Source organism: Entelurus aequoreus, linkage group LG05, assembly GCF_033978785.1.
Source record: "Entelurus aequoreus isolate RoL-2023_Sb linkage group LG05, RoL_Eaeq_v1.1, whole genome shotgun sequence".
Classification (NCBI taxonomy): domain Eukaryota; kingdom Metazoa; phylum Chordata; class Actinopteri; order Syngnathiformes; family Syngnathidae; genus Entelurus; species Entelurus aequoreus.
The window spans coordinates 25,122,987-25,267,165 of NC_084735.1; positions in this window are offsets into that span (position 1 = coordinate 25,122,987).

Here is a 144,179-nt window from a genome sequence, read left to right on the forward strand (position 1 = left end):
GCTTGGCACTCAGCATCAAGGGTTGGAATTGGGGGTTAAATCACCAAAAATGATTCCCGGGCGCGGCCACCGCTGCTGCTCACTGCTCCCCTCACCTCCCAGGGGGTGATTAAGGGGGATGGGTCAAATGCAGAGAATAATTTCGCCTCACCTAGTGTGTGTGTGACAATCATTGGTACTTTTTTAATTATATCAATATTCAATGATTAAATACGTAATTAAATATGGAAATAACAAAACAAATGCTTGAATAGTGAAATGTACTTTAACATTAAATACAATAATGATTGATTTAATAACACATTTATATATTCATTATATTTAATGACACATTTAAGAAATAAAAAAAATATGAAATTAAACCTCCACAGATGTTTAGTATACAAATTTTGTTATTTTGTGTTTGGTTTTTTAGCACTTTTTGTCAATTACAAAAGTTTTAGTTCCCAACTTGTAAAGTAAAACTTGTTACCCCAAAAGAGGTATAGACAACATTAGTTTAGCATGCATACTTTAATAGACATCGACTCAGCTCCATGCTAGCGTTTGTGTATTTAAATATTCATATGTAATCCACCACCTCCAAAGACTCTTTTCTGGTTATTGATAGGACTGATTTGTCTTCCGACCGTCTTTAACCGCCTCGTGAGACGGCGGCTAATGAAATATTTAAATATTAATGCCTTCCGTCTCGTTTACCTGCTGTATATTGAGGTGAGGTGCCAGGCTTTCCCTTCCTTTGCTTCACTGCGACGCTCACTTATCACGTTCTGTGAATTAATGAGGGTGGAAAGCGTCGATTTTTAAAGACAAGCAAATGGAGGCACACATTTTGTTTATTCGGGCCTCTTCTTTTTCCGCCTTCCGTGCGTAGTGTTGACAAACTACTTCTCATTAAAAATATATGAAGAATGTATGAATAAATGGACAAAAATACTTCATCATTTTATGTACATACAGTCGTGTTCAAAAGTTGACATACACTTGTAAAGAACATAATGTCATGGCTTTTAGCACAGCTTTTATCTAATTCAGGGGTGTCCAAAGTGCGGCCCGGGAGCCATTTGTGGCCCGCAGCTAATTGTTTACCGGCCCGCCACACATTCTGGAAATACTATTGTAAAAATAAAAAAGAACATTAAAAAAAGAATGAGGTGAAATCTAACGAGAAAAAGTTGCAATGTTGACACAAAAGCTGCCATGCAGGCTGTTTTTTTTTCTTTTGTCTTTCTTCATTTTTCTTTTTTTTGCCATTGCTCAAAAAATAAAGATAATGACAAAAAATCCATGTTATAATGAATTATTTTCTGGGCTCCAATTACTTCAAATATTTCACTTTAAAATGTTTTATGGGGTAAATATTGCATATATTATTGTGTAGTAGCCATATAAAAACATCAAAGTTTTCTTTGACAAAAGCGCATAAAACAAACAAAATGATAGTTCCAGCATAAAATCGACAGATATATCTGAAGTTGATCTCGTAACTTAAGTGTTGAAAGTAAAAGAAAAACCTAATAAAAATGTATTACTTTACGAGTGGGGCACCTTTTGGATCCCAAATATATTTAGTGATTTTTTATTTATCTTTTTACTGTGATTACTCAAAAATATGAAAGAATTTAAATCAATGGTGTCCTGCATTATTGATCTTTTAGGGCTCTAATTACTAAATACTGCATATTTCAGTTTTACTATAAAAAAAACTAAGTTCTTTTTGACAGAAAAGCCATAACACATTTGTTTTAATTTGTATTACTTTGTATCAACTTGAAGTTGATATAGAGATTTACTGTAAGCGTTAAATAATTTAAAGGAAAGTTCATGTTTTTATTTCTATTTTATCTATGTTTCTATGTTTTATCTAGTGTTTTTCATGTTTGTATTTCTATTTACATTTTCTATTATATATTCTAACTTTCTATTTTTATTTTTTACCCTTTTTATACTTTGTAGCACTATGAGATTGTAACAAATGTAACATGCGTTACAAATGTAATTCATTATTATTATTATTATTATTATTATTATTATTATTATTATTATTATTATTATTATGGCTGTCTTGAGTTTCCAATAATTTCTACAACTCTTATTTTTTTGTGATAGTGATTGGAGCACATACTTGTTGGTCACAAAAAACATTCATGAAGTTTAGTTCTTTTATGAATTTATTATGGGTCTACTGAAAATGTGACCAAATGTGCTGGGTCAAAAGTATACATACAGCAATGTCAATATTTGGTTACATGTCCCTTGGCAAGTTTCACTGCAATAAGGCACTTTTGGTAGCCATCCACAAGCTTCTGGTTGAATTTTTGACCACTCCTCTTGACAAAATTGGTGCAGTTCAGCTAAATGTGTTGGTTTTCTGACATGAACTTGTTTCTTCAGCATTGTCCACACCTTTAAATCAGGACTTTTGGGAAGGCCATTCTAAAACCTTAATTCTAGCCGGATTTGGCCATTCCTTTACCACTTTTGACGTCTGTTTGGGGTCATTGTCCTGTTGGAACACCCAACTGCGCCCAAGACCCAACCTCCGGGCTGATGATTTTAGGTTGTCCTGAAGAATTTGGACATTGTCCCATTTACTCTCTGTAAAGCACCAGTTCCATTGGCAGCAAAACAGGCCCAGAGCATAATACTACCACCACCATGCTTGGTATTATCTTTAAAAATGACAAGCAAATTGTTGTCTATTTCAACTGTGTGTTTTATCCGATTACTCGATTAATCCAACAAACTATAGATAACTCGGTTACTAAAACAGCTGCTGCCCTCGAGAGAAACGTGGACATTTGTCATGGGATGTGCTGGAAGGGTCACTGTCACGCCAGGACTAGAGACATCGCTTGAATTATGCTCGAAACTAGGGATCTAGATATCTGATCAGGACACTCCTCATTATTTTGCCTTCACCTTCATTGTCCATTCATTTTTGGTGACTTTATATACTCTGGACCTAGACGTCGAGTCCGCGACATACATGGCGGACAATAACTGATACAGTCTGCTTTGCCACTCCAAAAGCATTCGCCGTTTTCCACAGTCTTCACTCGACGGCCAGGTAATACAAAGCACACGCTACCTTTTTTATCACATCCACGGGAGCCCGCATTCTCGTTGTCTGTCCTTCGACAAATGGACAACGTTTTTCGGTAAGTAGAATCACAGCTGACCTGGACATTGGAAAGTTCTCTTGCCGTCTGAGAAGTGTTGTATCCTAAATAGCTGCAATCGCTTTCTCTTAAGGTATTCATGTGTGATTTCCACAAGCGTCTGTACATGTAGAAGAAGGAGAAACACGGGCATGTCTGGATGACTCGCCTTCATATTTCCAGTGGTTAGCTCCGAGTTACGAAACCGCTTTATTATGAAGCTGGCTGTGGTGCGTTCTTTCTGACGTCATTTCTTGTGTGGGGCGCGGTCTTTCTGGCGTCACTTCTTGTGTGGGGCGCGGTCTTTCTGGCGTCACTTCCTCTTCGAACTCAGTTTGTAAACAATCAATGAGTCCATACAAAGCTAAGAGCCGGAGATTGAAGAAATACACGGCGCACTTACCCGTGTAGAAAATTGTCCGAGGAGGGAGACCTTAAATGATAGTTTAGAGTGGCTGAAACGGGGCTTAGGCTAAACAATTATTCGTTTAAGGGGTTAGACGACTTAGTGTAGACGTGGCCTAAAGCAGAATCAGAATAGTTATTGCCATTGTTTGAGAACGGGTTCACAAACTAGGATTTTTTTTTAGTGCAATCGTGCAACATAAAACACATAACACAGAATATGAATAAAAATGAGCAGTAACTGAGCTATCAGATCTTGTTATTGTTCATGAGTCTGATGGCCGAGGGGAAAAAGCTGTTCAAAATAATAATAATGTGTAACGCACTTTACATTTTGTTAAAATCTCAAAGTGCTACAAAGTATGAAAAAAATAGAAAGAATATAAATAAATTTTTTTAAATCAAAATAAAAACATGAAAAACACTAGATAGACACTAGATAAAACAGAATCATAGATAAAAAAATAGAAATGAAAGCACTGGATAAAACAGATAGGCAAGCAGTGTATCTAAAAACAAGAAGGCAGAGAAATTAGATAAAAGCTGTGCTAAAAAGGTGGATTTTTAGTCCCTTCTTAAAACGGTCGACCGACTGTGGTGCTCTAAGATGGTCGTGGAGAGCGTTCCAGAGTTCGGGTGCGGTCGAGCAGAAAGCCCGGCGGCCCATTGATTGTAAGTTTGTCCTGAATGGTTTGAGGAGGTTAGTGTTTGAGGAGCGGAGGTTGCGGGTAGGAGGTTGAGGGGAAACTAGTTTCTTGAGGTAGGAGGGGGTGTTGCCGTAGATGCATTGGTGTGTTAGCAGGTTAATCTTGAATTGGGTCCGGGCTGCAATAGGGAGCCATTGGAGTGATTTGAGGATGGGTGTGATATGATCACGCTTGCGCACTCTCATCAGGATCCTCGCTGCGCTGTTTTGGATGTACTGGAGCTTTTTGATGCTCTTTTTGGGGACCCTGACGAGAAGTGCGTTGCGGTAATCAAGCCTGGAGGAGATGAAGGCGTGGACGAGTCTTTCAGTTCAGGTGGCGGGAGGTGTGGGTCTGGATGGACCGTAGTCTCCTGCCTGAGGGGAAAAGGGAGAATAGTTTGTGTCCAGGGTGAGAAGAGACCTCCTGGTCCTGGAGGAGAACAGGTCCTGGAGGGATGGGAGCCTGCAGCCAATGACCTTCTCAGCAGTACGTACGATGCGCTGCAGTCGATGCTTGTCCCGGTCTGTGGCGATGGGGAACCACGCGGTGATGGCTGAGTAGAACTGCACCAGCATCTCGGTCGGCACCTTAAGTTTCCTCAGCTGCCGCAGGAAGTACATCCTCTGCTGGGCCTTCTTGAGGTCCTGGGTGATGGTGGTGCCCAGGAAACGGAAGGAGTCCACGATGGAGAATCCATCAGGGTGAGAGGGGGGGTTGGTGGGGCTGTGACTTTCCTGAAGTCCATGATCATCTCCACTGTCTTCTGGGCGTTCAGCTCCAGGTTGTTGAGGCTGCACCAGGACGCCAGCCGGTCCACCTCTCTCCCGTAGGCGGAGATGAGCCCGAGGTCGAGGTACCGCTGTAAACGACATCAAGGGGTTTTAGTCCCGCTCATGCAGTAGCAAAAGACATGTTGAAAGGGAGACACTTTATAATAAATGATTGCACATCCTAATACAAATCCTAGGATACGTGATATGGAATATGTGTTATACTTAATGATGATGTATCAGAATGGGAGATGATCTGCTGGATTTTCTTAGATTGGATACAGGAAATCCACTTTGTCTGTGTTGTGTGTGTGCGTGCGTGTGTGTGCGCGCATGTGTGTGTGTGTGTGGCTTGGCTTCACGCACAGTGAGACTAATGTGTCCAGACACTGTGCGGCTCCCAAAGTGACTCTTGCTGTAACAGATCAATCAGGCCCCGCCTGAGTAGACAAGCGCCCCACGCCTCCATTGTGTTACCATTATCTCCCATTTAGGGACGGAACAAGTCCTATTGATTGTTGCCATTGTGTCACAGGACGTTTGCGTCTCTCTGAGCTTTATTTAGCCTCGCCCATTTGACTCGAGCCTGCGTCCCATCACTTGGTGCTGGCTTATCTGCCAAAACACATTTTTCATGTTTCCTTATGGACAATCGATGGGTAGAACTTGGTTGCAACTGACTTCTGACAGCGGGAGCCTCACAGCGGTAGAAACAACCTCCTCGCTGTCTGTGAATAAGTCTGCTCTCCAGGATCCTCTCCATGCTCGTCGTCCTCCCCGATTGTGTCAAACTCAGCCAACCCCCAGTAATCATTGAATTTCTACCCATGGTGCAATGACAAAAAGACTCCTTTTGTCTTTTCGCTTCCCAGCGTCTGCCTTTGGAGTCTTTATATATGTGCAGAGAAATAAGCCAAAAGTAAAGAAACTATTCACAGTTAGAATCTTTTGTGCGAATTTTGCTATTGATAAGCTATTCAAAAGCTCCGGGGGTGCTTTTAGCGAAAGGTACAGCAACTTTTCGCGCAGTGGAGCTTGATTTATTATCATGACTTAAAAGAACGCCGTTTGGCCTTGTTGGAAATGGGCATCTTTTGTCGGTGTATGTCTACGTCTAATAGAAATGCAGCAGTTTTAGATTCAGATTTCTTTTACAGTGCAAAAATATCTAATCTTCACTCCAATAGACTTGGACAAATGTTATTGAGCCACAAGGGGATTTGTTTATATAAATGAACATAGAAATACGTCTCCTTTCCACAGAAAGTGGGGTTTCCTCTGATGTCTCCATTTGGCTCAGGTTACCATGGCAACACGGACTTGGGGTTGCCGCTCATAGATATCTCTTAAAGGGGTCATATTATTTTTTTTTTCTACATTTAAAACATTTCTTTGTGGTCTAAATCAGGGCTTCTTAACCTTCTTGACCTCAGAGCCCAAAGTTCGCACTACAGAGGGCCCTGGGGCCCACTCAAGAATGAACTTACTCCTGATTTTAATTGTATTCAATAATTTTACCGTATTTTCCGGACCATAAGGCGCACTGCCGATTAATTGTCTATTGTCGATCTTTTTTCATATATAAGGCGTACTGGATTGTAGGGCGCATTAAATGAGCCATATTATATATTTTTTTGTAAATGTAAAACACTTCCTTGTGGTCTACATCAGTGGTCCCCAACCTTTTTGTAGCTATGGACCGGTCAACGCTTGAAAATTTGTCCCACAGACCGGGTGAGGAGGGGATTATGGTATTTTTTAAATTATTTTATTTTATTTTATTTTTTTGTCGTAAAGAAATACAATCATGTGTGCTTACGGACTGTATCCCTGCAGATTGTATTGATCTATATTGATATATGATGTATATATTGTGTTTTTATGTTGATTTAATAAAAATAAAAATTACATTTATTTCTTGAGCGGCCCGGTACCAATCGGTCCGCGGACCGGTGCGGGGCTGTGGCCCTGTGGTTGGGGACCACTGGTCTACATAACATGTAATGGTGGTTCTTTGGTCAAAATGTTGCACAGATGATGTTTTACAGATCATCTTCAAGCCACTTTCTGACAGTCGCTTCAGGATGCAGCGTTTTGTGGGCGGTCTTATTTACGTGGCTCACCTTCGGCAGCGTCTTCTCCCCGTCATCTTTGTTGTAGCGTGCAAGGACGGGAGTGGAAGAAGTGTCAAAAGATGGAGCTAACTGTTTTAATGACATTCAGACTTTACTTCAATCAATAACAGAGCAGCATCTCCTCATCCGTGGCTCACTAGTGCAACAACGCCGGGCCACATTGAATGACTTGGAAGACCACACTGAATGATGTGGCGGGCCATTTTAAATGCAATGGTGGGCCACATTAAATAATGTGGAAGGCCACTTGAATGATGTGGCAGACCACATTAAATTATGTGGTGGGCCACTAAAATGACATGGCGAACCACGTTGAATGACCTGACGGGCCACACTAAATGATGTGGAAAAATCACCCCTGTTCTCACTCTAAAAACCAACCCACATTGAATGACATGGCAGACCACATTAGATAATATGGAAGACCATATTGAATGACGTGGCGTGCCACATTGAATAATGTGGCGTGCCAAATTGAATAAATAAATTAAATGACTAGGAAGACCACGTTAAATGATGTGGAAAACCACACTGAATGATGTGAAGGGCCATTTTAAATGCAATGGCGGGCCAAATTAAATGCTGTGCCACTTTAAATGCAGTAGGGGTCCACATTAAATGATGTGGAAGACCACATTAAATGATGTGGAAGACCACTTAATGTGTTTGATGTGGAAGACAACTTTAATGTGGTCTGCACATTAAATGATGTGCAGACCACATTAACTAAAGAGAAAGACCACTTATATAATTTGGCGGGCCACAATTAAAGGACGTGAAGGACCACTTAAATGGCATGGCGAACCACATTGAATGACCTGGAAGACCATGTTAAATAATATGGCAGACCACAAAAAATGGTGCACAAGACCACATTAAATAATGTGGCAGACCACATTAGATAATTTGGAAAACCATATTGAATGACATGGCGGGCCACATTAAATGACTAGGAAGACCACATTAAATGATGTGGAAAACCACACTGAATGATATGACAGGCCATTTTAAATGCAATGACAGGCCACATTAAATGTTGTGCCACATTAAATGCAGCAGCGGGCCACTTAAATGTGGAAGACCACTTAAATGATGTTGCAGACCAGATTAACTAAAGTGCAAGACCACTTAAATCATTTGGCGGTCCACATTAAATTATGTTACATTTAAAGGCCACATTAAACGACGTGGCGAGCCCGATCTGGCGCCAGGCCTGGAGTTTGCCACATGTAGCAGCACACAATTTGGACATGTTTACTGTAGGTGACTGACTTGTTGCCAACTCTTTACACCATAACGGCTGATTTACTTTCAGCTCCACACTGCAAAAAGTCAGTGTTCAAAAACAAGAAAATTAGAGGTATTTTATTTGAGCTAAGCAAAATTATCTGCCAATAGAACAAGAAAATTTGGCTTGTCAAGACTTTCCAAAACAAGTAAAATTATCTAACCTCAATGAACCCAAAAATACCTTAAAATAGGTATATTCTCACTAATATCAACTATACTACTATATGAGTACGTATTGTCTCTTGTTTCATTGAAAATAAAACAGCAAAGTCCATTTGGCTGTCATCTGTTTTAATTATGAGACACAATTGTGTCAAAGTTATGATTGTTTTTTTCATGCTTGAAATAAGAAATGATTACTTTAAAAAAGCATCAGTTGATACTCTAGTTTCAAACATGTTTTACTCAACATAGGTCATAAAATCTCAGCAACAAGCTGTAATATCTTACTGGGATCATTTAGGACCAAACCCTTAAAACAGGGGTGTCCAAACTTTTTCCACTGAGGGCAGCACACTGAAAAATCAAAGCAAGCGGGGACCATTTTGATATTTTTTTATTTTAAAAACCAATTGAATATATGTATAAAAAATATACATTAAGGCCTCCACTCAGGCTTGATCCCGGGGACCCCAAAGGGTTTTGGTCCAAAAAATATTTAAAATGTGTCATTATTCAGTATTATTATCTCTAGGTCAACATTAGGTCTATCTGTCAATATAACGTTTTTAAAGATTTAAGTCGTACACTCTTTTTGTCAAAGAAAACCCTGTTTTTTTTATGGAAAAAACACAAAATATGCAATATTTTCACCCAATAAAAATTTTAAGAGGAATATTTCAGATTATATAATAATTGGAGCCTTAAAAAGGGCAATAACTCATAACACCATTGATTTTAATTCATTATTTTTTTGAGCAATGACACTTAAAAACAAATCACACAAACATTATTGGGGAACCAAAAGGGTCCTACTCATTAAAGTGTTAAAAACATTTTTTTTTAATGTTTACTTTTAACACAATAATCTCGAGATCAACTTCAGATGTATCTGTCAATTATGAGTTGTATTGTTGTTTGTTTTTTGTTTGTTCGTTTTAGGCCCTTCTTTAAAAAAATTTTTAAAAAAAAGCTAAATTTTTTTATATGACAAACACAAAATATGCAACATTTTCCCCCAAAAAATATCTCAAAGTGCAATATTTAATGTGACGTAATTGGAGCCTTGGATAGGTCAATAATTCATAATAACATTGATTTTGATTCATTATTATTTTTTAAAGAAAACGGCATGCATGGCAGCTTTGTGTTATTAGAGTTAACATTGCAACATGTTCTTGTTACATTTCACCTGTTTGGTCTTTCATACTACTTTTTATGTTTTAAATTTTTTTTAATCGTATTTTAAAATGGGCCGTGGGGCCATTAAAAAATGACCTGCGGGCCGCAAATGGCCCCCGGGCCGCAATTTGGACATCCCTGCCTTAAAACAAGTAAAACACTCTAACATAAAATCTGCTTAGTGAGAAGAATGATCTTATCAGACAGAAAATAAGCAAATATCCCCGTTATTTGAGATATTTAATCTTACTTAGATTTGAGTTTTTGCCGTGTACAAGCTGTCCACTGACCACTCTGTGTGCCTCCTATAGTACTGTTCTCAGAGGAGGAAAGTGAGGGATGTACCGCGGAGGCGCGTTCGCTTGTGTTGATGTATGTGCGGCACGCCAGCTGAAGGAATGAATGGACATGTCAGGCCAGTGGACACAGCTGTGTACCTGAATGGAAGGTCATGTCGGCAGCACCATGAATCTCCCCAGCAGGGTTAGGATGCCGCGCATCTTCCTGATTTATCCCCAGCAGCAGTAGAGGCCAGGCATGAGTGGAGGTCACATGCATATAGGGCGCAGCTGAACACACACACACACATGCATATAGGGCGCAGCTGAACACATGCACACATGCACACATAGCCGGGGAGCCGAATGCCTGTGCAAAAACACACAAATGGCATTCCCAGCCCTCAAGGTTATTAGCGGCAGCGCGAGCCTCTTGTTTTGTTTGTAAGCAAGACAAACAGCCGACAAAAGGCTGACAAGCTCCACCATCCATCTTGGGCGGCGCTGCTGGATTGTGAATGCGTGCTAAGCCGTTACAGAGGACAAAGCCGGGGCGAGGTGACTCCCTGATGAGGATATAACTGGAATTCCTGTGCGTTTTGGGGAGCCTGATTTCAAACCCGTTGCAGCTGGGCTTCAGTTGAGACAAACGAAATGAGGCGCGCGGACACGCTAAACAAGACAGACAAACCCCCGGTGACACCGAAGGGGGGTGGGGGGGGGGGGGCGAGCGTGCGGGCAAGAATAAATCAGAGCTGCAGTCATCCTGATGAGGTGTATATCACAGCCAAGAAGTGGCCTACTCACTAGGGGTCATTCATCTCCAGGAGACAAGCTTTCTCTGCCCAGCTAGACCTGGATCGCTTCCGGTCCTGTCCAGCGGCCCACAACACTAATGGTGTCATTGTGTTGGCAGTTGTTGCTGCTGCTTGTCGACCTTAGTGGAGTTGTGTTACATATAGAAGCTGGGAGGTGAGGACGAAAATCAGGGAGGCAAAAACACTTACCCGTGGAACCTTGATTGAATTGGTTCTTGATAGAGATGTCCGATAATATCGGACTGCCGATGTTATCAGCCGATAAATGCTTTAAAAATATAATATCGGAAATGATCGGTATCGGTTTCAAAATGATCGGTATCGGTTTCTAAAAGTAAAATGTATGACTTTTTAAAACGCCGCTGTGTACACGGACGTAGGGAGAATCCTACCTTAAAGGCCTACTGAAACCCACTACTACCGACCACGCAGTCTGATAGTTTATATATCAATGATGAAATCTTAACATTGCAACACATGCCAATTCGGCCGGGTTAGATTACTAAAGTGCAATTTTAAATTTCCCGCGAAATATCCTGCTGAAAACGTCTCGGTAGGATGACGTTTGCGCGTGCAGCACGGATTGTAGCGGACATTTTGGGACAGCATTGTGGCCAGCTATTAAGTCGTCTGTTTTCATCGCAAAATTCCACAGCATTCTGGACATCTGTGTTGGTGAATCTTTTGCAATTTGTTTAATGAACAATGAAGACAGCAAAGAAGAAAGCTGTAGGTGGGAAGCGGTGTATTAGCGGCCGGCTGCAGCAACACAAACACGTAGCCGGTGTTTCATTGTTTACATTCCTGAAAGATGACAGTCAAGCTTGCATGTGTGTGTGTGTTCAGCTGCGCCCTAAATGCATGTGACCTCCACTCATGCCTGGCCTCTACTGCTGCTGGGGATAAATCAGGAAGCTTTACCATTGGCCTGTGGAGAACTGGGACAACAGAGACTCTTACCAGGAGGACTTTGAGTTGGATACGCGGACGCTGTACCGTGAGTACGCAACCAGAATGTTGCCATAAGCATTTTGTTTAATTTGTATTAATATTAAAGATTAAAGTACCAATGATTGTCACACACACACTAGATGTGGTGAAATTCCTCTGCATTTGACCCATCCCCTTGGGGAGCAGTGGGCAGCAGCGGCGTATGTGTAACGCAGTACGCAGCTGCGGCTTCCAAACATTTGATTGCTTGACCCGTGCGTGCGTGCCGCTATGTGCATGTCACGTACGTAACTTTGGGGAAATATATGTGCTGTATGAACTTTGGGGAGGTGAACGGTACTTTGGGCTGTGGGATTGAGTGTGTTGTGCGGGTGTTTGAGTTGTATTGGCGGGTTATATGGACGGGAGGGGGGAGGTGTTTGTTATGCGGTATTAATTTGTGGCATATTAAATATAAGCCTGGTTGTGTTGTGGCTAATAGAGTATATATATGTCTGGTGTTTATTTACTGTTTTAGTCATTCCCAGCTGAATATCAGGTCCCACCCGCCTCTCACAGCATCTTCCCTATCTGAATCGCTTCCACTGCCCTCTAGTCCTTCACTCTCACTTTCCTCATCCACGAATCTTTCATCCTCGCTCAAATTAATGAGGAAATCGTCGCTTTCTCGGTCCGAATCGCTCTCGCTGCTGGTGGCCATGATTGTAAACAATTTGCAGATGTGAGGAGCTCTACAACCTGTGACGTCACGCTACTAAGATGTTCTCTTCTAAATCCTTTCAGCAAAAATATGGCAATATGATCAAGTATGACACATAGAATGGACCTGCTATCCCCGTTTAAATAAGAAAATCGCATTTCAGTAGGCCTTTAAAGGCACTGCCTTTGCGTGCCGGCCCAGTCACATGACATCTACGGCTTTTCACACACACAAGTGATTGCAAGGCATACTTGGTCAACAGCCATACAGGTCGCACTGAGGGTGGCCGTATAAACAACTTTAACACTGTTACAAATATGCGCCACACTGTGAATCCACACCAAACAAGAATGACAAACACATTTCGGGAGAACATCCGCACCGTAACACAACATAAACACAACAGAACAAATACCCAGAATCCCTTGCAGCACTAACTCTTCCGGGACGCTACATTATACACCCCCGCTACCCTTTAGCCTCCCCCCCCTCCACACCTTAACCCTGCCCCCCCACCTCAACCTCCTCATGCTCTCTCAGGGAGAGCATGTCCCAAATTCTAAGCTGCTGTTTTGAGGCATGTTAAAAAAAATAATGCACTTTGTGACTTCAATAATAAATATGGCAGTGCCATGTTGGCATTTTTTTCCATAACTTGAGTTGATTTATTTTGGAAAACCTCGTTACATTGTTTAATGCATCCAGCGGGGCATCACAACAAAATTAGGCATAATAATGTGTTAATTCCACGACTGTATGTATCGGTATCGGTAATTAAGAGTTGGACAATATCGGAATATCGGCAAAAAAGCCATTATCGAACATCTCTTGTTCTTGAACATGGTCCGTAAAGTTTTGTATAGAAAAATACATTTCCCAATACGAAACGATGTAAACATGAATATTTGGTTCTGACCTCGACAAGTCCTTATTTTAGTTAAAAAAAATGCACACTTTGAAACAAACATAACAAGAAGGTAATGGATCGTCATTATCAAAACACAACAACAACGGCAAATTGAACTGTCAACGCGTGCACACACAGAAACATCAACAACCACGTTGCTACAATAATAATAAAAGTGAAAGTGAAGTCCTTTTCATCTTGCTATCGGCAAATGTTTGTGGCATACATGTTGTGTAGAGGGAGAGTAGACGGCACAGACAACAAGGGCTTAGTATAGCTCTATGTATTTATTATATATATATTACAATATATATAATAACCAAACAATAATATGATCAACTAGAGAATGGAGTGTGACTAAATCCAAAGGTGTGTATGTGTGCGACTATGTGTATGAATTAACTGCAATATATTGGGCCACCCGAAGAGGAAACATCAGGATTGGTTCGATGCTCGGGATTAACATCTGCAGGAGTTGCTGGTAACCAGGAACAAAGCTAGGCAGGAGAGGCTGCAGTGCAACACAAGATCCAAAAAGCATGCTTACAGCAGAACCCAAAGTGAGCTACAGAGATACACCAGAGAAATGAAATCTGACTGGTGGGAAAGACAGGCAGAAAAGCTGCAGTTTCCTGCCCATAGGAATGATATGAAAACCTTCTTCACGGGCCTGAGAGAAATCTATGGCCCAACATCGAGAAGGTTGTTCCAGCTGAAAGCACAAGACAGTGAGACAGTCCTGCAGGAAAAGGATAAGATCTTGGACAGATTTGCATATCATTTTGAGCAACTGCTGAACTACCCTGGAGATTTAGCAGAGGAAAGCCACGAATGCTATAGCACAGCGCCCGGTAGTAGTGAGCCTGGATGAGCCGCCTGATATCTCCGAATTAACGAGAGCTAATCAACACAATGCAGGAAGATAAAGCCTGAGGTCGTGACGGCATTCCAACTGAAGTGTGGAAGTCTGGGGTGCCCATTTGTTGGCCTGTCTGCATAAGATGATCAAAGATATTTGGGCAACTCATCAAATACCCCAGGAGTGGAAGGATGCCAGAATTGTACCACTGTTCAAGAAAGGAGACAGAAGAGAGTGTGGGAATTATCGAGGCATCTCACTCTTAGCCATTGTCAGTAACATCTTCTCAAGAATGCTTTTGAACCGGTTGAATGAACAGATCTCGCCAGAGGTACTTCCAGAAACTCAATGTGGCTTCAGAAGAGGAAGGAGCACAATGGACATGATCTTTTGTCTGAAACAAGTGCAGGAAATGTGTATTGAGCATAAGGCTGAAACGACGCGTCGACATAGTCGACGTCATCGGTTACGTAAATACGTCGACGCCTTTTTTGTGCGTCGACGCGTCGCATATTTACGTCACACTACCGTCATGGCGAAGCGCAAAGCAGACGATCAAAGCAGACGATGCGAGCGGTGCGAGCGAGGGGGGAAAAGTATGCCAAAAGTGGTCAAAAGTGTGGGAGTATTTCAATAAACGGCCTAATAATGTTGTTGTATGCACACTGTGTCGAGCGGAAATGGCCTATCATAGCAGCACAACGGCTATGAACGAACATTTGAAAAGAAAACCATCAACTAGTCAATCGTCCGCGCGAGCATACGTTGTCATCATTACACAAAAACATGAATGTGTCATTTGTATCTACTAGGGGTGTAACAGTACGTGTTTTGTATTGAACCGTTTCGGTACGGGGCTTTCGGTTCGGTACGGGGGTGTACCAAACGAGTTTCTAAGCTAAAGCTAACTTTAGCTGCTAAAGTCTTAACAAGCTGCTTCGCTCCTCTGCCTCTATCTCAGCACGCAGCATTGTCCCACCCACACAACTATCTGATTGGTACACACGCAGCATTGTCCCACCCACACAACCATCTGATTGGTACACACGAAGCATTATCAGCCAATCAGCAGTGTGTATTCAGAGCGCATGTATTCAGCTCTTCAGCGTGGAGCAGATAGGTGTTTAGCAGGTGAGCATCAGGCAGCGGACTCTCCCCAAATGATAATAAACACCTCCCAGTCAACTACTAGTAACATCACTATGAGCCCGTTGACCTTCTAGAAATATAAACTGCAGCCCAGCTCACTCGCAGTCCTGGCTTGAGGTGAAGGCTAATTACCTCTCAGTTCCAGCCACATCGACCCCTTCTGAGCGCCTATTTTCAGCTGCTGGGAATATTGTAAACAAGAAAAGAAGCAGAGCATGTACACATGCTAACCTTTCTTCATTACATCTGTTAGTCACTCACTGGAATGAGTAGAATTGGTTATTGTGTACTGTGTTGGACTGGATGTTTATTTAGCACATTTTAAAAGCAATACTTATTGTTTACAGTGCTCCAGAATATTTAGATTGGCACTTTTTTGTATTGGATGTTTATCTTTATTTTTGCACATTTTAGCAAATAAGCAATACTTTCACTTTTGTTGAAATGTTCACACTGTTGTTACAGAATATTTCGTTTTGCACTTTTTTGTATTGGATGTTTATCTTTATTTTTGCACATTTTAAAAGCAAAATAAGCAATAATTTTACTTTTGAAATGCTTATATTATTGCAGAATATTAAGATTTGCACTGGATGTTGACTTTTATATTTGCACATTAAAAAGCAAATAAGCTACTTTTAATTTTGTTAAATGTTAAAAGTTTTAAATGTTTACATTGTTACAGAATATTTAGTCATGTTGTTGTCAATGTGGACTGAGTGGCCATACTTCTTTTGTTTTGTAAATAAAAGCCATGCCTTTTGAAAAAACGGGCCTACATTCATTTTTTCATCTTCATTTTGAATAAAAAAATAATCGGTAAAAGGAAAAATAATCTATAGATTAATCGAAAAAAAAATCTATAGATTAACCGATTAATCGAAAAAATCTATAGATTAATCGATAGAAAAATAATCGTTAGCTGCAGCCTTAATTGAGCAGAACATGCTGCTCTATGTGGTCTTCATTGACTTCAGTAAAGCTTTTGACACGGTTTCAAGGCAAGGATTGTGGCAAATACGGATGTACAGACAAGTTTGTTGAGCTCATTGAGGCGCTTCATACGGACATGCAGACAAATGTGGCTCTGGGTGGATCTGTCTTGAAGGACTTCCCGGTCAGCAATGGAGTGAAGCAGGGCTGTGTTCTAGCACCAACCCTGTTCTCACTCTACTTATCAGCCATGCTCAAGGTTGCTTTCAAGGACACATCAAAGGAGATCTACATCCGGACAAGAAAAGTTGCAGATCTGTTCAAGGTGGCTCACCTTCGAGGAAAGAGCAAGACAACAGTAAAGGTTGTGAGAGAATTGCTGTTTGCGCACAACAGCTATAGTTGCGCACAATGTAGAAGACATACAAGATATTGTGAACAGGTTTGCAGCAACAGCTAGTCAGTTCAGCCTCAAAATAAACTTTAAGAAGGCGAAACAATTGTACCAGCCACCCAAGTATGAGCCCACATCATCCCTACCAGGGGAGGTCTGTGTCATGTGAGAACCACTTGTGCAATGCCGAACATTCAAGTACTTCGGAAGCACAGTGACAGAAAATGCCAAGCTTGATGATGAGATCAGACTCAGGATGGGGAAAGCGAGTGCTGTGTTTGGGGAAATTAAGGGAAAGACTCTGGAATAACAGGCATGTCTCTGATTTGCGTCAAGTGCAAGGTGTACAGAGCAACTAGCTACACTTTTGTACGGTGCTGAAGCTTGGACCCTTTACAGGTTGCAAGTCAGGAAACTTCAAGCCTACATGATGCGCCACCTTCGGGCCATCACGGGCATCTCCTGGAGAGACAAAATCCCGAACACAGAGGTCCTAAGTCGTGCTGGACTGCCATCGATGGATGACATCCTAAACCAAACGAACCTGAGATGGGTCGGGCATGTAGAGAGAATGAGTCACGAACGGCTCCCTCGGCATCTGCTCTACTCACAGCTGGAGGAAGGGAAACGAAACCGAGGTAGGCCAAGGCTATGGTACAAGGACACCGTTAAACGGAATTTGAGGGAACTGAAGATCGACACTGCAACCTGGCAGCTGAAGGCAAAAGACAGGGCTGAGTGGAGGTCTGTGATCCGACCGAAATGAAACAGTCAGTGTTCGTGCCCGACAGACTGCTATGATGATGATGCTGCAAATTGCAGCTTTCTGTGGCGATGTATATTGCAGCCTCCTGCGATAACGATGTATATCACGTATATTATTGTACTGTGTATTATTTGTCATGTAAATGGCAATAGAACGTTTAAAATGGGTTACGAAGGCTCCAAATTCAGCTGCTGATGTATCGGGTATTGTCATTTCTGATCTTGTTAATTTCTCAAAGCTATTATTAATCTGCTTGTTAATTTACTGTTAATATCTGGTCACTTTCTGTTGTAACACGGCTCTATCTACACTTCTGTAAAAATGTAATGAGCACTAATTCTTCTGTTTGGATACTGTACATTAGTTTTGGGCGATACTACAAATTTAGGTATCCAATACCAAGTATTTGCACGGGCAACATTGGTCATACCAATACTGATACAGATACTTCAATTTTTCATGATAATTTTATGATTCAACTTTTCATCACAATAATAGTCGTACAAAAATTACAGCGTAACTATTACAAACCCCGTTTCCATATGAATTGGGAAATTGTGTTAGATGTAAATATAAACGGAATACAATGATTTGCAAATCCTTTTCAACCCATATTCAATTGAATGCACTACAAAGACAAGATATTTGATGTTAAAACTCATAAAGTTTATTTATTTTTTGCAAATAATTAACTTAGAATTTCATGGCTGCAACACGTGCCAAAATAGTTGGGAAAGGGCATGTTCACCACTGTGTTACATGGCCTTTCCTTTTAACAACACTCAGTAAACGTTTGGGAACTGAGGAGACACATTTTTTAAGCTTCTCAGGTGGAATTCTTTCCCATTCTTGCTTGATGTACAGCTTAAGTTGTTCAACAGTCCGGGGGTCAGCATTGTCTTGCTGAAATAAGCAGGGGCGTCCATGGTAACGTTGCTTGGATGGCAACATATGTTGCTCCAAAACCTGTATGTACCTTTCAGGATTAATGGCACCTTCACAGATGTGTAAGTTACCCATGTCTTTGGCACCAATACACCCCATACCATCACAGATGCTGGCTTTTCAACTTTGCGCCTATAACAATACGGATGGTTCTTTTCCTCTTTGGTCCGGAGGACACGACGTCCACAGTTTCCAAAAACAATTTGAAATGTGGACTCGTCAGACCACAGAACACTTTTCCACTTTGTATCAGTCCATCTTAGATGAGCTCAGGCCCAGCGAAGCCGACGGCGTTTCTGGGTGTTGTTGATAAACGGTTTTCGCCTTGCATAGGAGAGTTTTAACTTGCACTTACAGATAGCGACCAACTGTAGTTACTGATAGTGGGTTTCTGAAGTGTTCCTGAGCCCATGTGGTGATATCCTTTACACACTGATGTCGCTTGTTGATGCAGTACAGCCTGAGGGATCGAAGGTCACGGGCTTAGCTGCTTACGTGCAGTGATTTTTCCAGATTCTCTGAACCCTTTGATGATATTACGGACCGTAGATGGTGAAATCCTTAAATTCCTTGCAATAGCTGGTTGAGAAAGGTTTTTCTTAAACTGTTCAACAATTTGCTCACGCATTTGTTGACAAAGTGGTGACCCTCGCCCCATCCTTGTTTGTGAATGACTGAGCATTTCATGGAATCTACTTTTATACCCAATCATGGCACCCACCTGTTCCCAATGTGCCTGTTCACCTGTGGGATGTACCAAATAAGTGTTTGATGAGCATTCCTCAACTTTATCAGTATTTATTGCCACCTTTCCCAACTTCTTTGTCACGTGTTGCTGGCATCAAATTCTAAAGTTAATGATTATTTGCAAAAAAAAAAATGTTTATCAGTTTGAACATCAAATATGTTGTCTATGTAGCATATTCAACTGAATATGGGTTGAAAATGATTTGCAAATCATTGTATTCCGTTTATATTTACATCTAACACAATTTCCCAACTCATATGCAAACGGGGTTTGTAAATATGTTTTAAATATTTTGTATTATTGTGTCAAGACCTGCACCACAGGTTATGCCTTGTCATGCTTTTTTGTTGAGTCTATTTTTGAGTCCAATTCTGATTCAGCGCTCTTTCCTTTTGTTGACTTTCTTGTTGCCAGGTGCGCTGGTTTGACACACAGGTTTCTGTTTATTGATTGTCTCCACCTGCTGCCACCACTAATCACTTCTCTGTATATACTTGTTTCACACTGCCAGTCCTTGCAGGATTTGTATTCGCCACAGGCTACTGTTTACATCTTGTGCCATTATAACTTCATATTTGTCATTCCGCTTTAAGCTTTGCCATGGGCCTCCTGTGCGCCTCCGAGCGTCACGCGGTTTGTTTTTGTCTTTTTGCCTTGCCTTTGGAAGTAAACGCTGCTTCTGCCGCTTGTAGCATTTTTGCTTCCTTAAAGCCCTCCTGTAACCAGGGACTTATTTCCTGAGTTTCCTGCGTAAACAATAACAAAAATGACCAAATATTTGTAGGTTGTTTAAAATGTTGGTCTATTTACTGTGGTATTGACCTGATACTAAACTATTTGGTATCATTACTGCTAATATTTGAATCGATCTGCCCACCTTTGTTTCCATTCAAGAGCTCTATCTCGTGGTTAACATATCCCAAGGTGAGTAGTGTACAAACCCCAACACCAGTGAAGTCGGCACGTAGTGTAAATGGTAAATAAAAACAAAATACGATGCTTTGCAAATCCTTTTCAATTTGATGCCTGCAACATGTTTTAAAAAAGATGGCACAAGTGGCAAAAAAGACTGAGAAAGTTGAGGAATGCTCATCAAACACTTATCTGGAACATCCCACAGGTGAACAGGCTAATTGGGAACAGGTGGGTGCCATGATTGGGTAGAAAAGCAGCTTCCATGAAATGCTCAGTCATTCACACACAAGGATGGGGCGAGGGTCACCACTTTGTGAACAAATGCGTGAGCAAATTGTCAAAACAGTTAAAGAACAACATTTCTCAACGAGCTATGGCAAGGAATTTAGGGATTTCACCATCTACGGTCCGTAATATCATCAATAGGTTCAGAAAATCTGAAGAAATCACTGCACGTAAGCGATGATATTACGGAACTTCAATCCCTCAGGCGGTACGGCATCAAAAAGCGACATCAGTGTATAAAGGATATCACCACATGGGCTCAGGAACACTTTAGAAAACCTCTGTCAGTAACTACAGTTTGTCGCTACATCTGTAAGTGCAAGTTAAAACTTTACTATACAAAGCGAAAGCCATTTATCAACAACACCCAGAAACGCTGCCGGCTTCACTGGGCCCGAGCTCCTCTAAGATGGACTGATGCAAAGTGTAAAAGTGTTCTGGGGTCTGACGAGTCCACATTTCAAATTGTTTTTGGAAACTGTGGACGTCGTGTCCTCCGGACCAAAGAGGAAAAGAACCATCCGGATTGTAATAGGCACAAAGTTCAAAAGCCCGCATCGTTGATGGTATGGGGGTGTATTAGTGCCCAAGGCATGGGTAACTTACACATCTGTGAAGGCGCCATTAATGCTGAAAGGTACATACCGGTTTTGGAGCATCATATGTTGCCATCCAAGCAACATTACCATGGACGCCCCTGCTTATTTTAGCAAGACAATGCCAAGTGTTACAACAGCGTGGCTTCATAGTAAAAGAGTGCGGGTACTAGACTGGCCTGCCTGTAGTCCAGACCTGTCTCCCATTGAAAATATGTGGCGCATTATGAAGCCTAAAATACCACAACGAAGACCTCGGACTGTTGAACAACTTAAGCTGTACATCAAGCAAGAATGGGAAAACTTCAAAAATTGGTTTCCTCAGTTCCCAAACATTTATTGAGTGTTGTTAAAAGGAAAGGCCATGTAACACAGTGGTAAAAATGCCCCTGTGCCAATGTGTTGCTGTCATTAAATTCTAAGTGAAAGATTATTTGCAAAAAAAAATGTAGTTTCTCATTTCGAACATTAAATATCTTGTCTTTGCAGTCTATTCAATTGGATATAAGTTGAAAAGGATTTGCGAATCATTGTATCCTGTTTTTATTTATGAATTACACAAGGTGCCAACTTCACTGGTTTTGGGTTCTGTAGCGTATACACCTACTCCTCATCCTCCAATGATAGTGGTACTTTAAAAGGAGTGTTGTTTATTTGCCGTCATGGAGGCAACGTTTATCTGACTTAGAAGTGGCTTTGCACTGTGGAGGACGTCTTCATTTGCTTGTCGATGTCAAATGTATCGCTGTCATCGTATACCATCTGTATCGCCTAACCCAGGGGTCGGCAACCCAAAATGTTGAAAGAGCCATATTGGACCAAAAATACAAAAACAAATCTGTCTGGAGCCGCAAAAAATTAAAAGCCATATTACATACAGATAGTGTACGTGTCATGAGATATACATTGAATTAAGAGGACTTAAAGGAAACTAAATGACCTCAAATATACCTACTAATGAGGCATAATGATGCAATATGTACATATAGCTAGCCTAAATAGCATGTTAGCATCGGTTAGCTTGCAGTCATGCAGTGACCAAATATGTCTGATTAGCACTCCACACAAGTCAATAACATCAACAAAACTCACCTTTCATGCGCAACCTTAAAAGTTTGGTGGACAAAATGAGACAGAAAAAGAAGTGGCATAAAACACGTCCTAGAAAGTCGGAGATGGTTATACATGTATACAAACTAGGGTGAGTTCAAGGACCGCCACAATTAGTAGGACAAAACGGCTCTCACCAAATACTCGAATCAGTAAAGCATGTTTAATATAAACAGTGTGATTTATAACAATTAGGGAGGTTTGTGTCATGTTTGTCCTCCTACAGAAAACCATTTTAAAACAAAAAATATATTTTTTTCCCCTCATCTTTTTCCATTTTTCATACATTTTTTAAAAAGCTCCCGAGAGCCACTAGGGCGGCGCTAAAGAGCCGCATGCGGCTCTAGAGCCGCGGGTTGCCGACCCCTGGCCTAACCCTACATCGTGGAAACTCACCCAATCGATGGAACAAAAAGTGGGGCGTACTTAAACGGAGGTATGGGCTGTTATTGCGTTTGCTTCTTGAGTTTTCCTCCGTTTAATGTTTGACTTGTGTCAAATGAAAACTAAATACGATGAAGCAAGCATCCCAAGCACATACAAGTATACCCCCCCCAGCAAACCCAGGTGGGCGTACAAAGCCAGGAAGTTCTAAAAATCGAAGCGAGCAAATGCACAGTTTGCTTTAATCAAATACGTGGGAGAGATTTGAGTCGGAATGTTCCAGGAGCCTTTTGCCAAATGGCGGTTGTGCATAAGATGAAGTGGCACGGCGGGTGACGAAGACTGGCGACTGGCGAGCGCAGAAATCACACTTGGCAGCTTGGGCTCTTCGAATATAACACGCCGCGGGACGCCAGCGCTCACACGCGGCGTCTCCAGGTGTGTTTGTTTGCCAGATGCCAGAGGAGCTTTTCCTGCCTCCGACGTAACACAACCGGCTGAAGGAGGAGATAATCTGCCTGAGCCGAGTTGTTGGCGATATTTAAGCCAGCACACACTGATGACTAGTTTTTAACTCGAGTTGCACGCCAACATTTGACAGACTCTGCCGCTTCACACGTCGGCGGTTCATTTAATTGCGGCCTCGCGAGCGGGCTAAGGAGAGGAAGCGTAATTTGCTTGGCTGCCTCTGCAGGCTACCTTAAAGGCCTACTGAAACCCACTACTACCGACCACGCAGTCTGATAGTTTATATATCAATGATGAAATCTTAACATTATAACACATGCCAATACGGCCGGGTTAACTTATAAAGTGACATTTTAAATTTGCCGCTAAACTTCCGGTTCGAAACGCCTCTGAGGATGACGTATGCGTGTGACGTAGCCCGACGAACACGGGTATGCCTTCCACATTGAAGCCGATACGAAAAAGCTCTGTTTTCATTTCATAATTCCACAGTATTCTGGACATCTGTGTTCGTGAATCTGTTTCAATCATGTTCATTGCATTATGGAGAAGGAAGCCGAGCAAGCAAAGAAGAAAGTTGTCGGTGCGAAATGGACGTATTTTTCGAACGTAGTCAGCCACAACAATACACAGTACCGGCGCTTCTTTGTTTACATTCCCGAAAGATGCAGTCAAGATGGAAGAACTCGGATAACAGAGACTCTAACCAGGAGGACTTTTGATTTGGATACACAGACGCCTGTAGAGAACTGGGACAACACAGACTCTTACCAGGATTACTTTGATTTGGATGACAAAGACGCAGACGTGCTACTGTGAGTATGCAGCTTTGGCTTTTTTTTGCGTATGTACGTAACTTTTTTTAAATATATAAGCTTTATGAACCTTGGGTTAGGTGAACGGTCTTTTGGGCTGAGTGATTGTGTGTGTTGATCATGTGTTTGAATTGTATTGGCGTGTTCTATGGAGCTAGGAGCTAGCAGAGGAGCTAGGAGCTAGCATAACACGTACCGTACCGTACGTGCGCGTCACGTACGTAACTTTTTAAAAATATATAAGCTTTATGAACCTTGGGTTAGGTGAACGGTCTTTTGGGCTGAGTGATTGTGTGTGTTGATCGGGTGTTTGAATTGTATTGGCGTGTTCTATGGAGCTAGGAGCTAGCAGAGGAGCTAGGAGCTAGCATAACAAACACGCAGGTGTTATTATGCAGGATTAATTTGTGGCATATTAAATATAAGCCTGGTTGTGTTGTGGCTAATAGAGTATATATATGTCTTGTGTTTATTTACTGTTGTAGTCATTCCCAGCTGAATATCAGGTACCGTGAGTATGCAGCCTTGGCTGCTAAACATTCGATAACTTGACCGTATGTGCGCGTCACGTACGTAACTTTTAAAAAATATATAAGCTTTATGAACCTTGGGTTAGGTAAACGGTCTTTTGGGCTGAGTGATTGTGTGTGTTGATCAGGTGTTTGAATTGTATTGGCGTGTTCTATGGAGCTAGGAGCTAGCAGAGGAGCTAGGAGCTAGCATAACAAACACGCAGGTGTTTTTATGCAGGATTAATTTGTGGCATATTAAATATAAGCCTGGTTGTGTTGTGGCTAATAGAGTATATATATGTCTTGTGTTTATTTACTGTTGTAGTCATTCCCAGCTGAATATCAGGTCACCCCCGGCTCTCACAGCATCTTCCCTATCTGAATAGCTTCAACTCCCCACTAGTCCTTCACTTGCACTTTACTCATCCACAAATCTTTCATCCTCGCTCAAATTAATGGGGAAATTGTCGCTTTCTCGGTCCGAATCTCTCTCACTTCATGCGGCCATCATTGTAAACAATAGGGAACTTTGCGTATATGTTCAACTGACTACGTCACGCTACTTCCGGTAGGTGCAAGCCTTTTTTTTATCAGATACCAAAAGTTGCAATCTTTATCGTCGTTGTTCTATACTAAATCCTTTCAGCAAAAATATGGCAATATCGCGAAATGATCAAGTATGACACATAGAATAGATCTGCTATCCCCGTTTAAATAAAAAAAATTCATTTCAGTAGGCCTTTAAAGGAAGACAATTTGGTTTCACTTCAAGACTGGAACGTGCAGTCGGCTCAAACTGGCTAATTGGTGGGAACTTCATGAGTGAATATGAGGCCTTTTAGCATGTTCCACTTCCGTGCAGCAGCCCAGAAAGGATACGCCCCTCCCCCTTCGCCTCCATCCATGTGTCTCTGCAAACAGATGGAGCTGTCAGTTGATCTCCACCTGAACACAAGCCAGGGCGGAGCCAACGGCCTCATTTGCATGTGGCGGAGTGAGGAGCTGTCGGTCTTGGGTCGCAGGGGTTCCTGTGCACTAGGCTCAGACTCCCAAAATGCAACACGGAACGACACAGGAAGTCCTTCATACCGACAGCCATCAGACTGTACAATGCATATCTTCCTTTTTGACGGTACTTAAATGTATAATGTATTATTCACATGTGAATAATGCTGTATAATAGACTATTTATGTTATTCACATGTGAATAATGCTGTATAATAGACTTTATTTGTTATTCACATGTGAATAATGCTGTATAATAGACTATTTATGTTATTCACATGTGAATAATGCTGTATAATAGACTGTACTTATGTTATTCACATGTGAATAATTCTGTATAATAGACTGTATTTATATTATTCACATGTGAATTATGCTGTATAATAGACTCTATGTATGTTATTCACATGTGAATGATGCTGTATTATCGACTGTATTTATATTATTCACATGTGAATAATGCTGTATAATAGACTGTATTTATGTTATTCACATGTGAATAATGCTGTATAATAGACTTTATTTGTTATTCACATGTGAATAATGCTGTATAATAGACTATTTATGTTATTCACATGTGAATAATGCTGTATAATAGACTGTACTTATGTTATTCACATGTGAATAATTCTGTATAATAGACTGTATTTATATTATTCACATGTGAATTATGCTGTATAATAGACTCTATGTATGTTATTCACATGTGAATGATGCTGTATTATCGACTGTATTTATATTATTCACATGTGAATAATGCTGTATAATAGACTGTATTTATGTTATTCACATGTGAATAATGCTGTATAATAGACTGTATTTATGTTATTCACATATGAATAATGCTGTATAATAGACTTTATTTGTTATTCACATGTGAATAATGCTGTATAATAGAGTATTTATATTATTCACATGTGAATAATGCTGTATAATAGACTGTATTTATGTTATTCACATGTGAATAATGCTGTATAATAGACTGTATTTATATTATTCACATGTGAATTATGCTGTATAATAGACTCTTTGTATGTTACTCACATGTGAATGATGCTGTATTATCGACTGTATTTATATTATTCACATGTGAATAATGCTGTATAATAGACTGTATTTATATTATTCACATGTGAATAATGCTGTATAACAGACTGTATTTATGTTATTCACATGTGAATAATGCTGTATAATAGACTGTATTTATATTATTCACATGTGAATAATGCTGTATAATAGACTGTATTTATGTTATTCACATGTGAATAATGCTGTATAATAGACTGTATTTATGTTATTCACATGTGAATAATGCTGTATAATAGACTGTATGTTATTCACATGTGAATAATGCTGTATAATAGACTGTATTTATGTTATTCACATGTGAATAATGCTGTATAATAGACTGTATTTGTTATTCACATGTGAATAATGCTGTATAATAGACTGTATTTATATTATTCACATGTGAATAATGCTGTAATAGATTGTATTTATTTTATTCACATGTGAATAATGCTGTATAATAGACTGTATTTATGTTATTCACATGTGAATAATGCTGTATAATAGACTGTATTTATGTTATTCACATGTGAATAATGCTGTATAATAGACTTTATTTGTTATTCACATGTGAATAATGCTGTATAATAGAGTATTTATATTATTCACATGTGAATAATGCTGTATAATAGACTGTATTTATGTTATTCACATGTGAATAATGCTGTATAATAGACTGTATTTATATTATTCACATGTGAATTATGCTGTATAATAGACTCTATGTATGTTATTCACATGTGAATGATGCTGTATTATCAACTGTATTTATATTATTCACATGTGAATAATGCTGTATAATACACTGTATTTATGTTATTCACATGTGAATAATGCTGTATAATAGACTGTATTTATGTTATTCACATGTGAATAATGCTGTATAATAGACTATATTTGTTATTCACATGTGAATAATGCTGTATAATAGACTATATTATTCACATGTGAATAATGCTGTATAATAGACTGTACTTATGTTATTCACATGTAAATAATGCTGTATAATAGACTGTATTTATATTATTCACATGTGAATTATGTTGTATAATAGACTCTATGTATGTTATTCACATGTGAATGATGCTGTATTATCGACTGTATTTATATTATTCACATGTGAATAATGCTGTATAATAGACTGTATTTATGTTATTCACATGTGAATAATGCTGTATAATAGACTTTATTTGTTATTCACATGTGAATAATGCTGTATAATAGAGTATTTATGTTATTCACATGTGAATAATGCTGTATAATAGACTGTATTTATGTTATTCACATGTGAATAATGCTGTATAATAGACTGTATTTATATTATTCACATGTGAATTATGCTGTATAATAGACTCTATGTATGTTACTCACATGTGAATGATGCTGTATTATCGACTGTATTTATATCATTCACATGTGAATAATGCTGTATAATAGACTATTTATATTATTCACATGTGAATAATGCTGTATAATAGACTGTATTTATGTTATTCACATGTGAATAATGCTGTATAATAGACTGTATTTATGTTATTCACATGTGAATAATGCCGTATAATAGACTGTATTTATGTTATTCACATGTGAATAATGCTGTATAATAGACTGTATTTGTGTTATTCACATGTGAATAATGCTGTATAATAGACTGTATTTGTTATTCACATGTGAATAATGCTGTATAATAGACTGTATTTATATTATTCACATGTGAATAATGCTGTAATAGATTGTATTTATTTTATTCACATGTGAATAATGCTGTATAATAGACTGTATTTATATTATTCACATGTAAAAAATACGTAAGTGTTTGTTGTCTATTGTGGACGAACTGTGGTGCTGAATTTCCCCCAGGGATCATTAAAGTACTTTCTGTTCTATTCTGTGCTGACGCGGCTCCGTCACCTCTTGTCTGCACACGAAGGTCAAGGGGAGCTTGGGCGTTCCTATAGGATGCAAAGGGCGGTGGTTATTTTATGTACGATTGGAATCAGATTAGTTATGATCTTTAAAAAAAAAAAAAAGATAGAATCGCTAAATCGATGTTCCCCTCTAGGGGACGGCGTGGCGCGGTTGGGAGAGTGGCCGTGCCAGCAACCTGAGGGTTCCTGGTTCCATCCCCCAGCTTCTACCAACCTAGTCACGTCCGTTGTGTCCTTGAGCAAGACACTTCACCCTTGCTCCTGATGTGTCGTGGTTAGGGCCTTGCATGGCAGCTCCCGCCATCAGTGTGTGAATGTGTGTGTGAATGGGTGAATGTGGAAATAGTGTCAAAGCGCTTTGAGTACCTTGAAGGTAGAAAAGCGCTATACAAGTATAACCCATTTACCCTCCATCATGCGTTTCACATCCAACCATAGGCGCCGACTGGGGCCCGAGCACCCACGTGGGATTGATGTCAAAATGTTTAAAATTATTTTTGAAAAATCAATCTTGTTGTGGGTTCATTTTGTGGTGAGGTTGATCCCGTTTACATAACAAAAAAAGTCACAAATCATATAGTCTATAATTAACAAACTATAACCAAGATTTTGTTGTGCCCGATAATGAACTAATGACACAATCATCTTGACTTTGAACGCACTGCAGCGAATGAAGTGCATACTTACTCAACAGCCATACATGTCACACTAAGGGGTGGCAGTACGAACAACAGCAACACTGTCATAAACATGTGCCATATAGTGAAACCACACTAAACAACGACGACAAACACATTTTGGAAGAATATTTGCACCGCAACACAACATAAACACTACAGAACAAATTCCCAGAATTCCCTGCAGCACCAACTCTTCCGGGACGCTACAATATAAACAAACAGCATTGGTGGATCTACACCTAACATCCACTGTAATGACACCACGTACAATAGCGTATCTAGTCGATACTACTGTAAGTACATCGATATTTTTTAACATCACAAAATCTTCTTTCGTTTTTAATAAATGTATATTATGTTTATAAACTCAGGAAATATGTCCCTGGACACATGAGGACTTTGAATATGACCAATGTATGTATCGGATTGATACCCAAATGTGTGGTATCATCCAAAACTAATGTAAAGTATCAAACAACAGAAGAATAAGTGATTATTACATTTTAACAGAAGTGTAGATAGAACATGTTGAAACAGGAAGTAAGCAGATATTAACAGTAAATGAACAAGTAGATTAATAATTCATTTTCTACCACTTGTCCTTAATAATGTTGACAAAATAATAGAATAATAAATGACACAATATGTTACTGCATACGTCAGCAGCTAAATTAGGAGCCTTTGTTTGTTTACTTACTACTAAAAGACAAGTTGTCTTGTATGTTCACTATTTTATTTAAGGACTTAATTGCAATAAGAAACATATGTTTAATTTACCCTAAGATTTTTTTTGTTAAAATAAAGACAGTAATGCCATTTTTTGTGGTCCCCTTTATTTTGAAAAGTACCGAAAAGTACCAAAATACTTGTATTATGGTATCGGGACAGCACTAATACATCCTATGCATCCAACCTAGGCTCTTCCTTCTTACCAGAGCACAGACATATGGTGCTACCACACACACACACACACACACACACACACACAAACACACACACACACGCCTGTGTCTACCATTTATCCATTTATTTGTGGCCACAAATAAACTTCACAAATGCGGCTTAGGCGCCTCCAGGTTCGCCCTCGCTCATAATTAAATCATAATCCAAGTGCGGAGGATGCATGGTAAACAACACACCTGCTTTGCCAGAGAGCGAGTCGCGGCAGAAGAGCTCCGTGGTGGCAACAGTGCAACTTTGACGCTATATTTAGCGGGGAAAAGTTTGCGTCTGCATTCATACGGTAATCAAACACAAACGGTCACGAAAGGCAAAGTTTTCACCACCTAAGTGGGAATCCGCCTCCACAAGCCCAGAGAGCGCGCACACAACCGATTGCAAAGTACCTTACTTTTCGGACTATAAGGCGCACTTAAAATCCTTTTATTTTTCTCAACAATCCACAGTGAGCCTTATAACCCGGTGCGCCTAATGTACGGAGTCATTCTAGTTGTGCTTACAGACCTCAAAGCTGTTTTATGTGGTACATGGTGTAATGATAAGTGTGACCAGTAGATGGCAGTCACACATAAGCGATGAGGCTAGTAAACACCAAAACTTTTTAAATGTTTTTGTAAAAGGTCTCTTTGCCGTGAGGGTTCTCCTGAATCCGAAAGATCCTCCGTGAGCCCGGTAGACAGTTTGAATACAGACTTTTTATTGAAACACAACAGTCTGGAATTGCTTTTCAGCAGTCTCTTTTAGGCGTGTCGCCCTCGCTCGCTCTTCAGCTCCCAACTCCAACAACGTGTCTCATCCCGGCTGCTGCTAATAAAAGCGACAGGTGATTAGATCGCAAGGCCCACCTGGGCCATCCACTCACCTGTCGCTGTCTTTGAGGCCGGTCCTGGCACACCCTGTTCGGCCGCAGGCCACGCCCCCCTCCACAATTTCTATTCATTGAGAATATAGATCATTACACACGGCGCTAAAAAAAATCGCTTGATGGATTGTGTGAGCATTACGGCTGCCCCAGTCAGACAAACTGTGCTCAACATCATCCATCCATTTTCTGCCGCTTATCCCTTTTGGGGTGGCGGGGGGGTGCTGGAGCCTATCTCAGCGAGTATTATTATGGTGCGTGTATAAGGACCGCAAAATGGCACCCATTAGCCGTCATAATATCTGGCGTTTTGTTTCGCAAGATTATGCAAAAACCAACTTTTCTTACTTTGTGGTACCTGCTGATCTGTATTTTGGATCTGCATAGTTCCTGAAAATTTGCACGCGATTCGCCATTGTAGTCTGTGTCGACGCCATAGTGGATGAGCTTCTTCTTTTTCTCTTTTGCGGCTTTAAAACAGTTAGCTACACTTCTTTCACTCCCGTCCTTGCACGCTACACCGCTACAACAAAGATGACGGGGAGAAGACGCTGCCGAAGGTGAGCCACGTAAATAAGACCGCCCACAAAACGGCGCAACCTGAAGTGACTGTCAGAAAGCGGCTTGACGATGATCTGTAAAATATCATCTATGCAACATTTTGAGCAAAGAACCACCATTACATGTTATGTAGACCACAAGGAAGTCTTTTACATTTAGTAAAAATTCATAATATGACCCCTTTAATGTGCCTTTTGTATGAAAATAGACCTGAATAGACCCACTCATCGGCAGTAAACCTTATAATCCAGTGCGCCCTATGGTCAGAAAACAACGATATACAGAATGTTATGTTTGTTTGTTTCAATAACACAGGAACTCCTTATTTCAAATTCCGCAGGATACTCCGCTACACCGCTAAGACTTCTGGGTAATGTGATTACTCTACTACTACCAACACAGAGACAATATCTTAATCATTTTCAAGAGTGCTAAAATTGTTGTAGTATTGGCAACACTAATGGAATATGTCAAGCAGTGGTGTTTAAAGGGTTATTTGGGGAACGCAACTTATTATTGTAGAAATAAAATATACAAAAAAAAACAACATAGAATAATAGATCAAAAGGCATAATGTAATTAGAAAAGCTGGAATATTAATGCAAATGATGAAAGAGACGAAAATAGTTGTCTTTAAATATATGTCAGCGTGCGTGGCGAAGTTGGTAGAGTGGCTGTGCCAGCAATCGGAGTGTTGCTGGTTACTGGGGTTCAATTCCCACTTTCTACTTTCCTAGTCACGTCCGTTGTGTCCTTGGGCAAGACACTTCACCCTTTGCCTCTGATGGCTGCTGGTTAGCGCCTTGCATGGCAGCTCCCGCCATCAGTGTGTGAATGTGTGTGTGAATGGGTGAATGTGGAAATACTGTCAAAGCGCTTTGAGTACCTTGAAGGTAGAAAAGCGCTATACAAGTATAACCCATTTATCATTTATCATTATCACATTACATTAGGGTTTTTTATAGAGATGTCCGATAAATGCTTTAAAATGTAATATCGTAAATTATCGGTATCGTTTTTTTTAAAATTATCGGTATCGTATTTTTTTCGTTTTTAAAAAAAAAAATTAAATCAACATAAAAAACACAAGATTAGGGATGATGTTTGATAAGGAATTATCGAGTTCGAGCCTATTATCGAATCCTCTTATCGAACCGATTCCTTATCGATTCTCTTATCTAGTCCAGATAGGTTGTTGTATATGGAAAAAACACACAATACTTGGTGTAACAAAAGCTCACTTTTATTATATAATAAAAAAATTAAATCTAATAAATAAATAAATATTGACTGTTACCCACCTAAAAAAATAAAATAAAATAAATAAATATTGACTGTTACCCAAAGTATATTAAGTGGGGTATTTCAGAGAAACAAATATATACAGTAACACAAAAACAACCTGTCTCTGTGATCACTATAGGTGTATAAATAATAATCTGGTGTTAAATAAAATCAGTCCCTTGGGCACAAAACTGAAAATAATACAGCTCTCCAAAAAGTGCACTTCTGCTGCTATTTGACATAACTGTTTATGATGCTTTGACATTTTTGCACTTTATTTCTTTATTGAAAGAAAATTCTATGAAGAGAAAAGTTCTTTGCAAATGTGGTTACAATGCTAAAAAATGAAAAGTTAAAGCTAAAAAAAGAAATACACTTTATTGAGTTAACATTATTTCTTTATAGGGGGAAAAATGATTTGAGCTAGAGCAGGGGTCGGCAACCCGCGGCTCCGGAGCCGCATGCGGCTCTTTGACCACTCTGATGCGGCTCAGCTGCATACTTGCCGACCCTCCCGATTTTCCCAGCAGCTTACTTACGATCTCCGTGCCTCTCCTAGAAATCCCCCGAGGAAAATATTTTCAGATTTTCACCTTAACAACTGAATTAAGGGCATACCCTGATGGCTCTACATTTATTGTCCTCTATAGTTTGTTCAAACAGCGTGCCAGACAGGTCCCATGTTGTATTGAGCTTGGACTCGTACACATAGGAGACAGCAAGGCATACTTGGTCAACAGCCACACAGTTTACACTGACGGTTGAAGTATAAAACAACTTTAACACTGTTACGTTACAAATATGCGCCACACTGTGAACCCACACCAAAAAAGAATGACAAACACATTTCTGGAGAACCTGCGCACCGTAACACAACATAAACACAACACAACAAATACCCAGAATGCCATGCAGCCCTGACTCCAAACCAACCCAAAAAAAAACCTCCCTCCCCCATTTACACTCATTCACACTCATTCACACAAAAGGGTTGTTTCTTTCTGTTATTAATATTCTGTTTCCTACTTTATATATCAATATATATCAATACAGTCTGCAAGGGATACAGTCCGTAAGCACACATGATTGCGCGTGCTGCTGGTCCACTAATAGTACTAACCTTTAACAGTTAATTTTACTCATTTTCATTAATTACTAGTTTCTATGTAAGTGTTTTTATATTGTTTTACTTTCTTTTTTATTCAATAATTTTTTTTTGATTTATTTATCTTTATCTTTTTAAAAAAAGGACCTTATCTTCACCATACCTGGTTGTCCAAATTAGGCATAATAATGTGTTAATTCCACAACTGTATATATCGGTATCGGTTGATATCGGTATCGGTTGATATCTGTATCGTTAATTAAAGAGTTGGACAATATCGGAATATCGGATATCGGCAAAATGCCATTATCGGACATCCCTAGTTTTTTATGAACCTATTTCATTACAAATAACATAAAATCAGCAACCCCACACCCCTAGATAGATATATGTTTATTTTCATTGCAACATGTACAGTCAAAGTGTATAAGTGCAGTGCAGTAAAAACATACATTCAAGAATAGATTAGAAAAAATAGCTAACATCAGGACATAAAAACCATGAATTACCATGAATTGATTAACATGGACCTGGACTTAAACAAGTTGACAAACGTATTCGGGTGTTACCATTTAGTGGTCAATTGTACGGAATATGTACTTTACTGTGCAATCTACTAATAAAAGTTGTAATCAATCAAAAATAGCTGAAATAATTTCAAAGCAGACTAAAAACTCCAATGCCGTCATCCTTCCCTCATCTATTTTACATTTGTAAAGAGTAGTGTTGGATAAAAGCTGTTTTTTTAAATCGGTTATATCTTGCTTCGATTGACCTGTAGCGCCTTCCTGATGGTAACAGTTCAGGCGGGGAGTGTGTAGTGTCCTTCAGGATGCATTGGGCTTTCTTGAGGCAGCGGAACTGTGGAGCTCTTCCAGTGTGAGGAGAGGGCAGCCATCTTTATCACCATTTGGAGAACAGTCCTCTGAAACCACTGTGCACATGGTGAACCAAACACTTGTGGAAATCACACATGAATACCTTAAGAGAAAGCGATTGCAGCTATTTGGGATACAACACTTCTCAGAGGTTAAGAGAACTTTCGACTGTCCAGGTCAGCTGTGGTTCTACTTAGTGAAAAACGTTGTTCATTTGTCGAAGGAGAGACAACGAGAATGCGGGCTCCCGTGCATGTGATAAAAAAGGTAGCGTGTGCTTTGTATTACCTGGTCTTCGAGGGAAGACTATGGAAAACGGCAAATGCTTTTGGACTGGCAAAGCAGACTATCAGTTATTGTCCCCCATGCATGTCGCGGACTCAACGTCTAGGTCCAGAGTATATAAAGTCACCAAAAATGAATGGACAATGAAGGTGAAGACAAAAGAGTGAGGAGTGTCCTGACCAGATATCTAGAACCCGAGATTGACTGGTGTAAAATGTTCTTTATCACATTGTTTACTTGCACATGTCCTTTAAATATTTGATAAATTTATGATGGCTCAGGTGTGATTCACTACAATAGGGCCCCACAGCACACTGGATTCCAGTTAATTGAAATACCACAACACTGGATATTGTTCAGATAAGTTAAATTTAAGAACTTGCACACAAAGCAACACTGGAGGTGACTATTGACGTGCGCATTTTCCGCACATGCGTATTAGGTCGTGTTGTGCCGGCTGACAGGGGGCAGGGGTTCTCAAACGACCATTATAATTACCATATGTTTTTATATGGTAATTATTATTCTGTGGCTGTAAATTGTTTGCTTGTTTTCTTATTGATGCGTTTATTTTTTTTCTGTATTGTGTAGTTATAATTATATGCTTTTACTTGTAATTGTACTGAGTTTGTGGACCCCAGGAAGACTAGTGGGTTGTTGTGGCAACCAACTAATGGGGATCCTTAATAAAAATCTAATCAAATTCTGTGTGTGTGTGTGTGGACACAGATAAGGTTAGGTGGGATTTACCCTGGATAACCTTTACCCTTAGTGTAGAAGGGGCCTAAGAGCATACTTGCCAACCCTCCCAAATTTTCCGGGAGACTCCCGAAATTCAGCGCCTCTCCCGAAAACCTCCCGGGACAAATATTCTCCCGAAAATCTCCCGATTTTCAGCCGGAGCTGGAGGCCACGCCCCCTCCAGCTTCATGCGGACCTGAGTGAGGACAGCCTGTTTTCACGTCCGCTTTCCCACGATATAAACAGCGTGCCTGTCCAATCACGTTATTCCATACGAGGCGTCCGGCATACCGCTGATGAGCATGGTGCAGATGGAGAAGATCTTCTCGGCGTCCGTGTTGGCGCACACGTTGCCAAAGCCAACGCTGGTCAGGCTGCTGAGGGTGAAGTAGAGGGCGGCGATGTACAAGCTGCGCACCGACAGGCCGCCGACCGTGTTGTTGACGTAGGGCATCTCCGGGCGTTTGCCCAGCTCATGGAGCCATCCTTGGGGAAGAGACGGGAGGACAGGGTGACAAGAACTAAATCATCCAGACTAGAGATAAATTGTATTATGTTTATCTTACCTAAAAATATATTAATTAATTTTTTTTTTAAAAACCTAAATACATTTTTACTATATTTTGCTAAAAACATCAACATTAATTGTATTTTTATTTGTATTTTTTCTGACTCCTTATTACATCCAGCCATAGAATTATACATTAAAATAAACATATTAGAAATAATTAATTTTAAATGACCATAATTCATTTAAAATGACCATATTTAATTATTAAAATAATTGCTTGTTTATCAACAACTTTAGCATTTTATTCATTACATTTTGAAGCTCTCAGAAGCCAAGTTATGTTATATTCCTTAAGATTTATTTATGCAAGTTTGAAGTATCAATTATCTAAACACAGTTTTGTTTGCATATTTTCAGGATGTAGATATATATATATATATGAAATACTTGACTTGGTGAATCCTAGCTGTAAATATACTCCTCCCCTCTTAACCGCCCCCAACCACGCTCCACCCCCCGACCACGCCCCCCACCTCCCGAAATCGGAGGTCTCAAGGTTGGCAAGTATGCCTAAGAGTGAACAAAAAACTAAAACAAATATACCAGGAACATACAACTATGAACCAACATAGCAAGGAAGGCGACACTTGCAGATTAAACTTAATTCCCAATTAAGAAGTAGTGGCAAAGACACTGTAAGACAAACCTAAAACAGAAAGTGCACTGTAAAAACTATTTCAGTGGTTTTGTCCATTTTACTTTATTTTTAAAAGTATATTTATTCCAATAAATCAATTTATTTATTTTTTTTATAGTTTTTGAGTTATCTATAAGTAAAAAGTGTGAATATTTTCGTAACTTAATTTTTTATGTGATAAAATTAATTTTATTGGACTTCCAACATAAATTGATTTAGCAAAACTCAGTTCAAAGGTTTATATCAGACCTAAAAGGTCAAGCCCCGCCCACCTGCATGCAGCTGTGGAAGAACAAGCCCAGACACGTCTCTTCACGGAGCCCAAGGAAAACACTTTACCGGACTCATCACTCATGTAAGTAACAATTTATATTGTTAAAAGTCAGTATTTGCCAGGATTGAAATGTATACATTTTCAAAAGCATGGCTCAACGTTATATTTAGTTTGCTACTTTTCCCGCCGACCGCCATTTCCAATTTGCTCTTACCTCCAACAGCTCATTAACTTCAACCAAACATTGTTATAGCTGTGCAGTTTATAATTAGCGTTTTATTTGCGTGGTAGTTTAATATTTTATTCTTCAGTTTATAAGCAGCCACATTAAAGGCCTACTGAAATGATTTTTTTTTATTTAAACGGGGATAGCAGATCTATTCTATGTGTCATACTTGATCATTTCGCGATATTGCCATATTTTTGCTGAAAGGATTTAGTAGAGAACAACGACGATAAAGATTGCAACTTTTGGTATCTGATAAAAAAAAAGGCTTGCACCTACCGGAAGTAGCGTGACGTAGTCAGTTGAACATATACGCAAAGTTCCCTATTGTTTACAATGATGGCCGCATGAAGTGAGAGAGATTCGGACCGAGAAAGCGACAATTTCCCCATTAATTTGAGCGAGGATGAAAGATTTGTGGATGAGTAAAGTGCAAGTGAAGGACTAGTGGGGAGTTGAAGCTATTCAGATAGGGAAGATGCTGTGAGAGCCGGGGGTGACCTGATATTCAGCTGGGAATGACTACAACAGTAAATAAACACAAGACATATATATACTCTATTAGCCACAACACAACCAGGCTTATATTTAATATGCCACAAATTAATCCTGCATAAAAACACCTGCGTGTTTGTTACGCTAGCTCCTAGCTCCTCTGCTAGCTCCTAGCTCCATAGAACACGCCAATACAATTCAAACACCTGATCAACACACACAATCACTCAGCCCAAAAGACCGTTTACCTAACCCAAGGTTCATAAAGCTTATATATTTTTAAAAAGTTACGTACGTGACGCGCACATACGGTCAAGTTATCGAATGTTTAGCAGCCAAGGCTGCATACTCACGGTACCTGATATTCAGCTGGGAATGACTACAAAGTTGCTAGCAGCTAGCTAGATAGCTCCCCTCAGACCTGCTGTCCATGCACACTCTTAGGCAAAACGCTACTCCTGTAAGAATAACACTCATTGTGTAAGTCTCAATCTCAACATCCCCCCCCCCCCCCCCCCCCCAAAAAAAAATCTCAACAGTAGTCACTATTTAAAGCAGGGGTCCCCAAACTACGGTCTGCGGGCCGGATCCGGCCCTCCAGCATCCAAAATCCGGCCCACAAATGTTTTTAATTTTTTTTTTTTTAATGTTTCCTTTTTAATTCATTTTCTACCACGTGGTGTCTCCTAGTTGCTCAGGCAAATCATATTGTCTAAAAATGAATTTTCCCATCGATAACGTGACAATGTTAAATGTTGATGAACATCAATGTTAATTGATGTTAAATGACAAAACGGATTATAAAGACAATGTATCCATAGATACATACATATAAATATATATATATATATATATATATGAATATATATATATATATATATACATACACACACAGCCTGGCCCCCGGCCAAATTTTTTTAACCCAATGCGGCCACCGAGTCAAAAGGTTTGGGGACCCCTGATTTAAAGGGTCATTTTTCAAAATTTTCTTCCGTGGGGGCATGCCCCCGGACCACCCTACTGTTGCTAGGTTACCAACTTAGACCACCGCGGCTACAAAAAAATCCAGAGGAAACACTGCAATTGAGTATATTAGGGTGTAAAAAAAACATAAAGGGCTCTCATCAGGCTTATATATCCAAGACGTTAGACAAGAACCATAACTTGTCTTTTTTTCTCTCTCTCTCTCTACAATGACAGATGGGATGGCCCTGTAAATTGTGCAGCACTGTTGTGCCAACCAAGAGTGATTTTTTAAAGCATTACAGGCTGCACCATGGGACCTTTGGACACAGCCATGCCTTGCCTTGCATTCATATAGGTTGCCCATGCATGCTCTTTTAAATGCTGGAGTTCCCTTCGCTCTCATCTGTCAAGATACCACCCAGAAATCAAATTCCTCAACTCACCTCAAGTAAGTCCTTCATTCACCTGCCCTCTGTGTAAAAGGACTGTGCCAGGAGCATCAATGATATGATGGCCAGAACGTATACAGTTGGAGAAGACAGGAAGTTGTTGCCAAGTCTCCTGCTGGGGTGGCAGAATTTAAGGAAAGATGGCCTGCCCTCTTCGAACCATTCCAGGTAAATGATTTATCATTCTATTTTTCCTGACCAAGTTTCCATTGTGACTTGGACATGACATACTAGACTCACTTTTTGCCTGAAAATGTATACTAAAACCCTTAATATCAGTAACGGTCAACATTTGCTGTCTTACAGATTAATGAAGAGTTCCGAAGGTGCACTGCTGTTCCACTGGAATCAACATTTATGTCCCAGCTGGACAGGTGCACTCCGAAACTCCTGGAGCTCTTCAGTGCAAAAGGAGGAGTGACTGGTCAGCGCATCAAGAACTTGTTGATGGATCTGATACAGGTGGGTTAAAAGTGGTTTAAAAGTTTACAACTGAATCTGTAATCATGCTCTGATAACGATATCACAGATTTGGAGTAAAATTGCCAACAAAATTCATTTATTTATTTTTCTTCTATTAACTCTAGGACCCAAGTGCCTCTGCAGTGATGAAGAGAGATGTGACTCTGAGATGCCTCATAGAGTACACGGGAGAGAGTGGACAGGAGCTCATCTCTGACTACTGTGTAAGTATTGTTTAAAAGCAGCTTTGGATCAGTCTGATGTACAAGCTTAAATTTGGTTTACTTATGTGAACTGACTGAACCAGCAGTTGTCAGGTGGAGGTCGAGCATGCAGCTAGTTGGCAGGATCCCCAGGATAGCCAATTAGCATAGCACCACAGAGTGATGCCTTTCTGTCTTGTGTTTCTGTTTGCCCTAAAAAAACAATGCAAACAAAAAATACTCCCCTTAAACAAGCATTAAAACATTTACTCTCTCTCTCTCTCTATATATATATATATATATATATATATATATATATATATATATATATATATATATAACATATATATATATATATATATATATATATATATATAACATATTACTGTTTGTTTGTTTGTTTGAATTTCTGGTGGTTCTATTCAGGTTTTTTATATGCAAATTAATAATGCCAATAAAAAGCATGTGGCTGGAAATGCATCTATTGTACCAAGTTTAAAGGCCTACTGAAACCCACTACTACCGACCACGCAGTCTGATAGTTTATATATCAATGATGAAATCTTAACATTATAACACATGCCAATACGGCCGGGTTAACTTATAAAGTGACATTTTAAATTTGCCGCTAAACTTCCGGTTCGAAACGCCTCTGAGGATGACGTATGCGCGTGACGTAAACCGGCGAACACGGGTATGCCTTCCACATTGAAGCCAATACGAAAAAGCTCTGTTTTCATTTCATAATTCCACAGTATTCTGGACATCTGTGTTCGTGAATCTGTTTCAATCATGTTCATTGCATTATGAAGAAGGAAGCTGAGCAAGCAAAGAAGAAAGTTGTCGGTGCGAAATGGACGTATTTTTCGAACGTAGTCAGCCACAACAGTACACAGCCGGCGCTTCTTTGTTTACATTCCCGAAAGATGCAGTCAAGATGGAAGAACTCGGATAACAGAGACTCTAACCAGGAGGACATTTGACTTGGATACACAGACGCCTGTAGAGAACTGGGACAACACAGACTCTTACCAGGATTACTTTGATTTGGATGACAAAGACGCAGACGTGCTACTGTGAGTATGCTTTTTTTTGCGTATGTACGTAACTTTTTAAAAATATATAAGCTTTATGAACCTTGGGTTAGGTGAACGGTCTTTTGGGCTGAGTGATTGTGTGTGTTGATCATGTGTTTGAATTGTATTGGCGTGTTCTATGGAGCTAGGAGCTAGCAGAGGAGCTAGGAGCTAGCATAACACGTACCGTACCGTACGTGCGCGTCACGTACGTAACTTTTTAAAAATATATAAGCTTTATGAACCTTGGGTTAGGTGAACGGTCTTTTGGGCTGAGTGATTGTGTGTGTTGATCAGGTGTTTGAATTGTATTGGCGTGTTCTATGGAGCTAGGAGCTAGCAGAGGAGCTAGCATAACAAACACGCAGGTGTTATTATGCAGGATTAATTTGTGGCATATTAAATATAAGCCTGGTTGTGTTGTGGCTAATAGAGTATATATATGTCTTGTGTTTATTTACTGTTGTAGTCATTCCCAGCTGAATATCAGGTACCGTGAGTATGCAGCCTTGGCTGCTAAACATTCGATAACTTGACCGTATGTGCGCGTCACGTACGTAACTTTTTAAAAATATATAAGCTTTATGAACCTTGGGTTAGGTAAACGGTCTTTTGGGCTGAGTGATTGTGTGTGTTGATCAGGTGTTTGAATTGTATTGGCGTGTTCTATGGAGCTAGGAGCTAGCATAACAAACACGCAGGTGTTTTTATGCAGGATTAATTTGTGGCATATTAAATATAAGCCTGGTTGTGTTGTGGCTAATAGAGTATATATATGTCTTGTGTTTATTTACTGTTGTAGTCATTCCCAGCTGAATATCAGGTCACCCCCGGCTCTCACAGCATCTTCCCTATCTGAATAGCTTCAACTCCCCACTAGTCCTTCACTTGCACTTTACTCATCCACAAATCTTTCATCCTCGCTCAAATTAATGGGGAAATTGTCGCTTTCTCGGTCCGAATCTCTCTCACTTCATGCGGCCATCATTGTAAACAATAGGGAACTTTGCGTATATGTTCAACTGACTACGTCACGCTACTTCCGGTAGGGGCAAGCCTTTTTTTATCAGATACCAAAAGTTGCAATCTTTATCGTCGTTGTTCTATACTAAATCCTTTCAGCAAAAATATGGCAATATCGCGAAATGATCAAGTATGACACATAGAATAGATCTGCTATCCCCGTTTAAATTAAAAAAATTCATTTCAGTAGGCCTTTAATGTACAAGATCTCAAATTGGAATTCAAAAGTTTTCAAAATGGTCTTCACAAAAGTAATCATTATCTGGATTAAATCACACAACTTATATTAAATATAAAATTATATGTTTGTTTTTTTAAATTACTGTTTTTGTATTTTAAAGGGAACTGCAGAGACCACTGTTCATGAGGACCTGGAAATGAAGAATATGAGCATCTACATCTGTCGCGAGCCAAATGCAGTAGGAATCATCATTGAGGGAGTACCAGTCCTTACTCATCTTGGAAACCTGGCCAAAGCATGCTGCCTACTTCTGGGGTTGACGTATGCACTTAATCTTGAGTATCCATCCAAACTTTCCAAAACATTTGAGGTGTTTCAAAGACTTTTTGTGGGACTCGACACACTGCGCCCAAAACCAAACCCCAAATTCATGACTCTCAAAAACAAGCTTCTAGCTTAGGCAGTGAGCCATGACTGTCAGCTTACACTTTTGAACAGCTATTTTCTTGTGTCTGTTCAAAATCATTATACATTGTTCATTGAGTGGAATTCTTCACAATGTTGTCCTGTTCACGTTTTATACAAAGCTCCAGGTCATTGTTTCTGGTGTGTAAATTAAGTTTTTTTTTAATGTTTTATACACACTAAATTGCCCCACTGTGAAGCTCCAGCTTGTCAGAAGGAGGGATCTGTTGTGAGTTGTTTAAGTTCAAATGTTTCAAAATATACACACTGAAAGACACTATGATGAAGGTGTTCTGCTTGTGAATTGTTACAGAAGTACAGACAATCTTAATTAAGGCTGAAACGACGCGTCGACGTAGTCGACGTCATCGGTTATGTAAATACGTCGACGCCGTTTTTGTGCGTCGACGCGTCGCATAATTACGTCACACTACCGTCATGGCGGAGCGCAAAGCAGACTGTGCAAGCGAGGGGAAAAACGCACGCCAAAAGTCGTCAAAAGTGTGGGAGTATTTCAATACACAGCCTAATAATGTTGTTGTATGCACAGTGTCGAGCGTAAATGGCCTATCATAGCAGCACAACGGCTATGAACGAACATTTAAAAAGAAAACCATCAACCATCAACTAGTCAATCGTCCGCGTTAGCATACGTTGTCATCATTACACAAAAACATGAATGTGTCATTTGTATCTGCTAGGGGTGTAACGTTATGTGTTTTGTATTGAACCGTTTCGGTACGGGGCTTTCGGTTCGGTACGGGGGTGTACCGAACGAGTTTCTAAGCTAAAGCTAACTTTAGCTGCTAAAGTCTTAACAAGTTGCTTTGCTCCTTCTGCGGCTGCCTCTGTCTCAGCACGCAGCATTGTCCCACCCACACAACCATCTGATTGGTACACACGCAGCATTGTCCCACCCATACAACCATCTGATTGGTACACACGCAGCATTGTCCCACCCACACAACCATCTGATTGGTACACACGAAGCATTATCAGCCAATCAGCAGTGCGTATTCAGAGCGCATGTAGTCAGCGCTTCAGCGTGGAGCAGATAGGTGTTTAGCAGGTGAGCATCAGGCAGCGGACTCTCCCCAAATGATAATAAACACCTCCCAGTCAACTACCAGTAACATCACTATGAGCCCGTTGACCTACTAGAAATTTAAACTGCAGCTCAGCTCACTCGCAGTCCTGGCTTGAGGTGAAGGCTAATTACCTCTCAGTTCCAGCCACATCGACCCCTTCTGAGCGCCTATTTTCAGCTGCTGGGAATATTGTAAACAAGAAAAGAAGCAAAGCAAGTAGACATGCTAACCTTTCTTCATTACAACTGTTAGTCACTCACTGGAATGAGTAGAATTGGTTATTGTGTACTGTGTTGGACTGGATGTTTATTTTGCACATTTTAAAAGCAATACTTAATGTTTACAGTCCTCCAGAATATTTAGATTGGCACTTTTTTGTATTGATGTTTATCTTTATTTTTGCACATTTTAGCAAATAAGCAATACTTTCACTTTTGTTGAAATGTTTACACTTTTGTTACAGAATATTTCGTTTTGCACTTTTTTGTATTGGATGTTTATCTTTATTTTTGCACATTTTAAAGCAAAATAAGAAATACTTTTACTTTTGAAATGCTTATACTATTGCAGAATATTAAGATTTGCACTGGATGTTTACTTTTATATTTGCACATTAAAAAGCAAATAAGCTACTTTTAATTTTGTTAAATGTTAAAAGTTTTAAATGTTTACATTGTTACAGAATATTTTGTCATGTTGTTGTCAATGTTGACTGAGTGGCCATACTTTTTTTTTTGTAAATAAAAGCCATGCCTTTTGAAAAAACTGGCCTACTTTTATTTGTTCATCTTCATTTTAAATAAAATAAAATAAAAAATAATCGGTAAAAGGAAAAATAATCTATAGATGAATCGAAAAAATAATCTATAGATTAACCGATTAATCGAAAAAATAATATATAGATTAATCGATAGAAAAATAATCGTTAGCTGCAGCCTTAATCTTAATGTTAAATTGTTTTAGCAAGAAACTGTACTGTGAAGGTTGTAAGTAATACTTGAGATGCTGAGGTCATGCATTCTTTTATGCACTAAATAAGTGAAGTGAATTACATTTATATAGCGCTTTTTCTCAAGTGACTCAAAGCGCTTTACATTGTGAAACCCAATATCCAAGTTACATTTTAAACCAGTATGGGTGGCACTGGGAGCAGGTGGGTAATGTGTCTTGCCCAAGGACACAACGGCAGTGACTAGGATGGCGGAAGCGGGGATGGAACCTGCAACCCTCAAGTTGCTGGCACGGCCGCTCTACCAACCGAGTTATACCGTATACTGATGTTCTTGACTGTTAATACTCTCCAGCTTATTGACACGGTTTGGATATGGCTTGTGAAAATGTTTTAATAATATGTATATGGTTAAAAAAAGAAATCTGTGAAGGTGTTCTATACAGCACTTTAAAAAGTTGAGGTCATGCATTCTATGCACTAAATATGGATGTGGACTGTTCATACTGTCCAGCTCATTGCCACTGTTTTTATATGGTAATGATTTAATAAAGGTTGAAATTTGATATGTCTTGATTTTTTATTATTATTCTAAGTAATTATTTTAAGCAGTTTCCATTTTCAAAACAAAGAAAGGGTAAGTTGGTCAAAATTAATAAAATTGAGTACAAAAATTATTTTTTCATTTAAATGTTACTTATTTTAATTAAGTCTTGTGTGTTTAATATGCTGATGTTTTTTACATTGATTTTACTCAATTTGTTGGCTTTTTCTGTAAACGCAACTTAATCTTTTTGCATAAATCGAAATGCATATTATTAAGTTCTGCTTACTCAAAATACCAATTAGTTGACTAAACTAACAAAAATTGCTTGGAAAATGTTGCCTTATTTTTATTGAGTTAAATCTAGGCAACAGTTTTTACAGTGTGGGACAAAAATAAGCGCACAGGACAGGGAAACAACACCAAACACAGGAAAACATGACTCAAAACAGACATGATTGATCGTGACAGTACCCCCCCCCCTCAAAAAATGTTTGCATAAATACAAAAAAAAGGAAGGATGGTGGGTGGATTTAGCGGAGTGTCACCAAACTGGGGAGGGTCAGGTGGCGGTGGTGGTAAAGACACTGCAACAGGAAGTGGAACAAAAATAAGCGCACAGGACAGGGAAACAACACCAAACACAGGAAAACATGACTCAAAACGGACATGATTGATCGTGACAGTACCCCCCCCCCCCCCCCCCCCCCTCAAATTTGTTTTGCATGAATCACAAAAAAAGGAAGGATGGTGGGTGGATTTAGCGTAGTGTCACCAAACTGGGGAGGGTCAGGTGGCGGCGGTGGTAAAGACACTGCAACAGGAAGTGGAACAAAAATAAGAGTGCTGGACAGGAAGAAACTTTACACAAAAACAAATGGGAAGTTGTTACAATATAAGCTGTACACCATGGGTGTCCAAACTTTTTCCACTGAGGGCCGTACACGGAAAAATTTAAGCATGTGGGGGCCATTTTGATATTTTTAATTTTCAAACCTTAACAAAATATATGGATTTTTTTTAACCTTTAGGGCTCCCGGGGACCATAAAGGGTCTCAGTCATTAAAATGTAAAAAATAAGTCAAATTATTATTATTTTTTTTCTAACGCTTACAGTAAATCTCTATATCAACTTCAGGTTGATATAAAGTAAAAAAAAAAAAAAAAAAAAAGGTTTTATGCCTTTTCTGTCAAAGACAACTTTGTTTTTTATAGTAAAACTGAAATATGCAGTATTTAGTAATTAGAGCCCTAAAAGATCAATAATGCAGGACACCATTGATTTTAATTATTTAATATTTTTGAGTAATCACAGTGAAATGTTAAATAAAATCCTACTAAATACATTTGGGATCCAAAAGGTCCCCCACTCATAAAGTGATACATTTTTAGTAGTTTTTACTTTTAACACTTAAATTACGAGATCAACTTCAGATATATCTGTCGATTTTACGTTTGAACTATTATTTTGTTTGTATGCTCTTTTGTCAAATAAAACTTTGATGTTTTTTTTATGGCAACCACACAATATATGCAATATTTTTTCCACATAAAACATTTGAAAGTGATATTTTTTAAGTAATAATTCATTATAACATAGATTTTTAGTCTTTTTTTATTTATTTATTTATTTTTTTTAGCAATGGCAAAAAAAAGAAAAATAAACAAAGACAAAAGAAAAAAAACAGCCTGCATGGCAGCTTTGTGTCAACATTGCAACTTTATCTTGTTAGATTTCACCTCATTCCACTTTTTTTAAATGTTTGCAATATTATCAATTTTGCAATTTTTGCAGAATGTGTGGCGGGCCGGTAAACAATTAGCTGCGGGCCGCACTTTGGTCACCCCTGCTGTACACTGACTACTCTAAAGTGTACCCGAGTTTAATTTCTATCATATAAGCAGAGAGTGTTTCTGTGGTGTATTTCAGAGTCGGTACGCATCCTGCCAATGTCCTGTTCCTTCCTGACAACAAGGACGCTCGATCACCGGCTCTCAAAAGGTTCATGTAAACACATTAACCTCTCCACCGCAGCTACTTTGTCCCGTGGGTGTGTGTCAGTGAATGCATCACGCCACGCCACAACAAGCAGCGCGAATCAAAAGGTTGTGGCGGGCTTGCGTTTGCCTCCGTGCGCTAGGTGCCCTTCAAAGTGGCAGACCAACGTGGGTGATTACTTACACATGACAGTTCCGGGCCCCGGCCATTCATCAAGCGCTCATTGTAAAATATAATTAGCTACGCAAATAAAGATAAAGCGCCGGCCGTCACTTTTTTTTTTTCTTCTTGTGTTTACTCTTTGATATGCATCTTAAACACATAACGGCCCTAAGCAATTGTGTCTGCTTTCATCCGTGTGGACACGGTGCCAATACTAAAAAAAAAAAAAAAAAATAGTGCAAAAAAAACCAAAACATCAAGTGTCTCTTTGCTTAAGTAATACATCAAAAACGGCTGAATTGGGCTGCAGGCGAAGCGGAGATGAATGTGTTGACATACAGTCAGAGTTGAGGGCTTTAACTGTCAATTGTTCAACAAAGACGTTCATTTGTCACAAAAGGCTGACATTCACAAACACTGCTGGGACGGAAAACTATAATTATTCCCCTCAAGACAAAGGAGGAGATGGTAGCTGAGACGATGATGTGTGCTAAAAATGACACTTTCTGCTTTAAAATGCCCAGGGATGTCAGATAATATCGGCCTGCCGATATTATCGGCCGATAATGCTTTAAAATGTAATATCGGAAATTATCGGTAACGATACCGGTAATTTTTTTATTATCAGTATCTGCCTTTTTTATTTTTTTTATTTGTATTTTATTTTTATTAAATCAACATAAAAACACAAGATACACTTACAATAAGTGCACCAACCCCATTTACACTCATTCACACAAAAGTGTTGTTTCTTTCTGTTATTAATATTCTGGTTCCTACATTATATATCAATATATATCAATACAGTCTGCAAGGGATACAGTCCGTAAACACACACACACACACACACACACACACACACACACACCACACACACACACACACACACACACACACACACACACACACACACACACACTTGAAATGAAGAGTCTGCTGGTCCACTAATAGTACAAACCTTTAACAGTTAATTTTACTAATTTTCATTAATAACTAGTTTCTATGTAACTGTTTTTTATATTGTTTTACTTTCTTTTTTATTCGAGAAAATGTTTTTAATTTATTTATCTTATTTTATTTCATAATTTTTTTTAAAAAAAGGACCTTATCTTCACCATACCTGGTTGTCCAAATTAGGCATAATAATGTGATAATTTCACGACTGTATATATCGGTAATCGGTTTGATATCGTATCGGTAATTAAAGAGTTGGACAATATCGGTATATCGGATATCAGCAAAAAAAGCCATTATCGGACATCCCTAAAAATGCCCTTTGGTTGAATCATAGTATGAATCATCAATTAAAGAGCAACTGTGCTTCTTTGGGGAATTTTGCCTATCGTTCACAATAATTATGAAAGACATGATGATGGAAGTACACTATATTGCCAAAACTATTTGGCCACCCATCCAAATGATAAGAATCATGTGGTCTAATCAGTTGGCCCGGTGTATAAAATCAAGCACTTAGGCATGGAGACTGTTTCTACAAACATTTGTGAAAGAATGGCAGTTCAGTGATTTGCAGCGTGGAACTGTCATAGGATGCCACCTGTGCGAAAAATCCAGTCGTGAAATTTCCTCGCTCATAAATATTCCAAAGTCAACTTTATTATAAGAAAAGTGAAGAGTTTGGGAACAACAGCAACTCCGCCACGAAATGGTAGGCCACGTAAACTGACAGAGAGGGGTCAGCGGATGCTGATGCAAAGACTTTCTGCACAGTCAGTTACTTCAGAGCTCCAAATTTCATGTGACCTTCCAATTAGCCCACGTACAGTACGCAGAGAGCTTCATGGAATGGGTTTCCATGGCCGAGCAGCTGCATCTAAGCCATACATCACCAAGTCCAATGCAAAGCGTTGGATGCAGTGGTGTAAAGCACGTCGCCACTGGACTCTAGAGCGGTGGTTCTTAACCTGGGTTCGATCGAACCCTACGGGTTCGGTGAGTCGGCCTCAGGGGTTCGGCGGAGCCTCCGCCGCTGAAGTCAAGACACACCCAACTCATCGTGTAAATAAAAACTTCTCCCTATCGGCGTATTATGGATACCCCCAAACAATTTTCCCTCTCATTTTCCATCTGGTTTGCAGGTGTGTAATTTGTTGTGAGTTCATGCACTGTGTTTGTGTTGTTCTTTGAACAAGGTGATGTTCATGCACGGTTCATTTTGTGCACCAGTAAAAAAACATAACTTTTTCCTTAATTTGAAAAAAAAAACAAAACATTTTTTATTTCACTAAATAAGGGTTCGGTGAAGGCGCATATGAAACTGGTGGGGTGCCGTACCTCCAACAAGGTTAAGAACCACTGCTCTAGAGCAGTGGAGACGCGTTCTCTGGACTGATGAGTCAAACTTTTCCATCTGGCAATCTGATGGACGAGTCTGTGTTTGGAGGTTGCCAGGAGAACGCTACATTTCGGACTGCTTTGTGCCGAGTGTGAAATTTGGTGGAAGAGGAATTATGGTGTGGGGTTGTTTTTCAGGCATTGGGCTTGGCCTCTTAGTTCCAGTGAAAGGAACTTTGAATGCTCCAGGATACCAAAACATTTTGGACAAATCCATGGGATGGCACTTCCAAGTTCATATGTGAGTAAAGGCAGGTGGCCAACTTTTGGCAATATAGTGTATTTATTTTTGTATGCATTCTAACTCTGAAATAAGTCCGCTTAAAATGGTACACAGAACACCAATCTCCACACTTCTATTAGCCCCGGGTCCAGTGGACCCACACATCTTATATGTAATAGAAATGTGTAGGGGGAATGTATGGTTTGTGGTCATTAAATATGTATTCTGATATATGTTCTTCACAGAAAATGAGCCAAAGTCAGTTTGAAAAATTAATTAATTGTACCATTTTTCTTTTAATAAAAAATGAAAACGGGTTCCACAGACCCGAACACCACACAAGGGTTAACCCTTTAAGTTATCATGCCGTGATTTTACCAGTCCTGCCCACTTGGGAATAGATGTTTCACTATGTGGCCCACCATCTAAAATGAGTTTGACACCCCTGTTCTAGTACCGAGTTACATGAATGGCTGCAAAATTAGCTCAAAGAAGTAGCGAGCTTATGGTAGCATTGTAACATTTGCAATAAATAGATGCATTTTGGTGTATATCGATGGAGTTGTAGTTTAGCATTCCTTCAAACGCTCACTTAGGAGAAGTCCTACGCGACGTCGTCTCCACCAAGGAGGTGTGCACGAGTGCCACTCTCATTGACGTCTGGGGGGGCGACGACCTCAGAATAATGCATGTACTCGTAAGACCCGGGCTGGCAGCGTTGTGAGCGGCTTTGCAGTCCCGGGCCTTTCTCTCCCTGCTTCAAAAGGTCGCCTGTCAGACGTATCGAGCCCTTGCTAAAGGTGAAGGGAGGAAGAATTATGTTCCCGTGATGAACTCTCAGCTCAGTGCTGTGGCGTGTGCATGGACACATCCATCCATTTTCTACCGCTTATTCCCTTCAGGGTCGCGGGGGTGCATGGACACATGTCGAGTCAAATTAATGAGTACTTATTCCGGTTGTTTTGTTTTCTTTGCATCGTTGGAAAGTGGGACTGGTGTCCGTCTTCCCTTCCAGTTCAGGGGATCAAACCAGCAACCTTTAAAGTATCAATCCGGCTTCTCTAACCTTTAGATCCTGCCTGGCCTTTCTGCAGCTCCAGGGAGGGCTGACAGGCGCGCCTATTTAATATGTGGAGTGCAGGTGTGGATTTACGACGCGCTTTAACGGCATTATTTCATTTTTACGACAGAAAGGTTTCAAGGATGAGGATTGTATTCTTCCGCAGCTTTACGCCGCCCCCGGGGAGCAGATTCTCCGACAGGATTCACTTTTAAACTTTGTTGTTTTCTTAGTTACGGCTCCGTATTTTATCGCGGCGAAGGTTTATTTTAAAAACCAACAAAGAGCGCGCTAAAAAGTTCAGCGTAGACCTGCTTTATGGTGGGAGGATTGTCTTAAATGTCAAAGATTGGAGTTTATTTGGTGCTACCTCCGCCAAGGCTGAACTATTATAGCATCCAACGAGGATTGGAATCCTTGGAAGGGTCACCGCACCAATTAGCCCCAATGCAAGTGGACCATAACACCAAATATCGACAATATGTTTTTGGGTTTATTTCGAACATGCATGCATACTACATGATTCAACATGTTAGACAAGGAGTAGAAAGAAGCAGAGCTTATTTCATCCGACCCCTTTTCCTTTTCATAGCAGTTGCTAACACTTTGGTTCACTTCCTGTTCTCAATTTATTCACAATATACTCCATAAAATACAATCACGTAGTACTAACTAAGTACTTCAATCATTCTAGAACCTAGAACTTCAATCATTCAAGAACTAACCAACAACTTCAATCATTCAAGAACTAGCCAAGAACTTCAATCATTCAAGTACTAACTAAGTACTTCAATCATTCTAGAACTAAGTACTTCAATCATTCAAGAACTAAGTACTTCAATCATTCAAGAACTAAGTACTTCAATCCTCCAAAACTAAGTACTTCAATCATTCAAGAACTAACCAAGTACTTCAATCAATCAAGAACTAACTATGTACTACAATCAATCAAGAACTAACTATGTACTTCAATCAATCAAAAACTAACCAAGTACTTCAATCAGTCAAGAACTAACCAAGTACTTCAATCATTCACGAACTAACTAAGTACTTCAATCATTCAAGAACTAACCAAGTACTTTAATCAATCAATCAATCAATCAATAACTACCTATGGACTTCAATCATTCAAGAACTAACCAAGTACTTCAATCATTCAAGAACTAACCAAGTACTTCAATCATTTTAAGAACTAAGTACTTCAATCATTCAAGAACTAACCAAGTACTTAAATCAATCAAGAACTAACTATGTACTTCAATCATCCAAGAACTAAGTACTTCAATCATTCAAGAACTAACCAAGTACTTCAATCAATCAACTAACTATGGACTTCAATCATTCAAGAACTAACCAAGTACTTCAATCATTCAAGAACTAACCAAGTACTTCAATCATTTAAGAACTAAGTACTTCAATCATTCAAGAACTAACCAAGTACTTAAATCAATCAAGAACTATGTACTTCGATCAGTCAAGAACTAACCAAGTAATTCAATCATCCAAGAACTAAGTACTTCAATCATTCAAGAACTAACCAAGTACTTCAATCAATCAACTAACTATGGACTTCAATCATTCAAGAACTAACGAAGTACTTCAATTATTTAAGAACTAAGTACTTCAATCATTCATTAATTAACTGAGTACTTCAATCATTCAAGAAATAACCAAGTACTTCAATCAAGAACTAACCAAGTACTTTAATCAATCAATCAATCAATAACTACCTATGGACTTCAATCATTCAAGAACTAACCAAGTACTTCAATCATTCCATAACTAACCAAGTACTTCAATCATTCAAGAACTAACCAAGTACTTAAATTAATCAAGAACTAACTATGTACTTCAATCATCCAAGAACTAAGTACTTCAATCATTCAAGAACTAACCAAGTACTTCAATCAATCAACTAACTATGGACTTCAATCATTCAAGAACTAACGAAGTACTTCAATTATTTAAGAACTAAGTACTTCAATCATTCAATAATTAACTGAGTACTTCAATCATTCCATAACTAACCAAGTACTTCAATCATTCAAGAACTAACCAAGTACTTAAATTAATCAAGAACTAACTATGTACTTCAATCATCCAAGAACTAAGTACTTTCAATCATTCAAGAACTAACCAAGTACTTAAATTAATCAAGAACTAACTATGTACTTCAATCATCCAAGAACTAAGTACTTCAATCATTCAAGAACTAACAAGTACTTCAATCAATCAACTAACTATGGACTTCAATCATTCAAGAACTAACCAAGTACTTCAATCATTCAAGAACTAACCAAGTACTTCAATCATTTAAGAACTAAGTACTTCAATCATTCAAGAACTAACCAAGTACTTAAATCAATCAAGAACTATGTACTTCGATCAGTCAAGAACTAACCAAGTAATTCAATCATCCAAGAACTAAGTACTTCAATCATTGAAGAACTAACCAAGTACTTCAATCAATCAACTAACTATGGACTTCAATCATTCAAGAACTAACCAAGTACTTCAATTATTTAAGAACTAAGTACTTCAATCATTCAAGAATTAACTGAGTACTTCAATCATTCAAGAACTAACCAAGTACTTCAATCAATCAAGAACTAACCAAGTACTTCAATCAGTCAATAACTAACCAAGTACTTCAATCAGTCAAGAACTAACCAAGTACTTTAATCAGTCAAGAACTAACCAAGTACTTCAATCAGTCAAGAACTAGCCAAGTACTTCAATCATTCAAGAACTAGCGAAGTACTTCAATCATTCAAGAACTAGCCAAGTACTTCAATCATTCAAGAACTAACCAAGTACTTCAATCATTCAAGAACTAGCCAAGTACTTCAATCATTCAAGAACTAGCCAAGTACTTCAAATTTAACCATTTTGTTCCTTAACTGTTCTCTTATCCTTTCTTATTTGGGACTAAGGGTGGATAAGCATCAATTTAGTTTGGTTTAGAGGTAACATGACCTTACAAAGCCTACACTGAGGTCTCAAGAGGCACAAACGTAGTATAGAAGAAATTATGCTTTTTTGTAAATATAAGAAATGAATATTCCTCTGTAGAATGTAATCATTTGCAAATGACAGAAGAATGTAACATTTAATAACGTGATATTAACTTATTACATGCAAAGTGAGATATGTCAAGCCTTTATAATGTTGATGGCTTGTAGTTTATGAAAACTTTGAATTGAAAATCTCAATAAATGTAATGTTTCAAAAAAATGTAAGCTACGATGATCAAAATAATAATCACGCCTTGACATATCTCACTTTGCACACTGCAAAAACTGCAATCTAAGTAAGATGAAATATCTCAAATAAGGGTGATATTTGCTTATTTTCTGTCTGATAAGATCATTCTTCTCACTAAGCAGATTTTATGTCAGAGTGTTTTACTTGTTTTAAGGGTTTTGGTCCTAAATGATCTCAGTAAGATATTATAGCTTGTTGCTGAGATTTGATGACCTATATTGAGTAAAACATGCTTGAAACTAGAATATCAACTGATGCAAAGCTGTGTCATCAACACTCACAAGTATAAAACTACTTTTTTAAAGTAATAATTTCTTACTTCAAGCATGAAAAAAAAAAAAATCATGATGCCGAGCGCATATCATTATGTCAAGATAATGGCACTAGCATTTACTTAAAATAAGAATATTTTTCAACATATTCAGCAAAAAGGTCTCTTTTTTTTCTACCAAGAAAAGTGCACTTGTTATTAGTGAGAATATACTTATTTTAAGGTATTTTGGGTTCATTGAGGTTAGCTAATTTTACTTGTTTTGGAAAGTCTTAACAAGCCGAATTTTCTTGTTCTATTGGCAGATAATTTTGCTTAGTTCAAATTAAAAAAAACTAATTGTTGTATTTTTCTTTTTTCTTGTTTTTGAACACTGACTTTTTGCAGTGCATGTTAAAGGCCTACTGAAACCCACTACTACCGACCACGCAGTCTGATAGTTTATATATCAATGATGAAATCTTAACATTGCAACACATGCCAATACGGCCGGGTTAACTTATAAAGTGCAATTTTAAATTTCCCGCGAAACTTCCGGTTGAAAACGTCTAAGTATGATGACGTTTGCGCGTGACGTCGATGGTTGAAACGGAAGTATTCGGACACATTGTATCTCAATACAAAAAGCTCTGTTTTCATCGCAAAATTCCACAGTATTCTGGACATCTGTGTTGGTGAATCTTTTGCAATTTGTTTAATGAACAATGGAGACTGCAAAGAAGAAAGCTGTTGGTGGGATCGGTGTATTAGCGGCTGGCTGCAGCAAACACAACCAGGAGGACTTTTGACTTGGATAGCAGACGCGCTTTCCGACGCTAGCCGCCGACCGCATCAATGATCGGGTGAAGTCCTTCGTCGCGCCGTCGATCACTGGAAAACGCAGGTGAGCACGGGTGTTGATGAGCAGATAAGGGTTGGCGTAGGTGGAGCGCTAATGTTTTTATCATAGCTCTGACGAGGTCCCGTAGCTAAGTTAGCTTCAATGGCGTCGTTAGCAACAGCATTGCTAGGCTTCGACAGGCGACACAGCATTAACCGTGTATTTACAGGTCCAGTGTTTGGTTCGGTGTCTCCTGATAGTAGTATTGTTGATCTGCTGTCTATCCTTCCAGTCAGGGGCTTATTTCTTTTGTTTCTATCTGTATTTAAGCACGAGGCTATCACGTTAGCGCCGTAGCAAAAGTGCTTCACCGATGTATTGTCGTGGAGATAAAAGTCACTGTGAATGTCCATTTCGCGTTCTCGACTCTCATTTTCAAGAGGATATAGTATCCGAGGTGGTTTAAAATACAAATCCGTGATCCACAATAGAAAAAGGAAAAAGTGTGGAATCCAATGAGCCCTTTTACCTAAGTTACGGTCAGAGCGTAAAAAGATATGTCCTGCACTGCACTCTAGTCCTTCACTCTCACTTTCCTCATCCACGAATCTTTCATCCTGGCTCAAATTAATGGGGTAATCGTCGCTTTCTTCGGATCCGAATCGCTCTCGCTGCTGGTGTAAGCAATGGGGAAATGTGAGGAGCCCTTCAACCTGCGACGTCACGCTACTTCCGGTACAGGCAAGGCTTTTTTATCAGCGACCAAAAGTTGCGAACTTTATCGTCGATGTTCTCTACTAAATCCTTTCAGCAAAAATATGGCAATATCGCGAAATGATCAAGTATGACACACAGAATGGATCTGCTATCCCCGTTTAAATAAAAAAAAAAAAATTTTCAGTAGGCCTTTAATATCACATATTAGTTTCACATTTGAAGTTAACTGCTGACATGAGGGGACTTTCATAATTTCACCTGAATAATATGATGACTGAGTGAAAATGTTGTATGAGGAAAACATGCAACTTTTCTCTGACTGCAATCGAACATTCCCCTACTGAAAATGAAAGCTTTTGACCACAAATTTAGGCCCTGTCTATACTAAGCCGGATAACTCCTTAAACAAATATTTATTTAGCCTAAGCCCCGTGTCAGCCACACTAACCCATCGTTTAAGGTAGGACGGAAGGGGGGTGTGTGTGTGTGTGGACACGGATAAGGTTAGGTGGGATTTACCCCGGATAACCTTAGCCGGCTTACTGTAGAAGGGGCCTTAGTCGCCGCTCGGTGACCTTTGTCGAGTGGCAGACAAAATGGCAAGAAATTACAAGGAATTGATACACTGGGAACCGATTTTGAACAGAACCGGTTTTCGAGTCCCATCCCTAGTGTCGACACTACTGATTTATAGATGGATTTACTCTTAGGTGTATGCCTGGCAGTGGTCGCTAAACAGCAACAGAGCCTAACAGTTGTTATATTATCCTCTCTAATGTTATTTCCTGTTAATACATGCTTACTTTCTGCTGTAACATGCTTCTATCCACACTTTACTAAGCACTTTTGTTTTCAGTTGTCTCAAGATAGCTTAGTGGCTAGCTCATACTTGCCAACTTTAAAACCTCCGATATCAGGAGGGGGGGTTGGGGTGCGTGTTTGGGGGCGGGGGCGTGGCTAAGGGCGTGGTTAAGAGGAGAGTATATTTACAGCTAGAATTCACCAAATGAAGTATTTCATATATATATAATATATATATATATGTATGAAATACTTGACTTTCAGTGAATTCTAGCTATATACATATATTTTTTTATTTTTTATTTTTTTTATTTTATTATACAGAGATATAAAGAAATACTTGAATTTCAGTGTTCTGCAGGCTATCCAGTAGATGGCAGTATTGTCCTGTTTAAGAGTGTCACAACATTGCTGTTTACGGCAGACGAACTGCTTTACGGTAGACTAAACGTGACTGCTGTTGTTGTGTGTTGTTACCCGCGCTGGGAGGACGTTAATGAAACTGCCTAATAATAAACCCACATAAGAAACCAAGAACTCTCTCTCCTTGTTGTGCACTCTACTCTCTAAAAGCCGTATATGTTATAACGTGATTGGGCAGGCAAGCTGTTTATATTGTGGGAAAGCAGACGTGAGAACAGGCTGTCCCCACTCAGTCTCAGGTCCGCATTGAGCCGGCTGAATACCCGGAGTTTGTCGGGAGAAAATCTCTGCCGGGAGGTTGTCGGGAGAGGCGCTGAATACCGGGATTCTCCCGCTAAAAACGGGAGGGTTGGCAAGTATGGGCTAGCTCAGCAATTACTGTAGGGAAGGCATTCATATGGCCTCATTCCTGGGTGCAGCTCGCACTCTACATAGCAACGGACGCTCTGGTCAAAGTTGGAAGTGCGCCCCACAATTTGTCACGTTTCATGTGTCAGGTCAATCGTGTAGCTTGCATGCTCACCTTGCTCTGTGTGCACTAGGGTTGTCCCGATACCTATACCAAAATGTATTTTGATACTTTTCGATACTTCTCAAAATAAAGGGGGACCACAAAAATGGCATTACTGGCTTTATTTCAACAAAAAATGTTGGGGTACATTAAACACAAGTTTCTTATTGCAATCGAAGAACAATTTAGTCCTTAAATAAAATAGTAAACATACAAGACAACTTGTATTTTAGTAGTAAGTAAACAAACAAAGGCTCCTAATTAGTCTGCTGACATATGCAGTAACAGCATCAAGGGTTGGAATTGGGGGATAAATCACCAAAAATGATACCCGGGCGCTGCCACCAGCTGCTGCTCACTGCTCCCCTCACCTCCCAGGGGGTGGAACAAGGGGATGGGTCAAATGCAGAGGATAATCTCACCATACCTAGTGTGTGTGTGACAATCATTGGCACTTTACTTATATTGTGTCATTTATCATTCTATTATTTTGTCGAAATTATAAAGGACAAGAAAATGAATAATTAATCTACTTGTTCATTTACTGTTAATGTCTGGTTATTTTCTGTTTTAACATGTTCTATCTACACTTTTGTTAAAATGTATTAATCACTCTTTTTTCCTGTTTGATACTTTACATTAGTTTTGCATGATACCACAAATTTGGGTATCGATCCGATACCAACTATTTACAGGATCATACATTGGTCATAATTAAAGTTCTAATGTGTCCAGGGACATATTTCCTGAGTTTATAAACATAATATACATTTTTTTTTAAAATAAAAAATTTGTGATGATAACAAATATTGATGTAATCATAGTAGTATCAACTAGATACGCTATTGTACTTGGTATCATTGCAGTGGATGTCGGGTGTAGATCCACCCATGGCATTTGTTTACATTGTGACGCGCCAGCTTGTTAGCGGTGACACCGGTGAGCTATTGTATCCTCCAGAGGGGTGTAGTGAAGCATGCTATTGTACTTGGTATCATTACAGTGGATATCTGTGTAGATCCACCCACGGCATTTGTTTACATTCAGGAGCACTAGCTCGCTGTTAGCAGTTAGCTATTGTATCTTCTTGAGGTGTGTAGTGAAGCATGTCTAGCTATTCCTCGTCCTGCAGGGATGATACTTGTAAGAAACTTACTTCATTTGTCGCCATGGAGGCGAGGGTTAGTGATTTCTAAGTAGCTAAAACACTGCCGACTGCGGAGGGACGTTAGCCGCTAGCTAGCTAGCCATGTCTTAAAGCACCTCAGTGCGTTTCAGTGTTACAACTTCACCTTTATCGTTAGTTTTCAAGCCTAAATGCGTCCGTTCTCCCTTTTCTGTCTACACACTGTGTCTGGCTGTAAGTACTCAGTGATTGTGCGCTGCCGAACATGCTCCTCTGCTCGTAAAACCAGCAATGTCACGGCGTGACAAAAACAAACAAAAAAAGGAACGGCGTTATAGTACCGTTTATGATTCATTAGTATCGCTGTACTTTACTAGTACCGGTATACCCTGCAACCCTAGTGTGTACCATGTTTAACCTCGTCCTCCAGCGATAATAATATCTGTAAGAAATGCAGTGTTTTTGCCACAATGGAGGGTTATTGACTTAAAACCTCTTAAGGCCCAAGCTGTTTGTTTACATGCTTTTTTTTTCTTTTTTTTTCTTTCTCTTTGCTATTTGGGCTTATTGGACCCTAATTAGAATAAAAACTAAGAATCATCTTTTGATATGATGTACTTAGTCCATAAGTACGCAAACGTGTACCGTATTTTTCGGACTATAAGTCGCAGTTTTTTTCATAGTTTGGCCGGGGGTGCGACTTATACTCAGGAGCGACTTATGTGTGAAATTATTAACACATTACCGTAAAATATCAAATAATATTAATTAGCTCATTCACGTAAGTGTCATGATCCGTGGTCCGGATCATGTTTTGTTTAGTTATGTTTTGTTAGTTTTGGACTTCCTTGGTTGTTTTGTGCACTTTAGGAGTTTGTTTTGGTTGTCAAGGTCACTCTTTGTGTGCACCTGTCTCTGATTAGTGCTCACCTGCTTCCCGAGCGCTAATCAGAGACATTATTTAAGTTGCCTTTGCCAGGCAGTCGGCCTGGCTTCACTGATTATGTCACATGGTTTGGTCACGCCTGTACCAAGTAAGTTTCTTGTTCCATGCCCTAGCTTCTGTTTAGTCTTAGCTTCACGTGTTTTAGGCACGCCTTTCTTTTTGTTGTGTTGTTTGTGTTTTTGGTAGTCGAGTGATTTATGTTAATAAATCCATTCCTACCTTTACGCCTTCGTCCGGAGCCGTCTTTTTGCATTGAAAGAACAAACCGCAGCAAGCTGCAGCCCCCACGTGACAGTAAGAGACTAGACGTATAAGATTTCATGGGATTTAGCGATTGGGAGTGACAGATTGTTTGGTAAACATATAGCATGTTCTATATGTTATAGTTATTTGAATGACTCTTACCATATTATGTTACGTTAACATACCAGGCACGTTCTCAGTTGGTTATTTATGCGTCATATAGCGTACACTTATTCAGCCTGTTGTTCACTATTCTTTATTTATTTGAAATTGCCTTTCAAATGTCTATTCTTGGTGTTGGGTTTTATCAAATACATTTCCCCAAAAAATGCGACTTATACTCCAGTGCGACTTATATATATTTTTTTCCTTCTTTATTATGCATTTTCGGCTGGTGCGACTTATACTCCGGAGCGACTTATACTCCGAAAAATACGGTACTTCAAGTTTAGTGACATGCTAATTGTTATTTTTACACTTTTTTTTTTCCCAAATTCCATTGTATGTTATACTCTTCTGACACCACCAGATGGCAGTATAAGTGTCCACATAAGCGGCCATAAGACCCCAATTCAGTAGTGTACACAATTTTGGAAATAAGAGCTAAAAGGTGCTGTCCACGCATGTGGCCACTAAGGCCTTTAGAGCAGGGGTGTCCAAAGTGCGGCCCGGGGGCCATTTGCGGCCCGCAGGTCATTTTTTAACGGCCCCACGGCACATTTTAAAAATACGATTGAAAAAAATTAAAAACATAAAAAGTGGTATATAAGAGCAAACAGGTGAAATGTAACAAGAAAATGTTGCAATGTTTACTCTAATAACACAAAGCTGCCATGCAGGCTGTTTCTTTCTTTAAAAAACAATAATGAATCAAAATCAATGTTAGTATGAATTATTGACCTATTCAAGGCTCCAATTAAGTCACATTAAATATTCCACTTTGAGGTATTTTTTGGGGGAAAATGTTGCATATTTTGTGTTTGCCATATAAAAAACTGAGCTGATTTTTTTTAAATTAGGGCCTAAAACTAACAAACAAAAAACACAAACAACAATAAAACTTGTAATTGACAGATAGATCTGAAGTGGATCTCGAGATTATTGTGTTAAAAGTAAACCGTAAAAAAAAATTTGAATTTATTTTTTAAACTTTTAATTCCTTTTGAATCCCCAATAATTTTAGTGTGATTTGTTTTCAAGTGTCATTGCTCAAAAAATAATAATGAATTAAAATCAATGGTGTTATGAGTTATTGACCTTTTTAAGGCTCCAATTATTATATAATCTCAAATATTCCACTTCAAAATTTTATTGGGTGAAAATATTGCATATTTTGTGTTTTTTCCATAAAAAACTGGGTTTTCTTTGACAAAAAGAGCACACATTTTAAATCTTTGAAAACGTTATATTGACAGATAGACCTCATGTTGATCTAGAGATTTAAATAAAAAAATGTAAAAAAAATAATAATTTTTTTGACCAAAACCCTTTGGGGTCCCCGGGATCAAGCCTGAGTGGAGGCCTAAATGTATATTTTTTATACATATATTCAATTGGTTTTTAAAATAAAAAATATCAAAATGGCCCTCGCTTGTTTTGATTTTTTTAGTGCCCGGCCCTCAGTGGAAAAAGTTTGGACACCCCTGCTTTAGAGGTTTTAATGGAGCGGCCCCACACTGTTATCCGCATCTGTGGCAGCTATTTCTTCCGTTCGGCGGACTGAGCATCGAAAATAGGAATGGACCTTTAAGAAGGTGGACAGAACGTAAAATCCAGTTCCTTGATCGCACGCCCCTCCTGACTCCCTAATATTCCACCAGTATCGTATTTTCCATCCCGTCTCCTGTGTTCTGCTCCAGTTTAGCACATTTGACGTCAAATTAATTAAAAATTGACTGCATAAATATTCATGAATGTATGTTGTCAACATCAACCCCATCATAAATTCACTTTGGAGATTTTCCCCTCCCTCCCTCCCCCCCCCTCCCTGCTCCGCATAGCCAAAGCAGCGTGTGTTAGATTCCAAAGTGAAGAATTACAGCTTCATCTTCCCCCGCAGCACAGCCATGCCCCAGTGAGCTTATAAATGAAATATGCCACCATGCCAAGCCACTGGGCTCCGCCGCGACCTTTCTCAGACTCCCTCAGCTCCCCCCGCTTCCTGACGCTCGCCACCGCCAGCCACACAATTCTTACACACATTTAGGCATTCCAAGACGTTCGCAGTGTGGCAGGCAGCCTGATAAACAGAGCGCGCTTAATAGGCCGCTCTCTCCTGGCTCAGCTGAGCTAATCGCTCTTCATATTCACGCCCTGACTTTGGTGTCAGCGGGAGTTTTTTTAATTTAACGAACGTCCAAGGTCTGCCTGCCCTTCGATCTCCCCTCGTCTTTCTTAAGGCAGCCCATTCATCACCCCATCCCTACACACGGTAACATCGCAGTTCTTCGGAAGGCGGCCCGGAGGCTAACGTGCCGCTAGTTGGGACATGCCAGGGTCAGGGCGGTTGTCGGACCTGGCTTCTGTTCAAACAATGCCGCAGCCTCTAGCCCAGACCTGGGCATTCTGCGGCCCGCGGGCCGCATCCGGCCCTTTGTGCGTCCCTGTCCGGCCCGCCTGAGGCCAATTATAAATTACAAAATACATTTTTAAAAGTATCTATGTCGAGTGTGCAATACAACGGTGCTGCTTTTGTTTTGAAAATCGTTATTTGTATTACTTCCGTGTGGACGTATGCGTGTGCGTGATTGTGAGTGAATGTGAACAGCTGCAATCATTAATTACAAAATAAAGTTGAAAAAACATCTATGTCGTGCGCGCAATACAACTGTGCTGCTTTTATTTTGAAAAGTATTATTTATGGGCGTGTGTCCGTGTGTAACCTGCGAGTGAAGGTGCACATGCAGCGACAAGTGATGCACGGTTTACACCCGAGACGCTAAAAAGAGAAAAGTTGATGAAGAATGGCGTGTTTTCAACAAGACATGGACTGCCAAGCAACGTTCCCTCTAAGGTGCGTGCCTGCGCAATTGCGCACTGCTCAAGCGTCCTCTGCGCACAGCAAATATATGCCGCGCACCAAATCAAATCCCATCTGAATTCTAAACAAAATAAACATATTTATTCTATGTAATTTTGCAATGCAACTTTGAGTGACAGTGACAACAAGCGGCCCTAACGGTGTTCGTCAACACCGTTCGATTGAACACCGTTCAATTATTGTAACGTCTATCGAGATGCTTCGAGGACAGGAATTATATCGATCACTTTATTGAGCAAAACTGTTTATATTCGGACATAACCACACCAAAAACATGAGTAAAACAATTCTATCTCGAAAAACTAGTCATTTTCTGCCGTACAAACCAGGCCAAAACCAACTTGTCATCTGTCACCAACACGCATAGCACTAAACCACTGCTGCGTTTATGGCCACACAAAAAGTTGGACAACTCAAACACCACACAAAGTTACACTATGACTCCTCAGTCATACGTGTGCTTATTTTACTGTCATTTATTATTAATGTTAATTTATTTATATTAGTCATGGAATGCTGTTACACACACTATGTTGAAGTATTACTATTATTATTAATTATTATTATTATTATTATTATTATTATTATTTATCTTACGGTATATATCAAAAATAATATTGAGCAAAATTTAATTGAAATATTGTCGATGTGGCCCTCCAGCAGTGCTCGGGTTGCTCATGCGGCCCCCGGTAAAAATTAATTGCCCACCCCTGCTCTAGCCTGTGCGCCACCAAGCCATGGCGGAAGGTTGTCAGTCACAGTGGGAAGTCTGTTTAAACGTCCTCTGTAGTGGTGTCACGGCGCATGCGCAATCCCTCATGCCATCTGCTGTGAAGTGCCGCCGGCAGCTCCGCTAATAGCGCGCTGGGACACGCCCCTGCTCGCTCTTCCCGCATCGCGGCCACGCGCCTGCACGGCTGCAGGCAATCAACAGTCAGCGCACCTGAATCTGATGAGGGCTGACGGTAGTGATGGGTCCGGCAACACCGATGCATCGGCGCATGCGTCGAGCTCATAGAATAAAACCCTGTGTCGGTGCGCGTACCGCTTTTAGAAAGTCACGTGACCGATCAAGAGCTGTTTCGCTCACGTGTCGCACTGACGCCTCCTCTGTGCCTTGTCTACAACTGGAGAAATAATAACTAAGAAAATAAATCGTCTAAAATTTAATACGTTGGAAAAACTGGGTTTTTTTTAAATACAAATGTGTAAAAAAATAAAATAAAAAATTCCCAGTCCACAAGCATCCTCATTCACAACACGTTCTCTTAGATGTCCATGTTATGATACATGTTCACATTCTTTATTGACTGTATCTAAAAAAGATACAAATATATTTTTATTCAAATGAAGATATGAAATAATCCTGAATGAAATACAATGACTTGGTTTATATTATTGTACCGGGCCGCGGCTCGATTGGTACCGGGCCGCAGAAGAATTTTTTATTAATTTTTTAATTAAAAAAAAATTATTATTTTTTTTAAATTTTTTTTAATTTTTTTTTTTTAATTAAATCAACATAAAAAGCACAAGGTACACTTACAATTAGTGCACCAACCAAAAAAACCTGGACATGTTTCAAACATTGGCGGGTTTTTTTGCGTGAGACTGAGCCTGCGCCTTCATTCACCAAGCTGCTGCACGATCACCTGTCTGTGCTTTTAAAAGAGTTTGAGCGCTACTTCCCGACTTCAAAAGACCCACGAACTGCCAAGGAATGGATCCGCGACCCATTTGTCAACAAAGCAGATGAATCCAGCATGTCTGTGCAAGAAGAAGATCAAATGCTGGAGATCGCAAATGACGGCAGTCTTAAAAGTGTATTTCAGACAAAAACTCTGCCTGTTTTCTGGATTTAAGTCATGGCAGAATACCCCGAGATCGCCACCACACCACTGTTGCCATTTCCAACATCCTATCTGTGTGAAGCGGGATTTTCTGCAGTGACAGCCACCAAAACAAAACAACGTAGCAGACTGGACATAAGCAACACACTTCGGGTGTCTTTGTCTCCCATTACCCCCAGTTGGGACCGTCTCGTTGCAGAGAAACAAGCTCAGGGCTCCCATTGATTTAGCGTTACGGTAAGTTAAAAATCTCATGCACTTTATATTCGTTTTTAATGTTGTATCTGCATCTTATTTTGAAGGCATGTAAACGTTACCATATCAACGAAAATCAGAGCGCGTTTGGGCAGAGGGAGGTGAGGGAGAGGAGGAGCTTGTGATTGATTGATTGATTGATTGAGACTTTTATTAGTAGGTTGCACAGTGAAGTACATATTCCGTACAATTGACCACTAAATGGTAACACCCGAATAAGTTTTTCAACTTGTTTAAGTCGGGGTCCACTTAAATTGATTCATGATACAGATATATACTATCATATATACTATCATCATAATACAGTCATCACACAAGATAATCACATTGAATTATTTACATTATTTACAATCAGTGGTGTGGAGGGGGATGGGGGGGGGGGGTATGGACATCAAGTAGTGGACATAGAGAGAGAGAGAGAGAGAGAGATCAGAAGGCATAAGAAAAAGAAAAAGTATCTGCATTTGATTGTTTACATTTGATTGTTAGCAATCCGGGGAGGGTGTTAGTTTAGGGTTGTACCAGCCTGGAGGTGAACTTTTATTGCGGTTTTGAAGGAGGATAGAGATGCCCTTTCTTTTATACCTGTTGGGAGCGCATTCCACATTGATGTGGCATAGAAAGAGAATGAGTTAAGACCTTTGTTAGTTCGGAATCTGGGTTTAACGTGGTTAGTGGAGCACCCCCTGGTGTTGTGGTTATGGCGGTCATTTACGTTAAGGAAGTAGTTTGACATGTACTTCGGTATCAGGGAGGTGTAGCGGATTTTGTAGACTAGGCTCAGTGCAAGTTGTTTAACTCTGTCCTCCACCTTGAGCCAGCCCACTTTAGAGAAGTGGGTAGGAGTGAGGTGGGATCTGGGGTGGAGGTCTAGCAGTAACCTGACTAGCTTGTTCTGAGATGTTTGGAGTTTAGATTTGAGGGTTTTGGAGGTGCTAGGGTACCAGGAGGTGCATGCATAATCGAAAAAGGGTTGAACGAGAGTTCCCGCCAGAATCCTCAAGGTGCTTTTGTTGACCAGAGAGGAAATTCTGTAGAGAAATCTCGTTCGTTGGTTAACCTTTTTGATTACCTTGGTTGCCATTTTGTCACAGGAAAGGTTAGCCTCTAGAATGGAACCTAGGTATGTGACCTCATCTTTCCTGGTGATGACACTGTCACCTACTTTTATGTTGAAGTCATTGACTCTCTTAAGTTTGATGTGTTGTTGTGTGAGTCGACTCGGGCACACAAACATGCAGGAGGCTTATCTGACGGTTCAAACTGACAACTTTATTTCAGCTGTTGAAAAATAACATTCATAATGACAGTACTGTGGAATTGCTAGTTCTTGTCATTTACATGTTTTTCCACGTGGTTTTTTTATTTATGTAATGGGCAGGGAGGAAGTTACCAGAGACTTTGATGTTATACTCATGTTATGTTGTTGGCGCAATGTGCTAATACAGGTCCATATGAGTACACAGTGGATTCACGTTTATTTTAATTTTTTCATGACCAAAAAAAAATTTAAAAACATTTTTAAAAAATTATACTCGTTATGTTGTTGGCGTAATGTGCTAATCAATGTTAATATGAGTACACAGTGGATTCACGTTTATTATTTTACTTTTTTCAAAAAAAGTCCAAAAACAAATGTCCACAGCGTAGAGCAGGGGTCACCAACCTTTTTGAAAGCAAGAGCTACGTCTTGGGTACTGATTAATGCGAAGGGCTACCAGTTTGATACACACTTCAATAAATGGCCAGAAATAGCCAATTTGCTCAATTTACCTTTAACTCTGTTATTATTAATAATTAATGATATTTACACTTAATTGAACGGTTTAAAAGACGAGAAAACACGAAAAAAAAAAGACTATTCAATTTTGAAACATAGTTTATCTTCAATTTCGACTCTTTAAAATTCAAAATTCAACTGGGAAAAAAAAGAGAAAAACTAGCTAATTCGAATCTTTTTGAAAAAATTAAAAAAAGAATTTATGGAACATCATTAGTAATTTTTCCTGATTAAGATTATTTTAGAATTTTGATGACATGTTTTAAATAGGTTAAAATCCAATCTGCAATTTGTTAGAATATATAACAAATTGGACCAAGCTATATTTCTCACAAAGACAAATCATTATTTCTTCTAGATTTTCCAGAACAAAAATTTTCAAAGAAATTCAAAAGACTTTGAAATAAGATTTAAATTTTATTCTACAGATTTTATAGATTTGCCAGAATAATTGTTTTGAATTTTAATCATAAGTTTGAGGAAATATTTCACAAATATTCTTCGTCGAAAAAACAGAAGCTAAAATGAAGAATTAGATTAAAATGTATTTATTATTCTTTACAATAAAAAAATAAAATTTAATTGAACAGTGATTTAAATTGTCAGGAAAGAAGAGGAAGGAATTTAAAAGGTATATGTGTTTAAAAATACTAAAATCATTTTTAAGGTTGTCTTTTTTTCTCTAAAATTGTCTTTCTGAAAGTTATAAGAAGCAAAGTACAAAAAAAGAATGAATTTATTTAAACAAGTGAAGACCAAGTCTTTAAAATATTTTCTTGGATTTTCAAATTCTATTTGAGTTTTGTCTCTCTTAGAATTAAAAATGTCGAGCAAAGCGAGACCAGCTTGCTAGTAAATAAATACAATTTAAAAAATAGATGCAGCTCACTGGTAAGTGCTGCTATTTGAGCTATTTTTAGAACAGGCCGGCGGGCTACTCATCTGGTCCTTACGGGCTACCTGGTGCCCGCGGGCACCGCGTTGGTGACCCCTGGCGTAGAGGATGCTATTATATAAAAAGTACTACCTTTAAAGTTTTCATTTTTCGTTTAATTCTCATTTTATTAAGAAAATACTCTTTTTTTTTTTCAAAAGCAGAAATTCCAATTATTTTTTTGCTACTTTTATTTTATGTTTTTTTGACAATTAAAAAAAAACCAGTAATTGGGATCAAAAACAGCATCTCTGAAGAATCTGCTAATATTGGTCATACTTTAGCCCTTTAGGGCAGTGATCCCCAACCACAGTGGATCGATTGGTACCGGGCCGCACAAGAAATAAAAAAATTTAAAAAAAATTAATTTTTAATTTTTTTTATTAAATCATTCTGTTAATATTTCTGGTTCCTACATTATACATCAATATAGATCAATACAGTCTGCAGGTATACAGTCCATAAGCACACATGATTGTATTTTTTTATGACAAAAAAAATAAGTAAATAAATAAAATAAACCCTGCCCCCCGGTCCGTGGGACAAATTTCCGAGCGTTGACCGGTCCGCAGTTACAAAAAGGTTGGGGACCACTGCTTTGAGCAGAGGTGTCCAAAGTGCAGCTAATTCTTTAACTGTGGATCAGAAATAGGACTCAGATGCAGAGTGGAGACCAATCAGGCAGGCTCTTATTTTGAAACGATCACTTTTCACCTTTTGACCTGCTCAGTGGCCTACTTGTTAGAGTGTCCGCCCTGAGATCGGTAGGTTGTGAGTTCAAACCAAAGACTATAAAAATAGGACCCATTACCTCCCTGCTTGGCACTCAGCATCAAGGGTTGGAATTGGGGGTTGGATCACCAAAAATGATTCCCGGGCGTGGCCACCACTGCTGCTCACTGCTCCCCTCACCTCCCAGAGGGTGAACAAGGGGATGGGTCAAATGCAGAGGACACATTTCACCACACCTAGTGTGTGTGTGACAATCATGGGTACTTTAACTTTAACTTTTGAGTCAGAGCAATAAAACAGCGGCTATGAATTCTGGCAACTGAGCGATAAGGTTCACAAAAGGTGGAAAAACTGAAAATCACTCCGAAAGGAAGAATCAATTATATCAATCTCTAACTACACTAGCGAGGAATATAAATGGTCTAGCAAAATTATTAACAAAAAGTCACTCAAAAATGAGGAAAAGAAGACACTGTAAAATGTGTGCTATGGTTATGAGTTGTTTTTTTCCTTGGCCTCAGTCCGGACCCCCTCTCCAGGGGCCCAGGCTTAGACCGATTGTTTTTTCTCACCCCCCAAACCCCCCCGCCCCCCATTGTTTACCTGTATCCCACCTTTTTTGTAAGGGGCGCCGGAAGTCGGCAGACCCGTCAGTGATCCTGTTCTGTCTCCCTGTAATGTTTGTCTGATCTTGAATGGGATTGTGCTGAAAATGTTAATTTCCCCTCGGGAATTAATAAAGTATTTCTGATAAACTGAACTCCCCACTTCAACTTGAAAACTTCGCAAACAAAAAAATCACTCTGCTTAAGAATGTCATGATCCGTGGTCCAGATCATGTTTTGTGTTTTCTGTTTGTTTTGGACTTGAGTTCCTGTTTGTGCACCTCCTGAGTTTGTTACCATAGCTACTTATTATTTTCACCTGCCTCTGTTTAGTGGTCCCACGCTCAGCTGCTGTCAACCACTAATCAGAGAGCTATTTAGTCACCTTGTTCTCCACGCTGGCGTCATTGTTCGCTTCATGTCTGGTTTCATGCTAAGTATTTGCCACATGCACCTGTCACGTAAGTTCTCTATGTCCTTAGTCTACGCTAAGTGTTTGCTTTTGTTTCAAGTGCGATCAGCGCGTTGTGCCTTCGCCTTGTTTTCCGTTTTTGTACCCTTTTGAGTTCCAAGATTAAAAGATGTTCCTACCTGCAAGTCCTGTCCGGAGTGATCCGTTTGCATCCCGAGGGAACAAACCTCGCAGCAAGCTGCGACCCCCCCCCCCCCCCCCTCCCGCCGTGACAAAGAAGAGAAAAGGAAAACTAAAAATGTCAACTTGAAAATTCAGGATCTGGATGAATCAAAACAAAACGAGACAAGGCTTGGGCATGATGCTTGAGATGCACGAGACAACGAGACCTACTGGCACAGAACAAAGGGAGGCGTGGGCTTATATGACACGTGGGGGCAATGGGGAACAGGTGGAAACAATCAGGGATCAGGGATGACGTCAGACTGATGACACAAGGGGAAGGGCAGGTGACCTGAAACGAGAGGAGAGTTACTTTTCAAAATAAAACATGAAATTCACTGGACGAAAAACCAAGACAAGACCTCCCGTGTGACAAATGGGTCGCGCCACATTCTACAAATACTATCAAAAATTAACATAATAAAAGAGCAGACGGGTGAAACGTAAGTAGAGAAAGTTGCAATGTTTATAATGGTTTATAAACCATTATTAAACACACACAGTGGAACCTCGATTTACGAACCCCTCTATTTGCAAACTTTTCGGTTGATCAACTTTTAGATTGCGCCAAATATTCCTCTGTGTGCTAACGCTTCAGTCATTCATTTTGTGTGCCATTTTGGAGAGGCGGAGCCCCCTATGTCACATCATGTTTACACCGTTCCTTACTCGCTTCTCAGTGCTTCAGCGTGTGTTTCTTTCCTCGCCATTTACCAAGTTTTGTCTATTTTGCTTTTGTCAATATAGGTCCAAAAAAAGTAAAGGAAGCAGCCTGGACAGATGGAGGGAATCACTGTGGACTTAGAGAGGAGAGGGAACCCACACACACGTCCCCTCCTCCCCGCACCCTCCTCTCTCTACCCGCCCTTCACAGCAAGGTAGGAATTGTTTTCTTTTCTACTTTTTTTTTTTTTTAATATTGTAGCAATATGGGTAACGTTTTTGAGAGCACCAAAGGAACTGTTTGTTTGCGCACGCATTGAAAATGTATATATACTGTCAGTATATACTGTCTATATATATATATATGTATGTATATATTATGGTATGGTGTAGGGTTGTAAGGTATACCGGTATTAGTATAGTACCGCGATACTAATGAATCATATTCGGTACTGTACCGCCTCTAAAAAGTACCGGTGCCTACCCCCCTCCCCTCTGTTGTCGTCACGTCGTGACATTGCGGGTTTACGAGAAGACGAGCATGTTCGGCAGCGCACAATCACCGAGTACTTACAAACAGACACGGTGTGTAGACAGAAAAGGGAGAACGGACGCATTTTGGCTTGAAAACTAACGATAAAGGTGAAGTTATAACACTGAAACGCCCTCAGGAAGAGGTGCTTTAAGACATGGCTAGCTAGCTAGCAGCTAAAGTCCATCCGCAGTCTGTTGTAGCTACTTCTAAATCACTAATCCTCGCCACCATGGCAACAAATGAAGTAAGTTTCTTACAAGTATCATCCCTGCAGGACGAGGAATAGCTAAACATGCTTCACTACACACTATAGCTCACCTGTGTCACAATGTAAACAAACGCCATTGGTGGATCTACACCTGACATCCACTGTAATGATACCAAGTACAAGAGCGTATCTAGTTGATACTACTATGATTACATCGATATTTTTTAGCATCACAAAATCTTCTTTCGTTTTTAAAAAATGTATATTATGTTTATAAACTCAGGAAATACGTCCCTGGACACATGAGGACTTTGAATATGACCAATGTATGATCCTGTAACGACTTGGTATCGGAATGATACCCAAATTTGGGGTATCATCCAAAACTATTGTAAAGTATAAACAACAGAAAAATAAGTGATTATTACATTTTAACAGAAGTGTAGATAGAACATGTTGAAAGAGAAAGTAAGCAGAAATTAACAGTAAATGAACAAGTAGATTAATAATTCATTTTCTACCACTTGTCCTTAATAATGTTGACAAAATAATAGAATGAAAAATGACACAATATGTTACTGCATAGATTAAGCAGACTAATTAGGAGCCTTAGTTTGATTACTTACTACTAAAAGAAAAATTGTCTTGTATGTTTACTATTTTATTTAAGGACAAGCTTGCAATAGGAAACATATGTTTGATGTACCCTAAGATTGTTTGTTAAAATAAAGCCAATAATGCAATTTTTTGTGGTCCGCTTTATTTAGAAAAGTATCCAAAAGTACCGAAAAGTATCAAAATACATTTTGGTACCGGTACAACACTAGTATGGTGTCATCAAAGTGTACAAACCTTCACTAAAATATGGACTTTTGTCGAGTTTAGATCCAATTATTCATGTTCACATAGTTTCTTATGGAGAACTCTGCTCCACTATATGATCTTTACGACTTGCGATCGATGTTCAAGAAGCGATTAAGTTAGTAAATCAAGGTTACACTGTACTAAAAGTGTCAAAAATAACTTAGATTTTTTTAAAAAAAAATACATATTTCATTTACCATTGTATTGCAGATTCATGTATTTGTTGATTTGGTAGTTAGTTTGCACTGTGGTGCAAAAAAAACAACCAAAAAACTAAAGATGGTACTCCAACTGTAATGTCTTCTGTTTTTCTTGTTTAAGTTCAGATGGAAGCAAAATAAAAAATGTGTCATGTTATATTGCAGCAGCCAGAAAGTTCCCTTCCGGCTAACAAACAAAATATGATGCTGTTATTTTCTCGGAGCCCCAGACTTAAAGCAGAACTGCACTTTTTTTTTTTGGGGGGGGGGGATTTATTGCCCATTATTTACAACCATTTACAAAGACAAAAACACTTCTTTTTTTAATTTTCTGTGCGTTCTAAATAGTGAAAAAGATATGGCTAATAATGCAGTCACTTTTTCGGCCTATAAAACGCTCTAAAAGCACATCCTAAAACTAGGGATGTGTTGATCGGGTCGGCCATCGATCGGTATCGGCCACCGATCAGTAACGGACGATTTTCACGAAAAAGTACATGATCGTCATTGACGATTAATGCCTTTTAATGCCTGTCACAAACGCTGATCCCCTCTGACTGACACTAATTATTCTTAGTCAACCAGCTTACAGGCTAGCAGCTATTTATATGTCTCCATACACAGTGTGGTGCCGCTTCTTAAAACACACCTATTCAGATCTGCTTTTAATTAGTGGTCTGTGTCCTGTAATGTCCCGTCTGGTAATTGTCCTGTATTATTATGTATTTTACAATGTACTGCTTTTATATTTCCTGCATTTAATATTATTACTTTGAACTGTTTTATATTTTAATTTTTGTTATCCTGTAAAGCGTCTTTGGGTACTCTGAAAAGCGCTATACCAAATAAAATGTATTATTATTATTATTCTAATAATCACCTTCATTGTGGCAAATAATCTTCATTTCTTCGGCTCTTATGTATCACTGGAGGACGAGGATAAACATGTTACACACAGAGGGCAAGCCAGGAGCAGACGTGCTAATAGCTAAGCTAACTGCTAACCTTGCTTGAAACAACACCATGCATAAGTGCTTGGTACAGTTTAAGAGGTGATGATAAAAGCATGTTAAAGCAGAAAGTCAGTAGATATTAATATGAAATTAAAAAGTTGATTAATTAGTTAAAGAGAGGATAATATAACAACTTTTGGTGTGTCAGCACCAGAAGTACTCAACAGTAATGTACCAAGGCTAGTATCGGGAGAGGGACAGAGAGGGAGAGAGGGAGAGAGAGAGAGATTGATTTGTCTGCTTACTGTACGGGAACAGGTCGCTACGTTCTGGCCCGGAACGCAGGATTGCACTGGCTTAAGAACAACTGTTGGTGTGTCAGCACCAGAAGTACTCAACAGTAATGTACCAAGGCTAGTATCAGTAGAGGGAGAGGGAGAGAGAGAGAGGTTTGTCTGCTTACTGTACGGGAACAGGTCGCTACGTTCTGGCCCGGAACGCAGGATTGCACTGGCTTAAGAACAACTGTTGGTGTGTCAGCACCAGAAGTACTCAACAGTAATGTACCAAGGCTAGTATCAGTAGAGGGAGAGGGAGAGAGGGAGAGAGAGAGAGAGGTTTGTCTGCTTACTGTATGGGAACAGGTCGCTACGTTCTGGCCCGGAACGCAGGTTTGCACTGGCTTAAGAACAACTGTTGGTGTGTCAGCCCCAGAAGTACTCAACAGTAATGTACCAAGGCTAGTATCAGTAGAGGGAGAGAGAGGTTTGTCTGCTTACTGTACGGGAACAGGTCGCTACGTTCTGGCCCGGAACGCAGGTTTGCACTGGCTTAAGAACAACGGTTGGCTTAAGAACAACTGTTGGTGTGTCAGCACCAGAAGTACTCAACAGTAATGTACCAGGGCTAGTATCAGTAGAGGGAGTTAGAGAGAGGTTTGTCTGCTTACTGTACGGGAACAGGTCGCTACGTTCTGGCCCGGAACGCAGGTTTGCACTGGCTTAAGAACAACTGTTGGTGTGTCAGCACCAGAAGTACTCAACAGTAATGTACCAGGGCTAGTATCAGTAGAGGGAGAGAGAGAGAGGTTTGTCTGCTTACTGTACGGGAACAGATCGCTACATTCTGGCCCGGAACGCAGGTTTGCACTGGCTTAAGAACAACTGTTGGTGTGTCAGCACCAGAAGTACTCAACAGTAATGTACCAGGGCTAGTATCAGTAGAGGGAGAGGGAGAGAGAGAGAGGTTTGTCTGCTTACTGTACGGGAACAGGTCGCTACGTTCTGGCCCGGAACGCAGGTTTGCACTGGCTTAAGAAGGCACGGAAGCTCATCAGCGACAGGTGTGTAGGTTGCTGATGGAAAGCAGCTGCCTGCTGCAGCCGCAGTGGCGCGCGCTTGGAGGTGCGCCCAGGCCGTGACAGGTTGTTCGCAAACAGAATAGATATTGACAACAGGATTCTGCCGTTAAAAACAGTTTTGTTTTTTTAAAAAGAGTGGTCGTCTCAAATACGGGTCACTCCCTTCAGTCGATATTTGCAAAAATTGTGTACGAACCTTAAAGGGGAACTGCACTTTTTTTTTGGAACCGTGCCTATCTTTCACAATCCTTATGTAAGACAAGAACACGCATGTTTTTCCTGTTTTATGCATTCTAACTCTTAAACAAACGCCAGCCAAAGTCTGCCAACAATGGAGCCAATGGGAGTCGCCTCATTCTCTCTATAAAGCGCTCTAAAAAACATCCACAAGGTTTTATATACACGCTGTAAGTACAAACCCCGTTTCCATATGAGTTGGAAAATTGTGTTAGATGTAAATATAAACTGAATACAATGATTTGCAAATCCTTTTCAACCCATATTCAGTTGAATGCACTACAAAGACAAGATATTTGATGTTCAAACTCATAAACTTTATTTATTTTTTGCAAATAATAATTAACTTAGAATTTCATGGCTGCAACATGTGCCAAAGTAGTTGGGAAAGGGCATGTTCACCACTGTGTTACATGGCCTTTCCTTTTAACAACACTCAGTAAACATTTGGGAACTGAGGCGACACATTTTTTAAGCTTCTCAGGTGGAATTCTTTCCCATTCTTGCTTGATGTACAGCTTAAGTTGTTCAACAGTCCGGGAGTCTCCGTTGTGGTATTTTAGGCTTCATAATGCGCCACACATTTTCAATGGGAGACAGGTCTGGACTACAGGCAGGCCAGTCTAGTACCCGCACTCTTTTACTATGAAGCCACGTTGATGTAACAAGTGGCTTGGCATTGTCTTGCTGAAATAAGCAGGGGCGTCCATGGTAACGTTGCTTGGATGGCAACATATGTTGCTCCAAAACCTGTATGTACCTTTCAGCATTAATGGCGCCTTCACAGATGTGTAAGTTACCCATGTCTTGGGCACTAATACACCCCCATACCATCACAGATGCTGGCTTTTCAAATTTGCGCCTATAACAATCCGGATGGTTCTTTTCCTCTTCGGTCCGACGTCCACAGTTTCCAAAAACAATTCCAATTGTGGACTCGTCAGACCACAGAACACCTTTCCACTTTGAATCAGTCCATCTTAGATGAGCTCGGGCCCAGCGAAGCCGACGGCGTTTCTGGGTGTTGTTGATAAACAGTTTTCGCCTTGCAGAGGAGAGTTTTAACTTGCACTTACAGATGTAGCGACCAACTGCAGTTACTGACAGTGGGTTTTTGAAGTGTTCCTGAGCCCATGTGGTGATATCATTTACACACTGATGTCGCTTGTTGATGCAGTACAGCCTGAGGGATTGAAGGTCACGGGCTTAGCTGCTTACGTGCAGTGATTTCTCCAGATTCTCTGAACCCTTTGATGATATTACGGACTGTAGATGGTGAAATCCCTAAATTCCTTGCAATAGCTGGTTGAGAAAGGTTTTTCTTAAACTGTTCAACAATTTGCTCACGCATTTGTTGACAAAGTGGTGACCCTCGCCCCATCCTTGTTTGTGAATGACTGAGCATTTCATGGAATCTACTTTTATACCCAATCATGGCACCCACCTGTTCCCAATTTGCCTGTTCACCTGTGGGATGTTCCAAATAAGTGTTTGATGAGCATTCCTCAACTTTATCAGTATTTATTGCCACCTTTCCCAACTTCTTTGTCACGTGTTGCTGGCATCAAATTCTAAAGTTAATGATTATTTGCAAAAAAAAAAACGTTTATCAGTTTGAACATCAAATATGTTGTCTTTGTAGCATATTCAACCGAATATGGGTTGAAAATGATTTGCAAATCATTGTATTCCGTTTATATTTACATCTAACACAATTTCCCAACTCATATGGAAACAGGGTTTGTACACATGCAATGTAGTAAAAGGCACATTCATAATAACATGTCATATTTACATATTTTGTTCATTTTAAGCCTACGGTGACACATCACCTTTGCTTATTCCTTCGACAGCAACACTTTACATTACTACTCACGCAGACTTCATGAGAGGCAACAAACATAATAAAACAATCACTTACTTTACAACGTCTGCTCTCACTGGGGTGCCGACTAATGGGATGTTTATCTCTTCACATTTAGATGAAAAATTAATAATAATCCTTGCAAAGGGTTAAAATAAAAAGGTCGGGTGCAAGCCAACGTCTTTTCATGTCTTTCTCGCCAATCTGAAAGTTGACCAACTTCTCGGTTTATGGCCACAATCTTCTACTATCCAGGTGAGAGGCATGATTTATAACGTACAACGGTGATTTCCAAACTCCTTTCACCAAGCACTTCCACAAAAAAGCACTTGGCTCTCCAAGTACCACCACGATGACCAACGTCAAAATACAGTTGAACGGTAGGCCTAAGTATTAATTAAACACAAGGCAGTTATTTTTAAACATGTTGTGGAAGTCGCTTCCTAGCAGCTCCCACTGTAGACACGGCACAAGAGCCAAGTGTGCAGGTTTAAACAAAGTTTTAATGTTTGTCACGAGATTTTCAAAAATGTCTTTCAGCATGTCGTGACTTTAAAGACAACAGATGAATAAATTAACACGTACCACCTGCCAACTGTGTCTCGCCGTCAGCACATGCCCCGCCCCTACCCCGCTGGTGCTCGTCTTCAGTACCATGGACAGCGGCGGTGACTTTTCCTCCTACAAGCAGCGCTGACTACACTATCCCTCCACACATGTATATTTAATATTTTTGGCCTGTATTTGAATATTTAATTCATTGTTTGGGGTACCAATATCGTTTGAGAATCCCCGATCTAGAATTCACTTTTACCAACTCAGAGGCGATGCAGCAGCTCACCACCTCATTATGTCAATATAGCGGCATAGTAAAAGTAGTTCCTCAGTAGTAACGTCGTGACTCTTTAGCACGATTGACTTTGCTAGCGTTTATGAGTTAGAAGGAATAAAAAAAAATATAAAAAAAGGTTCTTGTCCTACATAAGGATTGTGAATGTAAAAAAAAAAGTGGCGTTCCCCTTTAAAGTACATCAAAGCAACGCTGCACAGCGTCCTCGTCATAGTTTCCCTATCTATGCCAAATTCAAATTAAAGGACTCTTTGAAAGTCAGCCAAGTAAACAAAGAGAAATATTTGCATCACCTCCACCACACACACACACACACACACACACACACACACACACACACACACACACACACACACACACACACACACACACACACACACACACACACACACACACACACACACACTGGAGAGAACAACATTAAGTCATACAAACACCTTGAGTGTCAGCCTTGGCTGTGTGGAAGGCGGAGAGATGGATGGTCTTTAACCTCGGACGCTCGGGCAGTGATGAATGACCGGATCATTTTTGGACCACACACACACTTACAAAAACACCCTGTTAAAGAGCACATCAATTTCACACATACAGTGCTCACACAAGGACACACACACACACACACACACACACGGTGCAAGTCCATGTGGGCGTGGCTTATGCCGAGCAGTGCATCTATCACACGCTTGTCTTCTGCTTTGCTGCAGGATGCATGAAATAACGACTACTTGCTTCCTGTCAGTGTTTTGACCCCCGCCCACAGGTGGCCGAAAGGCATTCGTCAATTAAAATCATGCGCTTTTAACAGTATTCCTTTTTTTTTGGTGACGTTACGACTTTTGCGTGGAATAAATTTGCCTGTAAAATTAAGATTTTACTCCCGTACCATCACAACTTTATATACCACTACCGGTAATCTTTACAATTCTAAATATTACTATGACCTACATTTTGGGATTATTACAACACTTTTATTTTGGTAAAAAAAAACAAAAAAACAATGCATTGCAAAAATCTGACTTTTTTTCCCTTGAATTCCTGTGACATTTTTGACTTATATTTTCCAACTTCGGACTGTTTGCGACTCTTATACTAGTCCAAAAAAAAAGAAGTGGTAATGTTAACAAAACTTTTTTGACCATAGGGCGCACCAGATTATAAGGCGCACTGCTGATGAATGGCCTATTTTTGATCTTTTTTTCATATATAAGGCGCATTAATATTTATTAATATTTTTTTCTAAATGTAAAACACTTCCTTGTGGTCTACATCAGTGGTCCCCAACCTTTTTGTACCTGCGAACCGGTCAACGCTTGAAAAATGGTCCCACGGACCGGGGGGATTATTATTATCATTTATTTATTTTAATTTTAATTTAATTTTATTTATTTTTCTCTTTTTTTGTCATAAAAAAATACAATCATGCGTGCTTACGGACTGTATTGATATATATTGATATATAATTTAGGAACCAAAAATATTAATAACAGAAAGAAACAACCCTTTTGTGTGAATGAGTGTAAATGGGGGAGGGAGTTTTTTTGGGTTGGTGCACTAATTGTAAGTGTATCTTGTGTTTTTTATGTTAATTTAATTAAAAAATATATATATAAATATATTTTTTGATTTAATTTTATGTTATTTTGAAATTTCTTGTGCGGCCCGGTACCAATCGATCCACGGACCGGTGGTTGGGCACCACTGGTCTACATAACATGTAATGGTGGTTCTTTGGTCAAAATGTTGCATAGATGATGTTTCACAGATCATCTTCAAGCCGCTTTCTGACAGTCTCTTCCGGATGCGCCGTTTTGTGGGCGGTCTTACTTACGTGGCGCACCTTCGGCAGCGTCTTCTCCCCGTCATCTTTGTTGTAGCGGTGTAGCGTGCAAGGACGGGAGTGGAAGAAGTGTCAAAAGATGGAGCTAACTGTTTTAATGACATTCAGACTTTACTTCAATCAATAACGGAGCAGCATCTCCTCATCCGGAAACAACAACAAGGCCGGAAATGTGTCCCGCGAAAAACCGTCCGACCGGAACTCTCTAATAACTAAAGTTCCTTGGGTGGATAATGTAGACTCACTACACCGGTATGTTTTAGCGCTTTTATGGCGAATATACTGACAGATATAAGTAAGAACTTTACACTACTTTATATTAGAAATGGCAACAGCGGAGGATGAATGTCCCATGACAAGAAAATAGAGAAAAAGAAGAAGCTTATCAACTACGGTGTCAACACCATAAATGTGACTAATAAACATGACCTTTTATCTCATAAATATGATTTAATCTATTAAACATTACTTTGTATCTAATAAACATAACTTTGTATCTATAAAACATAACTTTTTATGTCATTAACATGACTTTTTATCTCATTAAAATGACTTTTTATCTAACAAACATGACTTTTTATCTCATAAATGTGACTAATAAACCTGACTTTTTATCTCATAAATATGATTTTATCTATTAAACATCTATATATAAAACATTACTTTTTATCTTATTAACATGACTTTTTATCTTATTAACATGACTTTTTATCTAATAAACATGACTTTTTATCTAATAAACATGACTTTTTATCTCATTAACATGAATTTGTATCCTATTAAATGACTTTTTTTTTATCTCATAAATATGATTTTATGTAATAAACATGACTTTTTATCTAAAAAATATGACTAGTAAACATGACATTTTTATCTCATTAACATGACTTTTATTCTCATAAATATGATTTTATCTAATAAACATGACTTATCTCATAAATATGACTATTAAATATGACTTTATCTAATAAGCATGACTTTTTATCTCATTAACATGACTTTTTATCTAATAAACATGACTCTTTAGCTCATAAATATGATTTTATCTAATAAAAATTACTTTTTATCTCATAAATATGATTTTATCTTATAGAAATGACTTCATCTAATAAACATGACTTTGTATCTAATAAACATGCTTTTTATCTCATTAACTTGACTTTTTATCTAATAAACATGACTTTTTATCTCATAAATATGATTTTATCTAATAAAAATGACTATATCTCATAAATATGATTTTATCAAATAAACATGACTTGTTATCTCATAAATATGACTATTAAACACGACTATCTAATAAGCATGACTTTTTATCTCATTTACATGACTTTTTATCTTATAAACATGACTTTTTCTCTCATAAATATGATTTTATCATATAAAACTGACTTTTTATCTCATAAATGATTTTATCTTATAAAAATAACTTTTTATCTAATAAACACGACTTTGTATCTAATAAACATGCTTTTTATCTCATTAACATGACTATTTATCTAGTAAACATGACTTTTTATCTCATAAATATGATTTTATCTAATAAAAATGACTTTTTATCTCATAAATATGATTTTATCTAATAAGCATGACTTGTTATCTCATAAATATGACTATTAAACACGACTATCTTATAATCATGACTTTTTATTTCATTAACATGACTTTTTATCTAATAAACATGACTTTTTCTCTCATAAATTTGATTTTATGATATAAAAATGACTTTTTATCTCATAAATGATTGTATCTTATAAAAATAACTTTTTATCCAATAAACATGACTTTGTATCTAATAAACATGCTTTTTATCTCATTAACATGACTATTTATCTCATAAATATGATTTTATCTAATAAACATGACCTATCTCATAAATATGACTATTAAACATGACTTTATCTAATAAGCATGACTTTTTATCTCATTAACATGACTTTTTATCTAATAAACATGACTTTGTATCTAATAAACATGCTTTTTATCTCATTAACATGACTATTTATCTCATAAATATGATTTTATCTAATAAACATGACTTATCTCATAAATATGACTATTAAACATGACTTTACCTAATAAGCATGACTTTTTTTTATCTCATTAACATGACTTTTTATCTAATAAACATGACTTTTTATCTCATAAATATGATTTTATCTTATAAAATAACTTTTTATCTAATAAACCTGACTTTGTATATCTAATAAACATGCTTTTTATCTCATTAACATGACTTTTTATCTAATAAACATGACTTTTTATCTCAAATATGATTTTATATAATACAAATTACTTTTTCTCTCATAAATATGATTTTATCGATTAAACATGACTTTTTATCTAATAAACATGACTTTGTATCAATAAAACATGACTTTTTATCTCATTAACATGACTTTTTATCTAATAAACATGACTTTTTATCTTATTAACATGACTATTTATCTAATAAACATGACTTTTTATCTCATTAACATGACTATTTATCTAATAAACATGACTTTTTATCTCATAAATATGATTTTATCTAATAAACATGACCTATATCATAAATATGACTATTAAACATGACTTTATCTAATAAGCATGACTTTTTATCTCATTAACATGACTTTTTATCTAATAAACATGACTTTGTATCTAATAAACATGCTTTTTATCTCATTAACATGACTATTTATCTAATAAACATGAGTTTTTATCTCATAAATATGATTTTATCTAATAAACATGACTTATCTCATAAATATGACTATTAAACATGACTTTACCTAATAAGCATGACTTTTTTTTATCTCATTAACATGACTTTTTATCTAATAAACATGACTTTTTATCTCATAAATATGATTTTATCTTATAAAATAACTTTTTATCTAATAAACCTGACTTTGTATATCTAATAAACATGCTTTTTATCTCATTAACATGACTTTTTATCTAATAAACATGACTTTTTATCTCAAATATGATTTTATATAATACAAATTACTTTTTCTCTCATAAATATGATTTTATCGATTAAACATGACTTTTTATCTAATAAACATGACTTTGTATCAATAAAACATGACTTTTTATCTCATTAACATGACTTTTTATCTAATAAACATGACTTTTTATCTTATTAACATGACTATTTATCTAATAAACATGACTTTTTATCTCATTAACATGACTATTTATCTAATAAACATGACTTTTTATCTCATAAATATGATTTTATCTAATAAACATGACTTATCTCATAAATATGACTATTAAACATGGCTTTATCTAATAAGCATGACTTTTTATCTCATTAACATGACTTTTTATCTAATAAACATGAGTTTTTATCTCATAAATATGATTTTATCTAATTAACATGACTTATCTCATAAATATGACTATTAAACATGACTTTATCTAACAAGCATGACTTTTTATCTCATTAATATGATTTTATCTTATAAAAATAACTTTTTATCTAATAAACATGACTTTGTATCTAATAAACATGCTTTTTATCTCATTAACATGACTATTTATCTAATAAAGATGAGTTTTTATCTCATAAATATGATTTTATCTAATAAACATGACTTATCTCATAAATATGACTATTAAACATGACTTTATCTAATAAGCATGACTTTTTTATCTCATTAACATGACTTTTTATCTAATAAACATGACTTTTTATCTCATAAATATGATTTTATCTTACAAAAATAACTTTTTATGTAATAAACATGACTTTGTATCTAATAAACATGCTTTTTATCTCATTAACATGACTTTTTATCTAATAAACATGACTTTGTATCTAATAAACATGCTTTTTATCTCATTAACATTACTTTTTATCTAATAAACATGACTTTTTATCTCAAATATGATTTTATATAATACAAATTACTTTTTCTCTCATAAATATGATTTTATCGATTAAACATGACTTTTTATCTAATAAACATGACTTTGTATCTAATAAACATGCTTTTTTTCTCATTAACATGACTTTTTATCTCATTTACATGACTTTTTATCTAAGAAACATGACTTTTTATCTCATAAATACGATTTTATCTAATATCGTCTGGAAAAACCACCTCATGAGCGTAAAATGTTTTGAGAGGTTTTTAAAGTATGTTTCCATTACCAGTTTCTTATTGCGATATGTAGGTTTTGCACATTTCTAGGGGTAATGGATACGCAGCCAATTTTGCAACGGTTTTTTTCAAAGTCACTTTTAAAGGACATGTATGTATAATCAACATTGTATCAATGTCTTGTGCCTGCCGGGTTACAACTCTTCTTCCTATGACATTTTCACTTAGATTTTCGGACTTGCGAACGTTTGCGACTTTTGTACTTGTAAAAAAGTGTTAACCTTGATCTTGAATATCATGACTTTTATTGTGAAAATATTTTTTTCTTGTAACTTAACTGTAACATCCCTGTTACATTTTGACTCATATTTTTGGACTTCCAAACGTTTGCGACTTTCTTACTTGTGAAAGAGTGTTAATGGTTGTAGAGTTTGCTCTCTAGTGGGTTCCTCGGACCACCACACACTGCCAGGAGAGCCTGGAATTCAGGGTATAACACTGTTTTATTTTCATGAAAGGTGAGAGCCTTCTGCTTTCCAGCACAATGTCTTTTCCTCCTGCGTCCGCTCATCAGCACCTCCAACTCCAACAACATGTCTCATCCCGGCTGCTGCTAATGAAGGCGACAGGTGATTAGATAACAAGGCCCACCTGGGCCATCTACTCACCTGTCGCTGTCTTTGAGGCCGGTCCTGACACACCCCGTTCCGCGGCAGGCCCGCAGGCCACGCCCCCCTCCACAATGGTTAATGTTGATCTTAAATATTATGACTTTTGTTTTTGTAATTTAAGGAATAAAAACGAAAAAAAAATCATGTTTTTGTATCCTCCAAAAGTTTAAAAAATGGAACAACAATTTAAGCTCTACTCAACACATTCATCAGTGGCCTTTTATTAGCTGCCATGTGCTTACGATGTCCAATGCGTGTTAATTGGAAATCATTACAGTTAATTGCACAGGCCAAGTGTATGAGTTTAATTAGTGGCATCTGCGGTGCGGTGAATTTTATAATACAGTGCATTTTAAGTACTCGTTAGATCGCGCAGGTGTTCCTAATCTTCTGGCCCGCCGAGTGTACATTTGCATAATAGTCGCGTTCGCACCCTGGTGCGCAGTTTGTCATCTGCTCTCCATTTCACTCTCGCACAGCCGGGCTATGCTTAGTTAGCCTAATGACACATGGGAGGGCCATCAAGTGTCCGCAAAGATAAACAGTCGTGACTGGAGGCTCCATTACTCGCAGTCATGCCTGGAGGAACACATTGTCGATGCTCCGTCATTAGACCGGCGATATTAAACTGCACGCACCCTCGCGGGAAAATACTGAATGATGCTTGTCCAACACATGCAGGGTTGGACAAAAAGACAACTTGGACGTATGGATTGTTGTCGGACTGTGAATTGCACTACTTTGCTGCAACCACTGTTAATGCCTTCTTAACTTGGTTAAAGCTGCGATGAGGTGGCGACCCGTCCAGGGTGTACCCCGCCTTCCGCCCGAATGCAGCTGAGATAGGCTCCAGCACCACCCACGACCCCGAAAGGGACAAGCGTTAGAAAATGGATGGATGCATGGAACATGGTTAAAGGGGAAATGCAATTTTTTTTGGAATGTTTTCCTGTAATTCACAATATTTACACTACCGTTCAAAAGTTTGGGGTCACATTTAAATGTCCTTATTTTTGAAGGAAAAGCACTTTAAACTAGTCTTAACTTTAAAGAAATACACTCTATACATTGCTAATGTGGTAAATGACTATTCTAGCTGCAAATGTCTGGTTTTTGGTGCAATATCTACATAGGTGTATAGAGGCCCATTTCCAGCAACTATCACTCCAGTGTTCTAATGCTACAATGTGTTTGCTCATTGGCTCTGAAGGCTAATTGATGATTAGAAAACCCTTGTGCAATCATGTTCACACATCTGAAAACAGTTTAGCTCGTTACAGAAGCTACAAAACTGACCTTCCTTTGAGCAGATTGAGTTTCTGGAGCATCACATTTGTGGGGTCAATTAAACGCTCAAAATGGCCAGAAAAAGAGAACTTTCATCTGAAACTCGACAGTCTATTCTTGTACTTAGAAATTAATTCTATTCCACAAAATTGTTTGGGTGACCCCAAACTTTTGAACGGTAGTGTATGTAAGACAATAAAACATGTTTTTCTTTGTTATGCATTCTAACTAGTAGGGCTGCGAATCTTTGGGTGTCCCACGATTCGATTCAATAGCGATTCTTGGGGTCACGATTCGATTCAAAATCGATTTTTTTCGATTCAACGCAATTCTCGATTCAAAAACGATATTTTCTCGATTCAAAAGGATTCTCTATTCATTCAATACATAGGATTTCAGCAGGATCTACCCCAGTCTGCTGACATGCAAGCAGAGTAGGAGATTTTTGTAAAAAGGACAATGTTTTATCAACTGATTGCAATAATGTAAATTTGTTTTAACTATTAAATGAACCAAAAATATGACTTATTTTATCTTTGTGAAAATATTGGACACAGTGTGTTGTCAAGCTTATGAGATGTGATGCAAGTGTAAGCCACTGTGACACTATTGTTCTTTTTTTCTTTTATATATAAATGTCTAATGATAATGTTAATGAGGGATTTTTAATCACTGCTATGTTGAAATTTTAACTAATATTGATACTGTTGTTGATAATATTCATTTTTGTTTCACTACTTTTGGTTTGTTCTGTGTCGTGTTTGTGTCTCCTCTCAATTGCTCTGTTTATAGCAGTTCTGAGTGTTGCTGGGTCGTGTTTGGTTTTGGAATTGGATTGCAGTGTTATGGTATTGCTGTGTATTGTTTTGTTGGATTGATTAATTAAAAAAATAAAAATTTCTAAAAAATCCAAAACAAAAAAAAAAGATTAAAAAAAAAAAGAGAATCGATTCTGAATCGCACAACGTGAAAATCGCGAATCGAATTCGAATCGATTTTTTTCCCACACCCCTACTAACTAGTAAATAAATGTTAGCAAAAGTCAGCTAACAATGGGGGTAAAGGAATTCACTCTTTTCTGCCTATAAAGCGCTCTAAAAAATGTATACAATGTTGTATACATACATTTAAGTACAAGTATATAGATGTAAGCACAAGTTATCACTTGCAGGGCATTACTGCCTGACGCACTTCCGACAGTGCCATGTGGTGCTGGCTGCAGGGTCATCAGCCGGGAGCCACCCTTCACGGATGTTTCGCTCCTTTAATCCCGGAACATCTCTGGGTGGTGGAGCAGCGACAGAGACGTCTCCCTGCCGCCCCCTGCAGCCAGCTAGAGGATCCATACTGTACCCACATTCTAACCCCGGTGTTATTGCTGTTGTGTATATAGAATGAGTCCCAAGGGACTATGCATGGCAGGGACGTCCATCTCCCTGAGTCAAGCGTGAGCCTGACCGCATACCATAACATGGCAGCAGGGAAGCCTCCCTACTGCCCCCTGTCTACGCGCCTTGCTTTCCCCACGCCTTGTCATTTCTTCTGAGCCACAACCAGAAGCTCCCTTGTTCTGCCTCCTCTGCCAGGGATTTGAGGGCCTTCTTTAGATTGGAGCCTTTGATCCCGAGGGACTTTAGGAGCCACTGGGTGGACGCTCCAGTGTAGCCTCTACAGCCAACTTCTACTGGATAGGTGAAGGGCCTCCATCCTGCTTGTGCACACTCACTTGCCAGCTCTGAGTACTTGTCCCTCTTTCTTTCAAAGGCAGCCTCCATTCCCTCTTCCCATGGTACCGTTAATTCTACCATGATGACAGTTTTAGTAGATGTGGACCACAGGACAATGTCTGGGCGTAACAAGGTTGTTGTGATCTCTTGAGGGAACTTCAACTGACCATCTAGATCGGCCCTCATGTTCCATTCTCCGCCAGCAGACAGGAGGGACTGGATGCTCTTGCTGCTGCTCTGAGGCTGGCCACCTTGCTTGACAAACTTAATCAACCGCTGAACTGTTCCCGGACTGGCCCCATTTGCTTCCACTCTGCGTGCCTCCAGGATTTCAGCTAGCTTCCGCAGGACGCGGTCGTGCCGCCATCTATACCGGCCCTGCGACAAAGCCACCTTGCAGCCAGAAAGAATGTGATGCAAGCTTGGGTTCTGGGAGTCACAGAGCTGGCAGGTCACCTCTGCCCCGTACCACACATGCAAGTTCCCGGGACTGGGGAGGATATCGTACGTGGCCCTGATGAGGAAACTTAACCTCGCCTGGGGCATCTTCCACATGTCTGCCCACGTAACAACTCTGTTGACAACGGCCTCCCAATTGGTCCATCTCCCTTGCTGCTGTTGGCCCACAGCCTTGATCATATAGCTCTCCTCTTCCATCTTGACCACTTCTGAGATCACCAGATCTTTTCTTTCCTTCCTTGAGGCTTTCGACCACATCTTGGATGCTGTTCCCCATCCGAAGCCGGCTCTGCCAGACTGTATCTGTCCTACCATCTCCTGGTGTTTCAGTCGGACGATGGCCTGGTCTACTGTCTGCGTCGCATTCCACTTACGCCCTGTACAGACTTGGGTCTTGGTGTTACGGACAGACGGATCAGGTGAGTCTCTGAGCTCGAACACGAGCCTCACCTTCTCCTGTTTGTAGCCCAAGCTGATGGATTTCAGTGGCAGCTTCAGAATGGTTCTTCCAAACAGCGTTGTGTTGGAAAGACATCTGGGAAGGCCCAGCCACTTGCGAATGTAGTTGTTGGCTTTTGAGTCCATCTTGAGGACTGTTGTGGAGGTGATGTCGCACAACTTCAAGGGCCACATCAGGCGATGGTATAAGGTGAACTGGTAACACCAGACCTTGAATTTCCCTGGAAGATAGCTTTGGTCAATTTTGTTCAGGCCATCCTTCAGCTGAGAAGTGACAGAGGCAGCCATGTGCTTATCAGACATGTCAACACCTTCCGAGGCTCCGCACAGGTTGGTCGACCACACGTGGGATTAATTCACCATCCGCTGAGAATGAGATGTTGTCATTCCTGGCTCCTTTCCGGATGGAGAGGCTGCGGGACTTGGCAGGTTTTATTTTCATCCGTGCCCATGCTAGGAGTTCCCCGAGTCTTTTCAGGAGTCTGGAGGTACATGCAGCCGTCTGGAGGAGGGTGGTAACATCATCCATGTAGCCCCGCAGCGCCGGGAGTCGCTGGCCTGACTCAGATCTCACTCCTCGGACCATCTGTCTTCCACCGATAAGGATGATCTCGAAGGCTGTTATGAACAGTATTGGAGAGATAGAGCAACCCATTGCTATTCCCTTCTCTAACTGGTGCCAACCAGTTGAGATCTCCTGAGTCGTGTAGCAGACTCTGAAGTTGTTAAAGTAGTTTACTACCAGGCTTTGGATGCATGATGGAATGTGGAAGAAGTTGAGTGCAAAGCTGATGAGTTGATGTGGAACCGATTCATAGGCATTGGCCAGATCCAACCAAACCACATGCAGGTTCGCTTTGTTGCGCTTGGCTGACTGGATTTGCTCCCAGATCATGGCCGAGTGCTCCACGCAGCCAGGGAAGCCTGGAACGCCCGCCTTGTGACAACTGGTGTCGATGTAATTGTTTGCCAGAAGGTAGTTGGTCATCCACTTCGCCACCACGGTGAAGAAAAGCTTCCCTTCCACATTCAGTAGGGCAATGCTTCTGAACTGGTCGATGTTACAGGAGTTACTCTCTTTTGGGATAAAAGTTGTTATTGCTCTGCTCCACGATGATGGTATGGACGGGGTTTTCCAGGCAACGCCCATCAGCTTCCACAACAGCTTCAGGAGTCCAGGACAGTTTTTGAAAACCTTGTAAGGTACCCCGTTCGGTCCGGGTGCTGAAGCAGTTCTTGCACGCTCAACCACTTGCTTAACCTCAGCCCATATATGTACTGTAGTATCAGGCACGTTCTTAATAACAAATCACATTTAAGTACATTTTTTAGCATACGACGGTGTATTAATTTCACAGACGCATTAAAACGTTCTCTATTTCCTTCAACAACAACACTACTAACTATTACAGACTTCATGAAAGAAAATGACTACTTCGGGACAAGTTATGATCCGGAACTAGAGATGTCTGATAACGGCTTTTTTGCCGATATCTGATATTCCGATATTGTTCAACTCTTAATTACCGATTCCGATATCAACCTATACCGATATATACAGTCGTGGAATTAACACATTATTATGCCTAATTTTGTTTTGATGGATGCATTAAACAATGTAACTTTACCATGAATTGATTAACACGGACCCCGACTTAAACAAGTTGAAAAATGTATTCGGGTGTTACCATTTAGTGGTCAATTGTACGGAATATGTACTGTACTGTGCAATCTACTAATGCAAGTTTCAATCAATCAATTAAAAACAAGGTTTTACAAAATAAGAGAACAACTTCAACTCCAGTTATGGAAAAAAGTGCCAACATGGCACTGCCATATTTATTATTGAAGTCACAAAGTGCATTATTTTTTATGACATGCCTCAAAACAGCAGCTTGGAATTTGGGACATGCTCTCCCTGAGATAATCCTGATACCCACTACAACTATGGGAAATACTATACTTTGACTTTCACAAAGTGCATTATTTTTTTATTTTTTTTAAACATGCCTCAAAACAACAGCTACAAAGCTTGGTGGTAGCGGGGGGTGTATATTGTAGCATCCTGGAAAAGTTAGTGCTGCAAGGGGTTCTGGGTATTTGTTCTGTTGTGTTTATGTTGTGTTACGGTGTGGATGTTCTCCCGAAATGTGTTTGTCATTCTTGTTTGGTGTGGGTTGACAGTGTGGCGCATATTTGTAACAGTGTTAAAGTTGTTTATACGGCAACCCTCAGTGACCTGTATGGCTGTTGATCAAGTACGCCTGGCATTCACTTATGTGTGCGTAAAAGCCGCATACATTATGCGACTGGGCCGTCACGCTGTTTGTATGGAGGAAAAGCGGATGTGACGACAGGTTGTAGAGGACGCTAAAGGCAGTGCCTTTAAGGCACGCCCCCAATATTGTTGTCCGGGAGAAATTCGAGAGAATGGTTGCCCCGGGAGATTTTCCGGGGGGGCACTGAAATTCGGGAGTCTCCCGGGAAAATCGGGAGGTTGATACCGATAATTTCCGATATTACATTTTAAAGCATTTATCTCTATCCAGAACCTTATATTTTTGAGCCTGAATATAAGGAGGATGAGCGACAAGTTTTATAAGCTGAGCGATAAACAGATCCAGGTAGTAACAGTATTGCTAAGCGCTAAACAAAAAATGCCAACTATGAACATATATTTGTTTTTTTGTCTTGCATTAAGATTGTAAATTTTAGGCAACATTTAAAAAAAAAAAAATGCATTAAAAAAAATCAGAACACTAAGGACTGCCCTTCACTATTATTCTTATATTTTCAACTCTTCAGGTAAAGAAGTACAATTTGAAAAAATTAAAAGATACACATTTAAATGTATTCTAACTACCTCAGGGGCATCATTAATGGACATTTGTGTTTTGCATGACAGGGCTTTTTTTCATTTGTAACACTGACAAAAGAAATACAGCAAAAACAAATGGTTCTCAAGAGGGGTCTTGGCTGGTAGGCCTCGCCCATAAACCGGTACTAGAAGTGTGAAGCCTTTTTTGTTTTTGAAAATGACTTTTTTCAGTAACACAAATTTTTAAGGCAAATCAATTCTTGGAAATAACAGTATTTATCATAGAGTGGTACCTATTCATACATGTTGGTTGTGTGACCTTGAAAAACTTGTATTGCAAAACAAAATGAATAAAAAATCTATTTAATTTGCTTGGTCACCAAAAAACACCAAAATCTTCGGATCAAAGTCTGCAGTCATTTTGCAAACGTAACATTTTCGGTGCGGCGCTCACTCAAATTAAACGTTTAAGTAATGACCGAAACATAAAAAACATAACTTTGAAAAGTATTGCACTTTGATGACCGCTGTAAGGTATAGACAGAGGCATTAAGAAAAACAATACAGTAGAATGTATTACTAACAAGTACAGTCATTTTAAGTAATAATGTAAAGCATTTGCCTTGGAGAGTGAACTTCTGCACTATCTCCTTCCAGCTGCGTCTCTGTCAAATACATCATCATCAGCTTCTCCGTATTTTCGTAGATAAATGTCAGCCGTTTGGATGGCATTTTAACATTTTTGGCTGGCTTATTCTGCTTCAGTATGATGCAGACCAGCAGTGCTTCACCAAGTCCACTACAGGCTCTGTCATGTTGATTTCCTTCTTTAATTTAATAAATACTGTCCACTTCTCTTCAGCACTGTGGCTTCGTGAAGTAGTAAGTGACTGTGGAAGTTTCCTCCGAGCAGGTTTGGTGGATCACACACGTCAGCTGGAGACCGTTGTTCTGGTTTGACAATGGTTTCATTTTTCCACAACATATTCACATGACACTCAACTTTTCAGTCCTCCTCTGTGTCATGCCTCTCCTCCTCCTGCGCCCGGCCGCTTACTGTTAAAGACAACAGATGATTAGATTAACACGTACCACCTGTGGAATCTAATCACCTGCCAGATGGTGCTCGTCCTCAGCACCATAGACAGAGGCGGTGACCTTTGCTCCTGCAGGCGCGCTGGCCACACCTCCCTCCACAGTGACACTGAACAGACTTTCTTAGCTTGAGACGTCTCCCTGGACACTACTACACATTATCAGACTATTTGGAGCTGACGACTTTTGAAAAACGGCCGTGATTTTTAATGAACCATTTCATGAGTTTCTATGGATCCTTTTCTGTAATTGAGTGGACACGGGTGTAATCTGGCAGGCTATTAAGTTGATAGCAGAGTGTCTGCACATACACTAAATATTCAAAAATTTTAACCTCAAAGTGTTAAAAAAAATTATGTACTTACCTTTAACCCAGGGTTGTCAAACTCATTTTAGATCGGGGGCCACATGCAGAAAAATCTACTCCCAAGTAGGCCGGACTGGTAAAATCACGGCGCGAGAACTTAAAAATAAAGACTACTTCAGATTGTTTATAACTGGATTGTGTTAGCGATAGTGAATAAAAAGATTGAATGTGCTTCGACGGCTGCCTTGTTTCCTTGTCCACAACTGGCGTATCATAGGTTGGTAAGCTTATCACTTCAATCAATGATTTGTTGTTCATTATTCCCTCGTAGTAGTAGTAGTAGTCGGAGTGTGTGTATGTGTGTGTGCGTGTACTTAGCTTACAGGTTGTTTGCTGTGTGATGTTGCCTCTTCCTATTCAATATCAAGTTCCATTTAGTGTGGTGTTTGTTGTTGCTTTCACTAGTAAAAAGATACTTCCTGCATTGAACTTGCCATGTTCCTGACGCTCTCTTGTTGACATAAAACCACATTAAAAGTAGTGTGCCGCTTTATATCAAACACATCGGTAATGCACGTAAAAGTAATTAGAATACCCATTACTGGTAAACGTACTGTAACCGTATGTAATAACTGTATTATGTATCACTTTATCAAACCTTTTCTAACATTCCACACTACAAAATGAGAAAAGTATGTACCCTATTTTTCGGGCTTTAAGGCGCACTTAAAATCCATTACCGTATTTTCCGCACTATAAGGTGCACCGGATTATAAGGCGCACCTTCAATGAATGGTCTATTTTAAAACTTTGTTCATATATAAGGCGCACCGCATTATAAGGCGCATAGAATAGACGCTACAGTAGAGGCTGGGGTTACGTTATGCATCCCGTAGTTGCGAGACCTGTTGTGGCTCAATATTGGTCCATATATATAAGGTGCACCGGATTATAAGGCGCACTGTCAGCTTTTGAGAAAATCGGAGGTTTTTAGGTGCGCCTTATTGTGCGGAAAATACGGTAATTTTCGTAAAAATCGACAATGCGCCTTATAACCCGGTGCGCTTAAGGTACTGAATAATTTTGATTGTGCTTACCGGCTTCGAAGCCAATTTTATTTGGCACATGATGTAATGATAAGTGTGACCAGCAGATGGCAGTCACACATAAACGATACGTGTGGACTGCAAGTTGACGCCTGTTCAATAAATCACGCCAGCAAATATTGGTAAGCAAGCAAGACCAAAATGTTGATGTTTCATTGAGAATATAGAATATTACACACGGCGCTCAAAAATCTGTCAAAATACTTTAATACAACTTTGGTATGATACAAAGCCGCACCGCTCGATGGATTGTGGGCGCTGTACGGCTACCCTGGTCAAGCGTATTATGCTTCAACATACGGGTGTTGTTATGATGTGTGTATATGGACCCCAAAATGGCACCTATGAGCACATTAGTTTATGGCGTTTTGTTTCGCAATATTATACAAAACCAACTTTTCTTACCTCTTGGTACTTGCTGATGTGTATTTGGGATCTGCATAAGTAATAAGATCCTACTTTTATAGTTCTAAATAGGGATGTCTGATATCGGACTGCCGATATTATCGGCTAATAATTGCTTTAAAATGTAATATCGGAAATTATCGGTATCTGTTTCAAAATTATCGGTATCTGTTTCAAAAAGTAAAATGTATGACTTTTTAAAATGCCACTGTGTACACGGATGTAGGGAGAACTACAGAGCGGCAATAAACCTTAAAGGCACTGCCCAGTCACATAATATCTACGACTTTTCACACACACAAGTGAATGCAATTCATACTTGGTCAACAACCATACAGGTCACACTGAGGGTAGCCGTATAAACAACTTTAACACTGTTACAAATATGCGCCACACTGTGAACCCCCACCAAACAAGAATGACAAACACATTTTGGGAGAACATCCGCACCGTAACACAACATAAACACAACAGAACAAATACCCAGAACCCCTTGCAGCACTAACTCTTCCGGGACGCTACAATATACACCCCCTGCGGTCCGTAACACATTTGCTACCGGGCCGCACAGAGATATTAAATAATTTATAACCAACCGCATTTCCCCTACTTAACTTTCGCCAGTCCCACTAGACCAGGGGTCACCAACGTGGTGCCCGCGGGCACCAGGTCGCCCGTAAGGACCAGATGAGTCGCCCGCGGGCCTGTTCTAAAAAATTTTAAAAAATAAAATTAAAAAAATATAAAAATATATATATATATATATATATTTTTGAAATTAAATCTACATAGAAAAAACACAAGATACACTTTCAATCAGTGCATCAACCCAAAAAACCTCCCCGATGCACACTCATCCACACCCACTCACACAAAAGGGGTTATTTCTTTCTGCTACCAATATTCTGGTTCCCACAACATAGACAACACATCTGCAAGGGACACAGTCCCTGATTGTATAGGCTGCTGGTCCACTAACATTTTCATTAATTACTATTTTTTATGTAATTATTTTTATATTGTTTTACTTTCTTTTTTATCCAAGAAAATGTTTTTTATTTATTTATCTTATTTTATTTTATTTTTTAAAAAAGGGCCTTATCTTCAACAGACCAGGTTGTCAATGAAATTAGATTTGTTTAAAGGGTTTTTTAAACCAGGCCCAGTCCAGATAATGTCCGAGTCGGACTCAGCAACACACACCTTCATTCATGTACACAGAAAAAAATTAGGGAACACAACAGATTGCATATAATTTATAAACAAAATTACATTTTCAAAATAAGCATTTATGTACAGTCCAGATTATGTCCAGGTCACTCAAATTAGGGAACACAACAACAGATATAATATAATCTATAAACATAATTATACTTTCAAAATAAGCCTTTGAGGACTTCTCATCTTTTTTAAAATGTTTTTTGGCATCATTATCGTTTTCAACCATGTAACTTTCTAAAGTTAGAAAATACTGAATACATGTTTTAAAGAAAGTAATACTAAGTGAATATCTGTTTTTGGCCTTAAAAATAAAGTTTTTGGCCTTAAAAATAAAATTTTTACCGAGTACTATAATTAAATTGACTAAATCATGATTGTCATTGAACTCTCCTAAAATAACAGAAACCACATTAAGCTTCATAAACAAGCCAATCCTTAAACACATTTTTTCAACTTCCACCCAAAACAAAGACACAATATGACAATACCAAAACAAATGCAGGGTGGATTCAGGTTCCTGACAACAAAATCGGCAATCATCTGACTCTGTCATATTCCATAATTTTAACATTTTCCCTGTGGGTAAGAAGTTATAAATAATTTTAATTTGAAAATAACGATTTTGCACATCGATAGTGGTTTTATAGATTAGTTTGAATATGGCATCCCATGGCAACGGGCAGTCAAAAAAGTCCTCCCATTTTCCATTTGTGTTGTATGAGGCAGCCTTCAAAGATTTCTTTATTAAATAAAAATTATATATTTTTCTATTTATTTTAGTTCCTTTTTGCCAACTAGAATTTCTTATTAGAGGTTTACAAACTAATAATTTAGTAGTTCCAAAATTAATTATTTGTTTCCATCTTTTCCCAATTACTCCAGTTAGTTGATAAAATGAAAAGCTTGAGCAAGCATCACCATACATAGCTCTAAATTCATCATACTTCATAATTTTACCATTCTCATTGATAATATCATTGACAAAAATTATTCCTCTTTCAAACATATTTTTCCAAAAGAAAGGCTTTCCATCTATTACAATATTAGAGTTCATCCATATTAACTGCTGCAAAATATTGTCTCTTTTTTCTGGCACATAAAATTGAAAACACCACTATGAGTGGATTGTTTCCTTTATGAACCCCGCCATGTTTCCCAGCAGACTCTCTGGGAGGGGATCACTTGTAAAAAAGGATACAATTTCTTTTGATACAGTACATGTTTTTTGTCCAACAGGACATTTGTGTACCACTCAATGTTTAAATACATCTTTGGAACAATTGATGCTTTTAAAGACAGACACATAGCTTCAAGGTTGAGAAGTTTCAGGCCCCCATATTCATACTCTTTGTACAAAACCTTTCTTTTAATCTTTTCTGGTTTGCCGTTCCAGACAAAATCGAAGACCCTCCGCTCATAAATCTTAAAAAAGTTTTGTGATGGAGCTGGTAATGACAAAAACAAATAAATAAATTGAGGAATAATTAACGAGTTGGCAATAGACATTTTACCATACAAGGTTAGGGATTTCCCTTTCCATAATTGCATAATTTTGTCCAGCTTTCTTAGTCGATTATCATAATTTACTGAGCCTAGATCTTCCAGATTTTCTGGGACAACAACACCAAGTATGTTAACTGGTCCATCTGTCCACAAAACAGGCACTTTGCATTCCATTCGAAAGGACGTTCTCTTTAGATTTCCGATCCTTAACATTTTACATTCATCATAATTAAGCTTAAGGCCAGATTGCTGTGAAAATATGTCCAAAAGATTAAGAAGGTTCCGCAAACAATGAGGAAAAATCTTATCTTTGTGAATCAGCCTTTTCTGACATGAACTTCATCAAGAACAAACACAGAACACGCCTCACTGATGCACATCTGCAAGACTCACTCAGAGTTGCAGTGTCAAGTTACACACCAGAGTACAACACACTAGTTAACAGCATGCAATGCCAGGCTTCCCACTAACTGACAAAGAAACAGATAACAGATTTGGTGTCCAGTTCAAAGTGTGACATGATTTAAAAATTTGAGAGTTTACTGTTGTATTTTACTTGAGTTATTATTTGTACAAACATGGTGCAAAGTAATTCATGATTTGTTAAAAAATGTTAGTGGCTAGCTAGTTAAAATGGGATATTGTGATTTCACAAGACTGTCTTAGAAGTGATCATTTGAAAATGTTCAATTTGAAAAATGTGCACTTAGAGAAAATATAAAAATAAAGTGTTGCATATTGATATTTATCTGTTTCTATATATATTTATTGTGAGAAATCATTAAGATGATCAGTGTTTCCACAAAGATAAATATCATTAATTATTAATAATAACAGAGTTAAAAGTAAATTGAGCAAATTGGCTACTTCTGGCAATTTATTTAAGTGTGTATCTAACTGGTAGCCCTTCGCATTAATCAGTACCCAAGAAGTAGCCCTTGGTTTCAAAAAGGTTGGTGACCCCTGCACTAGACACACCAATAAGCTTGTTCATAGATGTATTATAAAACTCCTAATAGGAAGTCGCCATTTGCTACATTTGTTACATCTTTGTCACCTGGGACAATGCACATTAATAAACATATCAAATGTAAAGGTGCCAAATCGTAGCCAAAAGCTAGGTTCCATCTGTTGATGACCTAAGATCAGGGCAGATCAGAAACAAAGTGACCATAGGAATTAAAGGCCTACTGAAATGATTTTTTTTTATTTAAACGGGTATAGCAGATCCATTCTATGTGTCATACTTGATCATTTCACGATATTGCCATATTTTTGCTGAAAGGATTTAGTAGAGAACATCGACGATAAAGTTCGCAACTTTTGGTCGCTGATAAAAAAAGCCTTGCCTGTACCGGAAGTAGCGTGACGCCGCAGGTTGAAAGGCTCCTCACATTTCCCCATTGTTTACACCAGCAGCGAGTGCGATTCGGACCGAGAAAGCGACGATTACCCCATTAATTTGAGCGAGGATGAAAAATTTGTGGATGAGGAACGTCAGAGTGAAGGACTAGAGTGCAGTGCAGGACGTATCTTTTTTCGCTCTGATCGTAACTTAGGTACAAGCTGGCTCATTGGATTCCACACTTTCTCCTTTTTCTATTGTGGATCACGGATTTGTATTTTAAACCACCTCGGATACTATATCCTCTTGAAAATGAGAGTCGAGAACGCGAAATGGACATTCACAGTGACTTTTATCTCCACGACAATACATCAGTGAAGCACTTTAGCTACGGTGCTAACGTGACAGCATCGTGCTTAAATGCAGATAGAAACAAAATAAATAAGCCCCTGACTGGAAGGATAGACAGAAGATCAACAATACTACTATCAGGAGACACCGAACCAAACACAGGACCTGTAACCACACGGTTAATGCTGTGCCGCCTGTCGAAGCCTAGCAATGCTGTTGCTAACAACGCCATTGAAGCTAACTTAGCTACGGGACCTAGTCAGAGCTATGATAAAAACATTAGCGCTCCACCTACGCCAGCCCTCATCTGCTCATCAACACCCGTGCTCACCTGCATTCCAGCGATCGACGGCGCAACGAAGGACTTCACCCGATCATCGATGCGGTCGGCGGCTAGCGTCGGATAGCGCGTCTGCTATCCTCAAAGTCCTCCTGGTTGTGTTGCTGCAGCCAGCCGCTAATACACCGATCCCACCTACAGCTTTCTTCTTTGCAGTCTCCATTGTTCATTAAACAAATTGCAAAAGATTCACCAACACAGATGTCCAGAATACTGTGGAATTATGCGATGAAAACAGAGCTTTTTGTATTGGGATACAATGTGTCCCAATACTTCCGCTTCAACCATTGACGTCACGCGCAAACGTCATCATACATAGACGTTTTCGAGCGGAAGTTTCCCGGGAAATTTAAAATTGCACTTTATAAGTTAACCCGGCCGTATTGGCATGTGTTGCAATGTTAAGATTTCATCATTGATATATAAACTATCAGACTGCGTGGTCGGTAGTAGTGGCTTTCAGTAGGCCTTTAATGTGCATAAGGCAGATGGAGAACTGTTGAATTGTTGCATATAATAATTGTGCTGAAGGAAAAAAATACACATCTCATTTGGCCTAGTAAGATAAAGTGCTGGTATCATTGCACATAGTCCTATTACATAAGTAGTTAGCAATAACGGATGTTTTTACGCATGCAAAATTGGACCAAAAAGGCTAACATTAGTGTATCTACTAAATATTTCACAAAAATATGAATACATAACTTTTAGAATGGAAATAGTATACACATACTGTACATATACATTCACTGTACAAACACACACATACATATACTGTACATATACATTCACTGTACAAACACACATATACACATACTGTACATATACATTCACTGTACAAACACACACATACACATTCTATACATATACATTCACTGTACAAACACACATATACACATACTGTACATATACATTCACTGTACAAACACACATACTGTATACACACACTGTACATATACATTCACTGTACAAACACACATACTGTATACACACACTGTACATATACATTCACTGTACAAACACACACATACACATTCTATACATATACATTCACTGTACAAACACACACATACACATTGTATACATATACATTCACGGTACAAACACACATATACACACACTGTACATATACATTCACTGTACAAACACACATATACACATACTGTACACATACAAGTACATATGCACACATACACTCATGCACATAATCACGTTTCATCAAACATATATTAATGTTGTTGCCCTAGGGTAAACTGGGTATAACACATGGCACACTGACAAAGCTTAACCTATTGTTACTATAACAATCTACAAGGTTAATATAGGTTGCTTCTCTTTCTTCCCCTCCATTTTTCTGCATTCTGTCGTATCTCAAGTTATCATTACATATATGTATTGTTGCATTTGAACAATTGTATTGTTGATAATAAAGGAAAAGTATTGGTATTGTTTATTATCAATAGCACTATTTCTATTTGGTATTCATATTGCTCCATTTTTAGTGTAATAATGCTCACTGTCATTTCTGTATTATTTTTTATTTTCGCTAACTGCTTATTTGCTATTACTTTTACCATCATATTTTTACATGTCATATTTGCTGATGTTGCTCTGTTGTTGTTGTTGTTGTTGTGTTTGCTGTTGTTGTTTTTGTCTCTCTGTCTAATCCCCCTCTTGTCCCCACAATTCCCCCCTCTGTCGTCCTTTTTTTCTCTTTCTATCCCCTCCTGCTCCGGCCCGGCTGCACCAAATGATAATATAAATACATTTAATAAAGTCAAAATACAAATAAGGCAACAAGAGAAGTATCCTACACTTCTCTTTTGTAAAGTACATTTGTACAGCCGATATGGGCATCTACATTAACTAAAGATGTCCGATAATGGCTTTTTTGCCGATATCCGATATTGTCTAACTCTTGATTACAGATTCCGATATCAACCGAAACCGATATATACAGTCGTGGAATTATTACATTATTATGCCTAATTTTTTTGTGATGCCCCGCTGGATGCATTAAACAATGTAACAAGGTTTTCCAAAATAAATCAACTCCAGTTATGGAAAAAAGTGCCAACATGGCACTGCCATATTTATTATTGAAGTCACAAAGTGCATTATTTTTTTTAACATGCCTCAAAACAGCAGCTTGGAATTTGGGACATGCTCTCCCTGAGATAATCCTGATACCCACTACAACTATAGGAAATACTATACTTTGACTTTCACAAAGTGCATTATTATTATTATTTTTTAAACATGCCTCAAAACAACAGATACAGCTTCAGTCCAGAGTATACTAGAGCATACTTGCCAACCTTGAGACCTCCGAATTCAGGAGATGGGGGCGGGGTTGAGGTAGACAGGGTTGGGGGGGGCGGGGTTTGGTGGTAGTGGGGGTGTATATTGTAGCGTCCCGGAAGAGTTAGTGCTGCAAGGGGTTCTGGGTATTTTTTCTGTTGTGTTTATGTTGTCTTACGGTGCGGATGTTCTCCCGAAATGTGTTTGTCATTCTTGTTTGGTGTGGGTTCACAGTGTGGCGCATATTTGTAACAGTGTTAAAGTTGTTTATACGGTCACCCTCAGTGTGACCTGTATGGCTGTTGATCAAGTATGCCTTGCATTCACTTATGTGTGTGTAAAAGCTGGGCCCGCTGTTTGTATGGAGGAAAAGCGGACGTGACGACAGGTTGTAGAGGACGCTAAAGGCAGTGCCTTTAAGGCACACCCCCAATAATGTTGTCCGGGTGGAAATCGGGAGAATGGTTGCCACGGGAGATTTCCGGGAGGGGCACTGAAATTCGTGAGTCTCTTGGGAAAAATCGGTAGGTTGAAACCGATACCGATAATTTCCGATATTACAATTCAGTGTTTCCCATAAACTGCCAAGATACCTGTGGTGGTGGGGGCGTGGCTATGGGCGTAGCTATGGGCGTGGTCACCATGACATCATCGAGTAATTTGCATAATTTACTACAATGATATGATTTTCTCTAAAAAGGCTAAAAAAATGTATACTTACTAATTAATAATAACAGTTTTGTTTTAAACGTCCATCCATCCATCCATCCATCCATTTTACAATATAATTACAGCACTTGATGTACATATTTATATACAGATTTGAACAATAAGTTATTCACTGAAATATATTTATTAATTGTGGTTCTTACAAAAAATATATCTTATAAAATATAAAAGCTAAAATGTCTCTTAAAGCTCTGCCCCTTTAATTAGTGCATACTAAATAATTTAACTTTAGCCTACTACTACAACCATATTATTTACCAGCAACATAAAGTGAAACAGAGGCAGAGGTGTCCTGCCACAGTCAGTAACAAATAAACAGAAAAAAGTAGTGGTCAAATACAAATAAGGCAACAAGAGAAGTATCCTTCACTTCTCTTTTGTAAAGTAAATCTGAACAGCCTATATGGGCATCTACATCAACTATATGATTTGCCTGAGAAGCTGGAAAGGACCAAAAAAATAAATAAATGAATGTGTGGGAAACACTGCAATTTAAAGCATTTATCGGCCAGACAGGCTGTCCTCACCCAGGTCCGCACAGACCTGGAGGGGGCGTGCCTTAAGTCCGGCTGGAAATCGGGAGAAATTCGGGAGAATGGTTGTCCCGGGAGATATTCGGGAGTCTCCCGGAAAATTCGGGAGGGTTGGCAAGTATGCCCTGTGGTCCAAAAAAATATGCTTCTACGATTCATGCTGTCGGTATCGGCCAATACGCCAGGCTCCAATATCGGTACGGAAAGTGACAAAGTTGTATCGGATCGCCCCTAGTATTTACTACTACCACGTTTCTTAAGGATTATGCACGTTTCTTGTAATCTCTTGCAGACAACCAAAGCTCACGGTGAAATCTTGAGTCACACTGTTACCGCTCTCCACCGAGGTCCTAATAACCGCCCCCGAGAGACTACAAGCAGAGCGCCGAGGTTATTAAGATATGAGCCATTTGGCGGTAATGTGTGGGGAAATGACTCGTGACCTCCATCTTGGTATTTAACATTTAAATGTACTGCATGACTCATGGCCGTCATTTAGAGGTTGGAACGGCTGCAGAGTTTTTGTAAGTGAATGCGAAGGTGGGGTGTAAAAAAAAAAAAAAAAATCTTGCTAGAATAAAGGTCACCTAAGTGTGAGGTTGGAGATGAGATTAGTGGTGCTGCTGAAACTTTATTGATTCGATGAGATGCTTCATTGTGTTTTGAAACACTATTTGTGCAGCCTCAAACAATGTATTACGTTACAAGGCGACTTTAACGGCCGCCAAAGCAGCGCGTTTGTCAGATTTTAATTTAAGTTTGCAGCTTTTACAGGCTCCCCCGCTCTAGTAATGTCTCTTCAAAGTAAAAAAACAACATTTTGCCCCGATGCATTCAAATGACCTGTCAGATGCATACTGATAAAGTGAGGATATAACCCGAATTACCTTGAAAATATAGCCACACACACACACACACACACACATCAATGTGCTGGGTTTAAAAGATGACGGAGGCCTGGTATAATATTTCATCATAATTACACCCTATAAAACTCATTTTAAATCTAACTGATATCATTAAACTGTCCAATGTGCCTTCATCTTGGCACACAGTTCACACCCCACTCTGTACTTAAGTAAAACTAGATATGGATGGAATATTCTTGATGATAATTGACAGAAACCACATGGCTACTTTATACATATATTCTCCTGAGAACCAGCATCCTCTGTAGTGGACATTTGTTTTTTGTTTTTTTACATTTTTTCAGGATGTTCGACCTAATACAAAAGTCCCCGACAGATGATGCCAGTTTTCAAAACAATATTACAGCTGAGCGCTCCTGTCATTTAGGCGCATTCAACTGGTGGCCCCGGGGGCAAATCATCATACCGGCCCTTGGAGTTCAATTCAAAACTTGGGGGACAAACATTTTTGCAGCAAGTTCTTAAAGACTAAAGTGCGCCTATTGAGTAGAAGAACCTGGACCATTGTAAACACATTGCAGATCCTTGCATTGATATTTTAACTGCTTGCAAACATACAACACTGGGGTCCAAACTTGTGATGTATATAATTTAGGCGTTCATCAAGGCACCCTTTTAGGTCCTCCCTTTTTTGGCAATAATGTTTTAGCAATGTTATTTAGTGTTGGGTTAGTTACTGAAAACCAGTAACTAGTTACAGTTACTAGTTACTTTATTTAAAAAGTAACTCAGTTACTTACACCAAAAAGTAATGTGTTACTGTGAAAAGTAACTATTTAGTTACTTATAGATATATATATATATATATTTTTTTTTTTAAGGCCTCTTTAATGCCCTTTTAGCCTTCATTTCAGTACTGTTATTGCACTGGAGAATAATACAATCTGTTGATCAACTTGACATGCATTTGCATCACTGAACTCTGCTAAGCAATGTGGTCTACATACAACACACAAAGACAAAGATATGTTTCAAAGGGCCAATTTGTTTCAGGCCAGAACAAATTGACAAAACTATTTTAAATAGCTGCAACATAACATACATAAGTAACAAACAGCATAATAACAACGTAGCTGTAAACCAAGGAAGGCACACACTACATACACAAAGCCTAACCAGGCGTTTTTTTTCTCTCAAGGAATACTGAAATGAAATCAGGTCTGAAGCCCAGAACACTCTACACATTTCCCCAGTTTTAGTTTAGAGATAAGGAAAGATTGGCCTGGCCCACTAGGATCCCTCTTTATGTTTGTGAACTTTGTAGTCTATACATTTAGAGTGATGTGATGATCAAACACTCTAAAAGTCTAGAATGAAAGAATTGACAGACTGTGTGTACCTTCAGTGCGCAGTGCCTCGTTAAAATCCAGCCGCTGTTGCTTAGGAGGTGTGTCTCTCTTTACTGGCTTTGTCGAAGCATGTTGCTTTTGTAGCTGTTTCAACAGATTTGAATTGCTAGGATAGGATCTTTGAAACAAGACGCAACTTACATTTAACTAAAATGTTCTTTTCTTTGTGGTCGACAAAAGAAAAGTAGTGAGAATATCTCCATGTTAAGAAACTCGGCTTCGGGCTTCGCCATGTCTTGTTAGTAAACACAGACACGCCCCCTCTCACACACAGACAGCGCGCGGCGCGCCTCTTCCTTGTCGCCTCTTCCGCAGTGCTCCAATTAAACACACTCAGATCTTCTCAGTTTCTAGCCGATACTACATAAAAAATAACGTAAAATAACGCAGTAACGCATCATGTAGTAACGGTAACTGAGTTACTGAATATAAAAAATAACGCGTTAGATTACTATTTACTGCCGAAAGTAACGCATTAGTCCCAACATTGGTGATTTATGCACTTAAGTTGTTGCTGTAGATTGTTTACTTCAGATGCAGTCAGTAGTCATTTGTTCAACGTCCTCAGTTATACTAGTGGTGTTCCTCAAGGCTCTATTTCAGGTCCTCTCTTTTTCATCTATTTAACTGGTGGCCCACGGGTTCCGTTAAAAAACTTGAGAGACTCACATTTTTGCAGCAGAATGTTAAAAACAATAGAGTGCTTTAGGGCTGCAACAACTAATCGATTAAATCGATTAAAATCAATTATAAAAATAGTTGCAGATTCATTTAGTCATCGATTCGTTGGATCTATGCTATGCGCATGCGCAGAGGCTTTTTAAAAAAAAGTTTTTTATTATTATTATTTTTTAAATAAACCTTTATTTATAAACTGCAACATGTACAAACAGCTGAGAAACAATAATCAAAATAAGTATGGTGCCAGTATGCTGGTTTTTTTCAATAAAATACTGGAAAGGACAGAAATGTAGTTTGTCTCTTTTATCCGATTATTAATCGATTAATCGAAGTAATATTCAACAGATTAATCGATTATCAAATTAATCGTTAGTTGCAGCCCTAGAGTGCTTTCATACAAATATTCTCAAACTAGCTTTTTTACAGAAAGTCCTTAAAAACTGCGGAGCGCCTTTGTCACTGACAAAATAGATAGACCAAGATCAAATGTCTACTGTAGAGCAAGGGTGTCAAACGTACGGCCCGAGGGCCGGATCAGGCTCGCGAACAGGCCTCCTGGCCCCACTATGGACTGGACTCTCACTATTATGTTAGATCCACTATGGACTGGACTTTCACACTATTATGCTAGACCCACTCGACGTCCATTGCACCGGTCTCTCCTAGAGAGGATGTCGTTGTGGCTTGTGCAGCCCTTTGAGACACTTGTGATTTAGACCTATATAAATAAACCTTGATTGATGATTGATTGATTGGTTTTATCCGGCCCGAGGGATGAGTTTGCTAAGTAGAGAAATTAACCTGAAATTTTTTAATGAAATAAACAGCTGTTCTAAATGTGTCCACTGGATGTCGCAATAGCAATTCTTTGTATCTTTGTAGACGATGCTACATATGTACAAAATAAACCATGTGATGTTAGTACATCAGTCGAGGAAAATGATCAAACTACATAAACAACATCCTGTAATTTGATGTTGATATATATTTTTTTATCTTGATGAATTGAAAATGAACACCAATGAGTTGAACTTGAATGAATATTATCACATAATATATTCAGAAAATATAAATAACCACAAATAAAGATAGAACACTATTAACGGCATGGCGCGGTTGGGAGAGTGGCCGTGCCAGCAACCTGAGGGTTACCGGTTCGATCCCCAGCTTCTACCAACCTAATCACGTCCGTTTGTGTCCTTGAGCAAGACACTTCACCCTTGCTCCTGATGGGTCGTGGTTAAGGCCTTGCATGGCAGCTCCCGCCATCAGTGTGTGAATGGGTGAATGTGGAAATAGTGTCAAAGCGCTTTGAAGGTAGAAAAGCGCTATACAAGTATAACCCATATACATGTAGATGTAAAAAAACTACAACACTGTGATTTGTACAATTTCAGAATGTGCTTGTTCTGATTTCAAACAAAGAAAACAACCTGAAGTTGTCTTTATTTTTAAGTTATCAATTTTTCTCCATGTGGCCCCCAATCTAAAATGAGTTTGACATTCCTGCTGTAGAGGATGCTGGTTCTATGGAACAAACAAAATAATACTAATATCGAAGGGAGAAGTCTGGCCCCCCCGGTCCTTAGCTTTTTGGAAATGAGGCCCCCAAAACCATGTAGTTGAACATCCTGCCCTATACTGTACAACAGGAGCAAAGATCCTCTATATCAGGGGTCCCCAAACTTTTTGACTCCGGGGCCGCATTGGGGTAAAACAATTCGGCTGGGGGCCGCACTATATATATATATATATATATATATATATATATATATATACACACACTACCGTTTAAAAGTTTGGGGTCACATTGAAATGCCCCAATCATGTTCACACATCTGAAAACAGTTTAGCTCGTTACAGAAGCTACAAAACTGACCTTCCTTTGAGCAGATTGAGTTTCTGGAGCATCACATTTGTGGGGTCAATTAAACGCTCAAAATGGCCAGAAAAAGAGAACTTTCATCTGAAACTCGACAGTCTATTCTTGTTCTTAGAAATGAAGGCTATTCCACAAAATTGTTTTGGTGACCCCAAACTTTTGAGCGGTAGTGTGTGTATATATGTATATATATATATATATATGTAAATGTGTGTGTATGTGTGTGTATATATATGTATATGTCCATGTGTATATATGTATGTATATGTGTATATATGTATATATATATGTATATGTGTATATATGTATATATATATGTGTATATATGTATGTGTCTATATGTGTGTATATATATATATATATATATATATATATATATATATATATATATATATATATATATATATATATATATATATATGTATGAATACATATATATATATGTATGAATACATATATATATATGTATGAATATATATATATATATATATATATATATATATATATATATATATATATATATATATATATATATATATATATTCCTCGTGCACTATCAATCATCAATCAATGTTTATTTATATAGCCCTAAATCACAAGTGTCTCAAAGGGCTGTACAAGCCACAACGACATCCTCGGTACAGAGCCCACATACGGGCAAGGAAAAACTCACCCCAGTGGGACGTCGGTGAATGACTATGAGAAACCTTGGAGAGGACCGCATATATGGGTAATCCCCCCCTCTAGGGGAGACCGAAAGCAATGGATGTCGAGTGGGTCTGACATAACATTGTGAAAGTCCAGTCCACAGTGGATCCAACACATCAGCGGGAGTCCAGTCCACAGCGGGGCCAACAGGAAACCATCCCGAGCGGAGATGGGTCAGCAGCGCAGAGATGTCCCCAACCGATGCACAGGCTAGTGGTCCACCCGGGGTCCCGACTCTGGACAGCCAGCACTTCATCCATGGCCACCGGACCTATGCAACTCCCCCTCGCAAGGGACAGGGGAGAAGAGGAGAGAAGAAAAGAAACGGCAGATCAACTGGTCTAAAAAAGGGGGGTCTCTTTAAAGGCTAGATTATACAAATGAGTTTTAAGATGGGACTTAAATGCTTCTACTGAGGTAGCATCTCTAACTGTTACCGGGAGGGCATTCCAGAGTACTGGAGCCCGAATAGAAAACGCTCTATAGCCCGCAGACTTTTTTTTGGCTCTGGGAATCACTAATAAGCCGGAGTTCTTTGAACGCAGATTTCTTGTCGGGACATATGGTACAATACAATCGGCGAGATAGGCTGGAGCTAAACCGTGTAGTATTTTATACGTAAGTAGTAAAACCTTAAAGTCGCATCTTAAGTGCACAGGAAGCCAGTGCAGGTGAGCCAGTATAGGCGTAATATGATCAAACTTTCTTGTTTTTGTCATATATTGACTTAAAGAGCGCACTTGCTGCATGTCACGTTATCGATGGTAAAATGCATTTTTAGACAATATGATTTGCCTGAGTGGCTAGGAGACGGTAGAAAATGGACTAGTAAGGACACATTTTAAACAAAATAATAATACAAAAAAAAAAAAAAAAAAATTAAAAAAATGTAACTTCGGACTTCCCGCGGGCCGGATTTTGGACGCTGGGGGGCCGTACCCGGCCCGCGGGCCGTAGTTTGGGGAACCCTGCTCTATATCCTCCTGAGAACCAGCGTCTTCTGCAGTGCACATTTGTGTTTTGCATTACAGGGTTTTTTGTTTTTTTCCGAAATTCCTAACTGTGACAAAAGATCTCGACCAAAGACAAATGTCCAAAGAAGTACTGCACACAGACTTCGGTCACAATGATAGTTACGTCCGTCTTTATCTTCCTGATGGAAAGTTGCATCCTCCAGATGTCCGATTCGCCTTTGCCTCAGTCCTCCCACGTCACAGACGTACTTTGACGCTGAAATATTTACATAATTTCCATGTTTTCACCCGTGGAATTGTTGTCAGTCAGCGCCGCCCCTCCCTACACACAGGCGTGGGGGCCCCATTTTGTGCATGGAAATGTCCATTAATAAATAACACAGTGCTTCATATAACATGTTATCACAAATAAATTCCAAGACCCTTCCTGCTACGTCACTGATAAGGAATATTATAGCAAATTTATGCTCATGTAACACTCCAGGCTAATAATTTGACATACAGGGATCGAAACCCAATCGGGGTTATGCTAGGAACATGTTTAACTTAGTTTTTATTCTGTTAAATTCAATATATTGCGCTAAAAATATGAGTTTTAGTGCAAAACATGCATCCAAATAAATTCAAAATCGGGGCGGTATAGCTCGGGTTGGTAGAGTGGCCGTGCCAGCAACTTGAGGGTTCTAGGTTCGATCCCCGATCTTAGTCACTGCCGTTGTGTCCTTGGGCAAGACACTTTACCCACCTGCTCCCAGTGCCACCCACACTGGTTTAAAATGTAACTTAGATATTGGGTTTCACGATGTAAAAGTGCTTTGAGTCACCAGAGAAAAGCGCTCTATAAATATAATTCACTTCACACACTTCACTTTTCATAATTAAAAAGCTGAAATGGGAGTGCGGGGGATAGACGGTCAAAATAAAATCCTGCCCAGGTCCCCAGTTTTGCCAGTGGTCATCGCCATTTTTCCATGTTGCCGCCGTTCACCGAGCAATGACCTTGTCACTGACTATTATCAACAAATACATTTGTCAGCGACAAATTGTTGATAATGTCAACGAATCGTTGCACTCGCTAGCAGAGGGCATTTTTGTTTTAGCATAACAGGGCTGTTTTTTCCCCCGAAATGTGTTACTCTGTCTTAAAAAAAAAAAGTCCATTGCGGTCTTTCTGTTTTAGGCCCCGTTTACACTAAGATTATCCAGGGTAAATCCCACCTAACCTTATCCTTGTCCACACACACACACAATGGTCGTTTAAGACCCCCTCCCCAACCTCCAGTGTTGCTTTGTGTGCAGGTTCTTGAAAGTAACTTATCTAAACAATATCCAGTGTTGTGGTATTTCAATTAACTGGAATCCAGTGTGCGGTGGGGCCCTATTGTAGTGAATCACACCTGAGCCATCATAAATTAATCGAATCTTTATTGGGCACAAAAGTACACAATGTGATAAAGAACATTTTACATCAATCAAACTAGGGATCTAGATATCTGGTCAGGACACACCTCACTCTTTTGCCTTCACCTTCATTGTCCATTCCTTTTTGATGACTTCATATACTCTGGACCTAGACGTCGAGTCCGCGACATACATGGCGGACAATAACTGATACAGTCTGCTTTGCCAGTCCAAAAGCATTGGCCATTTTCCGTAGTCTTCCCTCGACGGCCAGGTAATACAAAGCACACGCTTTGTATTACCTTTTTTATCACATCCACAGGAGCCTGCATTCTCGTTGTCTCTCCTTCGACAAATGGACAAAGTTTTTCGGTAAGTAAAATCACAACTGACCTGGACATTGGAAAGTTCTCTTGCTGTCTGAGAAGTGTTGTATCCCAAATAGCTGCAATCGCTTTCTCTTAAAGGCCTACTGAAACCCACTACTACCGACCACGCAGTCTGATAGTTTATATATCAAAGATGAAATCTTAACATTGCAACACATGCCAATACGGCCGGGTTAACTTATAAAGTGCAATTAAAAATTTCCCGCGAAACTTCCGGTTGAAAACGTCTATGTATGATGACGTATGCGCGTGACGTCAATGGTTGAAACGGAAGTATTGGGACACATTGTATCCAATACAAAAAGCTCTGTTTTCATCGCAAAATTCCACAGTATTCTAGACATCTGTGTTGGTGAATCTTTTGCAATTTGTTTAATGAACAATGGAGACTGCAAAGAAGAAAGCTGTAGGTGGGATCGGTGTATTAGCGGCTGGCTGCAGCAACACAACCAGGAGGACTTTGACTTGGATTGCAGACGCGCTATCCGACGCTAGCCGCCAACCGCATCAATGATCGGGTGAAGTCCTTCGTCGCTCCGTCGATCGCTGGAACGCAGGTGAGCACGGGTGTTGAGGAGCAGATGAGGGCTGGCTGGCGTAGGTGGAGCGCTAATGTTTTTATCATAGCTCTGATGAGGTCCCGTAGCTAAGTTAGCTTCAATGGCGTTGTTAGCAACAGCATTGTTAACCTTCGCCAAGCTGGAAAGCATTAACCGTTACAGGTCCATGGTTTAATAGTATTGTTGATTTTCTGTCTATCTTTCCAGTCAGGGGTTTATTTCTTTTGTTTCTATCTGCAGTTAAGCCTGATGCTATCACGTTAGCTCCGTAGCTAAAGTGCTTCGCCGATGTATTGTCGTGGAGATAAAAGTCACTGTGAATGTCCATTTCGCGTTCTCGACTCTCATTTTCAAGAGGATATAGTATCCGAGGTGGTTTAAAATACAAATCCGTGATCCACAATACAAAAAGGAGAGAGTGTGGAATCCAATGAGCCCTTGTACCTAAGTTACGGTCAGAGCGAAAAAATATACGTCCTGCACTGCACTCTAGTATTTCACTCTCATGTTCCTCATCCACAAATCTTTCATCCTCGCTCAAGTTAATGGGGTAATTGTCGCTTTCTCGGTCCGAATCGCTCTCGCTGCTGGTGTAAACAATGGAGAAATGTGAGGAGCCTTTCAGGCAAGGCTTTTTTTTATCAGCGACCAAAAGTTGCAAACTTTATCGTCGATGATCTCTCCTAAATCCTTTCAGCAAAAATATGGCAATATCGCGAAATGATCAAGTATGACACATAGAATGGATCTGCTATCCCCGTTTAAATTTAAAAAAATCATTTCAGTAGGCCTTTAAGGTATTCATGTGTGATTTCCACAAGGGTCTGTACATGTAGAGGAATGAGAAACACGGGCATGTCTGGAAAACTTGCTTCCATATTTCCAGTGGTTAGCTTTGAGTTACGAAATCACTTTATTATGTGGCGCGTTCTTTCTGACGTCACTTCCGGTGTGGGCGCAGTCTTTCTGGCGTCCCTTCCTCTCCGAACTCACTTTGTAAACAATCAATGGGTCCATACAAAGCTAAGAGCCTGAGATTCAAGAAATACATGGCTGACTTACCCGTGTAAAAATTTGTTCGAGGAGGGGGACCTTAAACGACAGTTTAGTGTGGCTGAAACGGGGCTTAGGCTAAATAATTATTCGTTTAAGGGGTTACCTGGCTTAGTGTAGACATAGCCTTAAAGGCCTACTGAAACCCACTACTACCGACCACGCAGTCTGATAGTTTATATATCAATGATGAAATCTTAACATTGCAACACATGTCAATACGGCCGGGTTAGATTAGTAAAGGGCAATTTTAAATTTCCCGCGAAATATTCTGCTGAAAACGTCTCGGTATGATGACGTTTGCGCGTGACGTCACGGATTGTAGCGGACATTTTGGGACAGCATTGTGGCCGGCTATTAAGTCGTCTGTTTTCATCGCAAAATTCCACAGTATTCTGGACATCTGTGTTGGTGAATCTTTTGCAATTTGTTTAATGAACAATGAAGACAGCAAAGAAGAAAGCTGTAGGTGGGAAGCGGTGTATTAGCGGCCGGCTGCAGCAACACAAACACGTAGCCGGTGTTTCATTGTTTACATTCCCAAACGATGACAGTCAAGCTTTACCATTGGCCTGTGACAAGCTTTACCATTGGCCTGGGACAACAGAGACTCTTACCAGGAGGACTTTGAGTTGGATACGCGGTACCGTGAGTACACAGCTGCGGCTTCCAAACATTTGCCGCTATGTGTATGTCACGTACGTAACTTTGGGGAAATATATGTGCTGTATAAACGTTGGGGAGGTGAACGGTACTTTGGGCTGTGGGATTGAGTGTGTTGTGCGGGTGTTTGATTTGTATTGGTGGGTTATATGGATGGGAGGGGGGAGGTGTTTGTTATGCGGGATTAATTTGTGGCATATTAAATATAAGCCTGGTTGTGTTGTGGCTAATAGAGTATATATATGTCTTGTGTTTATTTACTGTTTTAGTCATTCCCAGCTGAATATCAGGTCCCACCCGCCTCTCACAGCATCTTCCCTATCTGAATCGCTTCCACTGCCCTTCAGTCCTTCACTCTCACTTTCCCCATTCACAAATCTTTCATCCTCGCTCAAATTAATGGGGAAATCGTCGCTTTCTCGGTCCGAATCGCTCTCGCTGCTGGTGGCCATGATTGTAAACAATGTGCAGATGTGAGGAGCTCCACAACCTGTGACGTCACGCTACTTCCGGTACAGGCAAGGCTTTTTTATCAGCGACCAAAAGTTGGGAACTTTATCGTCGATGTTCTCTACTAAATCCTTTCAGCAAAAATATGGCAATATCGCGAAATGATCAAGTACGACACATAGAATGGATCTGCTATCCCCGTTTAAATAGGAAAATCTCATTTCAGTAGGCCTTTAAGGACACGTTACCAAAAAATTGTGATTCAAAGATCCTCTACTGTCACGGTGTCACATGCCAGCTGATGGCAGAACCCCAGTATGCAGAGACAGTAAGTGGCGTACAGATCAAAGTGACATTTTTTTACGAAGAAAGCAAAAGCTGAACAAAAAGGCACTTAGCGGCAGCAGGGTGACTCGTGCACTCTGGCAAAGAGCAACCTAAATACACTTCATTAACTAATAGAAAACAGCGGAAATTGCAAAACAACGAGTCCAGCAGGAAGTACTACTAAAACAGGGGCACCAGGACAGGAAATGATAGCAAACAGAGGAAACCAAAGAACAAAATCTAAACCGTCACATGATATCATGACATCTACGTGTGTATCTGATGTCATTCTTAGCCTTGCGCTGAGGTATCAGCGGTACTTAATGAAGTGTGTATTTAAAGGAATGGTCATTTATTCTACTCTCATTAAACATTTCAAGTCCCCTCCAAAGAAAACACACTCCTCAGAAGGAGTAAAGTGTTTAAAAAACAATCCAACCCTACAGCTGTGGGTGTCCTAATCGACTCACACATAACCCCCGATTTGACTTGAGTTAGCAACCCGGTGAAATTCCCCAAGGAGTCACTGCTGAATGTTTTCATTTCATACAGAAAACTCTCAGTACGACTCCCTTTGGGTGTTGAGACGACTCTTCCCACTGTAGGCGAAAGGGAAATGTCACTGTAATGAGGGTGCACAGACCTTAAAGCAGACTTTTTAAGTAACGAGAACAATCAAGTCGGTCGCAAACTTTCTTCCACCTCTATTTTATTCAGCTGCGAAAATGAAAATATGCTTAAAGTCAGTCTGTGTTCATGCATCTGCTGATGTAAAACTACTTTATTATTGTTTGTGCGAGATAAATCCTCAACTGCTGGTGAACATGTTTCAAAATAAACAACTCTACTGTGTTGCCTGTGCTTTTTTCCCCTGACTCTGGGCCAAGGGGGAAAAAAAACAACAACCTCATAGCCACAACATAGTGGATCTAACATAATATTGTGAGAGTCCAGTCCATAGTGGATCTAACATAATAGTGTGAGAGTCCAGTCCATAGTGGATCTAACATAATATTGTGAGAGTCCAGTCCATAGTGGATCTAGTTAATATTGTGAGAGTTCAGTCCATAGTGGATCTAGTTAATAGTATGAGAGTCCAGTCCATAGTGGATCTAACATAATAGCGTGAGAGTCCAGTCCATAGTGGATCTAACATAATAGTGTGAGAGTCCAGTCCATAGTGGATCTAACATAATAGTGTGAGAGTCCAGTCCATAGTGGATCTAACATAATAGTGTGAGAGTCCAGTCCATAGTGGATCTAACATAATAGTGTGAGTCCAATCCATAGTGGATCTAACATAATAGTGTGAGAGTCCAGTCCATAGTGGATCTAACATAATAGTGTGAGAGTCCAGTCCATAGTGGATCTAACATAATAGTGTGAGTCCAATCCATAGTGGATCTAACATAATAGTGTGAGAGTCCAGTCCATAGTGGATCTAACATAATAGTGTGAGAGTCCAGTCCATAGTGGATCCAACATAATAGTGTGAGAGTCCAGTCCATAGTGGATCTAACATAATAGTGTGAGAGTCCAGTCCATAGTGGATCTAACATAATAGTGAGAGTCCAGTCCATAGTGGATCCAACATAATAGTGTGAGCGTCCAATCCATAGAGGATCTAACATAATAGTGAGAGTCCAGTCCATAGTGGGGCCAGCAGTTGATAATCTTGAGTGGGTACAGGTCAGCAGCGCAGAGACGTCCCCAACTGATGCACAGATGAGTGGTCCACCCCGGGTCCCGACTTTGGACAGCGACTTTGAATACATACAAGTTTGCAACACAGAACACACAAGTGCAGGGCAAACACACAAGCAATATGGGGTAAACACAACGGTGCATTGTTGAGTGCACACCGCGGTTCATGTTCTGCATTTCTTCTCCTGCATATTGCTGTCTCATGCATTTTCACTCACGGTTGACCACTCACACCACGCAGGTGCTCTTTGTTTTTGACAGTCTACTTGGTACCTGATAAAGGGGCCTAATGCTTGCACACCGCCTGCCTTCTCCGCATCTTGTGATCACAACAACCGCAACCTTGCGCCACAGCAACAATTTCAAGTCAAAGTAATTGTTTCAGTGTCGGCGATGCTATCCCTTTTATTAACTTTTGGTATTTGATACCAATATTCCCTGAATCACCCACCTCGACATTGAAGCGAAAACGAACATCATAAAAAGCTCAGAGGAGGATAAATGGCAACGGTGCATTTAAGCATGTATCAGTTCCCTATTTCTTGACCGTGAACGTCATTAAAGATATCAAGTACTAAGAAGTATGTCAGGAAAAGGTGGTGACGAAACCCAAGATGCAGAGATGGCAGGCTTAGTGCAGGAAAACATGGTTTAATGTCCAAAATTCAGGAAAAACACAAACCAGGAACCAGGAACAGGCAAACTGGAAAAAGGGAACAGGAAACGAGGAGCAAGAAGGCAGCAAGCTGCAAACCGATATCGGCATACAGGATACAGCAAACAGTCCACGGCATACAGCTTACAGCTACAATACTCCAGCACTGACTGGAGGGCGAGGCAGGTCTGAATAGTGGCCTGATTGGCAATTGTCACCAGGTGTGCCAGACTGCCAATCAGGTACAGGTGAGGGAAACAAGCGCTCAGGGAGACGTGCAGGAAATGGAACGAAAATAAGAGCGCTGACAGGAAATAAAACACAAACAGAGGAAAAACTAAAACATAACCAAACAGTCAGTGACCAGCCTGACAAAGTACCGTGTATTCCAGACCATAGATCATTCCGGTATGTAAGCCGCTCACACTAAATTTTGTTTCCGACCCCGGAAGGGACAAGCGGTAGAAAATGGATGGATGGATATTAGCCGCACTAGACTATAAGTCGCAGATACATACATTCCAAAATGAGTTATTCACACATAATTAGTAAATGTTTCCAAACAGTGCCTGGCAGTAAAACGGCTGATCAAACAAAACAGAAGTCATTGTCATGGACCCACTAGCTGCAGAAGCTAGCTCTCCAATCAGCTAAACATACTCAATAACATGTTGAAGAGGTTCATTTAGCCTACTAATGTGTATTTATAAGTGGTTCATTTATATAGGCTAGTAAGGTAAAGTTTTGTACCTACCAAGTTTCTGCAGCCTACATCTCATGAAGGCTGCAGAAACGAGATAGCCGAAACTTGTCAGGTACAAAACGTTACCTTACTACCCTATATAAATCAACCACATTAACATACTCACTAACGCCACAGTGACGTTTTGGTGATTTTACAAAACTGAAACAATACAAGAAGTGTTAACATATTAGCTAATGACGCCAGCTTGATTACATTACGATAGCCTGTACACATGTGCATAAAAACACTCCTGCAGGCATCACACATGGGACGGTTAGGTAAGAACAGTTTTAGTCATATTGCAAAACTTACAAACGTTGCTTGAAATGATCCATGCGAGTAGAAAACGCTATGGACGGCTAAAATAAGGAACGGCACTTGTGCTTCCGGTTGAAAGCTCTAAACAGAAGGGCACTGCAGCATCTGCAGTGAGCGAACCCTTCCAAAAGATGGCGCCATAGCACAAACAATAACACACCTTTTCAGTGTATTTGTTATGGTTAGACTAGGGGAGGTGACGGCAACAGACACCAGGAACCGATGTAGCTCTAAGATTTATTATATTTATAGATCATATATATATATATATAATAATCAAACAATACTATATATACTTACTAAGAAAATGGAGTGTGTCAAAACCCAAGAGTGTGTGTGTGTGAGGCTATGTGTGTAGTTAGCTGAAGTGTGTGTTACCAAGTGTTGAACGAGAGACGAGGAAGTCCAGGGGAGAGAGAAGTCTACAGGTCCGAGTCCAAAGCGGTGGAAGTCAAGGATCGAGGGAGGCAGTCATAGTCCAGAGGGAGATCCGGGGAAAAGTGAGACGCACAGCTCACTTTCCAGGCGTATGTACGCGAACAGAAGGTTATATTCCGGCCCGGCATGGCAGGTTGTGCGAGCTTATGAAGGCAGCTCGTTCATCCCAGGCAGGTGCGCTGATTGCAGATCTCCTGCAGCCGTGCGGAGGTGCGCCCGTAGCGGAGAGGTGCTCTCACTGGAGTGCACAGATGGATGAGCGGCGGTGGCAGGAGTCTGAGCCGTAACAGTATTTTCTCGTTTTGTTTTTTTAAACTATTTGCATTATGGCTGTCAGCAAAGAAAAAGTCATAAATCAGCTGCATCGTTTAATAAGCCGCAGGGTTCACAGCATAGGAAAAAAGTAGCCGCTTATAGTCCGGAATTTAGGGTATTAATGTCCATGAAAGCTAGAGTGGTCGTTGTGCTGTCACACAATCTGTCAGGAGAAAGGAAGGTTTTCCTTCCTGACTAGCCTGGGACAATGTTTTACAAAGGTAGAAACACCTAAAATACATCAAGGTAAAAGGTAAAAAGTGCACCAGCAGAAGTTTTTTTTTAGCTTAAAGGAGAAACTGATTCATCAACATTTTCAGTTTATTCAACTTCTGTGGATGGATTTCTGTGAAATTACCAGACTAGCATTATACATCATATACACTATATTGCCAAAGGTATTTGGCCACCCATCCAAATGATGAGAATCAGGTGTCCTAATGACTTGGCCCTGCCACAGGTGTATAAAATCAAGCACTTAGGCATGGAGACTGTTTCTACAAACATTTGTGAAAGAATGGGCCGCTCTCAGTGATTTCCAGCATGGAACTGTCATAGGATGCCACCTGTGCAACAAACCCAGTCGTGAAATTTTCTCGCGTCTAAATAGTCCAAAGTCAACTGTCTGCTTTCTTATAAGAAAATGGAAGAGTTTGGGAACAACAGCAACTCAGCCACGAAGTGGTAGGCCACGTAAACTGACAGAGAGGTGTCCGCGGATGCTGAAGCGCATAGTGCTAAGAGGTCGCCGACTTTTGCTACAGAGCTGGGTTTGGAGGTTGCCAGGAGAACGGTACATTTCAGACTGCATTGTGCCAAGTGTGAAATTTGGTGGAGGAGGAATTATGGTGTGGGGTTGTTTTTCAGGAGTTGGGTTTGGCCCCTTAGTTCCAGTGAAAGGAACTTTGAATGCTCCCAACCTCGGGGGAACAGTTTGGAGCGGGCCCCTTCCTCTTCCAGCATGACTGTGCACCAGTGCAGAGTCTGGTGTGGGTGAACTTGACTGGCCTGCACAGAGTCCTGACCTGAACCCGATATTTGGGATGAATTAGAACGAAGACAGAGTCAGACCTCCTCGACCAACATCGGTGTGTGACCTCACCAATGCGCTTTTGGAAGAATGGTGGAAAATTCCTATAAACACACTCCGCAACCTTGTGGACAGCCTTCTGATGGAACGAGATATTTTCCATATATCCATATTTTGTGTTATTTTTTACTTCCGTAGTCATATTACAAAACAGCTAGTGCTTTTCCAAATTGTCTGGTTAGTAAAAGGTTGACTGTGTGTTTGAGGCCTTGGAGCTTCTGGAATGCAAGCGGTAGACAAAACAAGAGGGTGGAAGACACAGGAAGAGTGAGAGGAAGGCAGACCGATCTGGACCGGGCTAGGGAACGCTTGGGTGCTGGATTGGTCTCATTATTGCCAAAGCTTTGACAATAAACAACGAAATACCAACTACTGCTTTTGGTGGTCAATTTAACATCAGCTTATTTGCCATTAAAAGAACTTGGGAGTGGACAGCAGACTTTGACTTCCTTGGGAGGAAGAGCTGTCGACGCAACACTTCCCAGAAGAGTTGAAGCTGTAATAGCTGAAAAAGGTGGACCGACATAATATTGAACCCTATGGGTTTGGAATGGGATGGCACTTCAAGTTCATATGTGAGTCAAGGCAGGTGGCCGAATACTTTTGGCAATGTAGTGTAGATGGTATATTAGCTCAAAACAGAATACCTAAATGCCAAACATAGATTGCTTCCTCTGCGCGGAATTGTTTGTGGATAACGCGAACATTTAAAAAATCAGTCGACAAGATCAAGGTCTTTAAATCCAGTTATTTCATAAAGCGCACAACGGCGCTCGAGTTTGTCGGACAAACACCCGCGTAGCCTCAAATTCCCGAGTGCGAGCGTCTACCAAATCCAGGAAGGATCTGCTGTCTGGTATTTGGGATTCGGCGTGTGCACTTGAATATCCCCTTGTCACTCAGGTTCAGGGATATTGGCTATTTGAGGATTAACACCTTCTGACAACGGCAAACATTGTGCTTCCTCACCCTTTAGCGGGTGCCACTCGGAATAGCAATGGGCTTTGTTCTGGCTTTTGGGGACGAGTGGGGAGGACTTGTCGCGCTGGCTTAGGCATTGTGCACGCTTCCCTTCTTTAACCTGCTGCAATTTCCATCAGCCGTGTGAAAAAGTCGGCGCCACTAGTTGAATGATGTGTGATAACAGACATGAGTCAGTACCCTGGGGGGGAGGGGGGGGGGTTGACTCATAAGGGGCTTTGTAAATCTGTGTGGGTTTTTAGCAAATAATAGAATCTCCTTTTCTGGCTCTTATAATATGTAGATCGGCTGGATGCGCATACACACACACACGCGCGCACACACACACACACACATTCTTGTATTTGTTACCTTCTTGAGAGCTCCGAAAAGTCAACATTTTACAAGAAAAACTGAACATTTGTGCAATATTATAATAAAAGTTTGAATTTTACTTAATAACAGTCGCAATTCTACAAGAAAAGCTTAAAACTTGGGCAATTTTATGAAAACAGTCCTAATTTTTCTCGACAAAAGTCACAATTTTATGAGAAAACTTTAAAATGTTGGCAAAATTATGACAAAGGTTAATCAACCAAAAATCCTGACTTTGGAGCAATGTTCACGGACTCTAGTATTTGCCCTATATTAGATGCAATGGTTTTCCTTATTGGGACCATGATTTTGGTCCTAACTTGTGTCCTCATATGGAAAGTACTTTTTCTTGTTGATGTCTCAAGAAGGGTAGAAATACAAGGACACACACACATTATTGTATTTGTTACCTTCTTGAGACCTCCGAAAAATGCCTACCTCTAGTATGATGATAAAAGTCGTAATTTTACTCAACCCAAATCAACATTTTACAAGAAAAACTGACAGTTTGTGCAATATAATGATAAATTTGGATTTTTACTAAGTCACAGTCACAATTTTACAAGAAAAGCTTAAAATTTGGGCAATTTTATGAAAACAGTCGTAATTTTATAAGAAAACTTGAACATTTTGGCAAAATTAGGACAAAAGTCAGCTGTTCACCTGGAAGGTTTTTTCAGGGATGAATAGGGTGAATAGCTGCCGTCTTGTTTTATCATACATTGCTGCCTTTGCACCTGTCAATGTTTACTTATGTATGCACATTAAATCAACCAAAAATCCTGACTTTGGAGCAATGTTCACGGACTCTAGTATTTGACTCTATATTAGATGCAATGGTTTTCCCTATTGGGACCATGATTTCGGTCCTAACTTGTTCACCGGTCCTCATATGGAAGGTACTTTTCCTTGTTGATGTCTCAAGAAGGGTAGAAATACAACAACAGACACACACACATTCTTGTATTTGTTACCTTCTGGGGACCTCCGAAAAAATGCCTACCTCTAGTATTATGATGAAAGTCGTTTTATACGCAAGTCAAAATTTTACAAGAAAAACTGAACGTTTGTGCAATATTATGATAAAAGTTGGAATTTTACTCAATAACAGTCGCAATTTTACAAGAAAAGCTTAAAACTTGGGCAATTTTATGAAAACAGTTCTAATTTTACTCGACAAAAGTCACAATTTTATAAGAAAACTTTAACATTTTGGCAAAATTATGACAAAGGTCAGCTGTTCACCTGGCAGGTTTTTTTGGGGATGAATAGGGAAGTCCTTCTTTAGCTGCCGTCTTGTTGTATCATATATTGCTGCCTTTGCACCTGTCAATGTTTACTTTTGTATGCACATTAAATCAACCAAAAATCCTGACTTTGGAGCAATGTTCACGGACTCTAGTATTTGGCTCTATATTAGATGCAATGGTTTTCCGTATTGGGATCATGATTTTGGTCCTAACTTGTTCACCGGTCCTCACATGGAAGGTACTTTTCCTTGTTGTCTCAAGAAGGGTAGAAATACAAGAACGCACACACATTCTTGTATTTGTTACCTTCTTGAGACCTCCGAAAAATGCCTACCTCTAGTATTATGATAAAAGTCGTAATTTTACTCAATGCAAGTCAAAATTTTACAAAAAAAAAGGAATGTTTATGCAATATTATAATAAAAGTTGGAATTTTACTCAGTAACAGTCGCAATTTTACAAGAAAAGCTTAAAATTTGGGCAATTTTATGAAAACAGTCGTAATTTTACTCGACAAAAGTCACAATTTTATAAGAAAACTTTAACATTTTGGCAAAATTATGACAAAAGTCAGCTGTTCACCTGGCAGGTCTTTTCGGGTATGAATAGGGAAGTCCTTTAGCTGCAGTCTTGTTTTATCATATATTGCTGCCGCAAAAAATTTAAAGTATTTATATGTTATAGTGAAGGCAACACATGATGTAAGTGTCTATATTAGCTACAATAGCCTACTATCAAAGGCTGACGCAAATCTTTGTTGACAGAAATGTATTTTAATTTTTGTTCTACACATTTTTGCAACATTGGAAATCATTAGTAAAAAGGAGGCTTCTCACAGGATGACATAACTTCTGGAAATTACTGGCTAAGAATGGCCAAAAGTACACATGTGTGTGTCCAAGTTTAAGGAAACGGCAAGCTGTCTTCTTCTAATGGATGTATACCAATCTATGCAAGATGGGTAACATTTGCTGTGGTCTGGGACAACATGAAATTGTTTGCTGTGGTCTGGAACAACATGGCACACAAACATCTATGAGAAATGCAGCCAATAATACATACAGATAATGTGTCATGAGAAATGCAAATATGAAATAAATCCACAGAGGACATAAGTAAAGGAAATTAAATGACCTCAAATATACCTACAAACAAAGCATAATGATGCAATACGTACATACAGCTTGCCTAAATAGCATGTTAGCATCGATTGACCAAATATGCCTGATTAGCACACCAACAAGTCAATAACATCAACAAAGCTCACCTGTGTGCATTCACGCACAGCATGAAAAGTTTTGTGCACAAAATGAAACAAAGAAAAAGTGGCATCACGTATGTTTTTCTGTGGCAGCGTCGGAGAAAGAATAAACAACTACGAAGAGTTCAAGAACCGCCAAAATTAGTAGAACAAAACAGTGCTTGCCAAATACTCTCATCAGTGAAGCATGCTTTAATATAAACAGTGGGATTTCTAACAATTAGGAAGGTTTATGTCATGTTTGTCCCCCGACTGAAACAAAAAAAGTATAGTTTTCCCTCATCTTTTCCATTTTCATACATTTTTGAAAATGCTCCAGGCAGCCACTAGGGCGGCGCTAAAGAGCCGCAGGTTGCCGATCCCCGATATAAATCAATACAATCAATTAGCATGTAATATGGGTGTGCATTCTGTACCAATAGGAATTCTTTGTGTTTATAATGCACATGGATGTATTTAAGTGACGGACCGGAAGCCATATTGAATGTTGTACTACTGATATATGTGTGTGTGTGTGTGTGTGTAGTGTGTATTATATAAATAAGCTAGTGAGCTAGTGTAATGCTCGATCGTCCAGTTTGTAGTCAAGTGACAGAACAAACTGGAACACATTTAATCCAAATGTCTTTTAATGACACACAAATACCATGAATTGATTAACGTGGACCCCGACTTAAACAAGTTGAAAAACTTATTCGGGTGTTACCATTTAGTGGTCAATTGTACGGAATATGTACTGTACTGTGCAATCTACTAATAAAAGTCTCAATCAATCAATCAATGCAATGGAGTGACGTCAGGTAGCAACCAGAGACCTGTCAGTCACAGCGGATGCGATCTTGCTTTAAAGCAACTTTATGGATGATTATATTACCTAAATGTTTCACTTTTTTAAGTGGATTAATTTTGGCCTTTTTTTTTTAATTAAAAAAAAAACATTTTTTATTAACCAATCCAACAAAACAATACACAACAATACCATAATAATGCAATTACAAGTCCAAAACCAAACCCGACCCAGCAACATTCAGAATAGCAATAAACAGAGCAATGGAGAGGACACACAAACATGACACAAAACAATCTAAAAGCAGTCAAACAAAAATGAATGTTATCAACAACAATATCAATAATAGTAACAATTTCAACATAGCAGTGATAAAAAAAATCCCTCACTAACATTATCATTACAGACATTTATAAAAAATAAAAACATTAAAAAAATAAATTAAAATAAAAAATTGGCCTTTTGATTAATGAGCTGAACCGGCGCTCGTGAATTTTACTCCAAACTTTTAAGTTTAATAATGTAATGAGAAAGTTTGCAATTAATTTAACAAGTGAATGTCTGGAGTAAATAGCCGGTGCGCTGTTACAAAGACGAGATGGCGCCCAAGGCTGATTATAGCGAACTTAAAAAGTCAATCGACACTCTGATCGAGGAAGTTGCTACGATCAAGGAGCAGCAGAAAACCATCATGTCCCTTGTTGTGCAGCTGGATCAGATGAGGGCTGACAATTTGGAGAAAGACAAAAAAAAAAATCGCAATTCTGGAGAACAGAGTTGCTGATATTGAGCAGTACACAAGGATCAATGATGTGATCATCACCGGACTTAGCATCAAACCCCGGTCTTACGCACGAGCAGTAGCCCCAGCGAATGGAGGGGAGCCGGCGGAGTTGGATGTTATTTCGATGGAGCGACAGGTAGCGGTCTTCATGCAGTCCAAGGACATACAACTGGACTGTAACAGCATCGAAGCATGTCACCTTTTGCCCAGGAGAGGAACAAACGACAAGCCGAGCGTAGTTCTGAGATTTGTCAACAGAAAGCACAAGATCGCGTTGCTAAAACAGGGAAGGAAGCTAAAAGGAACAAACGTATACATGAACGACCATTTGACCAAACGAAATGCTGATATAGCCCGAAAAGCACGCCAAATGAGGAGAGAGAAGAAAATTCTACAAACTTGGACTGCGAACTGTAAAGTATTCATCAAACTCAACGGCACTCCGGAGAACGCCAAAGTGCTGCTGATTAGAAACATCGAAGATCTGAACGAATATGACGTATAAACTGGAATGTAAGGTAAAAGCAATTAAACACAATCATGACACATATTGACAATACGCAAGATGACACTAGCCACATAATTCAGTTGGTAAGTGAATATGACAATGTACAGTTGAAAGCATCTCAATACACTGAGCACCACCTACAAGACTTGGAACATGATATAGACCCGGATAATCATTTCCTCCTCAATATCAATGAGAACTGCTGCTACTACACCAATGAACAGTACAACCAGAATATTATTACTAAAGGCAAATTGTCCATTATCCATTTCAATAGTAGAAGCCTAAACAGGAATTTCAAGGACATCAAGGACTATTTACACACCTTTTCACAACCATTTAACATAATTGCAGTATCTGAAACTTGGATTAACAGTGAAAAAGTGACAGATTTTGAACTGGATGGTTATGATTTTATTAATATGAATAGACAAAACAAGGGGGGTGGAGGGGTGGCAATCTATGTGGATAACACCTTGAGATTCAAACGTCTGGATGATATGACAACTGTGGTTGATAACCTACTTGAATGTCTAACAATTGAAATGTGTATGGAAAAAAGTAGAAATGTCATTAGTAGTTGTATATACAGATCGCCAGGTACAAGCATTGAACGTTTTACAGATTGGATGGAATGCCTGTTTTCAAAGGAGAGTAACGTTAGTAAAGCTGTCTTCATTTGTGGAGACTTTAATATTGACATGTTAAATCCCAGTAAAACTAAAGATATAGATAATTTCATTGACACAATGTACAGTATGAGTCTATATCCCAAAATCACCAGACCCAGTCGAATTACGTCTCACTCTGCCACTCTAATCGACAACATATTCACTAATGATATTGAGAATAAGACTAAGTGGGCTATTGATCAACGATATCACTGACCACCTCCCAGTTTTTCCTGATATTTAATGGAAACTACAGGACAAAAAAACTAGAAAAGCCAACCCAATACAGAAGAACGAGATCAGAGGAATCCATTAGTTCCTTTAAACATGATTTACTGGAGCAGAATTGGGATGTAATTTATGAAAATGGTGATGTTAATAGTGCTTACAATATATTCTTGAGAATATTTAGGTCATTATATGATAAAAATTGCCCAATAAAAGAATGCACCAGTAGAAGAAAATATACCAATTGTCCTTGGATCACAAAGGGATTGCAAAATGCTTGCAAAAAGAAAAACACTCTTTACAGGGAATTTATAAGATTGAAAACAAAAGAAGCAGAAAATAAATATAAAAAATATAAAAACAAATTAACTCATATTATAAGGTCAAATAAGAGAGATTATTATAAGAAATTACTAGATGATAATAAAAACAATATCAAAGGAATATGGAATTTATTAAACAGTATTATAAGAAACAGTACCTCTTCAAATAACTATCCAACGTATTTCACAAATGATGGTAAAGAAAATGATAATATTGAAGATGTGGCTAATGCCTTCAATAAATTCTTTGTAAGTATTGGACCTGAACTTGCAGAAAAAATCCCAGATCCACGGACAACTGGTAAAAATATGGAGGGATTGTTGGAGAGAAATCCCAATTCTATGTTTTTAAATGCAGTGGGTGAAGAAGAAGTGTTGGATATTGTAAACAAATGTAAGAACAAAATGTCCACTGACTCCAATGACATTAGTATGGCATTGGTGAAAAAGGTCATTACAGGGATATCAAAACCATTAACATATATCTGTAATTTGTCATTTCAAACCGGCGCATTTCCAAATGAAATGAAAATAGCTAAAGTTATACCTCTGTTTAAAACTGGGAGCAAACACCACTTCACAAACTATAGACCCGTCTCTTTACTTCCACAATTCTCTAAAATATTAGAAAAACTATTCAATAACAGGTTAGATGCATTTATAGAAAAGCATAAATTACTCTCTGACTGTCAATATGGGTTTAGATCAAACAGATCTACATCAATGGCAATAGTTGAAACAATAGAGGAATTCACAAATGCCATAGAAAAGAAACAATATGCAATGGGAATATTTATTGATCTAAAAAAAGCATTTGACACAATTAACCATGATATATTAATCAATAAAATGGAAAAGTATGGAATCAGGGGAGTTGTATTGGATTGGCTTAAAAGTTACTTTAATAAGAGACAACAGTTTGTGAAGTTGGGGGATTGCTGTTCATCATGTTTGGATATTGCTTGTGGTGTCCCCCAGGGGTCAGTGTTGGGGCCAAAACTGTTCACCCTGTATATCAATGATATATGTCAAGTGTCTACATTATTGAAATTAGTGTTATTTGCTGATGACACTGATATTTTTTGTTCAGGGGATGACTTAAAACAATTGCAGGAAGTCATTATGGAAGAAATGAGTAAACTAAAAACTTGGTTTGACTATAATAAATTGTCATTAAACCTGACTAAGACTAAGTTAATGCTGTTTGGAAAGAGGACACGTGAAACAAGGGTGCAGATACAAATAGATGGGGTGGATATTGAAAGGATTTTTGAAATAAAATTCCTTGGAGTTACAATTGACGATCAAATTAACTGGAAATCACATATAAAACATGTACAATCTAAGCTGTCAAGAAGCATCTCAGTAATAAATAAAGCAAAGCAGGTTCTGGATCACAAATCACTCCACATTCTTTACTGTTCATTAGTTTTACCATATTTAACCTACTGTGTGGAAGTCTGGGGAATAATTTATAAAAGCTCATTAAATTCAATAACTATACTTCAGAAAAGAGCTGTACGGATCATCAACAAGGTTGGATATCTGGACCATACTCACTCACTATTCTTACAGTCAAAAATATTGAAATTTAATGATATTATTTTGTATCAAACTGCACAAATAATGTATAAAGCCAAAATAAATAAACTCCCAGGAAGCATTCAAAAATTGTTCAGCACACAAGAGGGCGGTTATAATTTAAGGGGGAATTTAAATTTCAAAATGCTTAGTTATAGAACGACCATTAAAAGTTTTTGTATTTCAATTTGTGGAGTGAAATTATGGAATGGTTTGAATGATGAGTTAAAGCAATGTCCAAACATAAACCAGTTTAAAAGGAAGTATAAGTACATGGTATTCCAGAGGTACAGAGATGAAGAAGGGCTTTGATATTGGGTTGTTTGTGTTACAGAAGAGTGTGTGGCTGCCCATTGAGGCAGTGTTGTTGTTGTGGTGGCATCATACCATTTCCATGATCACTAGTGGTAATGATGTGGCTATGTATGTGTGTAGTGTGCATATGTATGTATATATCTATGATGTATGTACAGTATATACAAGTTCATTAAGTTTGTACATTGAGTGAATAGGTAGTTCTAGCTCAGAGTAATTTATGATTTAAAGAAAAGGGTGTGGGATTAAATAAGTGTAAACTTTTTCTCACTCCTTTTCAAATATGTAAAAAAAAAAAAGAAAGAAAAAAAAAAGGAAAAAGAAAGTCCAATGCTCATTTGTTTTGGTTTTTTATTCTCCATTGTTTTTCATTTTGTTATAATGGCTGTTAAGGCTATAGCACTGTATTGGATCAGGCTTGCTCTTATTTTTATGCATATTTGAAATAAAAATATATCAATCAAAAATGATTAAAGTGCGTTCACCTCAAACTTTTGAGGAGGAATTATTGTTCTGTTACAAACTTTTGTGTGGTGTTGCTTCCTTATTTGTCATAGTTCAAAGCTGATTGTCAAGAGTGTATCTGAACTGAATGTGACAGTGTGTCGTAATTACGTCGGTCAGCTGGATAAAAAAAAATACAGATAGCAGTATCATTAGTCCACAATCTTCACGGTTCTCATGGACCGACCTAAGTAGGAACCGGTACCGAAAAATACCACTACTCGGTATACATCCCTGACAAGCAGTAATGGATGGATAGAGTTCCAGTAGTAGCTTGTAGCTTTTATGGACGCCACAGTACGTCGCTACATGGGTCTAAAAATAGCTAAGCTACAACAATCACTACTGGTTATAAAAGTAGCAACGCTACCGCCACGCTACTGGGAAATGTAGTTAAGCTACGTAGCGTCGCTACTTGTTGTTCATTACCGGCCATCACTGAGCATGTGCCACAAACAACTACAGTAGTGTCCAGTTTGTTACGTCACGGGTAGACAGAACGAGCTGAAACAGGTCAAACATAATAACATCTGAAGCTTCCCAATGTTTTTATGGATACATGTTTGTCGTTTGGAAGTTTTGTGGCTGCATGCCGGTTCGTAACTCATTATGCTTGCGACTTTAAATATAACATAAAGCATTTGAGTTTACTCATAAATTGAGGTACTACTGTATTTTTTCAGACTATAGCTGTCCTATCAAGTCCTTTGCGACAAAATGTCTTCGAGGGGAGGTGGCGAGCAACCGGGGGGATTTTACTCATTTGTGTCTACACTCTGGTATTCATGTTAGAACGATGCATAGGCCTGCAACTGGGTGGCAGCAGTGCTCAATCTAGTCAACAGGCTCACCGTTCTACCCAGTAGAAGTAGTAAGTACACAGGAACACGTGTACGGAGCTAACAGAGCTAAGAAAGGGAAACGTTTGTGACTGGGATGAGAAGAAAAAGGGAATCGTCAGCGACATATTTAAAGAATGAAACTAACACGGTAAGGTGTATTCAGGTGTACTGGAGAGGAGGCTACACCGGATAGTCGAACCTCGGATTCAGGAGGAACAGTGTGGTTTTCGTCCTGGTCGTGGAACTGTGGACCAGCTCTATACTCTCAGCAGGGTCCTTGAGGGTGCATGGGAGTTTGCCCAACCAGTCTACATGTGTTTTGTGGACTTGGAGAAGCAATTCGACCGTGTCCCTCGGGAAGTCCTGTGGGGAGTGCTCAGAGAGTATGGGGTATCAGACTGTCTGATTGTGGCGGTCCGCTCCCTGTATGATCAGTGTCACAGCATTGCCGGCAATAAGTCGGACACGTTTCCAGTGAGGGTTGGACTCCGCCAAGGCTGCCCTTTGTCACCGATTCTGTTCATAACTTTTATGGACAGAATTTCTAGGTGCAGTCAAGGCGTTGAGGGGATCTGGTTTGGTGGCTGCAGGATTAGGTCTCTGCTTTTTGCAGATGATGTGGTCCTGATGGCTTCATCTGGCCAGGATCTTCAGCTCTCACTGGATCCGTTCGCAGCGGAGTGTGAAGCGACTGGGATGGGAATCAGCACCTCCAAGTCCGAATCCATGGTTCTCGCCCGGAAAAGGGTAGAGTGCCATCTCCGGGTTGCGGAGGAGACCCTGCCCCAAGTGGAGGAGTTCAAGTACCTCGGAGTCTTGTTCACGAGTGAGGGAAGAGTGGATCGTGAGATCGACAGGCGGATCGTGCGGCATCTTCAGTAATGCGGACGCTGTATCGATCCGTTGTGGTGAAGAAGGAGCTGAGCCGGAAGGCAAAGCTCTCAATTTACCGGTCGATCTACGTTCCCATCCTCACCTACGGTCATGAGCTTTTGGTTATGACCGAAAGGACAAGATCACGGGTACAAGCGGCCGAAATGACTTTCCTCCTCTCCCTTAGAGATAGGGTGAGAAGCTCTGCCATCCGGGGGGAGCTCAAAGTAAAGCCGCTGCTCCTCCACATAGAGAGGAGCCAGATGAGGTGGTTCGGGCATCTGGTCAGGATGCCACCCGAGCGCCTCCCTAGGGAGGTGTTTAGGGCACGTCCGACCGGTATGAGGCCACGGGGAAGACCCAGGACACGTTGGGAAGACTATGTCTCCCGGCTGGCCTGGGAACGCCTCGGGATCCCCCGGCAGGAGCTGGACGAAGTGGCTGGGGAGAGGGAAGTCTGGGCTTCCCTGCTTAGGCTGCTGCCCCCGCGACCCGACCTCGGATAAGCGGAAGAAGATGGATGGATGGACTAACACAGTCAAAAAACTTAATAGTTCTCAATAGTAATTTCATTCAGGGGGTACTTTTTCTGTCCCCAAAGGACTTCATGACCAGTTTTGCTAAGGTTAATTTGAAAAACGGATTACTACCTGTTAGAATAATTGTATCTAAGTTATCACAAAAACTTTGTGTTTCAATGAGTTCCCAGCGTGAAGCAAAAACATGTCTTTGAACCTACCAAGAAAAAGGCTTGTAAAACTCCACTGTGTACGGGGGAAGCAACATGAAGGTGTTCTGTTTTCTTTCATGTATTGTAAGCAACAGAAAGATATTTTTTTAACCCAAGGACTACAAAGCGGAGAGAAGGCAGGAGCTGCCCAAGTTCCAGACACCACTTTTTTGAACTCTTTTACAAATCTCTTTTTTGAAGTATTTTACAAACCTTTCTTTGAACTGTTTTATGACCTTTTCTGTGAAGTGTTTACGACCTTTTCTTTTGAACTGTTCTGTAACCAAAGGCAACGCTGTTTACGACCCACGTCCCTTTGGAAGCAGCTGTTGCCACGTGGTCAGGGAAAGTCCAAATAAAGGAGGCGTACAATCTTTCGCCAGAGCGTGCTGAGACACTGTGCCCTTGTACAGCGTCCATGCGTGTCTCCTCAAATTGAGCCAAATTTAATTCTGTCTCTGTTTAATTCTTTGCTTCTTGTGTTGTTTAATAGATGTCATCAGTGTTTGAACCTGACACTACCTTTAAAAAGTAACTCAGTTACTTTAACGATTACTTTATTTGAAAAGTAACCAAGTTAGATTACAAGTTACTTTATTAGTTACATTTTGTCGCCAACGCAGTGTACAACAAACAAAAATTCTTATCTTTAGCTAACGTAAAGTCAAATTAATGGCTTTATTTTCAGCTAAAAAAAAATACCCATCTCTCTCCTCCTCCTTTTTTGGTTTGTGTTGATTGCTGATGAGTATTTATTCCATAAATGGCACAGATGGGATTTTTGAACCGGGCGGACCAAACTCTGAGCAAATGATTTCAACTCAATGAGTTGTTTTTCTACTCCATGCCTTCCTCAAAATATGTTTTGTTGAAATATGTTTAAATACTGCAATGTAAACAATATTTGTACTGGATATCATTTTAAAAAGTTTGTATACTTAATGACTTGTTACCGGCATCACTGGTCATGACAGAAAAAATTGAGAAAGCTTTTCTAAAACAACCTGAACAGTCGAGTTGGCATTGATTGAATAAAAAAACAATAGCCTGGAGTAATGAAAATAGTCACAGACATGTCAAAAAATATTTTCTTTTTTTTTTTTAAGTTGGGAGTTGAAAACCACAAAAAAGTCTTAATTATGTGTGAATGATGTCATGTAGTACAGCCTGATAATAACTATGCTAAGAATAACATCCGATGACATCTTTCTGTGTGTGAAAAGCAAGTGTCAAAAGCAGCTCATTTCCACAATTTTTTACTGTTTTTTTCTGTCTTCAATATGTGTTCCTACAGCCTATTTTTTGTACATCTATTTTATTCTCTCACTTGTTTGCTCCTATTTTTAAAGGTTTCTGCTTGCGACTTGCTCACTGTATCATTTGTCACAGCAAAAAAATATAACAAGAACACCACCGGCGAGCTTATGTTGCCATTAATGGTTTAACAGAAAACATGTGTTATGTACGTATGTCGTTACCGTAGGGCTAGGGCCAGTATGTGTGCGTGTCGGCAGGGCGGCTGTATATTAGGACAGTTGTCTGTCTATCTGTGTTGGCCCTGTGATGAGGTGGCGACTTGTCCAGGGTGTACCCCGCCTTCCGCCCGAATGTAGCTGAGATAGGCTCCAGCACCCCCCGCGACCCCAAAAGGGACAAGCGGTATAAAAATGGATGGATGTTGTTTTAGCTTTGTTGCTAAACAGGAAGTTGATCCATCATTCCCCTTGTTATGTTTGATATATGGCACTTTTTATTGAGTTTAAACTTTTTCTGTAATATATGGACTTTTTTTAAAGCTGGAACCCATTATTTAAGTTAAAAAACATTTTATGGAGACATTTCTTTCAATATAAAAACCTTTCTATTTACGAACCACGTTCAATGAAACAATTAAGTTCGTAAATCGAGTTTCCACTGTATCGCCAATGCCTCTGTGGTTTCAATTCATATTTTCAGCACTTTTGGGGACCCCAAAATACACAAAAACAGGTGCCAACAGACAAAAGTGGGTATTGCCTAATATGACCATGCATAATGATGTTATAAGCAAAGGTATCGTCTATTCCAGGGGTCGGCAACCCAAAATGTTGAAAGAGCCATATTGGACCAAAACTTAAAAAAAATAAAATAAAAAAAAAAATCTGTCTGGAGCCGCAAAAAAAACAAAAGTCTTATATAAGTGTTATATTGAAGGCAACACATGATGTAAGTGTCTATATTAGCTATAATTGCCTACTATCAAAGGCTGACACAAATCTTCGTTGACAGAAATGTTGTATCTTAATTTTTTATTTACATTTTACAACATTGGAAATCATTAGAAAAAAGGAGGCTTCTCACAGGATGAGATAACTTCTGGAAATTACTGGCTCAGAATGGCCAAAAGTACACATGTGTGTGTCCAAGTTTAAGGAAACGGCAGGATGTCTTCTTCTAATGGATTTATACCAATCTATGCAAGCTGGGTAACATTTGCTGTGGTCTGGGACAACATGACAATGACATGGCACACAAACATCTATGAGAAATGCAGCCAATAATACATACAGATAATGTGTCATGAGACATGCAAATATAAATTAAATACACAGAGGACATAAGTCAGGGGTGTCCAAACTTTTTCCACTGAGGGCCGCACACGGAAAAATTAAAGCATGTGGGGGCCATTTTGATATTTTTCATTTTCAAACCATAACAAAATATATGGATTTTTTATTTATTTTACCTTTAGGGGTCCCGGGGACCATAAAGGGTCTCAGTCATTAAAATGTTAAAAATAAGTCCGATTAATTTTTTAAATTTATTATTTAACGCTTACAGTAAATCTCTATATCAACTTCAAGTTGATATAAATTAATACAAATTAAAAAAAATGTTTTATGGCTTTTCTGTCAAAAACAACTTAGTTTTTTTATAGTAAAACTGAAATATGCAGTATTTGGTAATTAGAGCCCTAAAAGATCAATAATGCAGGACACCATTTATTTTAATTATTTCATATTTTTGAGTAATCACAGTGAAAAGATAAATAAAAAATCACTAAATATATTTGGGATCCAAAAGGTGTCCCACTCATAAAGTGAAACATTTTTATTAGGTTTTTCTTTTACTTTCAACACTTAAGTTGCGAGATCAACTTCAGATATATCTGTCGATTTTATGCTGGAGCAATTATTTTGTTTGTTTTATGCGCTTTTGTCAAATAAAACTTTGATGTTTTTATATGGCTACTACACAATATATGCAATATTTTCCACATAAAACATTTTAAAGTGAAATATTTGAAGTAATTGGAGCCATGAAAATAATTCATTATAACATGGATTTTTTGTCATTATTATTATTTTTTGAGCAATGGCAAAAAAAGAAAAATAAAGAAAGACAAAAGAAAAAAAACAGCCTGCATGGCAGCTTTTGTGTCAACATTGCAACTTTTTCTCATTAGATTTCACCTCATTCCACTTTTTTCAATGTTCTTTTTTATTTTTACAATAGTATTTCCAGAATGTGTGGCGGGCCGGTAAACAATTATCTGCGGGCCGCAAATGGCCCCCGGGCCGCACTTTGGACACCTGACATAAGTAAAAGAAATTAAATGAGCTCAGTAATACCTACAAACAAGGCATTGTGATGCAATATATACATACAGCTAGCCTAAATAGCATGTTAGCATTGATTAGCTTGCAGTCATGCACTGACCAAATATGCCTGGTAAGCACTTCAGCATATCAATATAATCAACAAAGCTCACCTGTGTGCATTCACGCACAGCATAAAACATTTGGTGGACAAAATGAGACAAAGGAGGAGTGGCATAAAACACGTCTTTCTGTGGCAACATCGGAGAAAGTTGAACATGTAAACAAACTACGACGAGTTCAAGGATCGCTGAAATTAGTAGGACAAAACGGTGCTTGCCAAATCCTCTCATCAGTGAATAGAGATGTCCGATAATGGCTTTTTTGCCGATATCCGATATTCCCGATATTGTCCAACTCTAAATTACCGATTCCGATATCAACCGATACCGATATATACAGTTGTGGAATTAACACGTCTTTCTGTGGCAACATCGGAGAAAGTTGAACATGTAAACAAACTACGAGGAGTTCAAGGATCGCTGAAAATAGTAGGACGAAACGGTGCTTGCCAAATCCTCTCATCACTGAATAGAGATGTACGATAATGGCTTTTTTGCCGATATTCCGATATTGTCCAACTCTTAATCACTGATTCCGATACCAACAGGATACCGATATATACAGTCGTGGAATTAACACATCTTTCTGTGGCAACATCGGAGAAAGTTGAACATGTAATCAAACTACGACGAGTTCAAGGATCGCTGAAATTAGTAGGACGAAACGGTGCTTGCCAAATCCTCATCATCAGTCAATAGAGATGTCCGATGATGGCTTTTTTTGCAGATATCCAATATTTGATATTGTCCAACTCTTAATTACCGATTCCGATATCAACCGATACGATATATAAAGTCGTGGAATTAACACATTATTATGCCTAATTTTGTTGTGATGCCCCGCTGGATGCATTAAACAATGTAGCAAGGTTTTCCAAAATAAATCAACACAAGTTATGGAAAAAAATGCCAACATGGCACTGCCATATTTATTATTGAAGTCACAAAGTGCATTCTTTTTTTTTAACATGCCTCAAAACAGAAGCTTGGAATTTGAGACATGCTCTCCCTGAGAGAGCATGAGGAGGTTGAGGTGGGCGGGGTTGAGATGGGGGGGGGGGGGGGGTAGGGGGTAGCGGTGGGTGTATATTGTAGCGTCCCGGAAGAGTTAGTGCTGCAAGGGGTTCTGGGTATTTGTTTATGTTGTGTTACGGTGCGGATGTTCTCCCGAAATGTGTTTGTCATTCTTGTTTGGTGTGGCTTCACAGTGTGGCGCATATTTGTAACAGTGTTAAAGTTGTTTTTACGGCCACCCTCAGTGTGACCTGTATGGCTGTTGACCAAGTATGCGTTGCATGTGTGAAAAACCGTAGATATTATGTGACTGGGCCGGCACGCAAAGGCAGTGGCTTTAAGGTTTATTGGCGCTCTGTACTTCTCCCTACGTCCGTGTACACAGCTGCGTTTTAAAAAGTGTTAAATTTTACTTTTTGAAACCGATAATTTCCGATATTGCATTTTAACTGCCGATATTATCGGACATCTCTATTAGTGAAGCATGTTTAATATAAACAGTGGGATTTCTAAAAAATTAGGAAGGTTTGTGTCATGTTTTTCCTCCTATAGAAAATATAATAAAACAAAAAAATACTATTTTTTTTCTTCATCTTTTTCATATATACAGATCTCTGAAAGAGGTCCAGGGAGCCACTAGGGCGACGCTAAAGAGTCGCGGGTTGCTGACCCCCGGTCTATTCCATTGGACTCTCAAGATGAAACATGTGGCCGTTACTTTGCTACTTTTTAGTCCGAGGGTTCTTAATTAGCTTCATTCGCCAGTTACCGTCTCCATAAACCACCTATCAGTGTTCTTATAGACTCGTGGAAATATGCAGACTGCATCTGGATCCCGCACATCCCCATCCAGATTAGGGCAGTGTCACTGCAGGATTACCCTGGTAATTCATGTAACGCTGTTTCGTCGCGGTTAATTTCCCTGCGGATGATTTGAGAGAGTTGAGTTCGGGTCACCCCAAACCGCAGCGGGTCGTCTTCTACTTTTGGGCTCCAAATGGCGTGACGGTACATCTTTCTCCTTTACGGCCATAGAGCGCCCATCTTCCAGGTGTAGTGTGCCTTTTTGTTAAAAAGTGAACCGCGGCTTCAGCCTTTATTGCCGTCACGTTGTGATCCTGCGACAAGGAGACGGTGGAAAGAGTAGGGATTGAAACATTGAGCTGATTAGCATGAAGTCAAAGGCTTAAAGCAGAGTTGCTTGTTTGTGGTTTGGAGGCCATGAGAGAAGCTGCAAATCCTTTGTAATTAACGGTCCCTCTGGAAATTACCGCCGACCTCTCCTAAGTAGGCTGAACTGCTGTGCTGCTAATAGAATTCAAGGCAGGGATAACTCACTCAAAAAGATTGTCACATCAGCACTAAGGCATCGCATTTACATGTTTCTGAAATATTTCTCAGACGATAACATTTCTCATGTGCACGGAAGCAAAGTGACGTGAATTAACTTTCAAGACGTCGCCTTTCAGTCTTTTTTTTCCCCAGCTGTGTTAAATGAATACAAGTCAAAATTGCCCTAGTATTTTATTTTTAAAACATTTTGAAATGATCAACTCGGTTCCCTAAACCAGTGTTTTCCAAACTTTTTTTTTTGAGGAAAGGCACATTTTTTGCATTAAAAATGTTTTGGTGTGTAGTGCTTTAGTTCTTGTCTTGCGCTGTTATTTTGACTGCCCTTCCTGTTTTGTTGGTGTTTTCCTGTAGCAGTTTCATGTCTTCCTTTGAGCGCTATTCCCCGCACCTGCTTTGTGTTAGCAAGCAAGGCTATTTAAGTTGTTGCTATCCTTCTTTGTGGGGACATTGTTGAGTTGCCAAGTCGTGTACGGATCTACAAACCCCGTTTCCATATGAGTTGGGAAATTGTGTTAGATGTAAATATAAACGGAATACAATGATTTGCAAATCCGTTTCAACCCATATTCAGTTGAATGCACCACAAAGACAAGATATTTGATTTTCAAACTCATAAACTTTATTATTTTTTTGCAAATAATAATTAACTTAGAATTTCATGGCTGCAACACGTGCCAAAGTAGTTGGGAAAGGGCATGTTCACCACTGTGTTACATGGCCTTTCCTTTTAACAACACTGAGGAGACACATTTTTGAAGCTTCTCAGCTGGAATTCTTTCCCATTCTTGCTTGATGTACAGCTTAAGTTGTTCAACAGTCCGGGGGTCTCCGTTGTGGTATTTTAGGCTTCATAATGCGCCACACATTTTCAATGGGAGACAGGTCTGGACTACAGGCAGGCCAGTCTAGTACCCGCACTCTTTTACTATGAAGCCACGTTGATGTAACACGTGGCTTGGCATTGTCTTGCTGAAATAAGCTGGTTCGTCCATGGTAACGTTGCTTGGATGGCAACATATGTTGCTCCAAAACCTGTATGTACCTTTCATCATTAATGGCGCCTTCACAGATGTGTAAGTTACCCATGTCTTGGGCACTAATACACCCCCATACCATCACAGATGCTGGCTTTTCAACTTTGCGCCTATAACAATCCGGATGGTTCTTTTCCTCTTTGGTCCGGAGGACACGACGTCCACAGTTTCCAAAAACAATTTGAAATGTGGACTCGTCAGACCACAGAACACTTTTCCACTTTGTATCAGTCCATCTTAGATGAGCTCAGGCCCAGCGAAGCCGACGGCGTTTCTGGGTGATGTTGATAAACGGTTTTTGCCTTGCATAGGAGAGTTTTAACTTGCACTTACAGATGTAGCAACCAACTGTAGTTACTGACAGTGGGTTTCTGAAGTGTTCCTGAGTCCATGTGGTGATATCCTTTACACACTGATGTCGCTTGTTGATGCAGTACAGCCTGAGGGATTGAAGGTCACGGGCTTAGCTGCTTACATGCAGTGATTTCTCCAGATTCTCTGAACCCTTTGATGATATTACGGACCGTAGATGGTGAAATCCCTAAATTCCTCGCAATAGCTGGTTGAGAAAGGTTTTTCTTAAACTGTTCAACAATTTGCTCACGCATTTGTTGACAAAGTGGTGACCCTCGCCCCATCCTTGTTTGTGAATGACTGAGCATTTCATGGAATCTACTTTTATACCCAATCATGGCACCCACCTGTTCCCAATTTGCCTGTTCACCTGTGGGATGTTCCAAATAAGTGTTTGGTGAGCATTCCTCAACTTTATCAGTATTTATTGCCACCGTTCCCAACTTCTTTGTCACGTGTTGCTGGCATCAAATTCTAAAGTTAATGATTATTTGCAAAAAAAAAAAAGTTTATCAGTTTGAACATCAAATATGTTGTCTTTGTATCATATTCAACTGAATATCAGAATCAGAATCAGAATAGTTTTATTGCCATTGTTTGAGAACGGGTTCACAAACTAGGAATTTTTCTTGGTGGGTTGAAAATGATTTGCAAATCATTGTATTCCGTTTATATTTACATCTAACACAATTTCCCAACTCATATGGAAACGGGGTTTGTAAAAAGCGCCAAACTTGTGTTGTGTGACCAAAAATGTACCATTGAAAGTTACTTTCTCATGAACAGTATCGTAACGTGAACCAATGCAAACTTCGTTAAATTCTGTCGACTGCTCTTCAAACACAATTATATTATTTTTCCACCAGATGGCGCTACTTTTTCCCATTTAAAGCATGCAGAAAAACCTCCCAACTTTTACTGTTTTCTGCAAATATGCCTTGGTTCTGAAACCATAGTAAAACGGCAGAAAATCCCCAATATTCAATTATAATTCAGGATGATGTAGCTTTGAAAGACTATTTCAAAGTGGTAAGAAGTTAATAGTTAACAGCATATTTACCAAAAAAACTGACATTTGTTTCCCACTTAAAATATCACAATGTCAAAAAACTTCATATTAGACTGGCTTTCGAACACATTTTCTATATTTCTCCACCACTTATTTTATTCATACAAAGCATGCAGCAAAATCTCTTAACTTTTACTTTTTTCTGCAAATGTACCTTGCTGCTGAAACCATAGAAAAACAGTTATGTATAGTTATGTAAAGATCATATGGATGATGTAGTTTCAGAAGACTATTTAAAAGTTTAAAAGAAATAACAGAAAAACTGACAAATTTGTTCCTATTGACCAAAAATGTGACATTTTCGATGTCACATACATCTAAACTAGTGTTGTCCCGATACCAATATTTTGGTACCGGTACCAAAATTATTTAGATACTTTTCGATATTTTCTAAATAAAGGGGACCACAAAAAATTTCAATATTGGCTTTATTTTAACAAAAAATCTTAGGGTAAATTAAACGTATGTTTCTTATTGCAAGTTTTTCCTTAAATGAAATAGTGAACATACAAGACAACTTGTCTTTTAGTAGTAAGTAAGCAAACAAAGGCTCCTAATTAGTCTGCTGACGTATGCAGTAACATATGGTGGACCGGTACTTTTCAGAGGCGGTATAGTACCGAATATGATTCATTCGTATCGCGGTACTATACCGTACAACCCTAATCTAAACATAAACTAATGCAGTCTTTTATGTGAAGGTTTCCATTTTTTTCATATTTGTCCACCAGATGGCGCTACATTTGACCATTCAAAGCACGCAGCAAAATCAACCAACTTTTACAGTTTTCTGCAAATGTGCCTTGCTGCTTAAACTTCAGAAAAACAGCAGAGTTTTGTAAACTCAATTCACTTCTAAAGAGTTAAAATCCGCAATACAAAATTTTCATTCGAGATGATGTAGTTTTAAAAGACTATTTTAAACGGGTAAGAAATAAATAATTAATAGAATATTTAGAGAAAAACATTTGTTCCCGGTGACCTAAAGTGTCCCATTGAAAATGACGTTTGTCGATGTCACACGTATCTAATCATAAACTATTCCAATCTTTTATGTTAAGATTTCAATTCTGTCCACTGGCCTTTAATTTGTTGAATTTTATATTCAAAGCACGCAGCAAAATCTGAAACAGTGAAGTTCTGTAAACATACAGACTTTTAAAGGGTTAAAATCCTCAATATAAAATTGTTAGTTAGATGATGTAATTAAAAAAAAAAAGAAGATTACTTTAATGTGGTAAGTAATATCAATCAATAGAATATTTACAGAAAAACTGACACATTTGTTCCCCCGTGACAAAAAATGTCCCATTTAAAATGAGATTTTTGATGTCACATAAACTTACATTTATCCAATCCTTTGTTAAGCGTTAAATCTGAACTGGCCCCCGAATGCAATTCCTATATTTGTCCCACAGTTGGCGCAAATTTTCCCATTTAAAGCATGCAGTAAAATCTCTGTATTGTTACTGTTGTCTGCAAATGTGCCTTGCTGCTGAAACCATCGAATAAACAATGGATTGATGTAAACATACTTGCCTTTAGAGGCCTAAATTATTCTCGAATATGTACTATTTATTTAATAGGAGTCATTTTAAAATTACATATTTTTAAAATCCTATAAAATGGGAAACAAATAAAAGTAAATTTCCCCTTGAAAATTAGATTTTTAATGTAATGTGTATCTAAACATTAAGATTTCTATTTGGATTACTGGATTAAAAATTTTAATTTTGACATTTTTCCCTCAGATGTGCTAATTTTTCCCATTCAAAGCATGCAGCATAATCTCCCAACTGTTACTGTTTTCTGCAAATATGTCTTGCTGCTGAAAACATACTTTACAGCAGAGTAATGTAAAAATACTGGCCTTTAAAGTGTTAAAATCCCTAATATAGTTATCATTTAATAGGTGTACTTCAGGATGACTCATTCTTAAAATACCATTCTAAAGTGGAAACAAAAACAAAAAATATACCTTTCAAAATTAGATTTTTGGTGTAATGTGTATTTTAACATACTGTACATTAATGTGATCTTTTTTGTTAAGATTTCAATTCGTACCACTAGATCAAACTTTTTTTTAATATTTGTCCACTAGATGGTGCTACTTTTTCCCATTTAAAGCATGCAGCATAATCTCACAATTTTTGCTGTTTTCTGCAAATATGCCTTGCTGCTGAAAACATACTTTACAGCAGAGTTATGTAAACAAACTGGTCTTTAAAGTGTTAAAATCCCTAATACAATTATCATTTAAAAGGTGTACTTCAGGATGACTTATTATTAAAAGACTATTCTAAAGTGGAACCAAAAACAAAAAAATATCCCCTTAAAAAATAGATTTTTGATGTAATGTGTATCTTAACATACAGTAATGCAATCCTTTGTTAGGATTTCAATTCAGACCACTAGATCTAACTTTTTTTATATATTTCTCCACTAGATGGTGCTACTTTTTTCCATTCAAAGCATGCAGCATAATCTCCCAACTTTTACTGTTTTCTGCAAATATGCCTTGCTGCTGAAAACATACTTTACAGCAGAGTTATGTAAACATACTGGCCTTTAAAGTGTCAAAATCCCTAATATAGTTATCATTTAATACGTGTACTTCAGGATGAATTATTCTTAAAAGACTATTCTAAAGTGGAAACTAAAACAAAAAATCTCCCCTTGAAAAATATATTTTTGATGTTATGTGTATCTTTTTAATTTTCCTGAGGGAACTCTCCTGAAGGAATCAATAAAGTACTATCTATCTATCTATCTTAACATAAATTAATGCAATCCTTTGTTAGGATTTCAATTCGGACCACGAGATCTAACTTTTTTGTACATTTGTCCACCAGATGGTGCTACTTTTTCCCATTCAAAGCATGCAGCCAACTTTTGCTGTTTTCTACAAATGTGCCTTGCTGCTAGAAACTTAGAAAAACGGTGTAATTCTGTAAACATACTGGCCTTAAATGTTAAAATCCACAATATGCAATTATCATTCAGGATGATGTAGTTATAGAAGATTACTTTCAAGTGGAAATAAATATTAACCATTACCATATTTACACAGAAACTGACACATTTGTTCCAAAAATGTCCCAATTAAAATGTAATTTTTGATCTCACGTGTATCCTAACATAAACTAGTGCAATCCTTTATGTTAAGATTTCAATTTGGGCCACTGGATTTTAATTGTCTCCATCAGATGGCGCTACGTTTTCCCATTCAAAGCATGCAGCAAAGTTTCACACATTTTACTGTTTTTCTACAACTGAAATTACAGGTGTGTGTTTACTGAAAACCAGTGAATTTGGCACCGTGTGTAAATCGTAAATAAAAACAAAATACAATAATTTGCAAATCCTTTTCGACCTATATTCAATTGAATAGACTGCAAAGACAAGATACTTAACGTTCGGACTGGTAAGCTTTGTTATTTTTTGCAAATATTAGCTCATTTGGAATTTGACGCCTGCAACGTGTTTCAAAAAAGCTGGCACAAGTGGCAAAAAAGACTGAGGAAGTTGAGGAATGCTCATCAAACACTTATTTGGAACATCCCACAGGTGAACAGGCTAATTGGGTGCCATGATTGGGTATAAAAGCAGCTTCCATGAAATGCTCAGTCATTCACAAACAAGGATGGGGCGAGGGTCACCACTTTGTCAACAAATGCGTGAGCAAATTGTCGAACAGTTTAAGAAAAACCTTTCTCAACCAGCTATTGCAAGGAATTTAGGGTTTTCACCACCTACGGTCCGTAATATCATCAAAGGGTTCAGAGAATCTGGAGAAATCACTGCACGTAAGCAATGATATTATGAACCTTTGATCCCTCAGGCGGTACTGCATCAAAAAGCGACATCAGTGTGTAAAGGATATCACCACATGGGCTCAGGAACACTTCAGAAACCCACTGTCAGTAACTACAGTTGGTCGCTACATCTGTGAGTGCAAGTTAAAACTCTACTATGCAAATCGAAAGCCATTTGTCAACAACACCCAGAAATGTGCTGGGCCCGAGCTCATTTAACCTATTGTTTACATGCTTTTTTGAATGTATCTTTGCTATTTGGGCTTAATGGACCCTAAGTAGAATAAAAACTAAAAATAATATTTTGATATGATGTACTTAGTCCATAAGTACACAAACGTGTACTTCATGTGTAGTGACATGCTCATTTACATTTTTACACTTTTTTTTTCCAAATTCCATTGTATGTTATACTCTTCTGATACCACCAGATAGCAGTATAAGTGTCCATTTGTCGGCTAAGACCTCAATTCAGTAGTGTACACAATTTTGGAATTTAGAGCTAAAAGGTGCTGTCCACGCATGTGGCCACTAAAGCCACAAAGATGGACTGGTGCAAAGTGGAAAAGTGTTCTGTGGTCTGACTAGTCCACATTTCAAATTGTTGTTGGAAACTGTGGACGTCGTGTCCTCCGGACCAAAGAGGAAAAGAACCATCCGGATTGTTATAGGCGCAAAGTTGAAAAGCCAGCATCTGTGATGGTATGGGGGTGTATTAGTGCCCAAGACATGGGTAACTTACACATCTGTGAAGGCGCCATTAATGCAGAAAGGTACATACAGGTTTTGGAGCAACATATGTTGCCATCCAAGCAACGTTACCATGGACGCCCCTGCTTATTTCAGCAAGACAA